Source organism: Papilio xuthus, unplaced genomic scaffold (assembly GCF_000836235.2).
Source record: "Papilio xuthus unplaced genomic scaffold, Pxut_1.1 DF825928.1, whole genome shotgun sequence".
Taxonomy (NCBI): Eukaryota; Metazoa; Arthropoda; class Insecta; order Lepidoptera; family Papilionidae; genus Papilio; species Papilio xuthus.
Genome location: NW_013532721.1, coordinates 6,241,258 through 6,385,436, shown reverse-complemented (window position 1 = coordinate 6,385,436; position 144,179 = coordinate 6,241,258). Strand labels below are relative to the sequence as shown.

General features: G+C 34.3%; 1 protein-coding gene across 4 annotated transcripts; it reads right to left on the bottom strand.

The window, feature by feature from the left end:
* Nucleotides 1–36,897: 36,897 nt before the first annotated feature.
* On the bottom strand, nt 36,898–127,333 carry grn (GATA binding protein grain). 4 transcript variants are annotated; one of them, XM_013322697.1, is made up of 8 exons: nt 127,000–127,333; nt 114,827–115,210; nt 94,002–94,538; nt 85,006–85,157; nt 58,035–58,169; nt 38,908–39,121; nt 38,594–38,733; nt 36,898–38,286 (listed from the first exon to the last, which is right to left on the bottom strand). In XM_013322697.1, the coding sequence occupies exons 2-8, from the start codon at nt 115,074–115,076 to the stop codon at nt 38,260–38,262; spliced, it is 1,455 nt and encodes a 484-aa protein (XP_013178151.1). In that variant the 5' UTR covers nt 115,077–115,210; nt 127,000–127,333; the 3' UTR covers nt 36,898–38,259. The 4 variants fall into 4 exon arrangements, with proteins under 4 accessions (XP_013178151.1, XP_013178154.1, XP_013178152.1 ...); XM_013322700.1 differs by having other exon boundaries at nt 85,012–85,157; XM_013322698.1 differs by lacking the exon at nt 127,000–127,333 and adding an exon at nt 119,168–119,265.
* Nucleotides 127,334–144,179: the final 16,846 nt, after the last annotated feature.

Genomic DNA, 144,179 nt, shown 5'->3' with positions numbered 1-144,179 from the left:
TGTGAATCTTTATATCACCAGTTCCATTTTAAATTATTTCAAGATTAGCGATAGAAAAAGATGATACAGAACATGTTTTTTGAGATGTATATTAATTAAACATCGCCGAAGGCTCAGGGGTCAAGCACTTGACTTACAATCTGTAGGTCCTGGGTTCGAAGCCCGCTATGTAACAATGTGTTTTTCCATTTCCAAATTACATATGTACATTTATCCGACGTTCTTACGGTGAAGGAAAACATCGTGATGCAACCAGCACATATCTGAGAAGAAATGCAAAGATATGTGTGAAGTCAACCAACCCGCACTTGGACAGCGTGGTTGACTATGGCCTAGTCACCCTTGATTTAGGTAGGCTCCGAGCCCCTCGGTAGGAGCGTATAGTGAGCTGATGATGATAAGATTTTAATTGAAAATAATTATTCTATCTATCTAATTGATTTATTATTTCAATTTTCGTTCAATAAACGTATAAAAAGATTCTCACATTGTATCCTGGGCGGGGCGATGAGAACTGCGGTTCGTCGCGACAATAGTCGTACATCAAACATAACAAGCTTTTTCTCACTTAGTTACTCTATTAGTTTCAATTAATTGAATCTATTTATGTAATGTTCTGTATCTAATTGTTAGTTTTTTATATCCAACCAGTAACTTGATGTATTTAATTAGTACCTCCTATGTACTAAATGATGGCCGCGACTTCTTAAAAAAAAAAGATTACTACGTAGTTCTAGTGTGTGGTAACGTTTAATAATTGATAAAATTTCATTTTTAACTATAGGATGTTGCTTAGCTAGTTGATAGTAAAGGTTTTATATAGCTTAGTACTTCAGTTTTAAAATTAGTAGTGTAAATTAAACTCGTGGAATTAAAAAAAAAATAGTTGTCTAAGTGTTCTTTATGGCTATGCTCTACATCTATGCCGAATTTAAGCAAGATCCTTACCTACTAATAAACATCCATCCAAACATTCGCATTTATAACATTAGTAATATTTGCTATCTATATATAAAAAAGAAAGTCGTGTTAGTTACACTATTCACTCAAGAACGGCTTTACCGATATGGCTGAAAAATGGTGAGGAGATAACTTAGAGCCAGGAGACGGACACAGGATACTATCTATTCAATTTTTTTTCATATTTTTTTAGAATTTATGCCTTGAAAAGCTGCTTTTTATTTAACTTATCTATATATTAAGTTTTTTTATAATATAAATCCACGCGGACGGAGTCGCGGGCAACAGCTAGTCGTAATATACAAATGAAACGTGTAAATTTTTATAACTAAGGACCCCTTTTCATTGAATGCAGAAAATAAATTGTGTATAATGGAATATGTAATTTAACAAGTTGTAAAAAACTTGTATTCGTTCGTATTATTAAAATTCACGTCGGTTAAAAATTTCGTAAGTCAACGACCTCAAAGAAACGATCGTAAAAACTTCGAATTTCCTGATCCATCCGCAAAGGGTAGTTACCGGGAATTGGTAGTTAGGAAAAAAGCGGGTACATCTGTCACAATTATTAAAACACACCTGCAGTCGTGCGCCGCGCATTTACATAAAACGAAATCGCCCCGTGAACGATACACCACGGAATTCTGAATATCCATAAACATAGCTGCCAGCATACCATGGGCCATACTTAAAAACAAAATTAAAGGGGATAGCCGTACGATAATATGAATTAAAAATAATAAAACAAAAAAATAGGAGTCACGGATCGCCTCGAGTGAGGTTTTTTTTTCTTTTCGACCGAAGCCTGCGAACAGACTGCGGCCAGTATCTCCTGACAATATCTTTGACGAGTTTTTTATGCGGCATTATTTTTAAATGAACAGATTATAAATGGTTGTTTGGCGATTTAACGCCCAATCTAATTAGGCAAATGATATGTGTTTTCGGCCAAAGATGGATTTTTGATTGGCTTAACTCTATTAATTGATTGATGGAGCGTTACTGATACATTATCTATTTTTATTAACCTTCGTACAAATAGAGAGCAATGAATTAATTTTATACCTAATTTGTATACTTTTGATCGAAGAAAAATAAGTTTTATTTTTTGCTAATAACATAAATGGAACAAATTTTTATTTCCCTAGATCTTTAGATAACTCTTTTAGATTTTATAATAGATGACTGGATTTTTAATTTATTTTATTTGATTTACAAAAAAGATTTTACTTGTAATTCTTTTGCGCTATCGGTTTTAATTTTTTTTACAAAACAAAAAAAATAATGGAAACCATTTTTTAATGATATTTTGATAGCGTATCTGAGTAGGTTGGTGGCCTAAAAAATCTAGAAAATAATATACATTTATTTATTAGATTTAAAGAAATATACACATGATTTTTTACTTGGACTTTTGACTTTTTTTTGCAAAATTTGCCGAGTGGTAGTAAAATATACTTTTTTAATTTGTTATTTTACACGTGTATTCCGTACTATGAAGTGTGAAAATGATTAATGTTTGTATTGGTAGATTAAAGAGATAATTAAATGCCTCTATCTACAAACACGTCATTGATACTTGCTTAACAGAATAATTATAGAAATAAAACGCCAACACGTTTCTTACTTTTCACAAGCTTAATAAATTTTATATAAGACATGGACAAATAATTATCATTTACGATAATTTATTCCTATGTTTCTACAATGTTTTTAAAGTACAAGCTTTTGCCCGTGACTTCTTCTTTGAGAAATTAAAGAAACAGGAATAATAATAGTAAGTACAATATATTATTTTAGACTATGTTCCTTTCAATAAAGTTATATAGAACTGTTACAGAGTTATCAAATAAATATGTTAATCAAACATACTCCAGAAGAACCTATACATTACCGGGAACATAGGTATCCTATGTGTTCTTCCAGACTGTGCTCTACTGTACCAAATTTCCTTGAGATCAGTTTTGACGTTCTGGAGATACCTACTTTCTTTATAAAGTCAAGTGTCAGAATGTCAAGTGAGGGGACATAAACGTAGAGATTTTAATGAAACTAGTGATGCACCAGTACACCGGCATAGTGTCGGATTTTCTTGCTAACAGTAGTAACAAACATTCATACAAACATCCAAAGTTTCGCATTTATAATAATAAGATTGCCAATAATCATTCTGTCGTATTTGTTGGCTTGTATAATTTTGAACTGAGTAGACGTTTTATTTTTATTGCCCACTTACAAATTCAGAGTTTTTTTAGCGTGTCCCTTAGCGTAGATTTAACTCAACTTATTTAACAACTTTTATTAAGTATTGTTGAACAGCGATGGTCTTAACGTAGTAAATATACATTTCTACATCAAGTTTATAATTCTATATTTCACGTTTAAGCATAGATTTTCCACCAAAATCACTTAATCGCCACGTTCATTCCAGTGAAATTTTTACGATAGCAGCGCCATTAGGTACCTACTTACATACTAATGATCGTTTCCAAGTAAATTAGGACTAATCTTACATTTGTCTTGTTAGGAATTTTATCTGCGCTTTGTTCGGATATTATCAACTTATTTCTAATCTGTTACACTTTAGGCCTTTTATGCCTGTTGTTTATGGTTTGGTTTTTATTTTACAGAAATTATTTAATTTTCTTCTTTCTTTTTTTTAGTATGAATATGAACATAAATACTTATACAAGTGTTATAGGATTCAGTCCCTTGTCAGGATACAAGTAACAAGATATATTATGTCTGCTTCTCATGTTTATAATAGATAAAACATGGAGTTTTTTGAGTCGTTACAAGGCGAAAGACTACCTATATTATGGCACAATCAGAGCAAAAGTGAATTTAATTATTTTCGAAGTTTCGTACTGCGTTATTAGAATTTTCGTAATTTATTTAAATTTTACTTAAAAGGGTATGGTATGAATGTCCGGCGCAGCCTTTCTGCGTGCGCGCGGACTGCAGATGAAGAACGGCGACGTGGGAACGCGGCTCGAGTGGCGAAGTCACACCCGAACCGTGCCACCTCACTTGTTCAGTGCTATCACGTCGCTTTCAATTAAAATACAATCAAATCATAATATCTCCGACGCCTTTCGCAATACGACGGTTTGTCAAAAAAGCGCCCACCACGTCGGGGGACTCTCGCTTGCCCTTCGGCCGACATCATAATTTAACAACACAAAAAGTCGTGTCTTAATAAATAAATCGGTGGATTTTTTCAACGGTCGTAACTTAAGGCGGGAAATCGGATGGAAGTTGAGGGCGAAACTTTTAAAAAAGGAAAGTGGCGTTGCGTCGGCGCGGCGTCTGCCATTGGCCAGCGCGTCGGGGGCGGGCAGCGGCGGCGCGCTATTGGCCGCGCGCGCGTCGGCCGCGTTCATCTCGGAGACGCCACGAATAGATTTTTTTTAAACAAAAGCAATTTTCCTATTCTTCTTGTTGGCGCAATGTTTCTATAGCCCGTTTTTGCTCGGCTCCGTTTTGTATTGTTTATTGTATTCGAGTGCGCGACAATTCGCTCCCGGTTAATTCCCAGCGATATTAACAACGACTCTTCCACGTATTGTTCTGTCGCCGGCGCGGCGGGCGAGGCGGGTGCAGCGCGGCGCATGCGAATACGCTAAAAACTAACGATTGTTATGAAAACACGCGCTGTGACTTGTCGACTTGCAAATCTTGCAGAAGTTGCGGCGCACTAACTCATTGTTAATTAACACAACATAGGTACTTGGCAATGCAGTTTGACAATAGCCATTATTGACGATGAAAAATAAATATTTGCTGTCTATTACATCACAAAGTTTTCCCACAGGATCTCGTCAAAGAACAAATTTATCCCAGTTATTTTTAATTATAGAATCTCCATGGTTCGTTTAATAATTTCAGAACAAAAAAGTCTGGCTGACAGAAATGTAATAAAAACAAAGTTTAAACAGCAACAAAATTCCACACAACCGGCTTACATTAGCTAAAGTAGTATGCAATTTGAGCATTGCATGACAATGCTTACATAAATTAGCAGCGTTAGGGGAAAGGGGGAGAAACGGAGGTCAGTTCGGCATACCTACGTCAGTTGAAACGCTACAGTCAACAAAATATTTTAGCTGAATTTTCATCGTGAAATGCCATAACCCGACTGATTTAAATGTTAGCTTACGAATGACTAAATTAGCGTAACTTCGTGCTCACTTAAAATGACTTATCTAGCTTTACTTATGATCTTAAATTATTCGTTAGATGAAATGCAAGTCGTGCAGTTGTCGAGGTGAATAATAAATATTAAGTTAATCTTTTTTAATCTGTAGCAGCGGAGACGTGGATGGCATTAGATGTTTGAATATTACGTTAAATGTGATATAAATTATATTCATTTTACTATTTAGTTAAATTGCTTAAAATGTTTTATTTGCTTCTTCAATGATACGTGTCAAAAGAAAGATAATATTTTTTACCGTAGAAATAATAACATTTCGTAATTCACACTTTTTAGTCCTTTGACGACCGACACATTAAAATTTTCCGAATTGTACCTTGCAAACTTGAGAAGACAATGCTATATTTGAAAAGCTCTTAGGAAACATCTTCAGTTAAAATATATTTATATTGCCACGGAATAATAATTTAATAAATATACATAAGAATTAATAGAATTAGTACGCAATAAATGCATGCGTAGATGAATATATTTTCTTTCCGTCCATCCTCTCCTCCGTCGATTAAAGGTAGGCAACGCATATGCAATTGCGTATGACTATTGGCAACACTCATTTCGCTGTATTAGCGATTTCAGGTGGCCGCTCGCTCGTTTGCCACCTTATTATATATAATAAAAAAAAAATATAAATGTTATATCAAAGTACAACAATAACAATTTGTCTATAATTATTTCGAACGTAGACGGAAACAGTTTCTAGGAACCATTAAGATCATTGGCCTCGTGGAATCCGTCCATTAGTAGGCGCGGGCGCAGCGTCCGATAAGGAGCGAGAAATGTCCGAGATGTTACCAGATTGCGCCCATTTTTCCTCCAAATTGCGCCCTTTGTCATGCAAAGCGCGCGGGCGCCGTGTGCGGCCCTGGACGTCGCCGCGCGTGTGACGCGCCCTTATCGCCCATCGCCACAAAATTACAATGCAAACTGTGTTCCCAATGCTTCATCACGGATCTACGTCTATTTTTTAATTGCTCTTAAGACAGGTCCAGGATATGGTGCACCCAAAAGCCTTTATTTGCGTTCCATTAAGTTCCTGCATTTTTTGAATATTTTAACTTCACAGTTCATATCAAATGGTTTTTCATTGTCATGTTGCAACGAAGATCGATTTAGCCGCAAAGATTTTAAAAGGTTAGGCCAGGTAATTAAATTTTGCCGAGGATTTTTTTTATATATTATAATATAAGGTGGCAAACGAGCGAGCGGCCACCTGAAAATAGCGAAGTGACTGTTGCCCATAGACATACGCAATTGCATATGCGTTGCCTTTCTTTAATCGACGGAGGAGAGGATGTATAGAAAGAAAATATATTTTTTTTATAACAGAAGGAGGCAAACGAGCAGCGGGAACACCGAGGTCTTCAACGACGCCCATGGACATTAGCAATACCAGAGGAACCGCAAATGAGGTACCAATGATATGGAAATTTTTAATGAAAAGTAAATATACATGTGTTCTTTGAAAATTATATCGTGTCACATGAACCAAACAGTTAATTCATGTAATTGATAGAGCGATGTATCAGTAAAGAGACAGTCATCAAATACAACCAATCCGCAGTAAAAGATGAAAGCTTTCATTATACGAGAGTATTCAGTAATCTACAAAATGAGGCCTCATTGATTTCCCTTCTGTTAATTGCAATAGTTACCGACCAAAAATATTTGCTACTGGATTTATAATTTTGAAACCTTAAGTTTTAAGCCATAAAGTTGATTTTGGAATAGCCTTTTGTTATTGGACAGTAATAGAGTTCCTTTTAGTAGTCGGGGCTGGTTATCGCGCATCGGGCCAATGCATCATATTTGTCCAACGTTCGTCATCGCCGCGCCAAGCGATCAGAATCGCAATGATAATGAATTGGGCGAGTTCGAAGCAAGAGACAAGCGCACCTATTATTATATAGTTCATTCACCTTTATTTCATTCACCTTAAAAATAAGAATAATCGTAGAAGCTTTTCTATTTGCGGTGTCGTTGTTAAGCAGAAGAGAGAAGAAAAGCTCGATTGGAATGATCTTAAAAGGGCTTAATGTAATTTTTCATAAGTAGGCTTTCACCACCAGATGTTTTAAGGTAGAACAAGAAAGATGACGTGAGATTAGGCGTGCTTGCACGTCGTGTTTTTTGCTCGAAGCCTTTCTACCTTCACACGCTTAAAATGCATTCCGCGAGCATAAATAATTTACATTGTTATCGGAATACTCTTCCAATTTATTTACGAGGAAAAGAAAACCAGCGATATTATTGTTCGCGACAAAGTTATTCGTTAATGTTTGGTTATATCTTTAGGTATTAAAAACAGTTCATTTAGTATTTATAATGTTCTTCTAATGTTTGTTCTTAGAGTGTTGTTGAACTCTTAAGAAATCTCTACCCAAACGATACACAGCTTTTAATTCTTTTGCTTTAGGATTTAATATAAAATTACTAAATATTAAGTATGGTTTTCATAGAACATAGCTGTCGCCCGTGACTATGTCCGCGCGGAATTAAAAATATCTTAGTAGTCTATGTGTACTTCGTGACTATACTCTACATCCATGCCGATTTCATCGAGATCTATCCATCTATCCATCCATCCATCTAAACATTCGCATTTATAATATTAGTAAAAAGTAACATTTAAAAGCTATCTACCAGGATATAATAAATAGACTAATGTTGACATTATCATTGAATAATTTTTCTATTTAACGTTCATCACATTACCAGGACATCATGATTAAAGTTAAAAGTCGCAGAAGTAAGCGTATCTCGCCTTATCTTCAACATGACAACTGTAATAAAATCATACAGTTTAGTGGTCATTAAACTAACAACTTGTTAACTAATTTTCACTTCTACTAACAAATCTAACACTAATAAACATGAGTAGAGAAAAGTCTAACTAGATAGCGATATATTAATGTATTTGTTTGAGAAAAGATTTATAACTTTCTAAATAAATTCTGTCATAAGATGGAACATTGACTATTCGGCTATTTAAAGCATCAATAGCCTAATGGTTACGGGGGTAAAGGGTACGGATTTCCGATCGCGAGGTCGGGCGTTCGAATCCCGCCATTCGACTATTGTCGTAAACCATATCCTATCACAAGCTTAAAGCTTAGTTGGTATGGTAAAAGAAATATTAGTAAATTTACAAAAAAATCTGCTAATATTTTTAATTATTTTTTTTTGTACTAGAAGGTTGTAAATGTATAAGCGGCCATTGTTAAAGTTAAGTTACGAGTAAACGAATTAATTATTTATGCAAAAAAGTTATAACATATTTGTAAATTAACTATTATAAAACAATGAGTGAGCTTTGTGGACGTAAGTTTAATAAAAGGCAAAGAAATCCACCTATCAGAATGATAAATTGCTTTAAACATCAGGCAGGTTGGACGTACGTTTTAAAAACCACAGAAGTGTTAGTCACGCGAACTTTCTTTGTGTTCGGAGACAATTGGTTGAGCAATCAAGTTGTCGACAGCCGCAATAATTTAGCTCCTAGAATTAAATCGATTTCTACTGTACAAGTGTTTTAATATGTAATTATAGTAATTTGACTTTCAACACATGTTAATCGTTTATCAATTTATTTATATTATATTGGTTTCTAAGGTCAAAACCACTGTTAAAAACATATCGTCATCCCTGTCATTGCCTTTGATAAAACTGATATAACAATATGTTTTAAACGGAAATATTGGTCTTAGAAACCCATGGTTAGTTAACTTTGTAACCTTCAATAAATCCAATATCCATTCTATATAAAAGCTTATAATAAGCGTATGTTAAACGAAACTATAATATTTGATATAAGTGCAAAGTGCAACTCGCGGGCGATAGCTACTTATTAATTGGAAACTTTAGTATCGAAATTATATTTTCTCGTCTGATACTACGAAACTTCTAATTTGGTTTCAGTGACAAGTCTCATTCGTTCGATTTACCTTTGGTTGATTATATGTATTGTTTTTAATTAATCAAGCTACGTATGCGGCTGATAACATCGGAACTTGCTGGCCTTTGCAGAATGTACGGTTAGAAAAAAAAATGCTAATTTAATTATTTGCAAAGTTGAAATAAAGTCATTAAATTGAATATATTCTACTATTCAATTATTATTACACAATAATATGTGTAATTAGCTATTTAACAAGTACATATTTTAAATAGTTAGTAGTAGGGGTACGGGGGCTACGGTTTGTGCAGCTCCACGTCTAGTGCATATTTTGCATGACGGCAGGTCATCATACTCCTTACTCCAGCCTTTTTTTTCAGAGGGGAATGCTTTATCCATGCTCCGCGCCCCGGGGGTACGCGGTAGTTATGTGGGATTCTCCTCCATAGCGGAGGCATTCCCCACTAAACCCCTCTGTTCCTCCAACGCATCGGGACGGGACCACGGGCACGCTTTCGCTCTCGTCCGCGGCCTACCCAACTCACCAAAGCACCTCCGCAAAACTTTTATAAAGTCAGTAATATCTGGGAGCGACCTCGGTAAACCGAGATACCTAGCCCTGTATAATTGAATATTTTCCATACACCATATCCCATAATTTTTTTTTAATATTATAATATATTTAGATTGCACATATTATTATGGTTCTTGCCTTTTATATAAATTAAAAATAATTGAGTATATGTCATACAAAATATGTATACAGCTAAGGTTTTCATCCCACAAACGTATATCAGATAAGTAAAAAAGACAAAAAGTTGGTGCTATTGTGTTTGGACAAATGACTACACCTTTATAATACGTCTTGCCCATTTGACTTATGGGATGAGATGTTGCTATATTTAAAATAGACATGATCATTTTTCATATTAACAATGTGCAAGAGGACACTGCTTCAGATATCGTTCTATTCATTTGTTACTTTAATAGTGTCTAACCTGACAGAACCATAAGACTCCCATACAATATTTAATCTATTATCTATAGATATCAAATCATTGTTTTTCAATACATTGTGTATGTCTATTTGTGCTTTGATGAATTTCCCGCAAATAACACTTTTAAGTTTGTTCATTTGATATTATTAGACGATACCTTTTTACACTCTACGCCTCAAGAAGCTCCTTAAAAAGTATCTCCATTTTGTTAGAAAGAAAACCCGTCACTGTGCTGTACTGACGCAACACTAGCTTTACTAAGATGTCGACCTTATGTCCCCTCAACACATGTATAGACAACATGAAGTTACATCAAAATTGTTTAACTGTGAAATATTCCACATCAATAAGGTGTGGGCTATTTTTATGGTGTTTTTGAAAAGTAGGGTCACTTCTAAAATATTATATTCATTAAATTGACTTATCTTATCCGTTCCTGAGTCATTTGTGGGATTTTTTTGGTGTCCGTACTTGCATTAGAAGCGATTGCATCGTCTACGTAGTCCAGTTGATGCACACGTTTCTGCGTTAATTAATTCCCCCCACTTCCACTTCCATCAAACTAATTATGGCAATACGAATTGCTCAATATTTATTTACTTGCTACTCTTTTGTTATTAGCTATCTTTTTGGCAGTCTGTTCTCTTAACTTGTTTTGATTTTGGTAAGATCTTATGGATGAATTTTATTAGTTATGTATATAATAGGTGTCATCTTATTAACTTTTTATTAATCTCTCGTATATTTGTTGGAGTGATCTTGTGTTGTATTATCTATATCGATAATGAATTTCATAAAACAATCGTAACTTATCGAGCGCAACACAAAGTTAAAACATCAAAGGCAAACAAACGGTCGTTGAATGCTCTAGGAACACGGTTACCTTGGGTTCGCGTGACCAGATTGCTTACGAACGGCGCTTGGCCCTTGTAACTCCCGCCGGACAATTTGTAGCCATCGCCCCCGACTTTATCAATACCCATATCTAAACATCAACTCTCAAACATAGCCAGGATGCAAAGCTAGTTTTTTCCCTTAATTTGATAAACTGATAGATGATAAATAGCCGATGGTATCTTACGCTGTAAATGTTGGCAACACTGCAATTTTCATTTTTATTTGCATCGAAATTGATTTTTTAACAGTTGCCATGTTGCGTACGTTAATGACGTGCGTACACGCATGTTTGGAACGTATATCTAATTATGTGGCCAAAGGTTTTTTGTTGGAAGTGAAAATTGCAAAATGGAAACGAAGGAAATTGAAATATTAATGCGTGGTGATTATTTCTTTTGTTCATTTACTCATCAACATTTTTATGATAAATACTTATTTATATGTAAAGATAATTTACGTTATTAATCATGAAATAATATTTGACGCAATGTCTTGTAATCACTATAAAAGTTAAAGCTGAACAAGTTATGACCTAGATCCTAAACTGGTTTAGTTACAATATTAAAACATCAAACAATATTTTATTAGTGTCTGACACCTATTGTATTGGTTTAACCATTTTTCATACATCCAAATAGCCAATTAAGCAACAGCAATGGGATTTTATTCAGATTCATCAAACCAATTCGGAAATCATAATTGATCTGGCATGTAAAAAATATAGAGGGCTGTTAGGACGGGAATAGGCGCCAAAAATACAAAACTAGAACGATGACTGGCCGAAACACTTGGAGCCAAAAGTCAATTAACGAGCGCGGCCGGCACGTGGGGCGGCCCAATGATACCACAGGCTAGGCTAAAGTTTCACATACTACACTAAAGTTATCCGACAAAAGAGTCCTGAACACTTAATGTTAACGTTCAACAAACAAATCTATTATAGGTAAAAAATTCTGAAAATATAATATGTTTTACGGCAAAATTAAAAACAATTTCATATATGTAACTGTCGAATCTTATTAGACTAGGCACAAAATTATCAACTTAGATATATAATTTGCGGAAGCACAGTAATGCTAATAAGCAATTACTTAATAGGTACTTAAGTAGGGTTTATTGCTTATTGATTCTGTTAAAAATATTTGTTTAATGTAACAATTTTTATAGTACTATGAATATTATAGTGTTGCGCAGACTGGCCAACCGCGGTCGCTGTATGTTATCAAAATTCCCAATTTTTGCAACACTGCGTATGTGTAAACATGTAGATTCATCTCTGGTTATAGAAATTAAATTGTGTTGATCTGTACTGTTCATTAGTGTTTACGAGATTTAATTTGGAGTTTTCACCTATGTCTGTCCATCAATGAATCCAGGATCCAAGACTTATAATAATTTTGGAAACTTCTTGAAAATAATATTTTATCATTGTTATTCTATTTTCAATATCTTTATTGGATGAAACTGTATTTATTTTCTATCATCTAAACATAAATTGTTATAGTGGGTTTCTGAGACGTAAATCCCCGTTTACTAGTTTTTATTATATATTTTTATCAAAGATAACAGGGATGTCGCTACGTAGAGATCTTGGTCTCACAAACCAACGGATGATCTTGCTGCCTTTATTGTGAAAATCAAAAACATATGTAAACTTTATTAACGTAAGAAGAATCGAATATTTAAAACACTCTAGAATAATATAGGTATACGTCCACTTTCATTTCGTAGCGTTCGCATCGTTCTCCATTTTTCCACGTCCATAATAATTTCACGAGCAATGGCGCATCGACAGTACGTGTAGGAGCGCCTCGCCTCGCTGAATATCGTTATCTGTACAACAATGACTTTCTGACTCGCTGCCCATCCTCAAAAGTAATTCGCATTTTTCACGGGAGACGACGACGTACGCGCGCCCTCTACCGCAGAGAGGCGACAATGACGCGCCTCTGCTTTTGTTTTTACTTTTGGTATAATTAATGTAGTCAAAATTATATTACACAAACAATATACTGTAAGCCTCCTTTCAAAAATCTTTAGAGTTAATATTTTAGACGCTAAGCTTTCGGGCGTTGCCTATCATCTATAGTGTAACATGAAGGTTCTGAAAACTCTTTCCGTTTCTTTTCCACCAAAACATTAGGCCTATTAAAAAATGTAACCAAGTACATACTTAATATTATCTATCTAATTTCCCGTTACTAATAAGTCATTCTTAAGTTGCGATGTACCGAACATTCCTTACTCTATTTGTCTTTTACATCAAAAAGTATTTTATATCTTTAAGCATCTGTTTAAAAAATATTTTCGGAATATAAAATGAAACGTGATATTTTACTCTGTGGCGACGTGTCCGGAGGATGGGTGCGGTCACGGGTTTTTGCGTTTCCACTGTTATCGAAGCTTCACACTACAACGCCCATTGGCATTTGTAAATAATCCTTTGCCTGTAAATCAATCAGTTGTCAAACATTTCATGCATTTTTCCTGCTTGAATGTTTTATTGTTTAGTACTCATATGTTTATTTTAAATATAAAATTCTCGTGTCACAATGTTAGTTACCATACTCCTTCGAAACGGCTTGACCGATTATTATGAAATTTTATATGCATATTCAGTATATCTGAAAATCTGCTACTATCTATTTATTAATCCCGCGCTGACGGAGTCGCGGGCGACAGCTAATATTATTATTCAATGATATATGCGTTCTATTAGTATAAATATTTTGAAATCAACTAAACCTTTGTTTTACTATTAGTAAGGTTAATAATGAATCTAAATATATCCTTAATTTGCCCACAATTAAATCATTTTTTTTTCATTTAACATTATACTATACAAGAAAATTGCTTGTAAACAAGAAATAAATTAACATACATTTTTAAATGCAAAAACATGACTTTTGCATATGCATTAAGAGTGGCATGTTGACTATTAGAGGTGAATTTCTATTTGAATTCAACTGTATTGTATAAGGTACTATATTTTTCGCTGGACTGACATTTTGAGGGTACTTTTGTGGTTGCGAGTGGTAGCAAGACGTTGTATTTTAATTAATTGTTACGACTGGGTCAAGAGGCGCATAAACGGCGAGCTAACATGAAACCTAAGGAGTTCAGAATCGTAAACAACAAGGCATTAGGCACCGCTATAGATGTATATTTGGCGGTAGGACCTAAAATTGATAACAATGTTAGTGCAAATCCTGTTCCTTACCAAGGAACGCCTTTTCGTAATTAAATACATCTGGAAATGCTTTTTGCCTCTTACAGAAGAAGCAACCAAAAAGTAAAACTTACATATTTTATCTGTATTTATTTTGTAAACTAAAACCAATAATGTACAAAATATGTATTTATACCACATTTTTATTGGTATACTAGCTGTCGCCCGTGACTCTGTCCGCGCGAAATTAAAAAATCATAATTAGGACTCTATGCGTTCTTCCAGCCAAATTTCATTGAGATCCACGCAGTCGTCCTGGAGATACCTTTAACCAAACACCCATCCATCCATCTAAATATTTGTATTTATAATATTAGTAAAATTACACGGAATTTTATAATTCTGATAGTTAAAGTTTGCAAAAGCGAATCGTTTGATTTACTCTATTAAACTGAACCAATCAAAAAATAGACAAATCTGATTAAACATGATACGTATCATTGGTATCAGTGGACCGTTACAAAACTTGCGATCGTAAAACAAGTCGGAACCAGTAAAGCAGGGTTCAGATAACGTTTTCATACAAATTTCCTAATGGCCAAGTTAACCGCCCTCAGAAGGGGCGTTATTAAAAGCTGACCGCGTCCGATGAGATTACTATGCAAATACGGCCCTGTAATGTCCACCGGGCACGATCAGCGCTAACTAACCCTTGCCTCACTATAAAGACTACTTAAATTGTTGTTCAAATTTGAATTCTCAAAATATATCGCTTTACATTTACTACACGTAGCTTTTCAGTGGAATTTATTAAAGGATATTTTATTATGGTTTAGTTTAGTTCAGAATACTTTATAGCGATGGGACGAATTTTAGTTTGAATTTTAGTTGTAGCAAAACCTATAAGTAATTTGATAGCGTTAGGTTGGTTTTTCAAAACTACTGGATACTTTTAAATCTTGCGATTTTAAAAATGCGAATTTTAGGTTGGTTGGATGGTTTGATGGATGATCGAAGATATTTCGAGAAATAGAATATCGCTAAAATTTGGCATACATGTAGAACATAGTCTGGAAGAACACATAGAAAACTAATTAGGTTTTTTTTTTAATTTCACGCGGAATGAGTCGCGGGCGACAACTAGTTTTTATTAAAATAGGGCCAAATGACACGCAATAATCTATCGAATAAAAAAAGAATTATGAAAATCGAACAACCAGGAGCAGAGTTACGAAATAACTAAAATAAAAAAGCAGACAAATTAAGAATCTCCTCCTTTTAAAAATTAAAATAGAATAAAATTCAAATTACATTTAACATCTTAAAATATATTATACAATCTGATGAGTACCAATACTTTATAAAAACCTATAGATTTGTCTAAATAAATGGGAACCATAAAATTGTCTTATACCCCTAATCGTGGTTTTAAATATACAATAAAATCTACAATGGAGAAGCCTATCCTAAGAGTGGAATGTTATAGGTTGGCAAGCGTATTGGCGGAGTACCAAACGACTACTGAAATGATTGTCTTCCTCGATAGCTAACAAATAGTTCACTCGATACTTGAAGCCAACACTTCACGTGTCTTGAATTCTAATACATATATCTCGTTATATTTAATTATCTTCTATCAATAGTAATTTTTGTAAGGAAAAACAATTCTGTTTTTACTTTTCACGCAGAAACTGAAATAATTTTAGTAAACTTTTAAAAAAGATAAATTGGACAAACTGATGCAAAAATAATTAATCAATAACTATGTTTGCTTTATAAAACTATTTTAAAAGAATAGACAAGTTAATAAATTAGTAAAAATTAGGGATGAAGACAGTAAAGTTCAATTTTAAAATAGGATTATACGTAAAAAGTTAAATCCTGCGATGTCGTAGCTTACACCTTGGTAATTGGAAGATCAACATATGTTTCTATTTCGTAATAATTTATTTGGCCAAGGAGTTAAATATTACATAAACCGTGCACCATTACATTGTAATAACATGGTCGGTTGTGTTGTGTAGTGATGTCCGGTACACTGATTGCATATACAAACTTACACAATGGATAATTAAATCGACTCTCGGACGGCACCGGGCGGTATGTGTTGATGTAACTAAGAAATATTGCAAATTAGTTTACTGTTTCAAGTTATGCTTTTATTATTACTGCAAATAATTTATTTGTATGTACTTTTAGACATTATTAGTTAGAACACTTGGAGTGAATGACGGGTTTTCGTTACAAAGTCCAGTGATAGAATGATTAGTGAGGGGACATAAACGTCGACATTTTAGTAAGGCTAGTATTGCGCCAGTACACCGGCAGAGTATTGGATTTTCTTCCTAACAGTACAGTGAAATAGATAATCAACTGAAAAGATAAGCTAAAATGATTGAAATTAAAGGAGGTGTAGCGTTACGAACAAAGGGAAGTTAATGCCGATGCTTACTTATTGAAAACTCATTGTGAGGCAGTCGAATATGGTACGCTTTGGACTACAAATTACAATTAGTGTGGTTATTCTTGATAAAAATTATAAGTTCTTTACTTGAAAATAGTCAATAGTTATACCGAGAATTTCTACAATAAACAAAAAATAAGGCAAATAGGCATATCTGCCTCTCTTATAACTAGCTACTAGGTAGCTTAATACTGCATAAAATTTGATTGCGGTATGGAAAGAATGGATACAGAGCCAAACGTATTGTAGATGATAAAGGCGAAGCAAAAATTAATTAAATAAGAATAGCTACTTAAAAGAACACCTGAGAAAAGATTTCACCACGACTAGCAATTCCTAACATTGTTCGGTTATTGTCTAATGAAAAGTAATTAACTGTTGACCGTGGAGGGGCGACGGGGCGAGGGCGGGAGGGGCGCGGCGAGACATTGACATGACAATGCCGAATGTAACAATCGCTGGAAAGAGTTAAAGAGACGACGCTGAGTCAGCAAGAAACTTCTCGGCCGTGCCTTGTAACTAGTCGGCCGTGTGTGCCGCGGAGCCACGAAATACTTTGAAATATCTGAGTACTTCTGGTATGAAATTATGACCTAAGACTTTAGACGTACAAATGCAGGTCGGCGAATATCAAATTTAACAGTGGCAGAGCCCGCTTTAACATCTTCGCACGAATTGACCCGGTTCGCCCGAAATACCACGACCACACAGAAGACAGGCGTGAAGTGGAAGCAATTCCTCGTTTCGTCTGATGAGTGTGCGTCCCGGAGGCCTAATTTAGTCCTCTTTCCCTTCCCACCTTTTTCTTATAAGGAAAGGATGGGAAGATGAAGTGGACTTTCCGGATGAGAGGATGCATGGAAAGGGAATATATTTTCTTTCTGTGCATCCTCTCCTCCGTCGATTAAAGGTAGGCAACGCATATGCAATTACGTATGTCTATCGGTAACGGTCACTTCGCTATATCAGCGATTTCAGGTGGCCGCTCGCTCGTTTGTCACCTTATGATATAAAAAAAATACGTCACTAGAAGCTACATAGTTTGACATTCGGAAAACAGAACCAGTAGAGAATAGAATATTCAAAATAAAAAGAATTGTGTGCCATAAACAATATTCCTGGTACATACTGACATTGCTAATATATCGGCTAAGCGTAATTTACGACTTATCTTCTTGACTATGGTCGTTAAAATAATGAAAATTGGATATGTGGTAAAAGTTAGTTAAAATGTCACCTCCATTATTAAACGCTGATTCGTAGTACGTTGCGGTTAGTTAGTCCGCAAAGAGGCCGACATAACTTCATTGATTAATGCTCAGGTTGATCGATGCTTATTTTTAAGTTTCAGATTTGTGAAATGTTCTGGCAATTACAAGACCCTATGTTTGTTCAAACGGAAGATATTAAAAATCACGGTCCTCTGTGTACTTTATCCAACAATGATTTAGTCGAAGAATACTTTGAATTACAGATAATATTGCCGAAATTATTAAATTGATTAAAATTTCAGGAATTCATCTCATAACGAGAAGTGAGTCTCATGAATATTTACCCCCAATGGTCAACAAAGACGACAGATGAGAACGAATTTGTTTTCTATATGACGATCTCTTAGTTCAAATACCGTACGAATTTTGCATTACGGATTAGCATTAAGCAATATTCTGACACTTATGTTTCTTCTAAATTCTAATATCTTTCCACAAACGGACTGTCACATTACTTTTTTAAATAACAAATTTGTACAATAAGTTGTTCTAGAAGTTCTTCCCCTAATACTTCCACACCCTGTAGCAACATAAACCAGTCGTGTAACATTGTCTTCGTTAATTTTTATACAACACTTGTAAAAGGTAAATATGGTTTACCTTGAAACCACAGCCTTTTCCGTTTTAATCAAAGCAGCAAACCGCTAAAAATTATCACATGGTGTAGATAGTGGTCAAACGCGATTATTGGTGGAGCAAATAATTAGATATAATTTAAAGGAAAGGCGCGCTTACATTTAGGGTAATAACTAATGGAGTCGGTCATGTATGTTGTGTTGCCGCAAGGGGTAGGCGCGGTAGGCGCGGTGGGCGCGGCGGCGCGTGAAGATGCCGCGATAGCCAACCGCCCTGCCACATGGCGCGGCGCGTACGCATGCGTCCTGCGTGCGCGATATCACTAACTGATTGCCACTTTTTCTGCTTACAGTATAATAATAAGCTTTATAAAGTAATTAATTCGCAATAACGTGCCCCAATCAATACAGACATTAATGAAGTTTTGATATATTCAATAGCTTTAATGCTATTACATTTATTACGGTCTGTAAGTAGTCTAAATTTGCAATGTTATTTATTAATGTATGTCCATATTCTCCCTTAAACACATAGCTAATAATTCAATTAACACTGACGCAGAATTTCCGATTTCTTTGTGGTAATATTTTGAAATAGCTGCTTCTATTTCTGCTACTGACTCTATAATTGTAGGACGCAGTTACAGGATGTTAACAAATCGAAAAATCAAAACATTAAATGGTTTTCGATTACCGTTTCGATATCTAATAAAATAACAATGTTTGTGCTATAGAATAGATTTGAAAACACATCCGTTTGTAATATTAGAGAGGTTGTTGATTACGTCGATAATGGCTTACGAAACATTGGACCGTTAGAAGACAAACTAAAAATTAAAATAGTTAAACGGGCTTCCCCCGGCTCGGCGGGCACTAAGGAGGGCAATTGTGGCGCGCAGCGGGCGGCAGGCCTCTCATTATTTTATAATAACTCGTGTATAGAGGGCAAGGAGAAACGTCCGTGTCATGCTCGCCGTCGCGCCGCCGTCACGCCGCCGTCTCGCCGCCTCGGCCCACGGCAAATAACCAAAACTCTTACCAAATTAATTGCCGCGTTCTGGGCGGTAACTCGTCACCGCGGCTTACGGTCGTATCAATCGACTCATTGTCGTTTCCGCGACTGTGATACCATCGATAACAATTACTGATCATTGTCTGCTATATAGTTTTTGCACTATCTTATCAATGTAAAGTTGTAATTGAACCACTGAGATGTAGTTGTTAATTAAAATTTGCTAGCGACGCTAAAACTAGCGATCGATGTAGATTACTTAGGGTTAGAAGCTTTGTACACTGTTTATAATCTAATATTTTGTATGAGACAAGAAGATTTTAAACATATTCTTGCATGTAAGAGACTGAATATAACAGTACTCTTGAAATGTGTGTGCCGACAACCTAAATTGTATAACCAGATTTCATTTTGTCTTGTCATTGTCTTCGTACCTTACTTCTCATAAGTTCTCAGTACTCTAAATATCATTACTAAAAGTACACGTAGTCATTTCCCTATCAAATTACTATCGAATGATAAATATTGTTGTGTATTACAATAGAAGTAAGTAATCAAAGGATAGTTCACACGTCGACGGCGCGGCGTGGTGCGCGACGAGGTGCACCGCGTGGTGCGCGGCGATCCTCCGGAACATCTGCGGCCATCGATAGACCACTGCTTTCGATCGCGTCCGGAGATTATGCTAAAGCGGTGTTAGACGTGTTAGACATCTCGGCCCAGATATAAATCATCTTATTAACTATTGTTTCGGGAGGTGTGGTGTGAACGAGCCGAGATGCTATCGCACCTCCGATGTGTTTTAAATTAACATAATAGGTTTTGTGAATGGCGATTGGCTTTCCGTGTTTGTTGTTTCGATGTCTATAGTTGTTATGGGAATCGAATCTTACTACAACAGTTAACTGAAGCGCTTGTATGTATTATAATACCTATAATGATACTGTATTATATGAGTCAGATCTTATACAAATAGTAAAGTATTGTAGAGTTAAAATAGGCGCCTTTAGTTGTTCGGTATTCCATATTGGTTTTTTGATAGCAATCAGAATTGTTTGAAATATCGTGACATTTTCCTGTGTTATGTGTAATGTATAGTTATAAAACACAGTTCAATTCATCTGGTCATCAAGTGCATAATACAGCGCGCATCTGCTGACTCACTACTATGATAAAACCCTATTGTATATACGGCGTGTCCTTTTTTATCACATATAATTTATTATTTTTAAACATTTTCAACTGATTTAATTACTACAGAGTAAAAGTTACTACCCTATTGAACGCGGTTTACTTTCATAACTAATGACCAAAGCACAGTTTGAAATATTTGAACTATTTATATTAATAACCAAACAGTACTAAGCTATTAATAAGTATAGGACTCGATATTTTGGTTACACAATACACATTAACATATTTGATATTGCCTTTTTAATTTATAAACATCCTGTATAAGGCACAAAGCAGCTTGCTAAACATTTTTTTATATCTCCCTGTTAATTACCTCGATTTAATTTCTATGTTGTTCTCGATATTTTTTGTGTATTGTAGTGACGTGAATATTGTTTGACTCCGAAATAATTCTACTAGAAGTGACATAATTTATATAAAATAACTCTTGAAAAGAAATTGGATTTACTCTCCGTATATTGTCTACTATAAAAAAATTGTAAAGACTTGGCTATCATTTAAATGCAGTATAATCGGTTCTAATAAAAGATTTTTTTCTTTTTTGATGAATTTTCTTTAATATGTAATGTAACTATGAAATCAATTTTTCAGTAAATTTTTTCTCTACGACCTATTGTTCATATCTATCTTCAAGTACGCTTTTTGACTATTCCATAGGATAGATATGCGTGTTTTATAACTTGATACAGCCCCAACAGAGTTACGTTATGACAGGAAGTGATTTGTTCTTGGTATTAAAATAATCTGTAAACAACATTGCCGGGATCTTTTAGCGTACAGTAACAATATGGTTAAGTTTGTTAAAAGTCTTTGAACTGTCATGGTTTGTGACACGTTTATATTGCTTTTATATGTATTAAATATTCTTTAAAAAAACACTCTCCAATATGAAAATTCGATTATTAACTTAGGGGTTAATAAATGGTTGTGGAACCCTGTTATGATTGCTTCTAATATTTTAGGGCATAGAGATAATTGTTTCTGGCAACCATAATCAACTTCACGGAATTCTCACCTCTCAGCTAATAAAAACAAAACGCAATAATTTGTTGTGAACAATTTGGTCGGTATTAAAAGTGTTAGTGATATCGTGCAATAGATAGAGTCGGTAATGTGTTAGCGCGGATCGGGATAGGGAACTCGTTAGCGGTATCAGAACGCCCCGCCCGCAACAACGTGCCAAATGCACCGCTAGACCGCTACACCACGCTTCTCCACTCTCAACTACTATTCACAGTTAAGAGACATGCCACACGATTAGCACCGCATCGTTGATGATTTCAACAGACTATAAGTCACATTTCCAACGCCACATTTGTGACGCCTGAATCACACAGAGATGCTATAAGTAGGTGAAAAGTGATAGAAGAGTTTTCAACATATTCTATTTAACTTCGCGTAGGATATCGTTGAGTATGTCGTTGGAAAACAATACAAAATTCATCCTATTTTTATTTTAACAGATTCTTTGTTTTCATGACAATAGGTTAAAGTTAATGGTCAGCGCACCACACATTGCCTTAATGTGCTTTCAAATAACAGTGTTACTAGCCTTGAACTATATGGTAAATACAAACATTGGTATTGTTGCGGCACTGCACCGCCAGTGTGGTATCTGTCTAACATGTCTTAATCCTACTTTAATATCTAGTTTTAAATGAAGCCTATTACTGTAGTTTAATTACTGGTCGCTACTATCATTATTTACACTTTTGTAATAAGATACAGGTTACATATACGATTATTGTGATTATTGATAAGAAGGAATGATCCATTAACATCAATGATTACTCTAATAATCTTTGGTAAACTTTGTATCTGAGAACTGAGTGTAGTTAGGGACGGAATACTTGTAGTTAGTATAGAATTTATTTACAAGCTGTCGCCTGCAAATCTGTCCGCGCGGAATTAAAAAAAGTAGCCTATATAATAGTAGCCTATGTGTTCTACATGTGTGCTAAATTTCAGCGAGATCTATACAGTCGTTCTTGAGATATCTTTAAACAAACATCCATCCATCAATCCATTCATCTAAGCTTTCGCATTTATAATTTTAAGTGTTGTTATAGAAACAAATATTGCCGGAGTTTTCAAGTGAAATGTAAAAAATAATTGAGCAAAATACGTGCACTTTTAAACTGCTATATCATCCTTCCAGCGCCAACCTTATTACGCATGTTGATAATATAAACACTATCATAAAATCATAACTAGTTTGTTGCGTTCACGTACATCTTTTTATTATCCAACACCACCCACACTTCTATATACCGGGAACTCGTAAAAGCCGGTTACAGCTGGTTACAAAAATATTATGTATTAAATTTTTAATCGCATGCATCGTTCAAGTTGTGCCCGATGTGATTAGTTGCATGGTACAATAAATAACGTCTCATTATTATAATAGTTTCACACGAGGGTAAACAGAGCAGAGCTGACCTGCTAATCTTTGTATGCACTTACCTCCAAAACAGTAGGACCATTAGAGTACTGCACTGTTCTATTGATCTGCCTCTTCTACTCTCGTGTAAAACTTGCATTAGCTTGCGGCCAAAGCTGAACGGTTTACAGTTCTCGCCCTCAGTTGGGATAGGAGGCGGGACACAGATGTAATCATGTGCAATAATAATATAACGTTACAGCTTACATTGAACATAGTAAATGCCCGACTATCCTTTAATTCTGAGAGTCTGTATTAGATCATGTACTAAGAAGAACTTTGTGTGCATACTAAATTAAAACTATACTCTGTATTCCTTTCAAATCTATCTCAGAAACTTCCACATAGAAAACTTCGATATGCTAACACAATTCATTAATGATATCGGCTGAACTTTACCTGCAATATGTTTTGGTCTGATCTTAGTACTAAAGTTAAGTAACTCGAAAAACTCGAAGTTTTGTATATGTTAAGCAGCCTGTCAGTTTTCCGGCCTACGTTGGCGCAAGGCGTGGAAGTAACGCCGCAGGCGGCGGGCAGCGGGCGTGGATCGCGACGAACGCGCGTGCTCGATAACGCCTGCTTGAAACTGGCCCGCCGGCGTTCAAACGCCATTGCGTACCTATAATACAACGTTTAGATCTTTCTAAATAGCTCTTCAAAATGTTTAATAAAGCCTGTCTTAAATCGTGCGAACTTTTAAAACTAACTTTCAATTTCTTTGTCACACCTTTTTTATTTACACTTTCTTTACAAAATCTTGAAATCTCTATCGGTTATTTCAAACTCAGAATTAAAACTCAGATGAGCTGCTTGTTTATTTTTTAATAAGTACCGTAGAAGTCGTCATCATGCTATGCAAATCATATTTTATGTTCAACCGTTTACCTCTTTTGGAATCAAGTTTTATGACGACTTTTGGATTATGTATGAATTCTATTAAAAACAAACCATGTAGCAGAGTTTATCTTATCAACGCATTTGAGTTTGAAACAGAATGAAACACAAATAGAATTGTACAAATCGGTAGGTGTAAGATAATTCGTCTCCTCATTGAAATAATACGTTATCCGTTCACAATGATTAGTATCGGTGTTATCCGTTCTATGTGCGTCTACTTTAATAAAGGGGGATAATTAAATGTTGTAGGTGAGTTGTTATACGCGTGCGGGTGGGGGTGCTGGAGTGCACGGTGTGTCCGGGGAGGGCAACCCCGCCCCGTGCGGCGCCCGCACCGCGTACTACTAACCGTGGGTTTCTGAGACCGAAATATCCGTTAAAAACAAATTGTTATCTCTGTTTTGCCAAAGATAAGGACTGGGATGACGATACGATTAATACTGAGCGTCCAATCTTCTCCAATGATTATGTAATTGAATCATTGACCTTAAAGATATTGAAACATTACTATGCAAATTAAAAAAAATGAACTAGCAATCGCCGCTTGATTCTGGTTAAGAAAAATATGATTCTAACAGCCTTATTAATAATTAAAACAGAGGGACACACGTTTGTAATGTTTGTCCCTCTGTTTTAATTATTAATTATTGTCAATGTCATAAATAAAAGTTAAAAAACGAACAGATAATAAACAATATTTATGATTAAATATACCAATTAATTTAAAAGTTATTACGATCAAAATTCAGAACAATACAATGACATAATAACAAATTTTAAAGAAGCATTCGAGTTCCAAATCTCAAGCATATTGGTAACAAATCACAGGCGAATAGGTCGTTAAGCCACCATTTGTTGCCCCCGCGGGAGGTGCGGGCGGTAATTGTGTTTACAGTACAACCGCCCATCCCCTAGCACCCAGCCCCCCAGCCACCCAGTCCCCGCTCAGTGTAAACCCCTTTACCCGAACCTCCCCTTCCGCTCGTTCCTCATCCTTAGACATTGGCAAAGCTTAGCGATCACCGCGGGAAATCCCATGAACTAGCTACCTATATATTACACTTTAACTTACAAAGCTATTTGAATTTACAACCTTCAAGTTTAACTTTTGATTGTTCTTTAAAAAATAATTATTTGATATTTGACAAAGTTATCAATTACGCTGTATTTAAATTTGATATCAAAAAGTATTGGACAATGATAAGTAAATAATAAAAATTATTAAAGTTAAATTTTTCACAGATTGTAAAAATATGAAAAATTATGATATCACGAAACAATTAATTTATCCAAAAAAGAAAATGATAATGACAAAGACGGACCAAAAACACAGTGAACAGTAGTTATGTACGAGACGGTTGCGAATTCGTTTCGGTCACATTCGACGAATATAACCGGGCCTTCAGTAAAGCGACCTTAACGAGCGCAGAGCACTCCCATGAAAATCCTATAAAAAATAATAAACAATTTACGTTCAACGACACGCGCGCCCCGCGTCGTTACGGTTAAGTATTAGCTATCAGAGATTTTTACACGAGCGCTCTTCAGAGGGAAATCTCTCAGATTCCCTCCCAACTCTGCAATCAAGACGCCCACGCCACCTAGTATTATTTTTCTTCAACATCAAGTTGCACAATTTTTCTTTATTGCCGTATAATTTCATTTTTGTACAAACTGGTTTGTAAACGACATGTACGGTTCCTGCTATAAAGTTTTAGGTTCTAATACTACCAATTTTACTTCTTACTATCTTACTAAAATAATTTAGAAGGATGGATGGATGGTTTGAAGGTATCTCCAGTACGGCTTCACCGATCTTACTGATATTTGACACAGATGTAGAACGTATTCTGGAAGACGACATAAGTAAAATAGTTTTGTTTGTAAGTCCGCGCAGGCGACAGCTAGTTTAGTAGGATATGTGTATTTTGATTTAAACGTATTTTGAAAATAATTTATTTGTTTTTCGAAAATCTTAGTAGGTACTAATAATTTGCATGTACATTCTTTTTAGAGACAATTTTTTAATGCTTGAATTTTCAGATAGTGAGTAGAAAATCCACGCACAGCAATCAGATTTATAACCTAAATCGTAATTGAAATTCTAATTGTTGTTAATTATTGTCTAAATTAACACAATCTAATATAATCTAATCTATACGACTTTTGAAATAACAATGCAGTATCCTTAATACGCTATCACAATTCGCGATTGAATCAAATTCGAAGAATAATAAGAAGGCACAAACGCACACAACACACATGAGGCCACATTCGTGGGTATTCATTAGACGTATGTATTGAGTGAAAATAAAACCGGCCCGCGTCGAAAGCAACAAGTGTATAATTCTCGGAATACCTAACAAATGTTAAGTTTTTTCCGTCGACCGTCGACGCGACATGGCCCAATTAAACCCGCGACACGGCTGCCCCTGTGTCCCGTACACTCTCTTCTTATAATTTATTCGCTAAAGATTTTTTAAGTTTTATTGGACGTTTTGGGTCGATTTCAATCGGTATCGTAAACACCTTGTTCAGTTGTCCCCGAGTCTTTGTTAACGATTATATGCATTGCATTTTTACATAGATATATAACGAGCCTAAGATCACTAATGATACGTAAAATACTTGCAACCACGTTTTACCTCTAAACTTTCAATTTGTTTGTTTCAAACGTCTGTCTTTATATTATCGGTGTCTATGACCACGTAATATTTAAGATTCTAATTAAAATATTTACTAATATTTATCAGACATGAATTAATTATAATTAAAATATCAAATATAATTTCAGCGTTCAAGTTGTTCTAATTTTATTTTATAAAACGGATTTTCAGGCTTATGGCAGCGGGGGCGGTGGGGTACATTCGTGCGGCTCCGCGCAGTCCCGGAGCATCGTTTCTCGGAACTCTTTAATTGCATCCACTCGGGCGCAGATCGAACGCTTAAAATCGATTTTTTATTCGATTTCTCCCCCGATCCGATGCGAGCCCCGGGTTGGGAATCGTTGTTTTTTACTTTTGCTATAGTGAACGTTGTGTTTATGCAAATTTTACACGCATCTACTGAAACTTCTTAATTAATTAAGGCTAGTGACAGCGCTGCGTATTAAAAACTTAATTCAGCCAGTAATTAAAGCGTTCAATGAACTGTAAAATACGAATGCTTCTCTTAGAAATCACTTGGCGACCTTTGCAATGTTATTTAATTAGCAAAAATAAATTAATTATTTATGTAATTTATTGATCAAAATAATATTCATATATTTTAATGCAGTGTATATTTCGATAGCTTTTATTTATGTTATCAAATTTAATAACACAAGATTTGTTGGTGATAGACATGTATGGAGTAATGTGTATAAATTATCCGAACCTAATGTTACGTAGACGTAAGAGAGATACGTAGATTAATATTATTAAAGATATTCAATGCACTTACTTTTTTTATTAAAATATTAGCAGGTTTTTTTTTGCAAATTTACTAATATTTCTTTAACCATTCCAAGCTCTAGGCTTGTGCTAGGATATGGTTTACGACAATAGTCGAATGGCGGGATTCGAACCCCCGACCTCGTGGTCGGAAATCCGTATCCTTAACCATTAGGCTATTGACGCTTCAAATATTATAGTATTCAAATATTATATATAATTATTTCTCGAGCAACTGTCGATAGAATGGTTATTCTATTGATACAGGAAACATAAAAATAATAAAATAAACATTGTCTTGTACGTGTACGGAATTATTTTAATTGGAGACATAAAGGATAGTGGGCATTAGTATCAGTTTCAGTATTCCAAAGAGCGGACTTGTCGCATTCGCCGAACGGCATGCGACCACTATTTTAAAAGGTCCTAAATAATTCATTGTATTTGGACTTTATTACGATCACAATAGGTATCAATTTCCATTATATAACACCTCATAATACTCCAAATTCAATATATATTTAACTTTGAACCGACTCGTTCGATGTTTAAGTTGAGATTCGCATGCAAATTTTTATCAAATGATAATAGAGTTAAAGATATGGCTAAATATAATTTAAACTCTCTGTGATATGCTTTAAGGTTCATTTCACAATATAAACAAGTGGTTCCTTGTTTCCTTTCATGCAATATCAAGCAGAGTAATGAGGTGAAACAACTGAAAATGCGAGCGAACTTAAATATGTATAGTTTTATCTAAGAATCGGTTATCTTAATCTCTAAGGAAAGAAATATTTAATTCGTTCTTAAGCCATTCATTCTAATAACGATGGAATGTTTTTATCAATCTTTATAAATTTTGCATTCTTTAATTTACTTTATCACGACGTACTTCTAATTCATTATCTTGAAATTGTTACATAATTCGTTTATTTATACATATATAGAGTTCTGAGTGTTAATCAAAGCAGACTAGTTCCTAAAACTACTATAATGAACAGTTAACGACTCTGAGTGTCATACATCACTAAGTAAAGGAAATCATATTTATAACGAACTAGCTTTTGCTCGCGACTTCATGCGTGCAGAATTAAAAAAATAAATTTCCAGTAACAAATATTATCTACATTAATCAGTGATAAAAAGTGGCAAAAAAAACGGTCCAGTAGTTTTTGAGTTGAAAAACAAACGTTGTAACTGATTGAAATTTAACTATTTTTATTTAATATTAACCTAAAAAAGAAAATATAATGTTTGATCGACTTATAACAGATAATTATAATACAAACTTAATTTTCTTTCTTTAATTTTGAACATGTATTAAAATTGAACCCCGGACTGAATTCGATACTGCCACACCTTTGACTGCAAAGCGGTTTAACATTCTCTACAATCCCACATAAATCGCCGCGGGCTCAAGTCGAATGTTACACATTTACTAGTCGACTCTATAATCGCTTTACTTTATCCTAACGTGTTAAAAAGGATAGACAATTCTACATATATAAAATTTGGTTAGTTTCTTCTGAGTGTATGGATTATTTGTTTTATTACCAACATAGAGATTGGCGCGAAAAAAAAATAGAAATCGAATGACCTTATTTTTAATATCATTGAAACCGTCAAGCTACAGCAATGAAATAAAACGAAAACATAAAAACACAGACAAAACATCACCATCAAGTTTCCCAAATAAGAATACAAAATTAACAATCATATTCAATAAATTATTAAAGATAAAACATTTTAATAAATAATTCTAAATACCCGCAAGCGAGGTCGTGTGCGGCAACTAGTAGAGACAGGTGTAGAGCCGGCCGTGTCTAAAGCAAGGTGCAAAGAACAAAATCGATCAGGTGTATTTGTTTAAACAAGGTGCTCCCTAAGTGTCTCAAGGACTGTCATAAAATTAATAATCATTCCGAACGAACAGCGGACTGACGGACTGACAGACCGACGAACAAACGAACTGACGGTCTGATGGTCTTGGAGACCGTTGGATGAACCAAAACGATTTCATATGTCCGGTTTACTGACATACAGAAACTTGAGACTCGACTAGTCACATATTCAGTTTTGCTCATTCATTTTAGAGATCATCATAGCAAAACTTATAAATTTAATTTTTTAAAGTACTATATTTAATGACTAGCTTTTGTCTCCGATTTCGTCTACTAATTAACTACTGTTGCCTAATTTCATCCAGAACCGTTTAACCGTTTGAAGTTACCACCGAATAAAAGTAAGTCTAAATAAAGAGTTAAGATAAATGGATGGATGGATAATATTTAAAATATTAGAAGTAATATTAGTAATATTAATTATAAGACCCATTACTTTCTGATTGGTTATAGATGAAATAAACAATATATATGATATTTTAAAGGTTTTTTAATATGAAACAAAACTATTATTATTGTGTATATTTATCGAAAATTGTCATGAAATTAACGCATGTTATTTGTCAGAACTAAACTTTTAATACTCCAATTACAGTTGATATGTTCAAAAACAGGATATCAAAAGTAATTTATAATTGTGGAACAATTTTAAGAAATGTCAGTTACACGCAATGTCATAAAAAAACTTAACATTGGGTTTTAATTCACAACAGCTTACTAAACATAACTTTAAATATACCAATTGAGAAATAAATATTTGCTCATTAACTCAACAAAGTATTTGCAAAATTATCATCATCAGCTCACTATACGTCACCACCGAGGGGCTCAGAGCCTAACCTAAGTTAAGGGTGATTAGGCCATAGTCAACCACGCTGGCTAAGTGCGGGTTGGTTGACTTCACACATATCTTTGAATTTCTTCTCAGATATATGCAGGTTGCATCACGATGTTTTCCTTCATCGTAAGAACTTCGGGTAAAATGTACATATGTAAATCGGAAATCGAAAAACACATTGGTACATAGCGGGATTCGAACTCAGGACCTGCAGATTGCAAGTCAAGTGCTTGACCCCTGAGCCACCGACGCTTATTTACAAAATGTGCAATAAAAAAAAACTTTGCTTAACAGATACCATCAAATGTGCCAATTGATTTTTAAATAGAATCCTCAAATTAGGTTAATTACTATTTGATTTGTAACCGTGGGTTTCTGAGACTAAAATTTCGGAAACATATTGTCATCAACAAAACAGAGATAACATTATGTTTTAAACGGAGATTTTAGTCTCGGAAACACACTGTAAGACGTCTTATTTAAAAATGATTGTACAAATAAGGTTATCCAAGTCCTACTCGAATGATTCATAAGATGTTCGTCGTTGAATATTAATTAATTGTAATTAACAAAACACGACAATCATATGCAATCCAATGGCAACAAATTAATTAACGTAATGACAACGATCTATCCTACATATGGAATATTGTAATGACGCGGCGAATGTAAAGGGGTCATAAGAAATGATTTGCAATTCATTGCCTATCAACTAGCGCACGTCTTTTTAATTAGATCTACATATATTAACAAAGTTTCCATTATCTTTCAGGTTTTGATGGTTTTTATTTTCTTTTCTACAATTAAAGGCAATTAACTTCAAAGACAAAATAATAATTGACAGTACACGCCGTGACAATGATTGGAAATCTTACTAATATTATAAATGCGAATGGTTAGATGGATGGATGGATAAGAAGGTATCTCCAGAACGGCTCAACGGATCTTGATGAAATTTGGCATAGATGTAAAACATGTGTGTAAGCAATTTCAATAAAGTAATATATCAATATAATAAGATTTGTTATAGCACTGTTAGAGTGTATATCCAATTATCTTGAACGTGTGAACTCAAATAGGTTGCGATTTAGATAAAGCATCATTCAATCAGCATCCAATTCTCTACGAATAGTTATTGAGAACTGGTTCCACAGCTCCCATAGTAGCGTATCTAGAAGTTCGAATCTCTTATTTCTATGACGGAAATTGATCTAATAACTCACGAACACTCTTCTGTATTAACAAGCCGAAGAAAATTTTAAATACATCTTTAGAATGTAAATTTTGTTTGTAAAAAATGTTTTGATGGATGGATTTTTGTTAGAAGGTATCTCCAGAACGGCTCCATGGATCTCGGTGGAATTTGATATAAATGTAAAATATAGTCTGAAAAAACACATAGGCTACTAATTAAGTTTTTTTTAATTGTAGTGGACGGAGTCGCGGGCGACATCTAGTAATGTTATTAATGTTTGTTTCGATGGATGGATGGATGTTCGACAGTATCTCCAGAACGACTAAACGGATTTTTCTGAAATTTGGTATACATGTAGAAGATAGTCTGGAACAGTCTTTCCTAAAGTGGGCGATAACGTCCACTTGTGGGCGCTGCAGGTCTCAAGTTGAGGGTTATAGTAAAAGTTTCTTTTCGAATTCTCCGTTAATATACATATAGGTCACAATAATTAATTAATTTAATTTAAGGTTATAGTGCTTTTTAAATATGTGAAAACATGGTGGCGCTAAAAAAATATTTATTCTCAAAGTGGGCAGTAGACAAAATAAGTTTGGGAACCACTGGTCTGGAAAAATGCATAGACTACTAATTAAGTTTTTTTTTATTCGCGCAGTCGGAATCGCAGGCGAAAGCTAGTATATCATAATCATTGACCTTATTCCAGTTATGATTTGATGTTTTAATCTAATTTTAATGATTGTTATAATGTATCTAGTTGAATTGCAGACATAAATAATTCTGAACTTTTTACTCTATTGAAATAGTTTTTATTTTATTTTTTTAATGGTGATGTTTTAGTAGGCGCTGTATAAAAGGTGTGCTTTTTTATAGGGCATTTACCGTAATCTTCTTGTGTGGAATAATTGTTAAAATATAAATAAGACTTATTACTAGGAGTTATCAAATAGGGGTGTGCAAACAACGTGGTATTAATTATTAAATGGTATTAATAATTAGGACAAAATGCTCACCCTGTAATATTTATTCTAAGTTTATTCATCAAAATTTTATTATCCATTTGAGCGATGTTTGCTTTTTTATCTAGTTGATATTGTACAGTCGTTTGTAACTTTTACATGCAACTAGCACATTAATGTGTTCCTAAATTAGTGAATGAAAGGATAACTAAAAGGTGCGTTTCTTTCGAAAGCCAAGGGTTTGCAATCAGGGGTAATAAATGTGTAGCGTCAATTGCAGCTTTGGGCAGGTGCGCTATTTAAAGACTTACCGTAAGTTGAATATTCTTACCTTTATTGACTCAATATTAAGAAAGAAATAAAAGTGAATAATTTGCAATACACGGCTATGTACGCTGTTAAATTTAAAAGTATAAAAAGAAATTAGTTTTTGGTAAAAGCTAAAAAAAAATAACGTAACATAATGAGTTAGATAGTGTAGTACCTTTTTTTGTTTTACATCTACATATGTCTACTCGTGAGTTTCTGAGAGATCAAAATTCCCTTTTAAAATATATAGGGATGATGATACAGAGATTTTGGTCTCGGAAACCAACGCTTAGTTATCTTGCCGATGCTTCCAATAAGAATTATAACCTAACAAGGATTATTAACCACTTCTTTCCTAAATGTCATTCGAATACTTTACATTATTAATCCTATAAGAAATGTTAATAAAATTTAATAGTATTTATACCTATTTAAATAATTGAGACCACAAAAATCATTGTATGAATTAAGGTTAAAATATTTAACGGTTAAAAACAAGCATTATAACAATTTTGTGTCGCGTTTATTAACATTCTGTCACTTTTTATCACATCACCTGCCTCACTCCCTTGTTTCGAGTCCGTTACATCGGCCATAGTAATTAGCATACTTTTACTTCTAAAGATTTTTTTGACCCAATATTGGACTTAATATTCAATACGTTTGCACCAAATAATAATTACGTCCAACCGAATGCATTAAGGCCCTATCTTCGTATATATTATAATATAAAGTTAGGGAGGCGAGGCAGGTGCTTGGCTATGTTTCCGATATTCAATATCGCATTGTTTTAAAAAATGGAAAAATGATTAATAAACTGTAAACTACCAATAATTCTTTACATGATGAAATGACCACATAGAGTTATTATGGTACTCCCTCAGTGTAGACTTCACTTACTTAATCAATTTAAAGCGACTCCCTTAGTAAGCATCTGAATTCATATTAAAAATCGGTTCAGTTCATTTTATGTTAAAATCTTTTACGCTATAAAATTATACGTAAATTCAATGGAAATGATAGATTATAACAAACATATATAAATAAGGCTGTTATCAAAGACATGTTTGTATTAGGTGCGCAACTAAGTTCTCGCTTTTTTTTCGATAAAAATATAACTTTATTATTAAAAAAATGGTTACAAATGAATCATTCAAAGTATTGCCCATCGCCAGACACAACTTTTTCCCATCGATTAAAAACTTTCGAAACTAAAACTATAGACAATAAAAGATATTGTCAGCCAGTGACATGTTTAAATATAATTTGTCATTTTCATAAAATTCACTGAAAGGTGACATTCTTTATCTATTAGCTTATAGGAAGCTTTAGTTTATTGATATAGAGGTTTTTTATAATTTTTTAACCTTATCATTTTAAAACGTTTAATTACTTATCTCTACTTCCAACAAGAAGCTTTATTGATACCTTGTTGCATACTTTAATGTTCTCTATGTTTTCATGGGCTGTATTTACGTCGTGTTGAAACGTTGTTTTTTTTTTTATTTTTATTATAAAAGTTCAAAGTATTTCAACGATATTTTATCTGCTATCTAATAGGAGTAGTTCCGAGAATAGAATTCTTTGATTCCGGCTGAGATGACGCTGGTTCCCACTTTATTGCTTTGTTAACGATCGAATTTACAGTCATATGGATTTGATGCTTATCTCGAGCGTAACTGTTAATATGTTTATGTAATGAATATAAAGTAATTACATAATACTGGTATGTAATGTTATGTAAATAGGTTTTCGTGGAATAGCTTTTTTATTGGATTATGATTAGCGCGTACCTAAGATATGTCTTAGATATTTATGAGTGGTTATTTCATGAATATGATACATTTTTTAAATTATCACAATACTAGTTGTCGCCCGCGACTCCGTCCGCGCGGTATTAAGAAAAGTTTATTAGAAGCCTATGTGTTCTTCCAGACTATGTTCCACATCTGTTCCAAATTTTCGTGGGATCCATACAGCTGTTCTGGAAATACATTCAAACAAATATCCATCCAAACATTTGCGTTTATAATATTAGTAATATAAGATTATTAAGATTAACATATACAGTAAGTGGTTAAATTTGACCATATCGATATCTGCTAGGATCAATACAATATAAAATTAAAGCTCGGTTTACACTTGGGTAAAAATCGCTGTTTGCAAATTTGTAAAACTCATTAGGATAGACGGAGAACTAGAAACTAAGAAAGGGGGGCTAAGGAAGAGATGTCTTTCTACACTGTTCTATTAAGAAGTACACTTTGGATAAAGATTTCACTTTACCGAAATTATACTTTTTGCAGCAATAATTTCCTAGATTTTATAGGCCAAGAAATCGTACTGGCCGTAAGGTACCTTTTCTTGTTGCTAAGTTGATATTATTTTATTTATTAAAAATATAGGGTTATAAAAATTGTTGAGCGATAGAGCATGACAGTCGCCAGGGCCGGGGTCAGCGAGATAAGCGCACTAAGTCCGAGATTGATTCCCGGATCAGACGTAGTGGCCGGTGGAGTGTGCACGATCCTTTACTCACGATCCGACGACCCTCTATGACTCTTCTTATAGGATTTGTGACGCTAGTTTCCTACACTTTTATATCGGGATTTAAGCTTGTTATTTATTTACGCAACGACGCTTTGTTTTTATGTTTAACTTTGTTAAACTATATTGTAAAGCAATCTTTTTATTTGTTACGAAATTCTGTAGTTGCTCTTATAAAATTTTTCTTTTTATTCTTTCCTATATATATGGAACTCTTGAAGCTGGCAGGTGATTCGCCGTTAATTGTTTCGACACATCATAAACTGCGAAGTTTTACTGCCGTTGAATTACACTGACTTACTGTTACAAAGGAAACAGCTTTAGATATGATGTGTGTAAATAATTTGAATACAAAGGGAGGTACAACTTGAGGGCCAACTTGGGACGAGGACGAGACGTGTAAATAAGGAGAAGACTTATTAATGTTCTCGACTGCGGCTAAGCGAAATACAACTGCGTCGAAGTCGTAATTTAGCGAAGTGCAAAGTTCCGTCACATCGGGGGGTAGGCGCATTCCGCGCGGGTAGGTGTAAGAATATTCGCCCTCGGTGTTGTAGCTCGCATGCCCGCCGGTCTTGCCGCGCGCCATAAATCCCGCGGACTGATGCCGAGCTTTTTGTTGGGCGACATTTTTTCCCGCGCTAGCGGCCCGTATATCACCCGTTCTTTAGTGACTTATGCGAATACGATTCTGGTTTGCCGCTAAAAATACACGACAACACCATTTTTTCGCGACCATAAACGAATCCGTACCCAACAGGATGTGTTACTTTAGTATTATTTAATTCCATACCAAATAAATATTCTTCGCAAACTATTGAATTTTTAATTGAAAAGAAACTTACCAAATTTAACGTATTTCCATTCGAGCGTAAACGCTTAGAGTAACAAAGTCTTGCGATTTAAAAAGATCAATCCCAAACATTTAATTGTCCACCAACAATGAACAAGCCACCCTTGAAATCTCAAACCGCAAATAAAACCAGCTTATTAACTGGGCTCTATCGAGCGACGTACGGGGAGCGTTTTATAGGTACTTTATCCGATGTCCTTTCTTCTGAAATGCGATTAAAATTGAATAGGTCCATATGTCGCCGGCAGAGGCCCCGCTTGCGTCACAATCACACGGCCGGCTGCATTTTCAATTTGCCGCGAGATAAGCGCGACTTTTGGACGACTTTTTCTGCGCAATGCCGGAATTGATCCGCTGACTTATGGCGGACCGAGATGTCGAATGAATGGTCAATTCAATCAATATCTAATACGAGGCGTAACTATAGTCCCCCAGAGCTTTGCAGGGCTATTAATAATAGGCATTTGTACCCAATTATAAGATTTAAATATTTATAAAATTAAATTTTACGAATGATTTTTTTATTTTTCGAACCATAACTCCGTATTGCTTAACTACAGTAAAATTTTCCTGTAACTTAATATAAGAGCTATTATATAAATTTAATTGATTTTAAGTGAAAAGAGATCGCAAAACTATGAGGTATTAATTATAAATTGGCTTGCTACCGACCGGTCATTGAACTATTGGATTAATTAACAATCAATGTAAACTGATTACTGATAATTGTTATTCAGTAGTCCAGAACTGATTAAACTCTATATTATTACATTGCTCAAAGAATGTTTCCTATACTACTAAAATATATTTATGGGGGTTTATTATAAAAATGAAAACTTCATTTAAATATCAATAAGTATTGATAATTTATTCGCAATTTTATTTAAAATACACAACTTCACAATGTTTCATTTTTAAAAACTAAAAACTTTAGTTACGGGATATCGTTATAGGGTGTTCTGCGTGAATTTACAATTTTATTTCAATACGTTTACTTTCTACGGGTCATTTACATTTTATATACACATCGGTGTTACGAGGCTATGTTTGAGGATGTAATAAACATTTTGAGAACCATGTACATGTCTGCATACGTTACCACCTCCCCAAACAGACTCCCCGTTTACAATTTATGGCCACACAATATCTTAAATTTACAAAAGGTACAGGGTAAACAAAATATTACTGCGTCTGATTAATGTATTCCCACATTGGAAGCATTCGTCTGTAACAGTGGCCAACTTATAATGATGAAATCTGTAATACTTTGTAATTTTGTAACGCAACGTAATGTTCTAAATTCGAATCTTAAATGTCATTAAAGACGAATGCTCCTAGTGTAGAAGCACCTTTACAAAATTGATCGGAATTGGAACCAATTGGGTGACCTGTTTTAAAAATTATCTTAGCGGCAACTTCAAATAAAATCCGCACAGATTAGATATATATTATATACAACTTGCATCATTTATAATCTATTATATAAATTACTATTGCATTTCATTTAATAAAGTCTACAAAAATCAAATGTACAAAACACTGTGGAATAATAATTCTTTGAACACATCACAATTCCCATAGCGATCCGCATATTTCGATATTAAATAAAAAAAAAAAGAAAATAAAACAATCTATACAGGAACGGTATATAACTTAATAAGATATGTTTATATACAAAATACACAAATTGTTTTTCGTTTTAACAATACCTACTTATATCGTATATATATAAATCATCTAAACGGACATTAAACGACCCTAAATTACATTATAATACTGTACAATTTCGCTAGTTACTCTCATTGTAAAACGCACCTATTTAGTCAGAAGCTTTGCCGATGACGTTATGACGTCACACATTTACTTACGATAAACAGACGAGCGCGGTATTTGTTGGAATCATCGGCAAATCTTCTGCGCGAGGCTATTAAATAATACTTGCAAACGAACGCGGAATACAAAAAAAAAACCGCGCCAACAATTTATTAATTCTGTAAAATTAAACGGAAAAAACCATTGAGTGTGGGTTTTTTTATAAACATCAATTCATTTAACAGTCTTATAAAATTAATGTGATGTGTCAAAGGTCATACAGTGATTAATACGAACTACTTTCGGTTAATTAATCATCTCTAATTGAAATCACAGTAACTATTTTGTGATGTCTTCGTTCTCTCTATGGTTCGCGGTGACGTCATCAGCTGTCTACATTCGAAGTCGGGCTCTGCAACTGACTTATCACGTGTACTCACTCCTCCAGCCAGTCTGAAAAAAATATTATAGATTAAAATACAATGCAAGAGTTATAAACATATTTTTACAATTTAATGGACTATTAAATTAAATGTAAATTTAGTTAAAAGATGTAAATAATGTTATCTGAACACTATCGCAAAAGATAACAATCGTGTTAATCATTAATTGTCTAGAAAATTTTTAAAGTCAACAATTTTTTTTTTCTAATTTATTTCAGATGTCGAGAATCGGATTACAAACAACATGACAATTTTTAGAGTGACATAAGGACACTTTAAATTTAATGGAAGCTAAATTTTAATAAAGGTTTAATTACCATAGAGTTGAGCTGCGCGAGGTGATGATGGTGGTAAGGATTGTGTGAGGCGGGCGGCGGGGCGAAGCCCTGGTGCGGCGCGCCGTACCAATGTGACATGTGAGCCGCCGCCGGGTGCACCAGACCCACTTGGTGTTGACCTGTATTACAAAAGTAGAAAGTTAATACACTTAAATTATACTAGATGGCGTTATCATGCACAGTTCTTACGAAGTCCCTCAAATTATTAATATTTAATTTTACATAATTTAGGTAGTCTTAGTTAGCCAATCCTTATCCTAGTCATAGTTGTAATTAGAAATATTTAAACTTACCAAAGTCCATTGCGGAGGGAAACGCTGATCCGCCGAAACCTTTAGTGGCATCTCCGAGCGGCTTTATCATGTCTCCCATGACACCTCCGAGTGCGAGCGCACACGCTCCTCCGCCCCCCATGCCCATTCCCCCTTTCTTCTTTTTACTCTTACTGCTCAGTTTGCGATTTCGCGTTTGAATTCCTTCTTTCTTCATCGTCAATGGTCTGTTTACCTGTAACAAAAAAAATATGTATTTATAAATAAAATATCATTAAATCTCACTAATATTATTATCTACATTGTTATCTATTACTAAAGTTTAATAGTTGCGATCCTTGTTTGTTTGCTCATTATAGATATAATATTGTTTTAAGTGAAGACTTGTCATTGGCTCTCAGTTGTCTAGTCTATAGTTAATAAGATTATTATAGCTGTAAGTTTTCCATGTTGTAAATAATAAATAAATAAATATTGTGAATGCGAATGTTTGCAAGGATGGATATTAGAACGTAACTCCAGAAAGGTTGTACGTAGTACAATACATACGTTTGAAAGGACACATAGGCTACTAAATTAGCTTTTTATAAATGACGAAGTTAAAGGCGACAATTATAGATTATAATTCAATAGTTCAATGTTGTGCGTAGACTTCGTAGCAAATTGACTACGATGTAGTACCTACTAGTAGTCGAATAAAAGTGTTATATTCAATGATAATAAAGCTATTATGACTTTATACTTTTTTCATCATACGTCGATTTTTTTTGCAAAAAGTTGTAACAAATTTAAAACTAGTCATTCGAATACCATGGTAATTGGTAGACAATTACGTTTGTGAGGTTAACAATCGTACAAACTTGAGTCACAACTCTTATGTAGACGTGCCCCTTCTTTATTGCTATGACATGACATTAAGCGGTATGAAATAAAAAAACGTTTGTGTTACCAATTTGGAATGCTAACTAAGGAGTATAAAGGCAAGCCGAGACCATAAAGTGGTATCACAATAGTCGTGTGCGAATATTCAGTTGTTTGGTGACCGATGCCGACATGCGTGAACGGAACGTCACTAGCATCCTAATTAGAGTGATGCACTTCGTCATTGCATCCAGAGCCGGTGGGAATTGTACTCCATTTGAATTTGACATCCTCGTTTTATATTCGATGTTATAGTCATATAACTTACGCTAAATACACCGTGACTTCAATGCAAAATGTATTCGGTTTCACGCTTTTAATACGCATTAACACTGAGCCAGTTTACATCTCTATGTGTTTGCTTGTAGCATTTTAATTCTTGAACTATTGTTTCTTTATGCAAAGGGACAGAGGGAAAAAACAAACAACTTAAAGAAGGAAAAAATACTTAAATATTTTAATAGTAAGGTTTTTTGACAAATAATTTTATTTATAAAACAATTTTATTGTTTTATAATTTTAGTTTTATTCATTATAGAGCTGGAGGTTGAGGAAAATTTAAGCTAAAATAAATTATTTTGTATGAGACTGAATTCACATAGCTTCTCGCGTTAAGGAACTCAAGTTAATCAAGGCATTGTTGTTACTAAATATATTTTAATTTCCTTCTTCTATACTAATGAGGAAACTTCTACTGTAGAAATTCTACATATACCGTAATGTCAGCATTAATAAATTAAAAAAATGGGAGCAAGTGGTCTTAAATCACCGAAATGTTTAATTCGGTGCATTGCATGCATCTCTCGGGTCAACTATCTCGGTCACTTTCTGCACCGCATCGTTAGTTTCCGAGAAGCGTGCGTCACGACGGACGTACGGACGAACAATGAGTTATTCATCGCCTTCCATGGAACTTGGCGTCGGCATGTGGCCCTAAACGCACGATTGCATTGCGCCTGCGCCTGTGGCCCTGCTCTTGTTTAACTCATTAAAAACCCTAATATTGATTTTCGTATTTATCAATTCTACTTACTAATAAAGCAGACATTACTAATGATTTTAATCGCGTCAAAATTTATCAAAGATTCCACTAAATTATATAACTCTAGCGTTACTCAAAGAGTGAGTGAAAAATCAGTCAAAATTTTTAATAATACTTATGAAAAATGAAAATGTTAGAAAAGGAAGTAAATGAGCGATATGAAAAAATAATTACAAATAAATCATTGTTTGATTATTCTAGGGCCTAGAAAATTTGAAATCTGGTATATACGATTCTGGATTCTCTTCACAAAAGGGTTCCTTGACCAAAAAAGTTTGAGAACCGCTGTACTATACTATAGGCTACTATAAGTCTCTTATATTTTATTAGCATAAAACACCTTCTGGCAACGGTAATTACGCTTGTAGTAACTTGATTTTAATAAACCGAGTTCGGTCAATGACCTTAATTAATCCTCTAAAACCCTTACAACAGTTGAACGAGTTCTTAGTTTCATGCAACTGGTATATCCAGAGAATCCGTCAGTTGTCGGTGCGTGCCAATTCGCGCTGGCCCTAATGGCTTCCCGCGAATCGCCCACACATCGCGCGCATACCGCGCCGCCGCCGTCTCTGCTCGCAATTGAACCAATATAAAATGCATTAACATTGCCGCACTCGCCAGCTGATTGCACTCGAATTGGGTCATTGGAAAGCCTTCGCATACGTCGTATTTAAATTGCTACTTTTTCGGAACACACATATTTGGTGCCAAGTTAAATAAAAAATCAAGATACTCCTATCTGTCTCTAGAACTTTATAAGTAAAGATATTTGTGAATACTTAAAGGGTTACCCAGGATTTATCATTTTATTTTACACTAGCAGTTGCGCGCGACTTCGTTTGTGCGAAAAAAAAAAATCTAGCACTAAATATATGTACTCTCATTCTAGTTATTCCGGCGATAGTGTGGCTTTCTAACAGTGAAAGAACTTTTCAAATCGGTTCAGTAGTTTTGGAGTTTATTCAATGGAAACCACCAAATAAACAGCCAAAATTCTCTTTATAATATCAGTATTTATATTTTATAAAAATATGCTTAGAAAATAATATTTAAACTAAACATTAATTTAAATGTATTTTGTAACTAATTCGCTAAATTGTATTATAAACAATGAATTATTTAAAAAAATGTGGACGAATATTTTGCAACAGTCTGTGAATTTTAATTAACCTAAAAAATATTCCCACGGTTAATATTCAAATAATGGTTACTAATGTCAAATTAAAATAATTAACATTCAAAGTGCATTCGACTATCCTTACCGTGTACCTTTAGGAAAATTAAAAAAAAATATATTCAAAGAGGAAAAATAAATACTTGAGTTTGCAATGGTCATCGTTACGAACTTTGCATGCGAAATGGGAAACCTTTTATGGATTATAGTACCATAACTGTCGTATACGGAAGACACATGTCTACTTACAACTAAACGTCTTATAAACCAAGCAGCTGGCAACACGGTAAATAGGAAGTCTTCGGTCAATTCTCTATAATATGTGATTGTAAAATTGTGCCATTATTGTTTCAAAAGCTTTGTTTATACTTCACTGGTGGTCAAAGTTATCTAGTGTTAGGAAGAAAATTTAACACTGTGCCGGTGCACTGGCGCAACACTAGCCTAACTTAAATGTCGACGTTTATGTCTCCTCACTAATCATTCCGACACTTCACTTGCTAATGAAAGGGCGCGATCCGCAGCAAAGGATTCTAACTAATAATATCTAGAACTAGATACTTATCATCCTTCCTCCTTCCATATTATCCTTCTTAGGGCGATAAGAATAGTCACATTTCGGTTAGAGAAAGGTTATAACTAATATATGTATAAACTCATGTATTGTCCGGTGCCGGCACCGACTAGTTTCAAGCCCATGGCCCTTTAACACTCGGTGTTTCGCCATTTAGTATATAAAATGTCTTACGAAGTTAATAACAATTTAATCATATGAAAAAAGTACATTAATTGGAAAAAATTTACAGTATTTTAATTCAATTATTACGATCAAACATACGTGTACGTGGAATCGGTTCACATTAAGTTATACGGCGTTGAAATAGCCGAGCTTCCCGCCGTTTGACTGCAGAAATTGCTTAATAACTGTCCATTACATCAAGTTAATTATGTAGCCACCTGTTCTCACTAAACGTACAAACACTACGAGTATGTTTGTCCGAGTGGACATCGAGTAAGCCAGTGCATAACGTGAATATGACACTAACATCTGTATACTCAATGATTGTCTGAAATGTTTCACCAATGGAATTAAATAAAAAAAAATAACTAAGTCAAAACTTAGTAATATACTTTTTAAATACACTTATCTATCAAACTATAAAAGCTACTTTCAGATTTAGTTATTCCTGTACTAACAATCTCGGTAGAGTTGAAAAAAAAAATTAAAAATCCTAGTCTTCTTCGCGTTAAAGGAAACAAAACGCCCTTTCACGTTCAGCCTCTGTAATCTTGAATCTATGCTCGTAGACTACACGAAGGCTGCGTAGACAAATCTTATCAGTAAAACTACATGCACTATTCCACGAAGGGAAACAATCATAATTACTGGATGAAATGCTACGTACATACGGACTGCACTAACTAAGATATATACATGAAACATTCCGTCATACGTGGGACTCAGAATCACTGATAAACTTGCTTTATAGTTTTAATATTATCGTATGAAATAAATTTAAAATACAGACTTAAATGTATATAGAAAATGTAGACAGTGGGCTTTAAATATTAGATAACTTTTAAAGAAACTTAACGTAATAAAATAGATCGATGGATAAAGTTTCTTTCAGTTTAAATTTTGGAAAACTATCGAGTACAAATGATTGGATATAATGCTCGTAACACACTATAGTATTTACGGTCACGTCAGGGGTCAACCTAGTTTCAATTACTACGCATTTAATGCAATTTTAAGCAATAATATGCTTATTTTTTTAGTTCTATACCAAATGGTAAAAAAAAAGATATTAAATTGAACAGATTAAAACATACCTAACTGCAGTGTATTGCCACCTTTACCGATAGCGTGATTGGTAGACATTTTATAGAGTTTGCGTTCGTTGTTACCGATCGTATGAAACTTCAGCGTAAACTAGTTTCTAAAGCCTTACATTCACCTAGTTTGCAGTTTGTTCATGTGCTAACCAAATTCATTAGATCGGTTGGTTTTACCAGATACTACGAATTAATTGAATTTAATTATATTAACAATCGCACTCATAAACGTTAAGTGGTCACTAAAGGCCTCTTATATTTAATAATGGAATATACTCCTTCATACAACTCAGTCGTTTTTCATTTGTGTATTCACGCCCTTCTTATGAATATCCTCTTTTACTCATCCATACTTTCTTTACTCTATTTCTGGTTTCATCTGGCCAGAATAAATGCCTACAGATAATAAAAATATATTACATCTTATAGGTAGGTTTAATAGAAAAGATCGAAGTAAAAGCGCAATAGCTATTAAAAAAATACAAATGTGTTACCTCACGATGCAAGTCGGTATGCGTGCGAATAATTACGTTAGGTTTCTAGATCAGAGAGCGAGGCTATCTGGCATCGGCCGCAGACATCAAGCCAAATGGGAAAATAACAGGCTCGCCACAATGCCATGGAAAACGCTTCGCTGTAATTTTTCCGACAACTAGAAAGCTTGTATTGAAGGTAATTGCACAGAAACGAGCCCTTTATTACGTATTTGTACACAGCTGATGAATGATAAAAGGGTATGTTTTTAAGTCAATGGAAAACGTTAGTGTGTTGTATCTTTTTTAGTGGCGCCATCTACCTTTACTTTAAGACATTAGTTAGAATCATTTAGCGCGAATTCGCGCGCTTTCTTTACCAAGTCAAGCGTCAGATTGATTAGTGAGGGGAAATAAACGTTGACATTTAAATAACGCTAGTGTTGCGCCGATTGGTGTATCGGATTGTCGGATTTTCTTCCTAATATTTCTTATTATTCATAATTTTTAGGATTGAACTATAAATATGGTTCGGTAAATTATGTGAACCAATTATAAATTATGAGACAATAAGTAATGGAAAACGTGTAGTGTTAATTGTAACAAAACTTCCCCCGCGCAATGCAATAAATCGAGCGCAGGAAATGAGAGAAATGCAGCGCACACGACGCGCAACGCCGCCTAGCTGTAAATCAATCGATAAAGATCAGATAAATTAGACAGGCGTACGAGTGCACGACAAAACTTGAGAATTAGCAACCAATTACACGGCAAAAAATGCAATGCAACCGTTATCGGGTAAAAAGTAACGATAAATGACTCAATTGAAACTGATCGCGTTATCGTATTTCGTTTTTATCCCTTGTTTAACAGCGAACATTCCTATTTATATTTAAATAATAATCGTATCGATGCATTGCGAAATGTTTTCTTCGCCTACTTCTTTAATATCTATATAATCTCGGTAGCAATTTAACGTTTTAATGACTCGAAACGTCGTAGTTTCAACACAATTGCATGGTAAATGCGCGCATCCGTGTCTAGCGATAGATAATATTACATGCAAATTGCATTAAAATGTACTCGATTTGATTAATATTTCCTTGGTTCTGTAACTACATTGTGAAACAATACATTATGTCGACTTCGTAGACTTCGGGTCGAATCAACTGTTTTATAAATTATCGTAATATACAACTAGACATAACAAATGTTTCAATTATCCTTACAATTCTATTAAAATAACTATAGTCCGAGCTACTGCTAGTCTTGTTATTTTTCTTATCTTTTACGTATGGACAGCCACACATGTAAAACACACACTTTTGTTAAATTTTATTACCAATTTTAAAAAATTTATACAATCGACAATAAAAAAAACAAAACACTATGTCTGATTATTTGTTTATTTAGGAGGATTTATTTGAAGTCATTAACATTGGCTGCTTACTGGATGCGGGCGGCACAGGACCGGGCATTGTTATGTATTTTAGTATTTAGTATGATTATGATGATGATGATGATGTTAAACATTCAGTGACATAGTACTGACTTAAGTTCAAATGTAATCCGAAGTTTTAATTACTTTTGCTCGTTTTTGCGTCGTAACACTTATAGATATTATCCGATATTATTGTTAATTAATAGAGATTGATTAACAATCGATTTTCTAAGCGTGCGAACTTATAAAGAAAAGTTCACACTTGTGCAAAAACAATCGCGTGTTGCTAATTAAAGCAATTAAATTCGCATTAAAGTCACACTTAAATACCTGATCAATAAATTAAAATGACAAATCGTTCATTACCATTTATTTTTTATCTCTACTAATATGTAAAGCGGAAGAGTTGGTTTGTTTGTTTGTTTAAAGGTGCTAAACTAAGGAACTACTGGTCCGATTTGAAAAATTCTTTTTTTGTTGGATAGTCCATTTATAGAGGTGCTTTAGACTATATAAAATTACGCTGCGGCCAATTGTTTTTTTTACATCCGCGCGGACGGAATCACGTGCGACAGCTAGTTCACTATAAAAATGTCGTATTAAAATTGTTTCACTGACATTTAGAGAATTTAAATAAGCAAAATTATAACTAAAATGTTACATCCAATCAGTCAAGTGTTGAGAATTGCAATTAAAAAGCGAAATGGCCTCGACGACAGGAGAAATGTTGCGTGGCAGGAAAATAAACATACGCGGTTGCAATTGGGCGCAACGGCGCTGGCCCGGCGGCCACCGTGCACCGCCACACACGTAACTACGCAGAATTATACTCAAACAGTTGAAAGCTCAAGTTGTGACATCGTTTTTTGATGAATGCAACCAAATTTGTTTTTAATAAAACTTTAAAGATTTGAATACAGTTGTATATCTTAATACCTTACGCGCACAAACTTACGTATTAAAATTAAAACGCCAAGAGTTACAAATTTATTTACAGCTCCTTTGATAACGCAATAATTTTCCATCACTTAAGGATATAAATTTATTTTAAATATTTCTTACATTTTACAATGTTATTTAACAAAACGATATCTTGGGACAATTTTAATTTTTTTTTATTGAAACGCGTACGTGTGCTTAAAAACTGATAAACGTAATTTACAAACGGTAGCGACAAGTCACGTGATGACTCGACTAAGTTTAGACACATCACGTGTGCATTTTTTAATATACAGAAGTATCGGGTCATTTAAAATCAACCGAGTGTTTCTTAAAAGGGTTCTCAGTGTTTAAATCGGAAGGGGGAGAACTTTTAAAGTTAATTCACATTGGGGTTCGGTAGAATAGATCATGAATAGAAATTACGTTTGTAAGAAAAAGGATTTACTATGACAAGAACTACAATATAATTACGAAGGATAGATCAGTCTGGAAGACGAAAACTTTGTGCACGAATCTCACATAAAGTAGGATGAGAACGGGGAGGTGATGATGTTACAACACAGGCAAGGATTCAAGAAAGACGACTGATACATTAGTAGACATTGAAGCCTAAAATCGGAGACACCAAGCATTTGATTGGAACAAACCAACGTTCACCATCAGCGTAACAACGAGCAGTCAAAAATTTGCAGCTGTTTATATTTTTACAGAACCCAAGTCATCTCCCTCGTGGCGACAGTCCAAAATATACGTTTAGTGATGCAAAGACAAAAAGCGGTCCTTTTGGTGATGTCGGTGAATTAGTTCCGCGTAGTTAGCGCACGAGGCAATCGTCCCCGCCGCCGGCGCCTGCGCCTGCGCAACGCATCTTGCCACTCGACTTGTTTAAAAAAGGATAACTTTAATAATTTTAATATGTTACCCCTGATGATGTTAAGTCAAAAATAAAATAATTCCAAAAGAGTTATGCAAGTTTGTTGACATTCTCGTCTCTGAATAAAAGTGATAGATAATAAAAGAAATATTGTTTTTTACAGTACTAATGGTTGGTCTCTGAGACTGAAATCCCATAATATAAAGACATATAGTCCTCCCTCTTATTATCTTTGACAAAACGGAGATAACAGTATGTTTTATCCAGGGATTTTGGTCTCAGACACCAACCTTAAAAGAGGCTAACTAACAATTTATAATTAAGGATGTGTAACGATAAAAGCAGTCTTGTTTTTGATGGGTGCGTGCGATTAAAATAAATACTGGAGTCAGTAGTAAGTTCGCGGACGACTGGTACTCGGTGGTTAATTGAAAACACGATTTATACAGCCCGCCAAATTTATCGACACCCTCGATTTATAGTAAGAGCGTCGCAAATGGTTACGTTTGTAACGATTCAGTTTTGTTATGTTTACGTCTTGAATATGTATGAAGTTAAAGACGAATGCTTTAGTAACGTGGTCTTCATTACATCTTTCCATTTAGAGATTATTTAACACTCCATATTGTATAAACGATTTAACGTGTTACCGAATTGTTTTAAATTATGTTGAAAAGATTAAATTAAAATTAGAACCAGGGGAAAATAAAATATAAAGATATGCAAAACTTGACACAGGATTGCACTCTATAATTGTGAAATGGTTTAAACCAAAAAAAGGTAATACACTTAAGAACTGGTACCAAAACATTGTCCTCGTAGGTCAATCGAATAAGAGATAAATATTGCAGAGAAATCCATTAAAAATTGTATACATTTGAAGTACAGTAGCTTCTTCTATCTCACATCTCAAAAACAATTATGGAATGAAATAAATTGAAGTGTTTCGCGCCCTTGGCATCGAACCCGGTCCAATTAGTGTTGGGCCACGTCGGCATTAAATCTCCACCGGCTACCAGGCTACACTAATTCATACGCGGCCGCCGTCGAGCTCTCGCCTCGTAACTGTCCATACAGACAGCGACTTTAACAGCTTCTTGATTATCGATATGTTTTAGACTACGCACATCACTAACATAAACTTTGCCTCGTTAAATATTGAAGTCTGCAAGTCTTTTAATTCATACGTATAGCAACCTTCTACTGAGAACGCCTGTGTAAAAATGATTATTTTATATGCATATGAAAATATTAACGACATTATTAATGATGAATTTATCTACTACAAGCCTTTTAGAGTTCGTAGAAATAGATAATAATGACTGAGGATGTCAAATAAAAATATGATTTTTTACTAACTAGTTGCTACTTTGTCTTCAAAAAATTCTAGTAATAAATATAAGCTATGTCACACGGAGATAAAGCAGCGTCCTCCAGCTTCGGAGCCTATTCAATGCAAACAAACAATCAAATCTTTCCTCTTTTCATTATTAGTATAGATGTATGATGCAAATGTTTGCTTTGATTCAAAGTTTAACCGCAAAAAAAAACATAATTAAGAGCATACATTGAAAGGAAAGAATATGAATTGTTAAAATACGTGGATAAACTTTAAATAGTAACATAAAAAGGATACTAACAAATATTAAACTTTTAGTAACACATTAAACTGGAATAATGACTAATTATACCCATCCTGTTTCGTGATGAATTCAAAGAGTTTCGCACATCCTTTAAACGAGTCGTACACGTTTTTTTAATTAAACATAATGAATTATGAATCGTTATAAATTTGCCACAAAAAATATAACGAATTAAAATTACAAGACAGCTGAAAGAGGGCGGTGTCTAACATCATAAATATATTAACGCGTTTAAATTCAAATTGTCCAATGTAGAAAGTAAGAATAATTTGTAGAAACAATGAATTTCAAAGTTATATTTCGAAGTTCGTTAATCGTGGCTAGCAACGGTGAGTGGCGTCAAGTCGGCGCGTGCGCTCGTATCTCAAATACACCTGCCTTATGAACCCTAGTAATTATTCCACCACTTATTACATGATTATAAGACTTTTTTGGTGCTTTCAATCAAATTACACCTTTGCTGGTAATACAAGTGAGATGTCATAAATGTTTTTTATAGTCTTCCTTTCGTGGCAACGGTGTAAAACGGAATTTTATCAATTACGTGAATTTAAGTTCAAATTATCAAAATTCCATTAATTTGGACCACCATAATTTTCTTTTTGTTAACGGCCAGTTGTTGAAGTGTACATAACCCTAGCCACAAGTAGTACCTAAATTTATTATAGCAAAACCACAATACTCGTAAAACTTCTATCAATTGTAAATCTATACCAAATGTTGTACTGTGCGAAATTTAAAGCATTCATTATTATGTACAATGGCTCACTCAACTACAAGTTATGATGAAATTAATTTAGCAACACGTGGTATGATCAGATAACCAAACTGTTGACAATAGGAATGTACTTTCTCATTGCAGGCGTCGTCCTAAATAACCTGTATTTAAATAGAAATTTCAAGAATTAAATACTAGTCCTTGTTTACGAAATAGAATGGCGAAATGTCGCTGAGATTTCGTTGCCGACGACGAGATCACCTAGATGATAACGAACTGCTCCCATTCTAAATTTGAAGTCATGAAAACGTTCAGCTTTGCCGTGGAGCGCATCGATGGTATGATAGGCGGCCATAAATAAATAATTAGACGGTGCCGAGGAAGTTTGGAGTGCGGGTGGAGAGGAAAGGGAGGGGCAGGGGAGGGGAGGTCTCGGATAGTTCTCAGATAGTATCTCCCGCAACCGCGCTTTGTGTCAAACGTCAGATGCTTATCTAAGAGATGTTTACAGATGTACCGGAGGGGTAACGGCCGAAAGTCTCTCGTGAACGCAATCGACCGAACAATTCTAATATGCTCGCCGAACTAAAAGGCAATTACCTGTAACCCCGACAGGCGGCAGCACTGATATGTCAGTTCAACTAACAGAATTATTTACTTCGAATTGACATTGGATTGAACATTGGACACTAGACAAACTTCGAATTGTTTAATGAACAAATTATATCGTAACAATAATATATTCAGTAATCTTATCACGATAGGTACCTATTAATCGTTGTTATAATAAAGCTTCACGCAAACCAAAATAGAGTTAAATTTACAAAAGATCATTCTCTAGTTAAGTTAGTTTTGGGCTCAAGAAACTACAGAGTCGCAGTTTTTGATCTAGATATCAGAAAACTTTACTTTCGACAGAGATATCATTTTAGTAAATTTTACTATGAATTAACATATACAGTGACACCTGGGAAATTAAATTGTAATATAACTATTATTGTAATTAACAACTATAAGTTTCAAGTTGTTTGATGATGAACTTCTTGGAATTGCTAAGATTATTTTTGCACACTCGTAGATCACTGCAGATGGCGCTGATATCGTGGCGGCGTGCCAGATCACTGATTTACATCCCCGTTTCAACTCATCATTATTCAATTACTATATCTTGTCTATATATCTTACTTAAGATTTATGTGTATAATATTAAACATACATTTCATATTATTTTATATCACTAATTATTTTTGAATTATTTTTCTACATATTATTATTCATCATCATCAGCTCACTATACGTCCCCACCGAGGGGCTCGGATCCTACCCTAAATTAAGGGTGATTAGGCCATAAGTCAACCACGCTGGCCGAGTGCGGGTTGGTTGACTTCACACATATCTTTGAATTAATATTATTATTAATTTAATAAAATAATTATTAGAAATTAACGGTAGTATCTGAATTATTAAAATTAGTGTAAAGGTTATTTTGTTATAAATTTATTATAACTAGCACTGTTCAATAAATGGCCAGAGTTGTCATTGAAATGTCTTTATGTTGGTATAAAGTTTCTAAGTATTATTTCCGTTTCTACCTTTATTAAAATTCTAACAAAATCGTAAATTTTAAGTGTAATTGATTAGAACAGGTTTAATTCGAGACACGAATATTGGAAATATAGATATCGGTACTTACAAATAGCCATCGGCAATGACAAAAGCTCTCGACAATGGCCGTTGCGAAAATCTCGCTTAGTTTGCGCCGCGACCGACTTACTCGTAGCGGCGTAATTGTTTTGTAGAAGGACACTGTTATCGCCCCCGACGATCGCTCGCCTCACGTGCAGCTGCCATTTTGTTCTTTTTTTAAATTTCGAATGCAAAATGAAAATAGACTTTCTATAGCAGAGAGTATGTTAATTTTTCTATTCAAAATTCGGTGACAAAGGCACTCAATTTTAGAATAGAGAAAAACAAAAATAACATCTCACGTTGTTTTTCTTTCATTTATTGTAATAAGTCCATTAAAAATTAAATATTTTTAATATGATCTACATTTTTGAGTTGTAGAATAAAAATATATTCGAATATCCTAAAATGTCTTTTCATCCGCAAATGTTACGAAGATAGCAAGAGCGGAATTATGGTAACGATTTCTCATCATTACAGGTTGATATAAAAATCTACAAAGAAGTAAAACATTAATGTTCCCCAGAATACAATTTATAAGGTATCAAGCTTTCTCATAATTTATTACGAATACAATAAATCAGCCTGGAATCGTTCACAAAACAGAAGAGGCCCTCATGAATAAAAACAACCTATTTAGCGCTGCGCACACCATGTCTTCGGACCTACCGAAACGTTTTTATTCCCGCCGTTCACAGGAAATAAAACTTTAATACCTTTTATCAAGTGCCAAAATTGTTTACAGAATTTATGGGACGTATCACTGTTGGTCGATGTCGAGCAGTTCTACGCAAACGCATTTCCGGTCGAACGCTGCCGGGAAAAAGCCATTTAAAACAAAAAAGAAAAAAAATGGTAACGCGCCGCGCGGCGCGCTCGGACACTTCCGGTGGGCGCCATTTTTTCTGTATTGCCAACAGATAAAATCTTTCCGGCCTACTGCGCGGACGCCCAGTTTTATTTTATTTATAACGATTTCGACTAACTGAAACATTCGGAACTAACGTATTTTATTATTGTAAATAAACATTACGTAAACGAATTGCATAACATTTTAATTATAATTAAAAGCAAGCGTTCGGAGGCTTGTTTAAAAATTCGATCCGGAAATAATAATAACGGGCAATAATTAGTAAGGTAGGGGACATTTTACATTGGCACAAAATTCAACGGTCGAACTTATGTAAATTGTATCGTTGTTCAATGTTGAATATTCAAATTGATGTCATTATAACATTCGGCCAAACGTGCCGGCCGTTTGGCTAACAGCCAGTGCCAGTACACGGAGTGTAATGAGTAAATTAAACGTGCTTTTTAGATCCTTTGTATCGACAAAAAATTAAAAATTTACCGAAACTACTTTTTTAATTCGTAACCAACAGAAAATAATTGCAATTTACATCGGTAATTATTGCTAGATAAGCGAATGTTCACACTCGCCAAAAAAATAGAAAAGGGGTTCACAGTGATGGACTCCTTTTCGGTGCGAGTTATGTCACCTTGAATTTGTAAACTTTTTTTTTAGACTACAAGTTTTATATTTTTATCAATAACAAAACATTAAAATCTGATGCGAAAGAAAAACGGGAGAAAAAACAGTGACTGTCAGAATCCGTCGGATGTTGGCTGAACAAAACAGCACTTTAGATGAAATAAAAAAAAGGCTAGGAGAGCGTTCTCAATTCAAAAATTGAATTGATCGCTCCATTGTATTCCAAATGTATCATTTGAACTGTTATTATGGCCGCTCTCTTTCTAACACTCAATGCAGCCGGTAATCCAATACTTTTGTATGGAAGGCACTTAACATCGTCGACTAGTTTCGAAACGTTGTATAAAAACGACTAACTCATGTAGAGTTTTATTATACAACTCATAAGGTTTACTTTATCAAGAGCTAAAGTCAATAACGTAACTAGTTCATAAGTAGTATTTTGTATTAAGTAATTCCTATATTTTTGGTTCAGCTTCCGGTCAAGAGTATTTGATTGTTGACAGGTATTCAAATTATTAAAAAATGATTGCGTTACCTCTTTGCTTGAACTAATTCTCACGCCTACTGTATTTTAAATATGACTTTAAATTATTAAACGGTGAGTGAAATTTTTTCTTAATACTGTTACATAAATATAAACATAATTAAATAGGAATACGTAATAATAATTATGTATAATACATTTTTAAGGCCATCAAAAGTATATTTGTTGATTTAAATTTTGAAAAGAACATTTTGCCATCTGACCACTATGATTCAAGTTGCCTAGGAAAAAAATGTTTAGAATTTAAAATGGTCGCAAAAAGTTATAACCGACTCATCGATGAATGATAAATGATCGTACCGGAAAAAAATATAATCGAATACAAACCATAAAAACTTAATCGCGGTAACGCGAAGGAAGTACCAAATAAACGAGCGTGATAAATTAAATAAACAAATTTATAAAAAGCCACATCAAACCGGGCTTTTGTTGGGGAACTGCGGTCGCCAGGTACGGCCCTGGATTCGAACCCACGCACCTAAAGTAATCCTATTACCCGGCTATTGTAAATGGCCAAATAAATAATTTATTTTCGATAGTATTCAATAGCAATTGGGCTCGGCTCCGCTTGGGGCGATTATTAATTGTTGAAGAATTGCTTTATCATTCGAACGAAACCTTTCTATGGTCTAAGACAACTAACGCCATTTGTACACAACGCAAACTGAACTCGATTTTAAGTGTTTATAAAGTTAAAGCGACTCTACATATAACTTACATAATCTCTATGCATAGTCGGCGATTATTGTAAGATATTTATTATTTAAAAATACATAAATAAGTAATAAAATAGTATAAATTAATTTAAATGTTTTGTTATAAAATTACGTTTACAGTTTGTACCCAAAAGCTCGAATCATCCCACGGTATTGAATCATCGTTTTGTCTAAATAGAACAGCGTCTCTATGTTAACTAAATTCCGATATTTTAGTTCTGCATTAGCAGTGGATCAAAAAAGTGTTTTGAAAATAAAAATCAAGTCATCGCTATAAAACTTTAGCTTTACTAATAATTTGAATGTTAATTTCTGTTGTTCAAGGTTGTTACTGAATAAAGTGTCTGCTAAGAAATGGCTATGAAACATTATCCTAATCTGATATTATCTATAAAATCGTAGATGTAGTAAAAATAGCATCGTTAAAATTATTATTTTTTTTTGTTATCTGTCGTTTTATTAAATAGTTTATTATCGTGTTTATTGTGAGACAGGATTTTAAAATGACCGTGTGACTTAGATTCAGCATGATTAAATTCATATTTATCATATTTTTGGACTAGGTATTTATATAAATAGACTAAAAACTACACAGTTGAAATTTTAAAATAAAATTTATAGGAAAATTTTATCTCCTTTTAATAATTTAAAGCAATTAATAATATACATTTTAAATATCTTTAATATAAATTGATCATTTTAATATCACTTTATTCACATTTTAAAGGAAATTTTTAAGCATTTTAAAATAGATTAGATATAATTGATGAAGTAATGACCAATCATTAGCTTTTATGATTTGATTTTAATCATCTGACTAAAATGTACGCAAAATTAACTGAACAATAACAAATTATTTTTACACATAATCAAAATAAAACAGTTCCTAGTATCCTCAAGTAAACAAAGAATAAACAATAAATACTAGCAGTCGCCCGCGACTCCGTCCGCGCGGATTAAAAAAACCTAATTAGTAGATTACGTGTTCTTCCAGACTATGTTCTATATGTATGCCAAATTTCATTTGGATCCCTTTAGTCGTTCTGCAGATACCTTCAAACAAACATCTATCCATCCATCAAAACATTCACAATAATACATTATATAATAAAACATTTATAATATAAGGAAGGAGGAAGATCGCCTATGAGGTGGACCGACCAAATCAGAGCGGCTGTAGATGTCCCCCTACCAATGTACTAAAACGGCAGCGACTAGGGAGGAGTGGCGGCGCTTGGTAAAGCGGGTCACTGATACTTGATGTCCACGACCAGTCTGACAAGACTGTAACGACGAAGAAGAAGAAGAATATAAATAAACAACGTAAAATTTCAAAACGTACAATGTTTAATTTTCACAATGTTTTAAATTGTTTTATTAAATCCGTTCGCATACCACACGAGTCAAAAACGTTCCCATATCAATCAAAGACAAACAAACTATCACAAAGTACCAATAAAATATTTTTATTAAAAACAATAATACAAAACCTTTGGTTACAAGGACCAAAAGAACAAGATCCTTGTCGGCTCAAGTTGTATACTCTATGAAGGCAATTTAAGCGTGCATGGTCAAACAATAGTATACCTTTAAGAGGTATATTGTGAGTAAACACACTTGAGAGTTTTTTCTCTATACAACGACGCACACGCTTTGATACTTTTAAACTTTTTTTATTTATTTATTAACAAGCAAATCATGCTTTACTGATTTTTGTATAATACTTAAAAATGTATGCAATATATACGTAACATAATTTTTACTTTTATGACCGTATCATTAAAACATATTTTGATTATGCTATAAAATTAACAATAATCATAAATATTTAACTATCGCAATAACAAATGCAATTTAAAAATGTAATTCTATATTACTTTATAACCTAATATTTCTTTGAAAATTATTTTTAAATATTAAAATATCAAAATGTTTTCGTTCGCGTATAGTAAGGTTGACGTCGGTGTATCACAATGGGCTCGTGCGTAATACAATAGTATGAATTGCGTTTTTTGTGTGAAATCGATCACGATGTATCCGCTTCGAGTCTCGCCGAATTATATCAGTGTTTGTTTTCAAAAGTTAGAAATACTTGACATAAGCAAACTAAAGCTATATACCGAATAAGCGACATATTTTATGATTCACTCAAATGCAATTTTTATTACGTACATTTGTTTTTATTATTTTAAAAGTCTGCTACAATAATTTGCATGGAATATATTAATTAAATCTACGAATATGTTTACTTTATACGAATATATTTAAATTGGACAAAAAAATGACGAAACTACGACCAGAATTATTACGCGATTTGAACAAGTAACTTTTTATGCACAACTACTGTCTTGTTCTATGAGTTTTTAATATATCTTATTAACTTAAGAAATATTTTTCTTTTGTAATATCATTGTCAAGAATCCAAGTGTCCAATCTTTCTATCTCACTATTATTATAAATGCGAATGATTAGATGGATTGATGTTTGTTTGAAGGTATCTCCGGAACGGCTCTACAGATGTCGCTGTAATTTGGCATACATGTAGAACATAGTCTGGAAGAACACATAGACAATTAAGTTTTTTTTTAATTCCGCGCGGACGGATTCTCAGGTGACTGCCAGTAATGTTTTCATCAGTGCCTTCACCTTATCTTAAATCCGAGTGGCTGACGGCATTTGTGTAACTCAATACGATCAAATATATAAATATGTATAAGAGGCGGGAACGTACATGTTTGTTGAACGCTACCGCTGCATTCCCGTATTGTATGTCTGCCATTATACCGTCAACTCTTAAAGTAGCGGGCACACCCTCCGCACCATTGTAGCCGCTTCCGAATAATTAGACCAACAACATTGTTGCCTGAATATTTTGTACAGCAATAAAGTATACATTTCAAAGGAAAAAAAAATCAAACGATCGAAGGGTCTGTTAATATATTTGTCATTGTATGATCCCGTACTTTTGTTGTTTTGCGAATGTATCGCTTGCCGAGTTTGCACAAGGGTATATTATTACACATCGGGGTTGCGAGTGCCGTGAGAAATGCACTTAATTTTTAGAGCACTTTTAATTGTATGAAAACAATTTATTGTTTCAAATACTAAGTACTTGAATTTTATTTTTAAGATACTTTGAATAACGTTGGTTCATGAATGTATTAAGAATTCAACTACACTTTTGTTTATTATCAACGTTCGTATTGCTAAAATAATGTAAAGTAGTCGCTAAATGGCCACAAGCTGGCTGGGGACAATCGCCGGGTGTTATGACACATTAACCGGCGTCAGGGGGCGCGGCAGTCGCTTGTTATCTGTCACCAAGAATCTGCCGATTCATCACGAGGGAGTTGGTCTCTTGAGGGAATATGGGTTTATAAAAGAACGGAGTTTATAAATAAATATTTAACTCATATTTGATTCATTCAGAAAGAAGGTAAATCTTTAACAAAGAGCTTAGGTTTGGCTAAATTTAAATCTTCTTAAGTATTCATAAATTTATCCAACTAATCTTCTAATTATTCTTTAATTATATTATCTGACAAGGTGGCTACATCACCTTTATCTCGGATAGAGCCTCTATCCTGTCTCAATCCTGTTCGTTAGTAAATAGTCATTATATAGGGGTAGATTGACTCACATTATGTAGTTTGTAGTAGAGTCCGCAGGCGTTGCAGACTGGCTCGCCGTTCTGGTTGCGTCTCCACAGTGTCGTTGTGGTAGTCTTGCAGTTGGCGCACGAGGTGCCCGCTCGTCGCGCAGCGCTCTGCAGTGACTGTAAACAAAAGATGATTTAAGAAAAACAATTGAAAACATAAGCTCTACACAGCTTTAAGATATGTGTACTTAATTTTTACTTCGTATTCGTATATATATATATTGTTGAGGTTACAAACGTGCACATGACGTCTTTCAATACCAGAGGAAATACAAACATATGTGTTCTAAAGAAAAAGTACTCTATTTGAAGCAAGAAAGAATGTATTCCTAGTCTCAACATTTTTTCAAAATATTTTAGAGTAGGTACTGATCGCGGATAATTCAACAGTACCGTTGAGCGAGGTAAAGTTTGGCAAAAATACTGTGAGTGGTTCTATTATCTTAATTTTTATTAAATAAAAATTAGTTGCAAATGCAAATAGAAAAACATTAATAAATACAAATTATGAATGTTATAAATTTAATGTCCTTAATTGAATGTAGATGGCGCTACTGATAAGTTTTAGGCCATTTTCTGATAGACGCATATAAATAATTTTTAATTTATTATACATATATTTCGTGGTTTATAAGCAAATGTTAAGAAACATGAATATTAAAAATATTTCAATTCTGTAATTCAAAAAAGCCACTAGAATCTAGACGTCCTTAAAATCCAACCAGTCACGTCTGGCGATTTTTGTCATTAACAATTAGCAAAAGTTACAAATATCAGCAAGCACATGGTGTTCTTAGTTTGTTAAAACAATCACGTTACAACAAAACTGAATCGGCAAAACGATGCGACAGACAAAAAGCGAACATCGGGGCAACGGGGCGAAAAAGCGAAGTAGCTATCGTCGGCCCCTCTTACGCACCTGCCCATTACTACCCGTCAATCAAACAAAAAACATCCCAAGCATGCGGTGGCCGTTTTATACAGTCCACAAAAGTGCCTCACTCAATTAAAAATGCATTCGTCCTAACCCGACGCGGGGAAAAAAAGAAACAGAGCGCGCAATCCCGCTCATAATAAATCCATTAATTTGTCATGTCATTTATCGAGAGAATAGTATTGGAGTTTTGAACATTAGGCAAAGTGTTCGATACTGCTTGTGACCGATTCTCAGTAACTAGAAGGAACGCTGGTAGATATCGTCGTGACTGTACCGCCGTATTGTCAGCTATAATGTCGTAAGTGACTTGGCGGTCGCCGGCAATGTACTGTTGTGCACACAATTTGTATATTTAGGATTTCAAATAAGATATTTTGTATGATAACTAGCAAATACACGTCTTTGTTACCGAGTGTATTAAGCGTAGAATTCTATTAATTTATAAACACATATTTGTTCTTTCGCAAAGGTTCCTGGATGTTAACTTTAATAACCTTAACTTAAATTTATTCATCAGCTTTCCAGGTCAACTAATTAAACGCGTATAAAAATAATTTGACATTTTTGAATAGTAAAATAAAAATTCCTTTATGTGTCCTAAACATATTGTGCTGAACTGTACGCCTGCATATTGGAATACCTAAATATTAAATGGTTCGCGTCAAATTTTGCCCCGTCATGGCAGCTCCTTTGTGCCAGAAAGAGATTAGAGCTCGCCATATTAGCCAGGCACAGCCAATGGACAAACCTTTTTCTTCTCACTGTCACGGGACCGGCTTGGCTTAAACTTAATATAATGTTGCCAAAGAAAACTCTGTCGTATTGTTTATAAAAATATCCTACTCTGTATTGCATATCTACATATATTATTATATACAAAACAGAAAAGACAAAACAATACGAGGAATATGGTACAAATTAATCCAAGAGTAAACCAAACCGAGGTCCGAATTTTATGAGTCAATTACGCCAAACCAATTTATAATCTGTAGATAAGATTTTCTCATCAAGCTTTTACGGGCGCTGCATCACACGCGGGTCCCGAGGGAGACCAGCAGACTGGGCGAGGGGTCCGAGCTAAGCCGATTACAGAAGTCAACCGTCAGTGGGGGCGCTTTTATTTCCATGAAAAAACGACTGTTTACTCGTAATTTTATGACCGAATTACTTTCGCTCTTCAAACACTGAAATGGCTGGAAAAAGTCGTAAATTTTACGAGCGAAATTATTTTTTATTCGGGGCGCTCGTTACACGATGCCAAGGTTTTCGTGAAAGCTTTACTTTGGAAGATATCTCGAGATTTACTCAAATACCTATAAAATCAAATTCACAAAAAGGTACTTATTAAAAGAAACTGCGTATAGCTGAATTCAAGCCCAGTCAATGATAATACTGTGCGTCGTTGGTACGATCCTATTCCATTATTTGTCTTTATAATTTTTTCCGTGTAAACAATTATTTTCCTAGGACCGACAATGCTACTCCTCAAGTGTTACCGATTTTTTGGATCACGTTAAAAAAGCAAGAATGTGAAGCATGCGATCGCTTATCCCCGAACATCGGAAAGTTTTATTAATTGTGATACCCATTTCACTGTCAACGACATTCCGCGGCCAATACAAGCGCGGCTCCCATAGCGAATGTCAAACAGAGATCATGCCGGTGCAGATAAAAAGGCACAAATAAACAAACAACTAGACAAAATCCAGTACATATTGTTATCGTAGTACTTTAATTTGCAGTGTAGTATAAACTCAAAAGAGCAGGCGCTGTGACATCAAGAGCCGCCTTTTGTGTTTTGACAGGAACAAAAACGACCCCTTTGTTGTGAGATCGGACGGAGTTTAGCGATTATAATGGGACATAATACCGCTGCCCGTAGAAGTGGACAGCTTACGGCCTTTCTTCTGTAATTCGCTGCCAAAGTTCTCTAAATCCGTTAATAATGGATATACACGTTTGACAATACAACAAATAGGAGAACAATCAAATACGCAAATGTTAGGATTACTTAAAGGAACGAAACTTGGTATTGCTATGCACATAAAAGATATTTGCATTTTTACCTAAGACTCGTTTACAATACTTCAACTACTGTACGATGTTTATTAAAACATATAAATAATACTTGTACTTCTAATTATATTCTAAACATACAACATGTTTCGAGATTAAGTTCAATTGATTTTCCGTCTTCATTAAGCACGCACCCTGTTTGTAATGACAAGCTAACTTTAAGGGATTAATCTCACTTCAAGTGACACGAAGTCGACTAATTCAATGAGCCGGCCGCATTAAAAACATATTTCCATAAAGAGCGGACCCTCCCGGCAGCGGCCCTACTCCTACGATCCAATCAGCCTTATCTCTCCCGACCCTAACGCAAACACCTCCTAATCAAATCAAATCACAGCCTCCGTCTTCCCTAATCTATCCACCTATCTACACTCACCATAAAATTATATTACAAAAAGGGATGGTTACCTACAACCCCTCATATATTTGCAAACACAAGCAAATTTTAACCCATAGGAAGCTTCCCTTTATGCTGCATACCAGTATAACTTCGTAGTCGGAAAATACACCTATTCACCCTCGCACACGAGTGTAGTGCATTCACACACACAACTCCGCGTATCAGCATATCTACGCCATCTAGATCCCACTATGAGAACCCCCAAGAGGGAGGCAATCCATTTACCAGTGATCTCTATGCACGGAAATTTCCTTCTTGTCCTATGGCATTAGAGATGACAATCGACCGGCCGGAGTGCCGCTTTCAAAGGTTTACACGGCCCCTAGCAGTGAAAGCGCGGAATCGATGTAGCCTTTACCCCCGCCCCGCGCCAGTTTTTCCGGCGCTCTGTCTTTATCTGACCGGGGCGATTAGATAAGGAGAGATATAGCGTGAAAATAAAGATTTTCATCGTGTTCACTCACACCACTGCGGCTCGAACTGTATCTACGGCGATATAGCGGTTGTATAGTGTCTGTTGTAGGCATAGACGGTATATACAGGCCTTTTATAATAGACTGGGGGTCGACAAAACTTTGACGTTGCCAGAGGGGTGGCTCTCCAACTGAAGTTGCTTTTGTAATTTTATAAGACGCTATTTTAACACTGCATGTTAGCTATCAGATTATTATAGAAGCTTAAAAGCAAACTAAATAAGAAAACATTGACTTAAAATCAGACCAAACCAAAGAAAGCTTTGTTCATAGACAATAGAAGACAAAGAGATTATAGTAAAAATCTTGTAGGTACATACTGTTCTATTAAGACGTATCATTTTAAACATAACATATGCAATTAAAGTAATTCTTGCAACTCTTCGCATTCCCACACGAAGATGCAAAGCTGTCTTATATTCTGCCTTACTATTGGCTGCAGTCGAGGAAGCCATGTTGGGGAATTTACTAACGATGTATTTAAGGGCATATCACGAGAGACCGTGCGCTTACCTCTAATGCACTAAGCTTATTGCATTTCATGACAAATCATTGACTTATTATTTTAAAGTCAGGATTATAAAGCAATTGATTAAAAACATTGCGTTATTCTTAAAAATCTTTAGAGTACGTAAGCATAATTTTTCCTAGATTTACTGCTATTTACAACGTTTATCGCTTTAACAATTCGCTTACGGAGCACAACAACAATCGGTCTACACGATATTTTAATTATTTTATGTAAGAGAGAGCACGAAAATCTATCACTTTGTAAGTAATAGATCGGGTTTTGTTGTTGTATTTATCTGTTAATCCTAAGTTTTGTTACATTTAAAGCAAATGGATTAAAGTGCTTAAATAAATAAAATTTGACCGAGATCGATTATTAGATCGGTATACATAGTATTTACTTGTAAATAAAGAATCGAAAAACTTAACTAACATAAGTATAACTTGCTATATTATCTGTTATAATTTAAACGACATTAACATTTTATACTTTGTTACTTGAACCTTATATTCATTACAAAATCAAAAGGTGAATTCGTATTTTATCAAAACAGAACCGAAATGAATTGAACGGAACGTGACAAAACTAGTAAATGACATTCACGAGAGCTTGCGGCCACTCCTTACACTGAATCACGTTGTAAGCCAACATTTGACTACTAAAGGTATTAACAGGCGATGTGACCTTTGCGTCGTGCGGCCCTAGACCTTGTAAATAATGCTATCTCGATACTAACCACGTGTACTACCTTACAAGCATCGACGCCAATTTAATTGACTAATGTTGTTGCGTGAGTATATTTTAAATTGCAACTATACTAGGGCTTGCAATTTCCATTTAATTTGATATCTTGATTAAAAAGATACTTCATCAAAACTAGTGTAAAATGATACGATATTATTCAGTACAATAATGTAATTGAGTTATAAAAGGGAGTAACAGTAAGCATTTTACTACTAAAGAAATACATTTAATTTGAAAACTTTACGTATATTTTAGTTATGAATGTTTGTTTGCTTTAAGATGTTACAACTAACGTCGACGCCAATTTATTTCAATGTTATTTTATGCTTCTAACCTTTATAATGAATACACCTTTGGGATAGTATTTTTGCCATGAAGTATTTGAACAAGGCTATAAAATTATCGACAAATTTAAAACGACGCCAACTTAACTGACTAATATTGATTCATGTTTACATATTTCTAGTCGAACAAAGCTAGTCGAACAGGCTAGGGCCGAGGCTTTTGGGAGTACGCAACGTTTCTTCTGAATTTAAAAGTTTGGTAACTCACAGTTAATTTCTGAGACCAAAATATCTATTTAAAACATATCTACATCCCTCTCTTTGACAAAACAGAGATGACAATATGTTCTTAATTTAAGTCTCAGAAACCCACGGTTAAATGCCTGTTTTGTTTGTAACTTTGAATAACATCCAAACTTAACAATACGTTTGATTGTACGATGGCAGTCGATACTCGTTCCGATTGACACGTCAAATCGTCCGCCTTATCGACGATCGTCGTGATTCGTAATCGTAATCGTCACGCTGCCGCCACGCTAGCGTCACGCTGCACGGCAATAACACGCCAAATCTTATACAAATTATATAACCTCTTACGTCTTTAACCCGTCTGATGTAGATATTAATCTCTTTCAGATGTCACTAATCTTATCTAGTCACAATAATATCAAGGGTTGACCGAATTTAAATTATATAAAGTTATTTGGTAAGAAAACGTATGTAGGTGAAGTTAAATTCAAATATGGCCGATTTCATTCAAAAAATATCTACGTTGAAATTAAAAATGGCCTACTGCAGAAATCTATTACATGACTTTTTATTACATTATGACATTAGTTATGTTTTCTAGTATTTTTATTGTTTAAAAAGTACCATGTTTAATATAATATGTATGAGAATTCCCTGCAATTAGTTCTCTTGGACGTTGATGGATGGCGCCACCGTACAATATAAATAAAAGCTTGTCGCTTGTCGCGGTGACATTGTACGCGGAATTTCCACACGTTAAGTTTCGCAATTCAGCATCAAGGGCAAAACATTTTAAAATCAAAAATAAACTGTTTACGGAAAATTAAATTATTGAAATCCAAAATCACTAAAGAAATAATATAGTTGTGAGCATTGTAATAATTCTGATATGATTAACAAAAAAGTAAATAAATAGACAGGTCTTATATGAGGCTATCGGGGTATGGGTCGACGCAAGATGGATGGCAACCATGCGAGGTAGTGCATCATAGTCATTGCATTGGCAAAAAGTTGACGGCCGTTGCCAATTAAGGCTAACTAAAAATTAAATTGGCAGAGGGAAGAAAACAAAGTTCCAATTAGCGATTAAAAGTTAACAATTTAATTGCAAATTGCGTACCACTTCATAATCGAACGCCAACTGAAATGATACTGTACGAGTGCATGTGTTAAAAATGTTGAAACTTTAATTGCCCTAGTTTTTGCGCCTTCTAGAATGCCAGTAAAATTTCTGAAACAAACAACTTTTTCGTGTGCTTATACCGTATTATTTTTATGCAATAATAGTTTTTAAAAGGTGTTCAATGCAAAAAAACCAGCTGCTAACGCGAGACAATGAAGTAAACAACTTATAAATCAGTAGATTACAACATGTTTACGTTTTAAGGAAGCCTTAAATAACGGCAAATGTAGTAGAAAAAGTTATACGATACTATAATAATACACAACAAGTTAGAAAGAAAGTGAAATTTGGTATATAATACTTTAGGAATTGAAGTTTTAAAAGTGTACTACTTATTTTTGAAGTAATGTTTAGTTGTAATAGTAAAAAACAGACTGAAATAAATAATGCGAGAGTTCGGTGAAATTGCAAAGTGGCGAGTTACTTAAAATTATGTTCCGGAGGCGACTAAATGTTGGTAATTCTGCGTGGCTTCGCTTCTTATAACGTGTGAATTTGCATTGAATGGGGAAGGACAGCGCGGGCGTTTTCAAATTGGATACAAGGCGATCTCGTGAATAACACAGGGCGATCGTTGTTGGGGGGCCAGCGACTCTGTTCCCATTGTCATTACCTCACCGAATTGTGTTTATTCACACTTTTTGACCACTGTCAAAGTTTGTGCAAAAGTATCCAAATTTTATTTTATCTGACATGTCACTGTTTTCATTAAAATTCTGTATGATCTGTAGAACATAAGTCAGGGTTGGTGGAACCTGCCATGGTTTAAGATGGGGCTCATCTAAATAAAAATTATGCTTTAAGTGTTTATAACTAACCGTGGAACAGATTAAGGACGCTTTTTGGCTTTATATTATTTTGTGCAAAAAGACGTTAAAGATTTTTCTTTGTTTTCCGATTCGTGGAGGCACAGTTCTCATGCCTTAACGGACTTCAAGTATCACTTATTACATTCCAAAATGTTATAAATATATATTAAAATATTAACGGTCGCTTATAAAGAATTTAATAAACTCTTAGTGAATTGTGAATCTTAACTGACAATATGACGGTTGTCAGTTACTTTGTAAAATCGAGTATTTTTAAAAAAGCAAATATACACACGCATAATTCATAATTTTATGAAGAAACACTAAATATTGCGGTAAACTTGACACCGTTGTACTGTTTATTAACACAGTTATTTGACAGTTTGATTGGGCGATGCAATTAATCAAATAAAACAGGTGCATGTGCCGCTGTCGAGTGTAAAGCCACGGTTTCACTCAAAGCTGCGAAGAGGGAAGTCGTAAATACGTATACGCAGCTGTCCTTACGCGCTGTTTAAAAATTAGTTGCGAAGTTAATTTTTTAACAGGCCTATGCCCAATAATTATAAATTTTAGTGCCCCTTAGGTGTTGTATAATTTAATTACATGATATGGAATCATTATATATAAAGAACCACGTAACATCTTATCCAAATCTGTCGTAAAATCTTACTAATATCATAAATGCGAACGTTAGGATGGATGCATGTTTGTTAGAAGGTATCACCGGTTGCATGGATCTAGTTGAAATTTGATATATATGTAGGACATAGTGTGGAAGAACACATAGGCTACTCACTAATTGTATTATTAATTTCACGCGGAAGTAGTCGCGGGCAACAGCTACTCTATATATAAATTATGAAGTCACATAGAAACTATTACCAACGCGCGAAAGTAATTTTGCTTATTTTCTATTGTTCCTAAGAATTTTGTATTAGACGATGAATAGGAAATATCACGTAAGGCTGTCTCGCGTGAGTCACTCGTACATATTTGATTGTTACTCAAAACATATTAAGTAGTCGTATAAGCAACTATTTATTTTTAAAGTTAATTTAGTTGAATGTATAATTTTAAACGGCAATATTAAAATAACGCGATTCGCCGAGAGTTATTCGTACCCTCAATCGCAGTGAGGCGGACATAACGCGTTGCACCGGCCTGCAACCAACTTCACGTAGGGTTGGCACTAAGATCATTAACTTGATAATCATTTTTTATTGTAATCTTGCCTTTTGACTGAAACCAAAAAGGAATAAAAAGCTTTAATATGATTTTGACGTGAATAGTTGAAAAAAAATCACGTATCCGTTTTGCTATCAGACTAACTAGACAGCCCTGGCGATAAGGTGAGGGGTCAGTTCGCACAGTTTAGCAGCGCGTCATATTTATAATTACGGCAGGCGAGGCGAGGTGAGGCGGACGCACGCGCTAGGCGCTCTCCCGCGCCGCGCCGCGTCCGCTTCGATAAATCAAAATTTTAAATCACCGGTGGGCGTAGCGAACCGCTCCGCCAGCGCCGAATAAAATGAATTAAAAATAAAACAACCCGAGGGGGCCGTGCAAGCCCTGAGAAAATTTAAAAGATATTTTCTTTCGCTTTAGTTTTTTTTAATTAATACCTTGTTAAAATTTAATATTGAGAGCGAATGCATTATTACAATGGGTGTGAGCGAGATTTTTAACTCGGTAACTTATTGAAGCTTCGCGGTGTTCTTAATTGGATCATTTTTTAACGAGCAACGGCCAAGTACGTAGGAGGCTGCGATGACATCCCGCAGCAACTGAATTTTGGGTCTTATTTATTGTAAATACGTATAAAATATTTGTATAGTTAAAACTTCTATATATCTCGTTAAAATGGTTCAATTTGACTTTATTGTCATCAAACAACTTTCTTATTTTTTGTGGTAAAAAAATTGACATAGAAAAACTACAGATAAAAAGTTAATTTAGCCCAAAGCACATCCCTACATAAATTGTCACAAAAAAGCAAAATGTATTTCATAAAGTTACTCGTTGAATACGTTAACTTTTTAACTTTACTTTAACCCCTTGGGTCAAGTATTTCTTCACATCTGTGGGTCTGCAGACCCGAGGCCACAGAGGCACGGGGCGGGGAGCACAAGGGGGCACGGCGGAGGGAGGGCGAGCATCCGACAGTAGTCAGCGCACGCGTCGCTGCCTGACAGCTCTTCATTCGTTCCGACGTAATACTGACCGGTGCTCTTTTAATGTACACGACGTGCCTCCGTAGCCCTCCGAACTAATGACTGACTGGCCACTGACTTTCTTTATTAAAAAAAAGTATAATTTGATGGTAAAAAACATTGACAACTGTTTTATCGAACCTAAGTAAAGTTTGAATTTTAGAAGTTTGTAAATAATTCTTGTTTATTCATTAAAATGAATGCAAAATTAACTACAATTCTAGATGAAGTAGGAAAGTCGCATATTAAATGTGGCAGTTGTTGTAAATAAATACATATTATAAATTTTAATGTCATAAAATGTATAAACTTTATAGAAATATTATGACTAAAATTGATTTAAAACCGATGGGACAATCAATCCAAGTGGATAATTTATATATTGAGTTTGTTACAAAAGGCAGGTGCAGAGAACATCGGCTAATGTAGGCCATTATACTTTATAGCTTGCACTGCATATTCTTAGAAGCTTTATAACGGCTACTCTAGCAGCAGTATATTCGATAAATGGGACAATATATTTAACGGTAGTATTGTTTTATTTGGATACTACACTAAGATTACTTTTATCCTTCTTACAGTGAGCTTTCACTGCTAAAACACATGCACAAAACATATTGGTGTCTCAGTTATTTTATAGAGAACGAGGGAGATGGCAATATTTATTTACAGGGCAATAGTTCTTTGTTTGACCAGTGGAAATCTACTTTTAGTCCTTAGATTCTAACAAGGATAAAGAACAGTTAAGTACATATTTTTATATCTAGAAGAATCTTTGCGCTAGTCGACTGATTGACAGACCAAATTAGAGTTGCTGTAGCTGTCCTGCACCAATGTACAAAAATGCAGACTGGGGAGGAGTGGCGGCGGCTCGTGAAACGGGTCATAGATACCTGAAGAACACGACCACTCTGAAAAGACTGCAGCGACAAAGAAGAATGCAAAAAGGTATAGCTATAGACTTTTAGGAAGCAATAATTTTATTGTAACTTATTCCGATAGTTCCATTCAGAAATAGCTTGTTATTCTTGGATTTAAGGAGCAATTTCACTGATAACATTCCGCGGATAACAAAGTTACATACTGTAAGGTAAGTAAAATGTATGAGAGCAAAACAGTGCTTATTTATAACAGTTATTCTAACAGGTGAGCTTCGCTAACTTTAAGTGAGCGTGAAATTAAATTCAATGTTGGCCTCACGTTCAAACAACAAACAAAATAACGTACACCGAAAAACATCACCGAGTTATAATGTTGTTGGTAAACAGCTGACTGAGGTTTATGAAACAAATAATTTTCAGTCATAATCAATAAAAAGTGCTTGCACTATAGATGGTCGACTAATTTATATTAACATTATTAACTGTTTTAGTCAAAGATATTTTGTATACAATTAAAAAGTATTTTTAGATTATTCCAACCATATTACGCATATTGCATATAAAACACACACAAGATAGTTTTTTTACACAGCTTTCGTTTAACAAATGTCAAGCAAAAGGACAATTTAAATTAAACGCCATCTAACATTAGCGGGCGGCCATAAAATTCCACGGCGGACATTCGACGCGGCGAATTAAATAAGGGACCAACAAGACAGCATGCCAAGACGCTGCACCCGAACAAGGGTGGCCCATCCAGTTAACAATACGGATTAATTATCGACCGAAATCGACCACTCAAATATACCTGTCACCGGTGTAGAACGACGCGGCCCAATTTATAGGGAGCACGGACAATGGTAAGCGCGGGAAAAACAATGGCCGACGCCGCGCCGCGAAGCGACTGCAAGGTACGCGGTCCCGCATCGCGCGAGTCATTCGCGAAGGACCAACTATTGTTCTGAAACGTTTTAATGCCTGTACCTAGTCTAACATTATAATTGCCAAGATTTTACACGAAATTACTTTAAATTTATGATTAACACCAGCTAATGTACAACAATATTTGATGAAATAAAAACTGACTCGTTATTGTAACTATATTGAGTCTTCTAATATCTTGCTCGAGTCTTGAATTTTGTAGGAATATATAATAATAAAATCGTAGCATTCTGGTAAACAGAAGATTAATAATTACACGAAATTAAGATGATAAACATATATATTTGATAATCTGATAACATGATTTTCTATTATAAAAATCTTAAAGTTTTCGTCCAAAATTGTTGACCGATCTTGATGTTTTCAGTATGGGATATACTTGACATTATTTATATAGAAGTGAATGCACTTATGTAAATACAAAGGGTTGAACAGAGCGCGCACGCGCGTTTGGTGACGTGCGGACCACCGGGCCGTGGTGTCAGCCCTGATTCATGTTCGGGAAGTATAGGGCTGCCAACATACTGTTAATACTAGAACTATCCATAAACTCCTAAATTTTGCTGATTCAAAAATGACGAAAAATGAAATCAATAATAAGATTACTAAATAAATATACTGCGTATAATTTACAGCGTAGAAGTGTATTAAATCAGTGTGTCAGATTCATAGAGGCTGGTAGGTTGCGCCACTAACAAGGAATCATCTAATTTTACCATGGATCTGACTCGTTGAATAATTTTCGAACTGGGAACGTTGATGAACTGTAATATATGATGGGAATAAGTCTTCAACTTGTCCTCAGACAGGTTTATTGCCGCCTAGGTAACAACAATGAGTGTATATCGTTGCAAAGCCGATGCGGTAACCCTGAGGCGGCGCGGCAGCGGCAACGACAAGCGTAGCATTGTTAGGCCGAGGCCGCCCCGGACCCTGAATAAATACATTCATATTGCCACTCTAAATATCTGCAATGGATGCGCCCTACGCCGAGATGCCGACAAACAAAAAACAGTATGATTAATGAAACATTTTGATGTCCTCGCATAATCTGTGATAAATACAGTAGTCGATACGACTGAATTAAATTCGTTTTTAAACACCAGAAACGCCACAGATAATAATTAAATAAAATCGAGTTAATCGTCTTGATGTTGCGATTTCGAGAGTTTCGATCGAAGATCAAGAATGTGATTGTGGGAACGTTAACACTTACAACTTATTCGCGGCCCCCCCACGGCGAGTCCATCGTGTAAAATCAACCGCATCGCAACACATCCAGCGCAAACAAATGCGCAGAAAATGGAAAAAACATGGCGCTAAACCGCGAAACTGTATGTATTTAAACGCCGAAACCGAGACGCTGGACCTCAAAAAAGCGGACGGCGTTCGGTCATTTAAATTTTTCCTAAACGTGAACACAATGGAACAGATTCAGAAAGTGAAATCTTTTTGTTCTATTTTTGATTTTAAATATAAAAAAGGAATTCGGTTCGGCAAGGGCTGTCACATCATTCCAGCGCTGCTAAGTGACGCCGGACGCACGTCACTTGCCGGGATATCTTTTATTTTCATACGAATCGAGCCGAGCCGAGTTTTTTGTTATCATCATAGTTGTCGGACTCGCGTATACGATTAATTTTATAAGCATTTTGCTGAGTCTCTTCTGTTATAACATTTACTTGTGATAAATAGACATTTATCGATTTATTATTTTTAGATATGACTACTATTTCAATTTTATTATGTATTCTAGTAAAAAAGGCTTCATATTACAACTAGAAACGTTTTTGTACAAAAGTAAGTAATTTATTTTCAACCCATTATATTAAATTGATCATAACTTATCGTTTTAAAATAATCAGCATTTTTTTTAAAGCATGCGACATGTAAGTATAGTAAAGGTGGATGCACACTGGAGGTATTTCTTCGTGCAAGTCTGTCGGCGGATTGACGTGCGTCCAAATGACGCTAAAAGGTCTATTGTATACGGTGGTCTCGTTACCGGCGCCGACCGGTCTTTAACACGCTCTAACAATGTGATCACTACATGTAGTTTATTTTCCTATTAAGAAAAGTTGGAGGCTGTAATTTATGTAACGCTTTTGTTTTACCAGTTTACAACATCTTTATTTTTATACTTTTTTACAGTAAAATTTCTTAATGTAAATTCGTTAAAATATACGACAACAAAGTATACTTCAGCATTTATTATAAAAAGTTAATTTCACTCTTGCTTGTATTTAAAACATTTCTATCTAAATTTAATCTAAAAGTAAGTGTTGAAATGTGTGTAAAACGCATCGAGATATCAGTGTTAAGATCGATCCTATCCGGGATCAGAGATACATCGCGAATAATAACGCTGTGTGTCAATTACGAGACCACTCTTCCGATCGACCGATACATATAAATGTATTGTGTGCAACCAACTTTATATTCTTACTGATAAATAAAAAGTTATTGTATAAATATTTGTAGAAGTTTTCTTTGTAAAAGATTTCTTGTTATTTTATTTAAATCGAAATTTAATTTAAAAAGTAAATTTATAACAGATTAGCTGTCGCCCGCAACTCCGTTCGCGCATAATTATTAAAAAAATACATTATTATTAGCCTATGTGTTCTTCCAGACTATGTTCTACATCTAGGCCAAGTTTTAGTGAGATTCAGCCGTATATGTGGGAAAATAAAAGGGCTGTTTTTAGGCTTTTCTCACCTTTTAAACCTTCCCTAGACCTCCACGAACCGTTCTCGAGTTTTAGCGAGACTAACAAACACCAATTGATTTTTATATATATAGATCAATACTGCTATAATTGAGTTCCGGTGTTTAGGATTCTAAGTCGGTAAACGACAAAATCTTGACTTTTTAATGTTGAATCCATCCTTAGCTTATTAGTTGATTTGATGCAAAAACTAATTAATTAGTTTACCATACAATCTTATAAGTATTTTTTAAATTAGACTAAAAACCAATTGGAAGTTTCTAAAGGTCGATGAAGACGCGGAAGTGACGACACATTGGTAGCGGCCGGGGACTTGTAGAGTGCCGCGCGTGGGCCGATAACACCACACGTTGACAAAATAGACGCCGCACTGAACCAACGTTTAGCGAATCCCGTTAAATAGATACACTATACGATAATACCTTGGAATTCAGGATTAAAACTACCGGTCTCGGTGGCAACGTTATCAAACAATGTCGCTACTGTGTAAAAGATTAGATCATAGTTGTACCTAGAAGTTTTAAAAATGTTAAACTAGAATACAAAAACAAGATTGAGTTAAAATAAAAGTTTATTTACTTTTCTGAATACTGCTATTTGCACTACTAACTAGTCTGAATATCGCTGCTAAGGATGCCTTACTTTGTCGCAAAAAGTTCAACCTTCAAAACAAAATTAGTTTTCATATTTTACAGATTACTCGATAAGTAACTCATGTAGCTTGATGTAGTAATCGTAGATATTTCGGTGTGACTATGCAATAAGCGCATCATTAGTCACATAAACCATAAACATACAGACAACCCGATAATTTGAACGAGCCGCGCACAGCTAAATTGCCGGCTGCCACCTCGCATCGCCTTTATTTATTTGTATTTATAAAGCGCTGTTCTAATTGCTTCAGCGAGTCATGAACCGTGATTTCGAACAGTGGCAAACAGTTGGTCACTGACGGCGTAATGACGGCTGACGCTTCCTGCTATGTTAATTGGCGGGAAGTCGATAGACGCATCGAATTATTTATTGAATCGACTTTCGGTTATTGCCGGTCCGCAGCGGACTGCGGGCACTTACATCGTCTGTCAGTCGAAGGGAAGCTTAGTCCAGATTAAAACGTAATACGGTAGTCCGCTTGTCTCTCTTGTCGTTCAAACTCACGCTTAAAAAATTTAATTGATATTATGTTGCAACGGATCCAGCATTATGCCGAACATATACTTTAAAAACTGATTGTTTTCATCAAATGAATTTTGACAAAGTTTACCGTATTAATATTATTATTTTACATTTGTGGATAGCTTAAAAAAAACTGTTGTGAGTTGTAAAAAGTGTACTTTACACAAGGTTCAGCAATAAAGAATTACTAATTGTAGAAATTATGTTTAACTATAAAACTAATGTGTTAAATGTTCGGAACTATTACAGTTTTTGCAACAACGTAACAAGCAAAGCCGTGTGCAGGAACGTGAAGTAAGAAATTGCCGTTAATTTATTGAAGAGGCTTATGCAATAAGGAATCATTAAATCGAAGCGTGTTTCGTCTGCTCAGATTTAGTATAAACATTCTCACAGCGAAATTGAGTGCTGATTATAAATAAAATGTAAGAGGCTTCGCTCGAGCTGGGGCCGTGCAATTTGCGGCTCTAAATCAGCTGGTGCGGTCGCAACCGCTCCCGATAAATAACAACGAAGCGATTAGTGTGTAACACAAGAATGTTTCATTTTGATACCTTCATGATTGTTGAACTCTACAAGAGTTCAGATTATCTTACTGTATTAATAATACGCTTAAAAACATGTTTATATCGACCGTAAATGTATACAATTTAATATCAATGTAAAACATTTTACTTTATGTTTTAATTAAAATAAAATATAGAAGTTGTTACGGGAATATCTGCAAAATTAAGAAATTATATCTTGTCTATCTAAAATAATAATGTAGTAATAACTAATTGACATTCCGATATGTAATTGCGTATCGAAAAACGATTAAGTGGATAGTTCTTATAGGTTACATCTTAATGCAATTTAAGCATATAGTGTCAGGGCGGTAATTATATCGTAGGGTGCGTAGTTATTGTGGCTCTGTTCGAACACGTACGACAGGCGGGCAATCAATTCGCCTCGCTCGATCGCGTGAAATCGACTGCTCGGTTGTAGCGTACTGGCCACTTGCATTTTAAAAATTTAACGGATTATAATATAATAGATTAAAAATAAACATATTGTAATCGAATTTGGATATGAAGTAAACCGTTTTAAATTTAGAATTAATTATGAACACGGAGCGATACAAAGCTTACTTCGAAAACGATCTCATCTATTTTATTTTATTGTTTAAATTTAATTTGTATCGTTAATGGTTAGATGTAGGTAAACTACAATACAATTAAAAGTTGCTACCTCTGTTTAAATTATCACCCGGCTTGTAAACGTTGTAATAAAACTAATCAATAAGATAAGATACGCCCATTAAAAAATGTCAGCCCATATTTTGACACGATAATAAAAAGCGACCCACGAGACAATTTATGATCTCCCACAAGGCTCGTTTCCTTGTTATTATTATGGACATTAATATAGTCCCAATATCCTGACTGTAAATGTCGCTGCCACTGGCGCCTCGAACAGGTACACGAAACTATAAAAATAAACGCACAAAAAGGTTCACTTCTTCACAATGAAGGTTGACTCGAAAGTTTAGAAAAAAATTGAAAATTTATAACACCTCCCGGCACCCGGCCACCGGTATAAAAATCCGGGGAACTGTAATTTTTCTTACAAAATTTAGTGATATGTCAAACCTGTTCGACGTGGCAAATAAAAATGTACGAGTCGAGGGTAAGAAAAAAACAAAGGAGACGCCTTCGGGTTATTGCTAAAACAAGGGAAGGTTACCATATCAATCAAGGCGTTGACAAAAGTGGAATTTTTTCCTCGTGCCCGAGCCGTGGGATGAAAAAAGGGTCCGTGTTTATGGAAATGCAATAAAAGAGACGCGAGCGCTGCGCGGCCACGATGTATGTAGCCACACCGACCTCTGCTTTATACACATTATTTGTTTTAAATTTAATTTTGTTATAAAAACGTATTATTAGGCTATAAATTTTAATGGTTATTGATTTAATTAAATTATCACCAGATACGGCTACGGATATTTTAAAGGAGCCTTACTGAATTATGAATAGGAGTCATTAATTCTGTTTTTACATGACAAAGTGAGCAACACTGCTTAAAATTTGTAAATTACAACGTGAATCAAATATCAGCAGTTAAATGTATTGCACATCGCTACGCTCGATAGAAAAGACATAAACGACAATAGCTACGACTTTATGTTCAGGAGCGATTTTATAATTTATAATAACACTAGCTCTCGCCCGAGAATCCGTCCGCGCGGCATTAAAAATACTTTATAAATAGCCTACATGTAATTTCAGACTCCGTTCTACATGTATGTGAAATTTTAAACAAACATTCATACATACATACATCTATTTATTCGCATTTATAATATTAGTAACGTTTCAGAAACGTTGCTATGGTTAGTTATGCAGTTAACTATCACTTGTATCTAATACATTAGTCAAGTCGCAGGTTGACATTTGACAGTTGGTATTTTGCTCAAGTGCACTCTATACTCTATGCACTGCACAGCTTGCTTACGTAGCCATAGACAAGCAGGTAAGATCCTAAGGCGGGAATGATAAAAATGTGAGTGAGGTCCCCCGCGGTGCGGCCGGCCGTGTCACTCACCGTGCACGAGCCCCGCCATGTTCCACCCGTGAGAAACTAATACATGCCTTGACGTACACTCTTCCACATATTAAACAGAATAGGCGTTTATTGTAACCAATGCATTCAATTTTATTGGATACATTAATTATTTATTTTAAAAAAGAAAGTTTATATTTTTTTTCCGTTTTTAAAGAAAATTCACGAACTTATAATTTAATAACGTGGAGAAGAAGGGCGTAAAGCATTTTTTTATGAATTATGGTCCAATTTCAAGTGTAAAATGGCTTTCAATACATGTATTATAATTTGAATTATAACTGTCTTAGTAATGTCAAAATTACATCTCGAATATATAAATTACGAATAATCTTTAAAATTAATAGTATCGAATGCAAACGAAGTTCGAAATCAGTTAGTAGGAAGTAAAATAAACGTAGACTCTAGGTCTAAAGAGTTAAGTAATAGTAATACTACAATGTTACACAATCATGTTGCCGCAGATTACGGATTTGCATTTTACACGATCGTGACATAGTTAAATCATATAACTACACATACAATCTCTATTCCAACTTTAAATGGACCATTACACAGTGATACAAAAATAATGTACTTACATTAATATTCATTTGTTCTTTGCTATGAAACAAACACACTTCGTACAAAATAACAATTAGGTAGTTGTACAAACGACATAAGCTGGTTCCTATTGGTTATTGTTTCCACGTTGTCGCTTGAATGTTCGAAAACCGTTCATACGATTCGCTTTTAAGGTAGGATACCGCCAAATTCCCCGATAGTACAAGCTCCAAAAAAAAATGTTCAATCTATTATTTTTGGTTAATTCCTTTGTTTTATAATTCAAAAATAATTTTAATTAATTTGAAATATAATAATATATACATCGCTGACTATTATAAAGATTAATTTTGTTTATTTAAATGCTATGCGCTGAGTCACACAGACAGACTACAGACATAATTTTTGCGCTGGGATTTATGTTTATTGTAAATTTATTTAAGAATTTCAATGATAATTCCCACACTATGCACATAACAATAAAAGACACAATTAGAATGCTTAGTGATTTTTGAAATTAACGCATGCGTTAAACGCGACGCGTCTCATTTTAATAATTTAATGTGCGAAAAATGAAAATCTTACTCTCTAAATTATAAAAATCTTTATACTGTCATCAGTTTTAGTTAAAAATAATATATTTTTGAATAAATACATAAGAGTTTTAAAAAGCTATTAATTTTAATTGGGCAAATAGAGACTAAATTTAAATATTTTATTCAATAACATTTTTGAACTTGCATAATAGAATTATATGTATACATTGAAAAAAATATAATGTAATTTGATCCTCAAGTCTTATCATACTAATATTATAAATCCAAATGTTTAGATGTATGGATGAATGTTTGTTTGAAAGTATCCCCGGAACGGTTGAAGGGATCGATGTAGATTACAGCCTAAAAGAACACATAGGCTACTTATTAAGTTTTTTTTAATCACGCGCAGACGGAGACACGGGTGACAACTAGTTTAGATTAAAATCACATGAATTAACATTTGAAATATCTTCTCGAATTGATATACTTTCATTTTTTATTTATGACATTGATATTATCTCGCTAATTAAAATTGAGCAATCGATTGCAAGTGACAGGTAATGTACAATAATCATATTTGAATTGCATTATAAATTCAACAATGACAGATCCACAAAGTATTGTTTTATCTTCGAATCGACAGAGTGAGGGGATACGCGGGCGACATGACCCACTAACTCTAAATTTGCCACACGGCCGAATGTTTGTCATTTCATATAAATGCCTCGCGGGCAATTACACCGATAATTAGCGTTATAACCAGTTTTAAAACTCGTATAGAACTTGTAATACGCGATCTTATTGTGGACAAAGATATATTACTTAGCTATGCAGTTTTTTTTTAATTTTAATAAAAAAAATGTCAAAATAAAAAATGCTTGGACTTATTATTAAAATTAATTTAATTTATAATGAAAATGATTAATTTTAAGAATAACACTATTAATTACTCTCTTTAAAATAAAAATTAATTAAATCCTTATTTGAGTGTTTTTATAAATTGCAGCTTTTTTGATACAGATCTTAATATTGGTAATAAGGGCAGCCATTTTAAATAAATAAACAAAAAAAATTTGAGGGACAAAACATAAGAGTTATTTTAAGTTATGAACTTAAAAAGAAATAGTTGCCCGCTACCGCGTCATCTTATGGCTTATACCGCGGGTAAAAGCAGGATTTATAGTACGGTCTGCGGTGATCGATGGGCAGCCGCCGCAACGACAACGCGGCCACTACCGTACCCCGACATAAAAATACAACCGCACCAAACATACAACTAATTAAGTTATTGTTAATCTCTCAACAATTGTTAACTTTTAACTTTTAAAGATAATTGTTTTTAACCTCTTATATCTCACTATTAATTTTTTTAACTTAACGAAAACGTAAACAATACGCCTAGCTGTTAAAATATTCGTTTCTTTGTGAGTCTCCAACGTATACAAATGCAGTACAACCTGGGTAAACGAGAATTGGATAAGTGAGAAACCGCTATCTATAACCGAGTTATTGTCCGGTCCCAAAAAACTTCGTAAGCGAGAAACTCTGTTAGATAGAAACCTCTATAAGCGAGAAAAATGTCGCAGTCCCTTCAACACACGTTTATCCTGGTTCGACTATCGATGTTGTTGTTTCTATTTTTTCAAGGACGATGAGAGAGATTTCAATATGTGACGCAAGATTTTAGTTTTTCAGCATTTTAAAGTTGGATTTAAAATGTAAGGTCACTCTTTATTTATATATTTAGCTAATGTTTCTTTTAAATGTACGGGAAATAAAAAACCAGTATTAGACTAAAATTTAAAACTGTAAACTAAAATATATGTCTTAATTTTGTCGCTATAAATCTTAATTAAAATCTTTTATAAACGTAATAAATAAGTTGCTATTCCTGATATAAAAAGAAATACTTCTTACTAATCTTACTTCTTATTAATATTATAAATGCGAATGTTTAGATGGATGGATGTTTGCAGGTATCTCCGGAACGGCTCAACGGATTTTGATAAAATCTGGCACACATGTAAAACATAGACTGCAAGAACACATATGCTACTTTTTTTTTTAATTCCGCGCGGACGGATTCGCTAGCGACAGCTAGTTCTACATAAAACTTAAATTCTATTTGATTTCATTAGTATTGCGGCTATTCTTTAAATATTTTACCCACCTTTAGGTTAAAATTAACATTGATTTATTTAGTCCCGGCATAGAACGTCGCGTGACAAATAAATATCAATATAAAAAAAAACAACGTTGCTCGCCTCGTGTCCACAACAGTTTCGTGATGCTATAAGAATTATTTTCGTTTGTGAATTAAAGCGTATTATAATTGGCCCTTTGTTTGTATATGCAAAGATAAATGATGTAGAACTCGTTTTCAACACGTCCAATACAATTTATTGTATTGTATACTTAACCATATGTTTTTGTTTGTTTTTTGTTAACAAAAATACAAAATACTTTTATATCGATATCGATAGTCTAATCATCTAATACCTTACTTACAGTTGGTTTCTTAGACCTAAATCTCTCTATAGAATGTATTGTAAACGTAATGTCATCCTTCTCATTACCTTTGACAGAATAGAGGTAACAATATGTTTTAAACGAAGATTTTGGTCTCCAATGTTCCTTTCATAACTATTACGCCATATTTTAATTCTAGTTTGATATACTACGGATAGGTCTGCATAACTCAGTTGGTGTCAAAATTAATATGAATTAGAACTTTTAAGGCTATCGAATACGGACATGAATTTTAAGTACAAAAGGTCCGCAATGTCCGCAGTTTAGCATATTGAGTTACATCATAAAAACAAATAGGAATAAATCATGTGACGTCACCCCGGCGAACGTCAGACAGTGTGGGACCGATTCCTGTTGACGTAAGGCATAGCATTCGCATTGTGATAGTATATTTGGCACTTGTTTGGCCGCTGAATGCCAAATAGGCGAGTTCCATGACCGGCCGCGATACGCACCGGCCATTGTGAATGCATTTGGAGTAGGCACGAGGCGGACAGATTATGTTGTGATAAAACTGGATAGCACCTAATCGTACTTATTAACGAATGCACACCGCGAAAGGAGGCGTGGGAGATATTTTATTCAAGCCGATTCACTGAATGAAGCCATATTGAATGAGTTAACACGCACTGCAATTCCAGACTGACGCCAATAAAGAAAGTCTATATCTACTGCTGTTTTATTAAACGAATAAATTACAAATTGAAGTCACTTAAGTCTTTTGCTTAAGATGTATGAGAGACTAGCTGTCGCCTGCGACTCCGTTCGCGCGGTATTAAAAAATATAATTGGTAACCTTTGTGTTCTAAGTTCTTAGACTACATTCTATATGTATGCCTCATTCCATCGAGATCCGTTCCGCCGTTTTTGAGGTACCTTTAAGCAAACATCCATCCATCCATTTAAAATATTAGTAAGATAGAGTAAAAGTTTAATCCTGTATATATTGAATTAAATATCAACAAATAACACTAACAAAACTTCACTTACTTAAGGTTATTTTGCGTATACTATTCCAGGAATTACAATATCTAAATAATATTAACACCACTGCATACTTATAAAAATTTGCAAATAAAAAACTCAGTGACAGTGAAATGAGCAAAACATAAATCCAAGTCTACATCAAAACTTTCGCGCGTCCGAGAAATAATGATACGTACAATAAGTAGGTACAATCGCGTCCATTAATATTTGCTAATATTTGGACCGTACGTCGACGACATAAGGTTTTAAGGTCTACTTCACACTGCATGTGACTGTACATATACAAATAAAGGTGTACATATACGTGAGGTGCTCCCGCGCGAGTAGCGCAAACGCACAGCAAATATATTGCTGGATATCGCTCGTAACACATAGCCCTCTTTATGGCGTACACTTCTGCACAATTTTATTGCCTTAGTAAAGGAACAAACACACTCATAGTCGATAAAACGAATTGTTTTTTAAGGTTTTAAATTTTTTTGTTTTACTCAAATTGTTTCGAATTATTAACACTTAAAATGATTTATTCTTTATGTTATTTGATTTTGGTTTGTAATAAAAAAGACTACCGAAACTTCAATTAAAAAATGTTGTCCAATCAACCAAAAGAACTTAATTATGGCAAAATTATTAGATATTTAAATAAATAATAACAATATTATATGCAATGTATTACAGTCCTTATTTTAAAGGGTTTCCATACAGAAGTGGCTGTAACCCTAGCGCTCGCGTTTTGTTTCCACGACTCTGCATAATGTGTTAAGACTGCAGGCCTTGTTGCCTCAACTTGTATTTGAAGTAAAATTATTCAAATTTTAAAACATAATATACTTGACATTATTATAAATTCTTAAAGATATAATATACACTACAATACTAACATTGATATCTGAGGGTGTATTAGGAATATTTGCGATATTGGTAAACACAAATTTGTATGAGATTTGTTTATGATATTTGATATCTAATCGTTCTAATCTAATACGAATTTAATCGTTAGCATTACGAATACTTTCTCGCAAATTTTCGTGCTAAGTCTTCTATACATCGAGTACTGATGCTTAAAAAACGACTATTTACACAAATTTGATATTTTTTTTGTTTTCTTCACAAAAATGTTGTAAATCATTTTTACAATGTTCCTTCATAAACTTACTTGATACACTTTATAGTAACCATTAAAAAACAAACAACTATTTGAAGAAGCATAATCCCTTTCTACATTTGTATCTAAATAAAAACAGTGTTGTAATATTTAAGTGAATCCGATTTATTAATGTGTTTTTTGCGCAGGTAACATTGCCATTTCTATGTAAATTAATCGAGTAAAAACATACATGTTCTAATAAAAAACATCCAGTAGCCGTGGAACCGCAATACCGAGTCGCGGCTTCTTATTTCTTAAGTTAATTACAAACAGAACAAGCATTTTACGATCGCATCCCTTTGAACGTAAGAAAAAATAATATCCAAACGTCACGTATTAAAAACTTTATCGTTATAACATCTGTGTAGTGAACAAGTCGGTGGCAAAACTTACTTTATTGTACAATGTTAAGCATTCAAAATAAATTATTACCACATTTATATTCATATACTTTCTTTGTTTAAGAGTAAAACAAAATTTACGAAACGCACAAACAGACAAAACTAAACCGTCTCATTAATATAATAATGCGAACTCATTGTCTATGTATTTTATTAGGTGATTTTAATTTTTATGATGGACGAGTGAGACATCTAATTTGTATTGTCCAAAGATTCCCACTTTTATGTATTTTTTTTAGTGTCAAGTGCAATCACGTTATTACTTTAATGTAATTCTTGAATGTTAAATTAAAAATTAGTTCTTAACTTCTTTGTTTTAACGTTCCAACCTCTTTGTCGGCTTACGTTGTACGTTTCGTAACAATACATTTTACAATGGCCGTTCTAATTCTGAGATTTAATAAAATTATTTTGCATTGTGCTTGTAAAATTATTATTTAGCTAAAAGCGTTTTATGATTCGACTAGAATGCAATGTTATTGTTATTGAAAAGATTTATTCTATTGTAATAATAAGGTGGTTAGACATTGATAAGAAATATTAACTCTACTGTATATTTACTATGAAATTCTATTCAAATTAGAATAAAAAAAACCCGGCCAATCGTGAGTCGGACATGCGCACCAAGTGTTCCGTAGAAACCTATATGTATTTCTGGCATAATCTGCTATATCTTTAGATTGATTTGGTTTAATAGTTTGATTTTTTCACATCTCCAAGGGACCGTATACCTTAGTATTTATAAAATTATTATTATAATATTATTTAAGTTATTATATTTTTCAATTGCTAAATAGTTATAGTTATAGTTTCGTTACATGTTATCTAATAAAGATATATTTAATCCGTTTTCAAATTACCTAATTAAAAGTTAAAATAATGAACGAAAATTTATAAAATACGAATTACAGCTTGATACCTCCATGCGTTGTTGAGAAAAGGGGTCTTGACAGACGGAAGGACAACAAAGTGTTATAAGGGTTCCGTTTTTTTCTATCGGGGTACGGAACGCTAAAAAATTAGCAATCAAGACTCGTAATTACGATTCAATGTCTCCGCTATGTCAAGACGCAGTCTTAAAATTTAATACAGTATACATAACTGTGTGTAATTGTGTCTTTAATTGAAATGAAGAGTGAGGATTCAATCTGCCCTGGCTGGGTAACGGTAGCTTGGTACAGTACGCTGACTTTAAATATTAAAAGTGCTCGGCTCGCTGCATATCAACTTAAATACCATGACTCTACTTAATTAGCCGCGACACCGACTTACTCCAACACAAACTGTTGTTAAGAAAAATAAATTTATTGTAACTCTAATTTTTGTTATTGTTTACGTTCTGTGATAGAATAAATGTTGAAATTTCAGTTGTCAAAATTCCAATGGAATCCTTGAAGAAGTTGGGAGAGGAATAGTATAAAATTGCAATGCTGACTATAAATTTTTTCACTTAACCGTGAACATCTCAACCGCTTAGTATATTAATGTTAATAGCTCGTTTTTAGCTAGATATGAATATTTAACATACTAGTAATTTATGCAGTAACTAATTGCACTTGTAATCTTTGAATTATGAAAGCACTCGATGTTGCCAGCGACTTCGTCCGCGCGGAATTTAAATAAAACTTAATTAGTATCCTATGTGTTCGTCCAGAACATCTAAACAATTGCATTTATAAAAATTCGTATTTATAGAAATTAGTAAGATAGTAAAATTTCTTCAAACTTTGCGGTTACCATCAATTTACGCTACAGATTTAGTAAACCATTCGTCTATTTCTCGTCTAAAAGTAGCTCTACTTTTAAGAGTAGAGTATTGAAGTAAATAGAAATATTACGGGCACGAGCCGGTCGTTAGATCCTAGAGGCATTTGCGTCTTCATCTACCGACAGCCGAATGTCGCATTGCCTCAAAGACGACCTTAGATACGACAAAAGTTATACCGCGGCTCTACAAAGGATAGTACGTGCGATTCTAAGAATATCCCCACTCTATATGGACTCCGAACTGTGTATGTCCGCGTGTAAGTACTATGTTCCAACTACAGCATGATTTTTTTTATCTTGCAACATTGTGAACCCGACTTAACTGGTCTCGGATCATAGACTTAGGTTAACGTAAATTTAAAAAGGCAATTTAGGAAAGCTATAAAACGTTTACGCTTTATAACTGCCATAATTCCTGCTCTATATCTTTATAAAAGGAGCTTATGACCATATATGTTGACTAGTTATTGCCCACGACATCGCTCGACATCGCGTGGACTTATTCAATTATTCACCCCCTGGAGGGATAATTTGATAAAAAAGATGATTTATTACATTTATTTAATGGATAATTTAACAGCTATTCCCTTATCTGTTACTTTTGTCTTGCAATTTCCCTTTCATCGCCTATTCCTATTTAAGGCGTTAAAAAGTTCTTCGCAATATTACAACATACCGCTATATTAACACATTAATTATCACTGACGCCTGATTAAAGTTTACTAGCGTATTTAATCAGTTAAATTCTGTTAAAAAAATACTAGTCGTGTTGATGTCCAGCCGTCAGACCAAATGACGTCATTGCATATGTAACAAATTGGTCGGATTCTTACACTCACCAATCTTCGCTTTGGCTTGATTAGAGGCCTGTTCTGTCCGTTCATCTTGTAGTAGAGTCCGCACGCGTTGCAGAGGTAGTGTCCGGTGCCGTCGCGTCGCCACAGCGGCGTACTTGTCGCTCCACAGTTCACGCACTCTCGACCCTCTGTTATCATAAAAACAACATTCAAATCTACTAACACAACTGCAAGAAAGCTACACTGCAATGAATTCAAAGGAATGTTTTTTTTTTATGAAAGAGAAGATATCTGTTAACCATGGAGAATTTATGTTGGATGAAACATAAAGATGGAATTGAAAGAATGCATTTATTTAGTGATAATTGTATGTTTTCTGAATGATTTTACCTGATTCCTGGCAGGCTGGGGAAGACGAGAGAAAATCACATTCAGAAACATTACAAATCGAATATCACTAACTAATCTAACATGCAGACATGAAATACACATTTAATTATTACTAATAAATATACTATAACTTTGAAAGCAATATAAACCGCAATCACCACGTATACAATTAACTAGAGAAAGCGCACGAAGTTTCACTCGTAGGAAAAATATCAAGATTTTTTTATACACGCAAAGAAAAATCTAGAGAAAGTTACTAACAACTAACAATCTAGTAAACCAACATGCAACCATCCCTTAAAATTATACAACTAATATCTAAATACAATACAATAAAAAGTAAAGAAAAATGGGGCTCAAATTCAAAACTTTAACGGTCATAGTATCAACACGAACGTAGGCAAAATTTCACCATTTACCTCTTCAGAGTACCATAGCTCAGGCTTCCACGCCCGAGAGTCTTGTATTGGTAGTAAGTTACTTCCATTGTTGTAAACTAGACTTTGATATTACGAATTCGAAAAATAATCGAAACAATTTCTATGTCTAAAATTAAATATAGATTAAAAATGTAAATGAAAAACATACTAATATTGATGAGTAATTATTTTAATGTTCTATAGTGAACAGCAACAAAAGCAGGTAGTTATAAAACATTGCCAGTTGCAAAAATGTAGGAGATCGTCTGTCTGGTAAACAGAGCAGAAACGTAGCTATAAAGCAAAGTATTGCCTACATGCTAATTCTTGCTATATGTAATTATGTACCTATATTTAGTATATAACTCTTAAACAATCTTCAACGCAAGCCATACCACTTCAACCGTAAATACTTTTATGTTTGTAAATAAAAATAAAGCTCTATTAACTTGTTTAAAACACTAATAATAAACTTTATCTAAAGTATTACTTTCAAGTCTACTAACTGATACCATGCTTCAACTTTTTTAAACCATGCATATCATAAAATATAATTTGACCCCAGAACGAGCGGCCCTCCGGGAAATATTGCAGTTTTTTTTCACTTTTGGCCTTCTTTTTTTTTTGAAGAAAACAAGGCATTTCACAAGAGCGTTCACATTGTTAGTGAGAGGATGTGCACGCATATGGGATGCGCGTGCGCCGCCCACCTCTCTCTAAACTCGATTACACGATCGATGATTTACCGAGATCGAATTTAGAAGCTCGTTACACCTATACACACATACACGTTACACGACCAATTAAAGAATGACTTAACTGGCAATACATTATCTAAAAAAAACTGCACTCGTAATAATGCTGGATAATGACGTTCTTATCGTTATTCCTATAAATGGTTTTTATCGACTAACTTTATTACATCATGGTTCATATCGTTTGTTAATTAATTAATTCTGAATAATAAAATAGCTTAGTTGAAAAAGTTTTATTTAATTATTATTAATCTAGTTATCGAAAATTCAATAAAAAATGATTCCGCTATTTTTTCGTCTACACTTTCTTTGGGAAGTATATTACGTTGCTATGTAGTTTATTTCTCCTTGAATTATATAACAGGTGTAACTGATAAATATCTAGACCGTAACAATATCTATCTAGATCTGATTTATCAAGTCCCCGTTCGGAGATCGCGGTGCGCTGAATAACTAATGAGGGCCGGGCAGGATCTAACGAGGAAGGTGAAAGTGCTCTAATAAACGTTATAAAATGAATAAAAAACTTATTAAAAACATAAAATGGTCTTCGGGCTCAAGGCACCGAGGCCATTCATCTTTTTTTATGTAAAACCAGATCACAACCGGCAATTAAATCGCCCGGACTTTATCGAAAACTTATTGCGATCGAACCGACGACTCACTTTTTGGGCTAACCCTTTATTTTTTGTGGCGTCGATAAAGCCTGTAATTTGTTCCGAAGTTTCTAATAAATAAACACCAATAACGATTATTAAGAAAAATGATAGGATATTACACGCGGTTAGAGTTTTAGAACGGTGTCTCTCGTTCGTGAAGTGATTTCGTTCGATTGTAACGTCTCTATTGATAACTATTGTGAAAGTGGTGCCCGCGGCTGCAGCAGCGCTGTGCTTTACAAGATTTACTGCTTACCGCACTCATATACACTCGTACGTATTATTAAAGAGAATAGACTTTCTGATTAATTACCCGGCCTTATAATTGTTCGGGACGGTTCAATCTGTAACGTAACGGTGTTAATTCGGTAACGCTGTGAGAATTATTTCTTTATTTCCACGACTCGTCGGCTATCGATACATCAACCGCACACACCGCTTTTGTACCCAGACGTGAGTTTGACGCGAAATAAAGATACGATTTAGTGCCCTCGTAACTGTAACTCCGACTAGAGATAAACCTATTCGGAGCGGACGAGCGAAGATTGAGCTTTGAACGCAAAAATTCCTGTATTTGTTCAAAAATTAGAATGCGGTCCGCCGTTTAGTGGCCGAGTGCGCGGTCGTGACGCGGCGGCGCTACGTGACCGCGATAAAAGATTCTCATCTGCCGTATTTACGCAGCGGAGTGGGCGGTTTTTATTTTTTGAGAGTCTCCCGGCGAGCCCACTCGAGCCGTCGAGTGAGCGAAAACTTTTCACACGCCCCTTGCGCGTGGGGAAAACGTCCCTGCTCTGAATCCACGCGCCGATTCAGCTGATTGTGCAGAATCCGCCGCTAGTCCACTCTGCGCTTCTTGTGGCCAACGCAGCGTAAACAAACAAAAAAACTGGACGATCGATGAGAGAAAAACTCCCAACACCCGACCGCGGCCACGTTAACGTAATGTAATTTAAATGAAGGACTGATTCGCCGGCGCAGTACCGTGACGCGCTCTCGGTGCATCAGCCCATCAACACGTAACGGTGAGGCTATTTTGCATACAAAACCATTATGTTATTGCTCAAAAACTTATACATTGTTGCGCCACAAAGGCTGGCATTACTCCTTAATTACACGGCTGTATGCAAATATTTTTAATGGAAACCAATGTATGTTGAGATTGGATTTTAACCTGACAGAGCATTTTGAGGTTAGAATAAAATTTACAATGGTAACTGAAATAAAATCATTATGTTGAGTACAGTAATGAAGTCATTTTTCACACACAGAGGTCGCCAGTGGCGCGATGGCGCAGCGATCATATTTGCATTTGTTATTAGCATACATTCAGATAATTAGGTATGACGAGGCAGCACAGGGCCGGCGAGGCTTCGTGTAATTAAAACTAACAGTCCCACCATGAAGGTTTAATGTTGGTACACGTCACATGTACAGGAGTCGTAAGGAAAACAACAGTTATTTCTTTAATGTTAAGATATTAAATATTAAATGTCTATGAAAACTGGCCGTGGTTAGTTAATCTTATTTCGCTTAAATTAAATAACGCGGCGAGTGAAACTGCAGGTCACGGCTAGTATAGGCGAAGTTTTGAAGTAATTTATGAAGTCAAGTTGCAAATGTATAAATCATAAACGTTGAATAAATTTATTACTATAACGGAAATAGTGTGTTGACACTAATAGACATATTATGCATTTATATATAATAAATTTATAAATATTCTATTATTATCGATGTGGTAATTATCATTATTCACTCGAGACGGCGGCAAAGTTCTTTATAATTACTTTTATATTCATCTTACTAATATTATAAATGCGAATGTTTAGATGGATGGATCTATAGATGTCTTGTGGTATCTCCAGAACGGATCGACGGATCTTGATGAAATTTGGCACAGACGTAGAACATAGTCTGGAAAACACATACTCATTAAGTTTTTATTAATTCCGCGTGGACGGAGTCGCAGGTACAGTTAATTTCTTTGTAAATTTTGTATATTTAAAAGAGTAAATTAATTTCCTACCCATTTCTGTAATGTAATTCAACGGTCACAGTACAAGTAGGTTGAAGTTCATACGTGCTTATAGCTTTTATTTTGACAGTAGCCTAAGCGAATTTAATTATTACACTGTACCCTAATGACAGTTTTATTATTGAATTAATCGTTGAAGTTCCGCCGAAAGCAAAATGCAAATTTCCTTTGGTGCAATTGTATTCAACAGTGTGGGCATCGTACCGTGAATACCTACGGTACGATTTTAAACACGAAAATATTCATTACAGCCTTGTTTCAAAATACTCCGCTCTAACGGCTCACATTGTGCTGTTTGGAAACAATCAAAATGGTAAATTAAACGAAAAACCATTGTTTATCTCGCTTTTTTTTTCTTATACGCTAACAGGATCTCGTTTGGTTAAATTATCGCGGTTAGATAAAATCGACTAGACAATTTCATTTGTTTTTTTTATTGTCTAGTCTCTGTCTATTTAAAATGCCTTAATGTTTTAATTCCTGTTAAGATAATGAATAAATTCAGAAATTTCTTAACAAATTTAGCAAGTTTAAATATCTTGCCGTGGAGGAAAATGTAGTTTAAATGAAAACAAAAATTTTGATTTAACCTAACCTAAGCAATATAGATTTATTTCATTTAAACATGAGACTACGTTTCTGCAAGTTTATAAATTTAGCAATATTATAAATAGAACGCTAAAAAAAGAAAAAAACTTAATAAAAATAACACTATTAAGAGAGCCGTCTCGACTTCATTCCTCTGACCCGGCCGTCCGTGGAGTAGGCACACGCTAGCTTGGCTGACTATTACAAACAACTATTCTTGCTATTATATACACTATTCATATGGTATAAAGACTACAATCGCGTGAACATCATCATGGAATAGTACTATCAACTCTTTTCCCGAATGTACCACTCGGATAATTGGTTGCGCAACTATCCGCAAAACATCTTTGTTGCAAACATACGTGATGTGCATACAGACATACAGACAAGCTTGTTCTGTAATGACTTGTATGACAATTGATAATAAACCATATAAGACTAAATTTAAGACTCAAAAGACATTTCTATAACCTAAGAAAACCGTTGCATTTGCATTCTTTAAAGAATTTTATAATGAATATTAAACCAACGGCATTCGAATGAACTTGAATAAAGGAAATTAATAATATATGTACAGGTCGAAAGTTAATCGATAAGCAAAACTGGATGTATAGCATACTGGCTGTCGCCTGCGACTTATCCGCACAGCATAAAAAAAACACCTAAATTACTAGCCTATTGATTCTGCCAGACTATTCTACATCTAACCCAAATTTCATCGAGATCTGTTGAGCCGTTTTACAGATACCTTCTACAAACATCCATCCATATATCCACACATTTGCATTTATAATATTAGTAAGATCAACATCCCATTAACCAAACTATAAAAACATCAAGTCCTGGATGTCAAACAAACATAACTAAATCAATTGAAAAAGTAGTACAAGAGCTAAATTCCAAAGCTGCAAGTTCCTCTCGTGTCTAGTACCACAGCATAGGTCCGAGGTCAAGCGATCGGCAACAATGGAATGGGCCACATCCGGCCAAGCTGTATTATCATAATATTGCTTCCACTAACTTACTGCGCCGATACACCGACATTAACACCGCCACTCGCACAAGCCATTTGAATACTTCGCTACCTTAGTATTACAATGCCTAGGAAACTTGAAGAGCGGACTCATGAAACTAAGATGTACTTGAATCAAGGAATATTTTCATCACGACATCAACATGTTCGCATTCTTTGTATTATCATAAATGCGAATGATGAATGTATGTTAGAAGGTATCTTCTGAATGGTTGCATGGTTTTCGCTGAAATTGGATATAGATTTAGAACATAGCCTGGTTTATTCATTCACTATCTCATATCGCCATCCAAGATATTATCAAAGTTAAATTTATTCAATTATATATTCTACAATAGTTTGTCGTTTGAGTTGAAATTCTCAAACAAGTCTTGTTTATATAAATTAAAAAAGAAAGATATAAAAATTCATAAAACGAAGTAAACACAGAAGCTATTATTTAAATTTTCCAAGGCTAATCGACTGGCAATAGAATAAACCGGCGATTTAATAAACAAGCTAACAACCAATTTCCAATTATCCAACACGTCTTGCTTCGTAAATATTGCTTTTTTTCAACAACCACTTGAACAAGTTTATGCCAACGTTAACTATGCACAGACTAGCTATGCATAATGATCGTATAACCATTTGTAGCCATAAATAACCTAAGATTCTTTTATTATACCAATACAAGCTGTCGCCAGCGAGTCGGAGTTAAATTATAAAAAAAACTTAATTAGTAGCCTATGTGTTCCTCCTGGATATGTTATACACCTGTGCCAGATTTTAGCGAAATCCATGTAGCAGTTCTGATAATACATTCTACTAAACATTCTTACATCCATACATTTGCGTTTATAATATAAGTAAGATTCTGTTAAACACATTAAATACGCTGATTTTTATGAAAACATGTTTATTAATTTTAAGACTAAAGAAAAAAAAAGTAACTATGAAATTGATAAGAATATTACAGTAAAATTCTTAAGTCGTTTATCTAATAGACTTATAAAATCACTTTCTAATAATATACTTTACAAAGAGAAGACTTCAAGAGAGATTGCAGGGAAAAGACGCGCTGGACGAAGAAAGAAATCGTGGATACGAAATTTCAAGGAATGTACGAATATTACCAGCGTGGAACATTTATTTCACTTGGCACAAGATCGGCGAAAGTTCACTTAGCTGACGGCCATCCTCCATTAAATGGAGAGGCACCTTGAGGGAGAGAAAGAGAAGACTTATTTCATAAGATTAATAGCTTTTGTTAAGAGTACGTTGTGAATTGGTAACGTTTATAAAAACCCACTAGTTTGTTACTAAAACTAACAATAGGCAGTGAAAATGTTGTAACAAACAATTGGAGTATTTTTATCTTTTTAGTTTAATAAGTCTATCAAAATATATACTACTACACTTCCGTTACAAATATATATTCATGTTAACGGTGAGTGTAAATTAACAATAGCCTTACATTTGCTGTTCTAACATACATAGCACAGCTTTTCCTGCATAATTAGAGACGTGTCTTCTCCATCCCAACTAATTATTCCATGAGAACTCAGATTAGATTAGAAGTTCGTGAGATTGAAACGTAATGTAAATTCATTTTAAATTTCACAAAATATTGAATAAACATAATAGAGTTTGTATATCCAATGGTAACGTTAGCGGGAACTATATAATATGGCTCGTCCCTAATGAAACACAATAAGCGGTTGCCGGTTTTTGTTCTCTCCATTGTCAAAGCTTAACAACTACCAGAGTTATAATTGCATATTTATGCATAAAATAAAGCGGCTGCTTTAATCTATAATACAATTACCGTTGAGTAATTCTTAGAAATGTAAAGTCGTCATAATTTAAGTTCTCGATTGCGAAAATTTTGCATCCAATTGTTGGTAGCAACAATGGTCGTATTAATATAAAGGTCAATCGGATAGAACAGCCGCGAGCCGCGACCGCTTCGCTTACTGCGCTCATATATCACGGACTGGAAGTTTTTAAGACTGCTATATACTTCGTAATAGATGGCTAGTATTTGCCAAACGAAATGGGGAAATAGCTCATCGCGTCGATTTCGTAAATCCACTTGAAAATTGAGTAGAAATCTAGTTAAGAGCATTTGTTTAATTACTCACGTATAAACAATAGCGCGGCGCAATTAGATAAGTAGTGGGAACCGCCGGTTGCCTTAGCCGTAGCGACCACGCCGGTTCACATGTCCAGAGAAACAATGAACACTACACTAGCAACTTGCAGTTTCAAATTAGATATGGTAAATGCAAAAGGTAACAAAAGGATCTTCCGCTATGACCTATTCTGAACTCAGAAATATCTTTATAATTTGCTGAAGTCCACATTTTAAAGTGTTTTTATTTACCGTTTTTTTTTTTGTTTTGTCCTTTCTATTATTTGCGTCTTATTGTACAGATATATTAAACCCATCACCAATTACAAATATGTATAAGTATAGTGTTTTATCCACCACCACCATAGCAATTAGTAAAAGCGTTAGTATTAACGAATAAAACCGAAACGACTTCCCGATGCGAATCATTGCGATATTTGAAGATATAATTTAGCGCCACAACCCCCAGTGCGAGACACCACGCTTATCCGATCACATCTCATCCAATACAATTATTAGATAATATGATTTAGAAATGCCAAATGAAATATTAATCTAGATAATTCGTGAATGGGACAATCTGTGATGAGATTCTAATTATGTGGTCGCTGTTCGCGACTGCCGTTCAGCTGCGTCTGTTAACAAGCTATGGTTGCGCTTGATTTATTGACTGATTAACGAAGATAGACTTTAGTGTAAGCCATATTTCGTTGCACCGACCGCAGTACAAGCTGTTCTCTCATTTAAAGCGCTTTGCTGTTGACACTTAAATACATAAGTACTTTCTAAATCAGGTAATACATCTTCATTATTATCTATTTTGCTTTTAGACAATTTTAAATAATAAGGTAACTATAACTTTGAAAATACATTCCTTGATAATGTAAAATTATTAACGTTTTCGATTAAATGTTTAAATAGTATAAGATTGTGATCGGATAAGTTAGTGTTGCCGTTAATGTAGTGCCGAGTGCTTAGGGAGTTAGAGAGTTAGAGAGGGCGAGGCGAGTGCAGTGAGGAGCGCGCGAACTCACCGGCGCTCGTGCGCGTCTTGTTGGGGCGCGGCTTGCTCTGCTGCTGGCTATAGCCCTTGCCCTGGTAGCTGTAGTAGTCGCCGCCGGCGGCATTGTACTGCGCGTTGTACTCCCCGGAGGGCTGGCTCGCGTCCTGGGGGCACGAGTCGGGTTGCGCACCTTCGCGCTGCTTGCTGGGCGGCGCGCCCATCATGGGCTTGACGTCCCCGCACAGCGGCAGCTCCTGCTGCTGCTGCATGAAGGCCACGCTCATGGCGGTTGCGTGCGCCACGGCTGCCTGGTAGTCCTGTTGGCCCAGCGCTGCAGCCGCCACCGAGTCCGGCGTCGAATCCTTGGGGGGAGTGGGAGGGAAGGAGAAGAGCGGGTGTGGATGGTGGTGCTGCGCGGGAGAGAGTGGCTTGTCGGCTTGCGCGCCGTCCTGCTGGAAGCCGCCTCCCCACGCGCCACCGCCCAGTGCCTTCGAGTCCAGCCAGGGGTGCAGCGGCGTATGAAAGTGCGGCCGGCACACCTGCCCGCTGCCGCCGCTTAACGTTCGACCTGCACAACAAAACCTTTCATTAGAAACTATTATATAACCTATACATATGTAACTATTTTAATTTCACAAATTAGACACGTTTAAGAAATTCTCCTATTTTGTAAGGAAAACAAAAGCCTGTGTATAAAAGGATTCATCCACGCGGAATGTAAGCGATTTCTTAAATGAACTATAAAAAGGGCACATATTTGAACTCGTATGTATCAGTTCAGTAGTATTCATAACAACTGCTGGGCCGCTGTCCCATCATTAAAGCCGCAACTAAAAACGTTTTGTTGCTCGCGTTCGCCCAAATTAATATCATTTCCCTTTAACAGCAGCTCTTTCACGCGACATCTCTATTGAACGTAATTATAATCAGACAACAGTGGTATAGTGGTGCAGCTTTAATGTGTATTTGATAAACAAATAATGATTGTTTGCGTCGGTCTCGTTGGCTGCGTCCGTGAACAAAGGCCGCTCTTTCCGAAATCGTTACAAAAGCGCTGTGTCACAACCACGGCAACAAACAATTAAAATTGTGGCCCAGTTGGAAATTTCATTAATTAGACAACTAAAAGGTGATTAATATTAACATCATGAACAGTTTTGATTTTTTTAATCCAACTTAATTAACGTTTTTCTTTTACGTATATATGGCTTAGTAAGTAGTTTGTTACATTAGCATGATTTATACTGTAAAGTTATCATAAGTGGAAATATGATAAGTTGTGAAAGACTAGATATCGATTTTATGAAAAATAAGAGGTCATTAATACCAGTTTCTTTCGACAAATTAAATGTACTCATTTCTTTCCCGCATAATTGCGATACATGCATGGGACATTACATACAATTTTTAAATAAACTTAAGGGAAGCTCACACCCCATTCAATTCCACAAACTACATTCGGCAATTATAAATATTTATAAAAGTGAAAGCCAACATATGTACGGGCTCGTTATTGTGGGGTGCTGTTAGTCTGCTTGAGCGAGGATTGGTCGCTGTGGGCCCTTCCCCAGTACACCCCACAGCCCACGGCTGGGCAATTGTTGACGCATCCCTGTGGTGCTCCGCGGGTTAGCAAATGATTACTCTGTTACAGTTAATTTACTGCCAAACCTATATTTATTATATAAGATTACAATTTATAATGTCTATACATACAATTTCATATGTAAAGTCATTGGTTCTCATACTTTTATCCGATGAAACGTTGGTATTCAAAAGTAAGAGTAGCAAAAAAGTTCCAATACAATGAAACATTACATTTACGCGATGATGAATATTTTTGATATATTTAGAAGTAAAAGATCGTACTAATTTACTTTGAAATTTTTATATATAATTAATAATTAATTCAATTATACAAATCTTATTTATTAATTGTATAAACAGCTGCGCTTAATCGTATTAGTATAAATTAACATTAATCTAGATATCGAATAGATTATTAATTTATTATTATAAATGTATGCTAATACAAATATATAAATTGCATATGGTTAACAGCCTTCGAAATAGAACAAACAAGCGAACTTTACTATCAAAGTAATAAAAACACAAAATTTTCTAAAAATTAAAAAATACGACATACATAACAGAATATTTGTCTTTGTTTCGTTCCTCGCAGTTAAAGGTATTTTACGACCATAATACTACAATATAGAAAAGCTATGAGACATTATTTAATATATAAGTTACGATAAAGCTCCAAAAATCAACAATCTAATGTAGAGAGGAATCAAAACATAATACGAACATCAACAATGTAAACCAAACGATTGCCTGGCCCGCATGGCCTGTACCCAGGTGTCGATCGCACTGCAGATAATCGGCGATCGTATCGCAAGGGCACCCGTACATCGCGTCCCCACTACGAGCGTGGCGCAGAGAAATGCTCTCTACGAGGAATGAATAACTAAATCATGTGTACTGTTGCCCAATTAATTCCTTCGTATACAACATACATCAAGTAAATACAAACTTCAAATAGCTTAGCAAAACTTAGACTACATGAATTTAGTGTTTTAAGTGTCTTTCTTCTAAATAAAAAAAAACAGTAAAAGTAAGGCAAAAAAGCTTTCGTCCATTTTATGATTCCCCATAACGCTATAAAAGCAAAACTTTTATTTTACGTTATAAATCACCCCTAGCATCATTACCGAGCGAATAAAACAATAATCAATCGACGGCGTGACATTAGGCAGAGTACACATGGAGCGGGGCTTCGACAGCGGCCACGGCAGCCGCCCCTCGCGCACAATACCACCGGCGATGGCGGCCCGATAACGCGTATGAATAATTCCTGTTATCGCTCCATCTCGCCACATGCCCTACCTGCCCTCCTACCATGTTACTACCAGCGATACAACGACCAAGCAATGTAGTATAAAAATCGAATGCTTTTTAACGATTTGGATGGGAAAGCGTTAACATAGTACCGGCCACCAGTCGAGCTTTTTATTCATTAAAGGGCTGCAAAGTTTCGGCCATTGTGCTAGATACTCAATGTGCCACTAAGCTGCGATTGTGTGGGGATTTTGTGCCATACGAACCATACGGATAAAAAAAAATAAACTCTTAACTGTAATTTCAATATGAGAAGATTGATGCCGGAGAAAAAAAATAGATTCAAAGCTCTTAGGATGTCATTAATTTTGTTGGCCAATGTATCTCTACATGTGTTGATACCAAACTTCTCAAAAAAAAAATGTTTTCTAACTCTCATTCTTTCTTCGTATTTAACATAAGTATATGTATACATATTCATATTAAATGAAAATCCAATCAAAACCGGTTCAGCTGGTTCTCACAGTGTGTACGGAAACAAAACACCGGAATAGAATCGGAACCCCTGCCCTCACGCAGCCCCCGACCAGCAGATGTGGCATCAGATCTTATCTGGCCGACTCCACAGGCCTCCGCAAGTGTTAGCGATGCGTTCTCTTGTGTACACGCTGTAACGGCTATATTGCAACCCCTTTTACTTTGTTACGGAAAAAGTTTATTGTTAAAAAGTTTCATTTTTATTAATAGACGTTTGCAAATTGATTTATTACTTGAATGTATATCTTTGATTTTACAATACAGATATGTAGTGGTGTAGTATATGTGCTTTACAAGAAAATCTAGTTGCTTCATATTGTTAACGTAGTCTTATCCTATCGTTCCTATATATTAAAATGTATTAAACATTTACAATAAAACAACTCACAAAAGAACAACTCGTATCTACAGAAACTATGGTATTTCGTACAAATTTACGACTACTCTAATGCATACTGGTAGTTATATTAATTTCTCAGAAGAATGCTTATAGAGAACGTGATTTATTAATCTAATTTAAAAAGAACAGCAGTGGGAACATTGTGAGAAGTATCTTGTAGCGCGGCAAGGCCGAACCGCGTCGTCCAGTCTGCGCGCGTCGCTGCAGCCGCGCTTCGACGCATGCCGCATACGCATGCGCGCGGCGTGCGCGGACGTGTGTTCCGATCTTAAGCCAACATATGCCAACTTATCCCTTCCACATATTGTCTTTAGACGTGTTATCCTTTGTTCCAGCGACAGATCATTACACTACACCCGTCTGTATCCACCTGACCCATAGCGTAGTAAAGTTAGAGGTTAAATTCCTCTAGCAATCGTCCCCTGTGAAATGTCCGACGTGTTAGCGAATGATAAATGTAGGCGTCGATATCGCGTATCGGATCTCACCGTTCGCACGCCGAATTAATTTTAATTTATTGATCCCCGTATCGACGCGGAGTATTTTAGCTGCCTACTACGTCGCCATCGCCATCCCAGTCGCCGTGCAGCGCTCGCTTTGAACCGATACCAAATTTAATCCTGACATCGATACAAATATAATACAAACGAATACAACAACGCTAAGTGGTACCATGTTATAATTAAAAACGACCAAGCAAACTTAGAGCCGTTCATACTTACGATCGTATTATCGGTCAAGGTGACTGTAAATTCTATTCAAAATATTATTTATGACTCACCAGTTTGGGCCATATGAAATAAGTCCATTTCGCAATATGAATGGCAAAACGATAACTAAGTACTCTAACTCTGTAAATAATACGATAAGCTGGCTTTAAAAATATAAATCCTGCACACTTATCGTCTGTCAACAACCAATAATGTCATAATAAATTAAATCCAAAACTAAATAAATAAACTATAACTATCATCGTAAAAGGTAATGTATTTATGTATTTAAATATAATCGCTAATTATATACAAATACGGTAAACCGGATATATTGGATGTTATTTTCATATGCAATTTATTCCTTCGAATATTTTAAATCCTTTAAGCTAAAGAATCAGATTGAATTTTATTATTGAAACATGGTTACAACATTGATGATATCTCAGTCACCTGTCTGAAGTAACAAGTTAATATATCTGTTATAGTGTGAACTTTAATATATTTCCTTCGATTACATTGATAAAGGAATGATTCATACTTATAAACGAAGAGAAAACATTTTGCTTGGAATTGTAATTAAAAAATATCAATCACTAATAGAGTCTGTTTCTGTTCTCTGTCTGTTAGAGTCTGTTATTACACCTCATACTATCTCATTATTGAAAACAGCGTAAAGTAATTTAGTACACCCCTTGAACCGTTGGTCAAATTACTCTTACTAATGTTATAAATGCGAATGTTTGGATTGTTTGTTGGATTTGTTTGAAGCTACCTCCAGAACTGTTGAACGGATCCGGCTGAAATTTTACATAGACGTAGAACATATTCTGGAAGAACACATAGGCTACTAATTAGGTTTTTTTATTCAGTGCGAACGAAATTGCGGGCGACAACTAGTGTCTAACACAACAAAAGGATCCTAATATTGGTCATACGTTATTGAGACTACCTGAACATTTTGTTACCATACTCGAACATGTTTAGCCATATATTTGATATCTATTTTATATTTAGAGCTCGCAAGCTCTATTAAATTGAAATGCGACGTATAAGAAGTCGTCCACAACGCATATTATACGCTAGCGACGTAGTAATAATAAAAATCGTATTATAATCCAATCAGAAGTGACGGCGAGGTGTGACCGCCCGCGAGATCGTTTTACCATTCGGGACGCGCCCGGTTTGATCGTAAAACATTTTTTGGTTGTACGACACTTATAAGAATTACAAGGACGTATTGATACGAGGCATAATGTGAACGCGGCCGCGACATGTGTGGCGCGACCACTACAGTTGACAAACTGAACATAAATTAAACGACGCCTGTGAAAATCCTATTAAAATTCTCCTGACGATTTCTATCGCTTCATTTCTTAAACACCCAATTGTCACGAAATATTCATCATACGAATGGTGCATTACTCGCGTGGTCAGGTTTTTAAGGTCTAATGAGTTATCACCACATCATAAACCAGAAATTCAGTTAAGATGGTAGCAATTTGATTTTACTTTCAACAATTTATTTGACTGTTTTAGTGTCTTTTTCTCACACACGTACGTGGTTGTTCATTCAAATAAAATTTACACCAAGCATTTTATTTGAACGAGATTTTCATATAATAGTTAAGTTAAACAGCGTTATATTTCGCGACAGAACTCGGTCATAACGTTGCTCTCAATACGTCGTTTTGAACATCAATATCTCCGAATTGAATTTCTGTAGTTTTATGCAACATGCATACAAAAATAGCCATTTTGAATTTCGTAATAATTAACGTCAATTATACGAGTTTTATTAATAACGTTTGAATTTTTTGTTAAGTTAATAAACTATTTCTATGCCATTAATATCCATATATTATAATGAAACTGACTTTGTTAATATAATTCTGTATTTGCATATCTAGTTTGGCTGTCATGCTTTCGTCGAGTCGAGTCCCAAGGCGATGGAAGCTAAGCCGAGACGGATTAGAGGTCGAACTGTTGTAGCCTGTCGAAGATGTTAAACTTACAGCACTGCATTGTTTATTTAAATGAAAGCAATAAAATCGAATTTCGGCATATTTTTATTACATAGTAATTTAACATAGATTTAGAGCTTAACAAAATTATGTCTGAAATTTTACACTTTTATTTTTCTAAATATATGAGGCAATTTAAAGACACACACACGCACACACATTTTTGTACAATAACATCATACATCAAGCGTTGGATGAAGTATTAATGATAATAAATAAATATGTGATTAATTCATCATTGTCCTTTAGTTTTTTTTTAAACTTTCTAACATGTTCTTTTTTTTTCAAACGTCTCTAAATTGTCATGATTGCAATTTAAGTTTATTAAAATTGCGTGCATTATTATTATGTGCGTCAAAACGATAAGTCTTTCCTACAACTAGTATCAATAAAAAGTTGCTTAGTTCAGACTCGCGTAAATTTACGACATAATATTTATATTTGAAAGTCTGTACGTGTCAGTCAAAAACATCTGAAAGTATAAAGGACTTGCAAAAACGCATTCCACGATTGCGTCGACATATTCCTTAAATGTGAAATATAAAAAATAGACATGTCGCGATAATGATGTAAGCTGACACAACAATTTCTTCTCGATCGAGGCGACACCGTGGAAGGAATTTCTTTGCATACAGGGCATGTAATTTTAAGTGCATGCGCCCTGCATACGCAATGCCATGCCACTCGTTGGAACCCGGGGTGGGTGCATTGTTTTTTTTATTTTATTTTCTTACGAACCCATCACTTCTCATTAAGTGGCGTTTGGAGAATAACTTAACATCACTAATGTCCGGACATGAATTTTATTGTTATTGCATTTTAATAAATTTTCATTGTTCGAACGTTTGTCAATGGCTCTCTCTCACTGCGTTTCCGAGCGAGGAAGGAAGTCGCATCTTGTGTGTTTTGTTTTTAGGTGGAATTCGGGTGCATTCAGGGAATTTATACGAAATAATGAATTAATTGAATTAAAATTTAACAAGGAATTGTTTTATAGACTAAACAAGCTGCCACCCGCGACTCTGACGCGCGGAATTAAAAAAAACTAAATTATTAGCCTATGTATTCTTTCAGACCATGTTCTATAAGTGTTCGAAATTCCGGAGATACCTTCAAACATCCATCCATCAATCTAAACATTCGTATTTATAATATTAGTAAGAAGTATACGATACTAAATTATTTTTAGAACAATTCATTTTAACACCAGATCGACCTTAAAATATTAACAACACGTTATATAGAAAGTCCCAAACTTTTTATATTAATCCTATGATAATATTACACATCAATGTCATCTACATCATTGCGATCGTGACATAGAAAAGAAAGAGTTCAAAGATCCAAAAAAAATGTCCGCAGCAGCCGCGGCAGTCGGATATGTCACGCTACACTTGTGATCCCCGACATCAAACGGGCCGACGCTTTGCTACGCCGGCGCACTACCAACGTCAAGTAACCTGCCTCTAGAAAATTTCCGCTACATTTGACGCGACAGTTTATTGAGATACCGACCAGACGAGGTTACTGATAAATATTATCACTTACGTCCGCGAAACCTTCACGTCTTAAAGATATCCTAGTTTTCTTTAACCTTAGCAAATACGCTTGTTTTGACTCTACAATCTCTGTATGAACGTAGGAGTTATTTGATGTAAATAAGATTTGACTTAGCGTCGGTTTCTGAGACTGAAATATCTGTCAAAACATATCGTCATCCCTGTCATTATCTTTGAAAAAACTGAAATAACAATATATTTTAAACGGAGATCGGTCTTGGAAACCATTTGACGTAAAAATCTAATTTTAATAAAATAAAACTTTGATTAAGCATACTTAAATATAGTCTTAAAATTATATTTTTGAATGCATAACATTTATAATCTTTGAATGCATCAAAGCGAAGAATTGCATTATTGTTGAAAGCTTACGTAAAGCGTACGTGATAGTCTGTGACCTATTTTATTCATCTTTATTACTTTATCTTAATCATAACTACCATACAATGCTTTAGGAATGTCTGTGAGCTGCAACAGTACATGTCAGACTCACGGACATTTGAGAGACGAGACCAACTCACTCCGGGGCTGTCTCTTTCTTTCGCTATTCCGTGGACACTATCGAATTATATTGTTTGCAATTGAGTTGATAATTATATTAATAAAAGACACTTAAAATGTACACTTTTAATGGATGAACACTTTTTGTGAAACTGTAGTAGCTCGTGGAATATATTCATGTAATTAACCCTTCTGCCAATACTCTATGACCTAAATCAAAGAGTAAGAACAAACGCCAGATGAGCAGACATAGTACAGTTAATTCTTCACCATGATACAACAAATAAAATGGACATGTAGGTAGGGACAGCGCAACATGAGTCGTAATTTCCATAATTAATAACCGTGCGTCAGTCACGATGTCTATCATCAAACGTGAGCCAACATCTCGTGTATCTACGGACGATGCCGGTAAATTGTTTTACAAGCAACGATTTATTGGGTTATAGGAATCGTTGCGAAATTACAAGTTGGTTAACATCGGGCCGGGGTCCGCCTGACCCCACAATCTTGACAATGGCCGGGCGATGGCGAGTGTTCCTGTAATAATGCCTATAATGACGCCGCCCGGCAGCTTGCTTACATAACCGCTCGTGACTCGCGCATTACGGTATCGACACAAAAATACGAGCCCGCATACCACAGGGACGAACTCTATACAGCTTTTTGCTAAATTAAAACAATGACTCGTTTATCTCAAACTGAACAACGGTACTTGTATGACAACTACTTATAATTTTAACAAAAAATTGTATTCTACTAACCAAAAGATCATGCCAGATAAATTTATGGTTAAGTAAGACAAAATCAAAGTTATAAATACGCCCCAAGTGTCAGAATAAATAAATCAATGCTTTCAATAAAAGTTTAGTAAATACACCCCTGTAGTCGTTGACTGGTACATTTTTCGATCATCATAATTTAATCCTGGCTAAGTATGGCGGAGAGTCTACTGACCTCGCTTGATGTGACAACAGCGCCCCCTCCGGCGATACCTTGTTCGGACCCACTCGATCAATATAAAAAGCTTCTTAGCCTACAACACTGTAATTACGCTTTCTTAACACATTATCCGTATTTGTTTAAGTTCTTTTAAGTACATATAAACACGTTTACTTATGTATAAGTATTTAAATAAATCAGTAACTACTCTAATATATTTATGTAGTAGTATATATTTATTTAATGCTAAACAAAATCGTATATTGCAAAGTGCTAATAGTTCTATGTCGTAAATTATTAGCAGTAGCAGTACATAAATCATAATTAAATAAATGAAGTTATATTCAAACCAACGAACGTATATAAACAGATACTTATTAGCATAAAGGAAATCCCTTCCACACCTTTATAGAGTGACGTTGATCAATAAGTCGCCGCTAACGTTCTGTCATATGCAAAGACATACAATATATATTATATACGGGACATAACTAACCAAGTAGTACGCTCAATAAACTCTACTACAGGTAGAATTTAGGTTGTCTTGACACTTATGGCACACTGTCGCCCGCGACTCTGCACATTAAAAAAAAACTTAACAAATATCTTATGTGTTCTTCCAGGCTATGTTCTACATCTGTGCCAAATTTCATCAAGATCCGTTGAGCCGTTCCGGAGATACCTTCTAACAAACATCCGTCCATCTATCTAAACATTCGCATTTCAATGCGATAATACTTAAAATATTTTAAAGAATATACATCAATAACCTAATGGTTAAAAACGGACTTTCAATTATGTAGTGGGTTCGAATCCCGCCATTCGACTATTGTAAACCATGTTCTAGCACAAACATAGAGCTAAGTTGCAATTGTACAAGAAATATTAGTAAATTAACAAAAATCTACTAATACTTTTAGTTATGTTCGCTCTATAATTAGAATTATATTTTAATATCTATGTATCCAATAAATAACCGTTGCGACACTGTCAATACAATTCAATGGAAACAAAAGACAATACACTAATACTTGGATAATTGGTATATGGAATGATAAATTATCGCTAGAGTATTCTTAGACAGTATAATAAAGCTGGATTGAACGTGAATTAGTAAATCAGTCACTGTATAAAGCAAATGTTACTTGCACTGGATAGAGTCCGGAGGTATTCAAGTCTATTTTGATTTACTAAAGCTTGTATTTTGTTAAAACTTTTGATATTAAAATGTAAGAGTAAATTTAATAAAACAACTGGCCGTCGTTCACGATTCGCGCGGAATTAAAAAAATATTACAGTTTGTGTTCTTCCAGGTTATGTTTTACATCTATGACACATTTCATCGAGTTCCATGTAGCCGTTCTGGAGATACCTTCCAACAAACATCCACCCATCCATCCATACAACCGAACTTTAAAATTTATAATATTAGTAAGATGAACTGCATCTTATTTCTATTACCAAAAACAAGGATATCTTCCTAAGAACTACCGGAGGTATAAAAACTTATAGGTATTTTATTAGGAAAAAGAACATAGAGGAAATAATAAGGTGACTTTTATCTACCATTGTATTGAATAATTTCATTTGTATTATAGGAAACATAGTTTGAATTATGACAGAACATATCAAAGTATTCATATTATAAGTTACGAGGAAGAATGCACCTGAAGCTTGTCTGCACTGATCACAGTTATTTTACGAGCTAGTCCGCAAACCAACGATACACACTTATAAATTAACTTGTACACTCGTCAACATAAAGCATTTTATGTTTTGTTATATAAATCATATCTTAATACTCAAAAGACGAGGTTCTTTTAAAGTTCTATAATAGTATTTTTTAGGAAGACCGATTACACGATGGGATGATGAAATAAAGAAAGTAGGCGGCACTACCTGGACACACGTGGCTCAAGATAGAGAAAATTGGGCATCTTTGGAGGAGGCCTTTACCCGAACAGGGGTTCCTACAGATAGTTAAAAAAAAAAGTAGTTACATTATAAATTTTATTGTATGATTTATCTGTAAGGAAATAAATGGCTTTATTATTATTATTATAATGGTATTTTTTACAACATAAATTGTAAAAAAAATGAAATGTATTTTGAATTTTTTTACCATGATAATATTGTAATGTTAAATTGTTTCTCTTTTTTATTTATTTGTTTCTTAGAATACTCTCTCAGTAAGCATTATGTTTTTGATTGTACACTACAGTCGTCAAGGCGGAGTACAAAGTATTCCGATAGATTATAACTATTTTATCAATCATTACGTTAAGAATTCAAATAAATTAGCCAAAGGATCTACAAGTTATTGTTTTAACGTAATAGAATATGCGTTAACAACAGCTGTTTGACTTAACTTAAAAATTTCAAATAAAAAAAGCTCAAAGACGTACTTATAAAAGCAACTTAATTTTTATTAAAGGCAGTTTATGTGAGCAAATAATTTGAAATAACGTAATGATTTATTAACACTAAATTAGTACATGTTTTGTTAGCATGCACGTCGAGTTAGCGTTAGCACGAATATACATAAAAACAGGTTTTTAGTTGAATTTATTTATAAGCATAATTATTTTGAGACTTATTTTATCAAGAAATAATTACAGTGGCAATACTCGAGACATGTATAAAAACGTAGACTGATATTTACTTAGTCGGTGTTAAACAGCTGCATTATAAAATTTCAAATTTTTGTACATAATCAATAGCATGATGGACTAGCAGAAGAAGACGCAAGATAGGCGACATTGGCGATCTCTTGTGTTGGAGGCCAAGACCCACTTTGAGTCACTGCGCCAGCGGTAAAACGCCAGTAAGTAAACAATACCAAATAATATTTTTGTAATGCATGAAACTGAACATTCCGTTATTCGAATCAAACTTAAGTTGAAGGTTAGTGGTCGACCGAATGAGTGAGTGCTACTCGAATACTACTTTAATTACAGCTCTCAGTAGTAGATTTGTGCGATATATCCCGCCCGTATCATTGATATCGCGACCCGAAAGCAACAAAGAAAGACAAATGGGATACTTTCTTTACACAAAGAAGCTTTCATTCTTTAACGGCCGCCTAGTACTAAGTGTACCCCGCTCACTTCGCCCCAGCCCGCTCGGCCAACCCGGTAGCCCCGGACGAAACAACGAGGCATAAATCATGGCGGCCCAGGAAATCATTCATCCTCAGTAATGTGCTGCGAAAATAGGCTTCCACTCGCAACGAAGTCGTGCGACGCTAACGCCCCCCGCACCCGACGCTTTAAACTACAAATTGTGGTGCAATGAGAACATAAATTTTTCATTTAAGGTAATTTTCGCTCGCAACCGTACGCTAACGGTCGCCGTAATCCCGTCCGTAATTTGTTATAAGTGTTAAAAACGTATAAATAAACCACAAATTTCTAATAGTACTTACGTTTTCTGTGGTAAAACGGTCAGTGTTCAAGTCTCGTTTAAAATAAGTTAAATAACTTTAGGTCATAACTCAAGTCCTTTAATTCGTAATTAAAAATATTTTCCATTCTCTGAATCACAAAACTAATACAACATTATAACAATAACTTTCACTTTAAATACGCCTGAGTCACGTTTATAATAAAACTAACGTTTCAGTTTCTAGGGCAAACCGCAAGCTCCGAGACTACACGATCGCCATTAAGCGGATTTAAAGGCCGATCAATTAAAAAGGGTCCATAGTTCAATGGCCGTTCCCATGACATTTTTGTCATAACTTCTGCTTAAAGCCGAAATCGTGGCCATTCCTCTGGGGGCGAACGTAACCGCACCGCGATGTATGACAAATCGTGACATAACCACCGACTCATCCACACTATGGAAAACAAAGCGTTTGCCGCCTTTAAACCAACATTAACGACTTTCTAATCCTTATTACAATGGAGTAAGTGCTATATTGATAACTTAAGTTGATATAGTAAGTGTAAATAAGTTTGAATTGTAGCGAGGTGTATGCGGCATGCCTGTATAACCTTCATCGATCAAGGTCCGGTCGTATCACCCTCAGCGCACCAATCGACCGGAAACAAGACCCTTACCAAATCCTAAATTGGATCGTGATGTTCGTAATCCTAAACAAAATAAACTAAGAACAACTACATGAAGTATACCTTAACAACTTTACTAACAAGATAGTTATTCAATCTTAACAGAATAATAAAGTCAGTGTTACACGTTGGCAACTTATGCTTCTTATAACTGTATCACAATCATCATTTTAAAGATTTATAAAGTAGGTAACGTGTAACACTCTTTTTATTTTTATATATCTTAATATCAAAATATAATAATTCTTTATTTATGTCTTCTAGCTATTTTTAGGGTTCCGTACCTCATAGGAAAAAACGGAACCCTTAAAGAATCACTTTGTTGTCCGTCCGTCTGTCTGTCAAGACCCTTTTTCACAAAAACGCGTAAAGGTAATCAAGCTGGAATTTATTATTTATAAAACGCAATTTTATATTACATTTCGTTATCATTTTCTTATTTTTTACGATAAAAACTAAAAAAATAAATGTAAACTAAAGAATACAAGCAAAATATTCGAATAAATCGCTTTGTACCTCTCCCACGGGACGATCGTCAGATTTTAATATCAAATATCAATATTTGGATGCGATCAATCAAAGTTAATCACGCGAAAGATAAAAAAGCAATATGAATACATTAAGTTCTTTAGTTGACGCCCGCGCCGTGTGCAATGGTCCGGGAATCAACTACCAAGGGATCATTTTTTATAATAAAATCTATTAATTACTCGTAACTCACAGACTTACGCATTTATTTGCAATTCCCCTTTTTATACTTCACAAAATAGCTAAATTAAAAAGCGTAAATTATTGAGTAATACCCACAAATATTTCTATTCTTTCCATAATATTTAGAAATGATTTTCAACCTTTAAGGAAATGCAAATACATATTCGTGAGTTCAACCATAAACTAACTTTAAAAGTGATCAAAACGCAGTGGCAATTTAAAAAGTTAAGTAATTAGGTCAACTCGTCCATTGTTTAAAAGCAATCGATATAACAGAGAGGGCGAAGTTAATAAAGAACGCCAATAAAACTAAGCGTTGTTTTCCGTTCTGGCCGCCCGTTGGCGGCGGCGCGACGATCGATTTTTCTAATTGTTACAAAGCTAACACTGCAACTAAACAAGTTTCTAGTTCAACAATGCATGCGAGCTTTCTGTCGTGTTCTAAATAAAACAATTATTTACTAAACAATATAACCTTATTGGTGACAGTGTGTTTTACGTTAAATTTAAAAATAATATTTTCATAATCTTCAACGAAATTTCCAAATACAATGTTCTTAAAAATATACAGAAAAAAGTTTGATATGTAAGAAAATAAATTTATATCCTACAAAGGCAATTACATTAAGACAGCCATTTTTTAAAAGATAAAAAAAAACTAAGCTTGTTTCAGCAATTTATTACGACTACTTGTTAGTAAGAAATATGCAATAATTAACATAGGCATAGAAGCGATTACGCTACATTTTTTTTCTTGCACTATTCAAGACGGTCGATGTTAAATGTATTGAGACGGTTTATAAACTGCCGCTGTAACGGCTTCCTTTGATTTAATTAAGAGCTCTTGTACTTTCGATTCTTCAATAGTGTACCATAAGTTATCAATATGCATTCCTGTTATGCATGTTTAATCTACATTCAAGTTTAAAACTTTTAAATGTCAACATTATGAAACAACTATTCAAAATTGACTCAATTTGAATCATTCAAACATATAATAATCATTTACCATAAATATGAAATTATTTACAAAACTAACTCTTGCCTGCGACTCTCCGCGGCGTATTTAAAGAAAAAACGTAATAAGTAGCCTATGTGTTCTTTCTATGTACTACATCTATGCCAAATTTTTAGCCGTTTAGCCTACCGGAGATAACTTCCAATCCATCTAAACACTCGCATTTATAATATTAGTAAGATTACGCGGCAACATTGATATTTATTCCATTAAGTTTGAAGATATTACCTACATATATATATTACCTACAGATTAATTATATCAAGTTTATGAATTTCATCAGTTATTAAATGCGAATATTTACGACGTTCTGAAGTTATAATGTTCGTAATCATTAATGTGGAAAATATTTGAGAAGACAATCCGAGAATTCGGCAGAAACCGTGTGTAAGGGATCGAGTCTGGAAAGTTATGCAAATATTACATTTCTGCGCGAATGATTCGCCAGAGGGAGTGCCAACTGCGAAATACAATACATATTCGAGACTTTGCAACTTTATTGTGCTTAAAGGAAAATGTAATTAAAACAATAATATCATAGAGATCATAAAAAAATCTATTTTAAGTAAATATAAATTAACTTGCGTGAGATATTATTATGTTAATATTAACATTTAAAAAAAAAGTGGGCATAGTAAACTGAAAGTCCATGGCCAGAGATAGACCTAGGTGGAAAAAGTTGCTGGACCAAGCCAAGGCCCACAAAGGGCTATAGAGCTAGAAGAAGAGACATTATTATAAAATTTGTTATAAACATGAACTTTAGGTTAACGTGTCGATAGATAAGTCTTTGACCTTAAGTCTTACTAAATACAAAAATGGCGACGAAGAAACCGTAACCTGTGTGATACAATTCAGTGAGACAAAAACATTACACCTGATGTTAAGAAAACAAAGTAGGTTAATAAACTAACGAATCACATTTAATTTTTTTACGGCAAAAAACAGCCAGACACAATATGACGTAAAGCAATATACAAAGTATTTTTCACGTCTTGCAATGCTATCTGTGCAAAGAGTATGTAATGAAACTTTTGAATGAGATTAAGCAATTTCATAAATTACCCGCGCAATGATTACGCGCGCAAACTGGCCGCTAAGAAAACAGTCCGCTCTTTGAATTTTTTTTCTTAATAAATGGACAAAGTGACATAATACTGATTATTAATAATATATTGATGATAAACCTGATTGCACATAGTATGAATTGCATTATATAAAAAGTAAACATCGTATGTTTAAAAAGGAATTACAAATAGATCCCGCAAAGCAAGCATGCGTGCCGGCATGGCGACAAGATCTTGTTAGGATGATTATTTTTTTTTAATTTTAATCGTAATGTCTTAATGTAGATAATTTTTTTATATTAAAACAAAGTAGGTATGTATGATAATTATGTTTAATTCTATATCTATAAAACATGGCATGCATTGCCGTAATGTACAGAAGTGTAATCAAATAGATTAGATTTTAGGTAATTAATTTAAATAAATAATGGAAATCCCCCAAACAATTAACGCAACTTTTCCTCTAAAAAGGTTGCGAAAAATTTTACTTTCTATTTCAATTACAATTAAATATGTTAACAATACTGTTTTAAACTTTATCTTGGATCCAAATTAAGATTTTAGCAATCAAATACCATTATCGATTTATTTGGTAAAAAGAAAGAGATATGGCGAGGTAGTTTTAAGCATAATAATTTTCTTTATGAGCAATATTTCATAAGAACTTGTACAAAGTAATAAAATACAATTATCCACACTAACACACGCAAAGCCTCATAAGAAGTCGGTCGTATAGAATAAAATCTTGCATATAATAAGTGGGTTCATCCTCTTCAGACCGAAACCAAGGGTAATTTAGCAACTATTTTCGCAAGCGGAATCGCCGTGGGCTTATTAATTCGTGTACGAACAGGGAGGAAATAATTAATGGTTCAAAGCATCATTATTTTTACAGGACGGCACGGCGCGGTGCGGGCCGGGGGGAGATGTCCCCGCGTGCGCCGGCGCAGGCTCCGCCCCTGACTTAATTGCACCAATCTGCGGGACGAGCACGCACACACGCATTTCCACGCACCGATGTACGCATTTCCACGCATACCACCACACGTAATGGCACACTGCATTAGGCAAATGCAGCGCCTTTTGTATTTCTTAATCGCAATTCATTGTTAAAAGACACGTAAATAGAATAGGCTAAGCTATAATTCCAACCATATAATTAAAGGCTGCGTCTAGCTTAACGAGAGTTTCAAAAGAGCAAAAAGCTTGATGAGTAAACGAAGAGAGTGCTAACGAATTATAGAGAACAGAGTATAAAATGCGAAGAAAAAGAAGGTAAAATAGGTTGGTAATGCGACTGGTTGGTATTTACCAACATGAGCCCTGAACAAAAACGAATGTTTAGTCAATTTTAATTGGTATAGTGATGATTGCTCTCGATAATACCATATTAATTTACTTTGCTCTATGGACGTGGTAATTGAAGAAGACTCGTTAATGGAATCAACGAGGACTAAACCACAGACAAGGATTTTAATTCTCTTGCATCTATACCTACGTGTTTACGTGTTAACTACGTTATTTTGATATTTTTTCATATTAAGACATTTAAATAAAAATATTAAATTCATATTATTACATTTTAATTGGTAATTGAAAGTAATGTCATGTTTTTCCGTTATTCGATAAAATGTGCGCTTAATTAGGTGATTCGATGATTTTAATATGTATTCTTTACTTTACTTAAGTGCGAGCGAGATAGCTGCTTAAAACGAGTGAAATCAATGTCCGATATAAACCGCATAATTGCATAAATGCCTTTATTTTATTATACATTTAGCAGCATGGCTTCCTTTAATCCTTACTTCCTAACAAATTAAAATGCTACCAGAAGATGTAGAGAGTACTACAAGCGAAGCCGCGGGTACAGCTAGTGCTAAATATTTGGCATATTCATAGTTAATAGCATAGGCACTGATAAATAAAACCTAAGCTACTTAAAATTGTTTTATCATTAAGTTACATTTGAGGTCATAATGAAATATATACAAGATAATTTTATAAGATTTAAGACTAATTTAACTACGTCAAAATCATACTTCTGGCAACACTAATACTCTATTTTAAGTAAAAAAAAAACTTTTAATAGCCTGCCTGTCACTGTCACACAACGAAAAATTGCATTTTAATATATTTTTTAAATATTAAACATAAAAAGGTGAAATAATAACCATCTCAGTTATTTTCATATATCGATTTTGATCGTATCATATTTTATTAATATCGTTGCTTTTGATTCTTATACCATTGAATCCTCATTACGTTAAAGCTAAATAAATAATTAACTGCCACTAAAAAAGAATAAATAAGACGGGAAATTCAACACATACAGGGTCGGATTAATATTTTTTAACATATCCATAAAGAATACTTTTAGATTTTTATACATTCTTGGTAAAAAAAAAGTAAGCCGTAAAAGTGATCTCAAATGGAGTGAAATAAATAATTTCATCCATATCATCAATCGCGTCACCAAACCATAAATTATAGAGTCGGTGTCAAATCGGTTGCCCTCGCCCTGTATCGTGTTACACTCACCTATTACGACAACGTACTGCGTACTATAAAAAAACGCTCGGATCCATGGAATGTAGAAGTCTACGTTTTGTTTTACATTGCTCAAGAGATTTGGAACTTGATTCAAATCATTGAACTTAATCGTGACGGAATTACTTAAATGGTATTATTATGTTAAATCCTTCCACATACGTATCATACAAATGCTATCAAAGATCAAAGTATTTTACTAAATGTTCTTCAAAGGAGACATATAAGTCTTATTGGCGTATAAGTTTGTTTTGATACAGAAGCAAGAAAAAACTATAAATAATAAAACTTATACCAAATATCTTGCTTTTTGCAAATATTTGTGATATTACAAATAACAAACCTTCATATTATTAATAAAAATAATCTGGTAGATATGCCTTTAGTGAAGAGACCGCCAACACATTCAAAGGCCATAAAAAGTTGCAGACTGAACGTCCTCTGTCATCGCACTGGTTTATAGCAGCCTTGATGTTGCCCAAACTTATTTAACGATCTCCGATTCGCCAATCATACAAACGTATACAACATTGTATTGAGAATCGAGAAAATTATTACTGTATATTAACGTATCTGTGATGAACGCTGACAATTCAAATAAAAAAAAAACAAGCAGAAAATCAATGTTTCACATAATTTTATCGTACGTAATCACGACGGCCGCTGCCGTGCCGTGTGCCGTGTGACGACAAATGAATTTACCAGATTTAGATATAATCAAAACGAGAAGAAGCCGCCGCGTGACCCTCGACGTAACACGATAACGAAGCGAGTTTACAAACAGGCCAAAAATCGGTTTAAAGCGGGGACACACATAAAATACACCACGTAACTGCTGCGAACGCGACGAAATCGATTCCCAGTTCCGATTCCGAGAAGTGACACAGTTTCTCGAGTGTCACATCACTACCGACGCACCGAGCAATAAATTAGTCGCGGCGCGCGCATGCCAATCTAGTCTTTAAGGACGCACCTATAGACGATGTTTCGTACGGCTCGGAACGAGTAGTTAAATTTTAAAGAAGAGCCACCTGTCTCCACGAAAAACTTTATAGCGGCCATTAAATTTAAACCTCAAATGAAAAAACAAAAACCATCAGATTATATGTTTTTTTCTTTTACGGTCGAGGCCCATTTTAGATGGTGTTTACCTAAGCTGTCACCTTACAGAATGGCAATTTTGACCGGCCGGCTCTGTTGAATTAATCGTGGAGTGCGGGAGAGATATCGTCCGATGCGCGATAAGGGCGGTCGCGCGCTGCCGCAATTTGCTTTAAATACTGACAGGGCCGCTCGCGGAATTGCTGGCCCGCTTCACATATTTAATTGTTACTGCCGCTACTTCTGCTTACTCCTTAAATATACAAACATCGCCGTGATATATGGATCTTACAAATTCTGTTTTATTTTTGGGCTCTTACCGCTAATTAGGGATTTTATTAATTTGAACGAATCCAATGCACATAACATTAATATAATTACACACACCTCTGTATTGTATACAATATATGCATTTTATGCTTTTAGTTAGCAACTTATATATACTTATATTGGGTTACCGTTTGTTATCTCAAACGTGGCGAAAAAGACCTGTCACAATCATATAAACCAAATAGGGTGTTCAGAAGTGGAACAACTTACGTTGTCTAAATCCAGTTTTTTGGAAGCTTCCGACCAAAGTAACAAGTTGTAAACATTATTGTAATTTTAGTGGTCAAGCCAACCATACTTTAGCGTACACAACTTCTGAACAAAAAGCGGTCGGCGAGCCAGATTTAAGCATACATCGCCCAAACTTTGATGGCTGCACCTTTCATTTTTAACGCTACTTTTCTCTTTTAACATATTTAATGTTATTTAGAAAGAAACTCATCAATTAATCGTGAAAAAATAGATTTTATATGTATCTAGGAGGTAGGTAAATCTTACCGTGCGATCCGACAGCGGCGGAGTATGGGGCGTGCATTTGCTGGTGGTAGTACCGCGCGCGGCTGTGGTGTCCACCCTCTAGCGGCGAGTGGAAGAAGCCGTCGGCATTGGCATCGCCCACGTCGCCGGCGGCCGGGCTGCCGTTGACGCGGCCATCGTACCAGCGCTGCTGCAGAGCGCCCGCGCCCGCGCCGGCCCCCGCGCCGCCCTCGCCACTCATGTCCATGACCGCCAAGGCCTCACAAACCATGCATCGCTTTTATAAACACGCACTATGAGTCCACACCGATATCCGCATCGCAACAGTCAACAACTAGATCTCGTCCTCATCCACTCTTAGCATTGTATTCCAAACTCCGTTGTAGCTATCTTCGATTCTCGATCCTAGAACACACAAACAAATTCTTTATTTAATTAGGGTATAAAACAAATTCAGTTCACGGCCAACATTATAATTCCATAGTAGCAATTGCTATCTTTGTAAAAGAGACTTGGAGCGACTTAATCCCCAAGTTTTCTTTACGATTTTTAAAGAAAAACATTTGAGGTAGATCAAATAAAACATAACGTCAGTACCTAAGTCGGTATTTTGTCAAAACGTAACAATCAATTAAGATTAAGGTGGTGCGGGTGCGCTATCGACAGATGCCGAAGATATCGATACGCTCCCAATTTGATTAGGCGATATACCACAAACAACACTTGATACTGCCGCGATAACGGCCAACCGCACATTAAGCCATGTTAGCCAAGCGAGCCGTGATTTTTATTGCCACTAAACTTGACAAAAGTTATCTATACGCCATATCTAGGTATCAAATGTACCCGCAAAGTTACTCGCTTTATCTATCTACAAAGGCTACCGATTCTTTTGTCAATTAAAAACAACCGCATTCATATTAGATAAATATATATTTACAAAACTAAAGCATTTCTTTATCAACTGTTTTTAAAGCATTATATTCCTATTATGCGTAATTAAAGTTGTTACTACAAATTTAAATTAAGAATTACTGGAGAATAACTCGTATAATTATTTGCATATACGCATCTTGAATAAAGAATTAACTATGTAAAGACCACAGACGACGCACTTTAAACTCAAATCAAAGAAATACTAAAGTGTGTTTTTCCATAATTTAATCGGTGTTAGTTAGTATTCTTTTTGTTTAGTATTATATAACAAAATTACATTATAATGTTAAACATTAATAATAAAAATTTTAAATTCAGGCTAAGTCAAGAAATCTAAAAAGATTTATCTTAGACAAAAATGTTAATCATTATATAATCATATAAATGCGAATGTTTCATCTAAACCATCCATCCATCCATCTGATGAAGGGACGGATGGATGTTTGAAGGTATCTCTGGAACTGCTCAACGGATTATGATGAAATTTGGAATAGATGTATAGTCTGGAAGAACACATAGGCTACTATTTTTTTTTAATTCCGCGCGGACGAAGTCGCGTGCAACAGCTAGTATTTAATAAAATGAAAATAAAATATGTTGTACGATTAGATATCTATTTTCTCATAATTGTGCATTTATTTTGTATTATTAAATAAAATGTTTAATATTTTATCTGTGCTTAATTCAAATCCAGTCGTATGCATTTAGGATTTCTTAATTCCGTCATAAACAATGAACGTTATATGCCACTAGCAACATTCTGAATTGTCGAAATCATATTCAATTGACATTTCATATTATCCTGTCTATTATTTGTTTATAACTCTTTAATAATCGTAATAATCACCGATTTATTATAAAATGAATACAATATTTGCTTTTGAATACAAGCATACTAATCTATACATTTGTTCTCTATATTTTAGTAAGCGTTTGACTATTCTACGTTTATTTGAAAAGCTAAATATAAGCAAAACCTATTGAAAATAATAATTAAATACATATTACTACAACGTAAGAACAAACACATTAATGACAATGTCAACAAGATAAGCAAGCTGTCGACATTCTCGTAAGTTTTTCTTGAAAAACATATAAAAAAATCTTTAGAGTCAACGCATACTTTATCAAATTCCTTACCGTAGATCTCTACTGTAGTAACAGTTTTAATATCACATATTGTTGTCTCTCTTTCATCAGAGGGAATATAAGGGATGAAACGATGCATAGATACAAGTGTTAGTTCAATGGAAGTCTACTGTTACAAATTTCTACAACACAACAATGTTCACTTTTTCTCCCGCAATGATTACGCTTTTTATAATTGTTTGTCAAACATGTGAATAACAGATCTATCAGCAATTTCAATAATGAAAATAGTTGATAATACAAAGAATTTAAAATAGACACTATCACGTCAACTTATTACTTTCGTGAAAAATGCAGGACCATTTTGTTTAGACATACATGCAAAACAAAGGAACAAAACTTTTAGATGAATTTATTTTGTAGGTAAAATTTATCAGCCCGTCATCTTTGCCTACCACTACCCCTTTAGATTACAAGCGTAACTCACAATTGGTATCTGTCATCTGTCTTTCATCCCTCTTACTCTCTTCAAAAAAATAGAGACAACAATATGTATAACATGGCGTTGGAATTTGACAGATAGTGTTGTGCTTTAAAATGTGTTTTTTTTTATTAAATGACTATACGCTTAATGAACATTTTTATAAGAGACAAGTATTTTATTGATCATCGCCTAGATGGTGTTAATTTTTTATCTATAATTCCAATATATTAAGAAGAAACATACCCATATTCTTTAACATTCAAGAACTACTTGGTCTTTATTATCTTTGCTGTTAATAAGAATGTTGCCAGTAATATTATTTTATTGAAATACAATACCGAATAAGGATCTATATTTTTTTAAATAACATCTTATAGGAATCACTTGAATTCATTCATTAACATCTGCAACGTACATATTCTTGGTTCTTCTAAATTTGTTTGATGAGAGTAAAAGCTATTTAGATTACCAAAATATTTAGACAAATATTTATAAACATACAAGCGTTCGACCGCGACTTTGTCTTTCGAAATTATCACAATTAAAATATTCCCGCGTGCATCAACTACCTTCCCGTCAAAATTGGACTCAACGTCCCGGAGATTACCCGGGACAAACGCGGCCTTGCGAACTGATGGACTAAATTTAAAAAAAATGGTTTTCGTTATCTGCTACAAAAACACCATATTTACAAAATATATTTTATCATATTACATACAGACATTGCAATTTTATCTATAATATGTGTATAGGTTTTTATTTTTATAGATAACATAATATTAAAGACTTTCTTTGGAACCTTCACAGAGAAGGTTTGTTTTAAAATTCGGTTTATGTCACGTATTTTTTTTCGGCCATAGAGTATTGTTGCCACGTTAACGAATGTTAAACACATCTTATATTAACATTGGCGATTAAAAATAGCCGTATTAGCAACTACATTTGTTGCTATTAATTTGTGCGGCGATAAGATACGTCAGGGATACGTGCTGATAGCATCGCCGTTATCGCCCACTGTCTCAAATTATTATTGCCTATTGACTTTAATTGAATGCTAATAGCCAATAAATGTAATCATTTAAATACCTTATTGCTACTAATTATTATGTACACTTCAATTAAAAAGTATAAAGAAAGTAACTAATTCTATTATATTAATAAGACAAGCTAACCTGTCGGTAACAGACTGATATTAAAAATAAAAAAACTACCCCCCTTTTCTTATAAAATAACGTTGTCAATACAAGTGTAAAGAATAATAAAATATACATTTGAGTATTCCAATATTCTTTCTATTAAAAACAGAAACAATTATTTTTCTTTTTACATTTTTGTGAAATTAAATGAAAATGGCTTGAAATAGCATCTTACCGATTTAAGTATTGATAAGACGAGATAAGTAAGACGTTATTGTATGCACGTAAATGTTATATCACAAAGATCAAACACGTATTAAACAATTTCTATAACTAAAATTGTGATTTAACTAAAAAATTGCAAATTATAAAATCGTGAAAATTCAAATAACTTTGCATTTTAATTTTTCTTTTGTTTAAAAATAAATAATTTGTTTTTATTTATACCTTCCATGTAAGCGGACGGTTGGACTTAAAAATAAGGAGTAAACATTAAGATTTATAAAACCTTGTGCGCGTTTTATAAAACACTGGGATAAAGCCAGGAGTAATAAAAATTATACAGTATACATAACAATAATGACTTAAGCATATATTAACAAATCATTGTAATAAAAGAAAAAATACGTATTATGATAACACATGATTACACAATATTGAAAATTAAAGCGCTTAATCCTCTAGCGATATTGAGAACACTTGAAAATTGAATCTCACCAGTTAACGATAAGATGTGATCTGTTGACTCGACGATAATCTAAAATAGTACCAAAGCTAGGACAATAAAAGATCTATCACAACCGGTAACGCCGCTATCTGGCAATCGACTGAAAAAAGGATTTGCTGATAAAATAAAAAGAAATCGCATATTTATCGCAAATTGTCTTCATTTCGTACGATTTCCTGGTAATATCAACGATAAGCAATGAGATAAGTCGCCGCGAGGAGTTCGAGAGCCTATTAATAAATTATTTGAACGTCTTTTATCAATTATAAAATAATTTCAAGGTTCAAATATTGTCATAATAACTTACAAAAATGTTATTATATAAGCTAGCAACTTGATTAAAATAGAAAGATTTGATAAATACAAAGTAACAAAATATTTTTAATGATATGAACTCGTATTGGCCTAGAACATCCTATTCATTCTGCAATTTAAACATAATTCTTAATTGTGTTTTCAATTACTAATTTAACATAATACAAACTTGAGTTTAAAATCGTATAAATATCCTAAAACTAGTTTCAAAATTCAAGTCAAATTTAAATCATTTATTTACAACAACAAAATGATCAAGACTTCATTATAATTTTTTAATTTAATTCTAATAGTAATTTATAAAGAAATATTATGTTCTCTCTAACAACGTCTAGAGATCGCACGTTTATTTGAGACCCACAACTTTATTTACTCAGATCAAGTACATTTAACAGGTTCTATTGAACCATGTACTTGATACCGTGATCGATTGCAACACGTACTTGTATAGTGTGACATCGTGAACATACTTCTTCTTACTTACTGGTTACTTCTCATACTAAGGTTATAGTCTAAGAGTCACGCGTAAAATACAGTACTCACTTTTAGACATTATTATTTAGAATCCTTTGGCGCGAATGACGTGCTTTCGTTACAAAGTCCAGTATCAGAATGAATCGTGATTTTTTTGTGACTGAATTGCCACTGTTTGCCTTGAGGAGGCATTTACAGCTTCACCGGGCTTCAGGTGGCCGAGCGCAGATGGCACTTAGCCTAAACCTCGTTTAAGAGTAACTAAGCTCGAGGATTCCCTCAGGAACTTCGGCTCGGGCCGTTACTTCGTTATTATTACCGGATTGGGAAATGAATCGTGAGTGACAAACGTCTACACTATAGTAAGCCCAGTGTTGGGTCAACACACCGTTACATTTTCGGATTCTCTTCCAAACAATACTTATTTGTGTTTATTTATTTTACTACTAACAGTAAAGCAAGAATCAACCTTCAAATGTAAATACATTTTTATTTTTATTTTTTTCTCTTTTTTTACAAGAATACTCTACAACTTCATGAAATCTCGTTGAAATACACCACAATGATTTTATATTTGCCTACTCTTTCATTTGTTTATTTAATCCTTGTTGCAGTCAATTGTTTTAAGTTTGTTATAATATTGAAGCTTACAGGGACTACTACCTTTTTCTATTTGATTGCGTTATAAGATTTAATCTCAAGTATCGATTCCAAACTGCAAAGTCAATCCAGCAAATGTAACAGGAAACCGAGCGCAATGCGTGTGCTCGGAATAAAGGAGCAGACAATATCTGTTACCATTTGTCATTAAGATCTAAATTTGCATGCACGCCATCGACGAACCTGTAAGAACGTTCGCCACTGCAGGCGCCTGTATCGGCATCTAAATCATTGGAATCTCGCCCGTGTGATCGCACGATGCGCAGTAGCACACTCGACATTGTAAATCATTGCTGATTGCCCATAACTCGATATCAGTGATAAGAACTATAATTTTGCGCGCGGTTTCGTTCTTTATTTTATTGCTTTTTTTTCAATATTTATTGTATTGGGTTATTAAGAACGATATTCGTTGTAAATGTTTTCTTATTTACTTTTACAACGAAAGTTTATTATAATTTACAGCTAATTACGTAAAAAAAACGATTTGCATTCATACTTTAAATCTTAGTTCTTTTTTTAAATCAGCTTCAACGTAGTTAGCATAAAGGCAACACAATAAAGAATCTTTTTAACTTAAAAATTTTTGCAAACCAATTCGTGAAAACTAACATTCAACTTGATACAAAGCGCCATAGTACTTGAATCTATGACACGCAACATAATGACAGTGCTAGAGGTGTAAAAAAACCTCTTAGCTGTCCGATACCTCCGCCGCAGTATTAAATTACCGTCTTTTAATACGAACGCCGCTTTAACTATGCTTATACAATGTTTTTAAAAACTTCAGTAAATAAATTATTATTTATCATGAATTATTGAATTTCAAAGATATTTAATATTATATACTAAATTAAAACACAACACCACATTTTTATATCTCACCATTAGTTTCTAAAACTCTGGTTAAACATATCGTCATCCTTGTCTCATCTTTGAAAAAAATAACAATAAGTTATAAACAGGGATTTAGGTCTCTGAACCCATGGACAGGACTAGTTAAAATAATTAATTTACTAGCTGTCGCCCGCAACTCTATCCGCTCGAGATAAAAAAACTTCATTAGTAACCTCTATGTTCTTCCAGACTATGTTCTACATCGATGCTAAACTTCAGTAAGATCCATGAAGCCGTACCGGAGATACCTTCTAACAAACATTCAAACATACGCATTTATAATATTAATAGTATTCCTACTAATATTCCCATAGATAAATGATATTCCGATTTTAAAACCCAAAAAAAAATTAAGTCGGATTTTTTTTAAACATTTTTAAATAAAAAATGTTTAAAAAAAATCCGACTAAAATTCCGTAGCTCATTAAAAATTAATAGTATCATATAATAATAGTGTTACAATACAAACATGTTGGCTTACACCTCGCAACTTAACTGCGTACTCCTAATAAGATTAGACCAGCTCCCAATTAAGATAATTGATTCCTCTCGGACCTCCGGGCCTCGCTCGTTTAGGCCCAAATCTAAAAAAATGTGTTCGACATTATCTCGACCCACTATCGTGATTCTAACTAAGATAACCTCTGGCGATCTACAAAACTATTTTTTTTTATAATAGGCCATGTAAAACAAAATATATTTAAAGGATTTTATATTTTAAATATTAAAATAAAATATTATGTTCAGGCGTTGCAATAATTTTATAACATAATTTCTTTTTAATAACAATAATGAAAGTTTATATAAATATCTTTTAAAATATGATAATAATGTGTGTCCGATATCATCAAACTGCCCTTATCCCTATCGAGGGTCGGCACAGTATGTACTACTCCTCCATACATCTCTATCAGCCGTCATATTCGAATCTACCCCATTCCTACGCATATCCTCTTTAACACAGTCATTCCATACTTTTTTGGTCTTCCTCCTTTGTAGCCATTCACATTCAATCTCATTATTTTTTTTGTCCGATATGCTAGACTTAATATGAGAAATAATCACAAATTAAATACAATTTTGAAAATCGAACCAATTCAATGTATTAAGTTATACATTTTTATATAATTTTGCGTTTGAAATCGTTGTCCTGGATATTTAATAATACCATAAAAGTTTCTGTGACCAATGGAAATACATTGAAATTTTTAAACTATTATTTTAAATTAATTTCTTGTACCCAAAGTTAATAAATCAATCTAAACCTTAAAGCATTTTTAATAATAAGGTTCATATATTGCTAACTACTTTAAAACAAGATTGTCTTTGTTTATGAATTTCACAGCTATAATCCGAGTTTTAAAATAGGTAATATGAGACTACAGACACATTAGCTAGGATTAAAGATGTACCAGACAATAATACCCAGTCTTGAGGTGTCGAAACGGTGGGGATTAGAGAGGTCTTCTAAAACAATGTTGGGCCACGAAAAAAGATCATCCGTAACGCCCCTATCACACTGCCGCAAATCTAGAGTGGATTGTAAACGAAACGAAACGAAACACTACCTAGAAAGCGAAATTTTGCTTAGTTTATGTTATATATGCTTAGTATAAGTGTTGGTGACGTTGCGATTCGCTTTTGTTTCGCGATTTTGCTGTTGGCAATTTTTTTTTTACTAACTAATTTGTTGGACATAAAACACAGATTTACGACATGATTGCGGAGCGGAATTCCTATTTCGATACCGTTCCGCTTTCGTATAACAGTGTGTTAGGTGCGTAAGCGTTTTAAAGTTAATCTTTGACGGGAGTAACAGAGGCGCGTGTTATTTTTGTATCGCCGACGCGCCACCGATAGGGCTTGATCGATGCCTTTTAAAATGAACACCAGATTGAATAATTTATTGGGACCTGCTTCAGTTTTTTATTGGACAACGTTTAATCCGTCGATTGACGTTTATCGGAGCGTTTAGAAATTCATTTAACAGATAATAGCTGTCTGTGAGACAATATAAATAATTGTTAAGTCTTAAATCAAAAGCTACCAGTTTACAGTAAGATACAGTGAGAGGTCAAAGATTAGATAGATATAGATATGTCAGAATACATTTATTTATTTACATTGAATGACAAATCAATAACTTAATAGAAATATCAATAAGAGGATTACATTTTACTAAAAATGTATTATATAATAAAAATTTTAAACATGTTTTTTTTAATCATTTAATGTTATTACAATTAAAAACTCTCAGTAAGTTATATCTGAACCCCCCAATATAGGCCTCAAGATGAGTAACCATAAATATGTATCAATAATAAGAACAAAGGTGTACTACTGTTGCTTTATGTCTAGTAATTTGTTTAACAAGTAGGACAAAATTATAACAGAAGTAGCTGTCGCCCGCGATCCCGTTCTCTCGTAATTAAAAAAAAAACTTAATTAGTAGCCTATGTGTTCTTCCAGACTATGTTCTACATTCTCACCAAATTTCATCGAGATCCGTTCAGTCATTCTGGAGCTACTTTCAAACAAACATCCATTTAAACATTCATTTATAATATTAGTAGGATAAGTAAGAAGTAACATTACAAGTCAATATTTTAAATTAATAAATAATATAATATTTACTCGAAGGTCATATATTACCCGGTAACCATACTGATAAACTATCACGATGATATCAATTGGTGTTTATTACGCACATACGGCACAAATGTAATCGATGTAAATATATCAATCAATGATAATATGAAACAAATCAAAAGATATCACTCCTCATATCTATAAACACTTCAACATATTGATTTATAAATTTAATTCTTAATCATAAATCCGTCTTACATTTTTTTTCTTTTAAAATTGTTTTAAATTTAAGTAATATTATAAAATTGAATGTTTGGATGAATATATGGATGTTTGTTTAAAGGTATCTCTAGAACGGCTGAACGGATCGCGCTAAAATTTGGTATAAATAGAGAGCATAGCCTGGAAGAACACATAGGCTACTAATTTTTTTTTTTTAATTCCGCGCGGACAGATTCTCGGGTGACAGTAATATTTCCACCATTATGTTACCGTTCCGATTAAAATCGTGGTAAGTTACGGTTTAAATAATAGTTGGACGGCAGGATTCAAACCCACGTTATCGGCTATAACCCTTAACCATTAGGCTATTGGCACTTCATATTCATAAGAATGAAAAGCAAATATTTTAACAATTAAAAATAGGAAAAAACATAACAATTCTTAACGTTTTAATTAATAATTTCACGCCTTATTAAATAAGTTAAACGTTTAATTCATAATTCCTTTGTAATTGGTACTACCTAATACGGACATAGAAGCATTAGCGGCTAGTCTGTAGTATGTTTTATAATTACTTGCCCATAGACAGGGGGAAGGGAAACAAATTATTCTTCCTAACTATAAAAAAGTCAAGCTCCTTACGAGGCATGCAAATAACTTGAAGCGTGGAATTAATCGCTTTAGCCTAACCTATTCATAGTCTTAAGAACTAAAAAGTGATGAGTATGAAGTTAAATTTACTAAAGTACTAGAAAAATTAAAGAAATAAGAACTATTATAAATATTAGGTACAAAATATATCTTTTATATTCCCAACTATATATAAAATTTAATATAGATATGTATATATATATCATTAAATTGCTATATCAAAGCTGTATAGCAGGAAAACTTCTAAAGGCTAAAGTTGATTGTAAAATATCTAACAGGTGCTTTGAAGAATCAACCATAAAGCTCAACAAATAACGATGCAAAATTTTATATCCATACAATGTTAATAATTTAAAAGCGACATGCCTACAAGGCCACATTTACATTGTCGTCGATGTTAGTGAACTTGATCCGTGAGCTGCTTTAACATTAATCCGATATTATTTGATTTATTAAAATCGTACGTACGACAGGATACGGCTAACATATATAAAATCAGCGGAAACCATTTACATAGCCGACGCACACACGCTTAGCCTTATCGACGGCTAATCGATGGGCCAGCGTTTGCGCATCTTTGCCGCATTCAAATTTCGAACGCGAACTGTCATGGCGGCCAATCGTAACGGCCCAAAATATTACGCTTACCGAATTCGACTGTAACACTAGTAATAAAACATGTTGCTGTCTCCATTTTTTCACAGAGGATGAAAAGGATATCAATATGAATTTATAGAAGTCGAGACAGTCGAAACTCTTTATACTAAAAACAGAAGCCTCGACTTTGACATTGATTTGTTGGTCGCGTATGTTCTTATTCGTAACAAGTTAGAATTCTTAAAAGTAAATAAGATATATAGACGAGACATTGCTCGGTACGGATGCCTTTTGCATATCCAGTTAAAATATTTATTATTATAACATTTGAAGTTAGAAAAAGAGATGTCATCGAATACTTTATTTGTTTAATTTCCTATAAATTATTATAAGGCTTCAAAGTTTGTACGTTGGCATTATTTAAGCAAATTATATATAAAAAATATATATTTATAATTATAACTACGGTATAATACAATTATTTAAATGTTTACCATAATTAAGATTATAACTCACAAACATAAATATGTACAAACAAAACTCAAATATTAAATTTCTTATAAAAATAGATGGAAGAAATTCATAAATTTATTAACAAGCTATATTCTTAAAAAAACAACTTTTTTTATGAATATTAAAACAAATAACAGTCTTAAACATAATCAAATATTTTGTCTACAAGAAACACGTTTATGTCTTTTATATAGAGAATCCAATTTTAATATAAAATTTTTTTTTCTTAATCCAATATATGCCCATTCCTACCGCATACAAAAATACTTAAAATAATATAAAATCATTTCTTCCTTTTTTTCGATAGTAAATTTTATATCAAATCTATTAAAAGATATTTTTAATACTGGCAGTTATGTTTTTTTTCTTCACGAAATATAATATTTTCCAATTTCAATTTAAAACAAATAAAAATCGTTTTGGTTTTCTTATTTTAAAACTACAGTCTAATTGTGTAATAATTAGTTATAAGAAAATTAATTTGATCGTCATATAGTTACAAATTGTTACCGTCGGGCGTGCACTGTACTTGACTTATCAATGTCTTTCTTTATTAAAGTAACCAGATAATGTAGATTATATTTAGATTGTTCTAAATATACATATCTTTATTTTCATTTCAATAGAAGTATTGAAATCAATGAAGACTTGAGAGTTTTAGGAAATTGAATGTTTAAAGAAATTATTTCCTATAACAAAGCGTTGCATCTATAAATTCTTGTTTAATGGATTATTTAGTCAAATCAACGAGTAGTTTTGTAGGTAGGGTCTTGAATATTATAAGGTTCAGTTCTGCTGAACATATTAGCAATTTCAAGTTACCTCTACATAGATTTCTGAGTTATTTTATAAATATTACAGTAGCTTTAAGTAATGTGTTCAAGATAAATAATTATTATTTTACCTTAAATGTCCGTGAGCGGTGGTTATCACTCAAATGTCGATCACTATCACTTATTATCACTGTAAACGTAGAGATATATAAACACACTGTAATTGTACGCTCCATTCCGTTCGCGGGTCCATTTTCACGGATTGTTTGGTGCGAAAATTAATAAAATCACAACAAGTCACAAGACGTGATCGTATCGAAGGGTGAGCGTTTGCAACGGTCAGATGGAAACGGGATAACAATGTTTTGTTTGAGATATAGTGGATGTGAGTGCGCAGGCGCGGCAAGCCTCGCGGTACGGTGTCGCGGCACGGGAAGCGGCCTCTTTGGGACGCGACCCGACACTAAACTAGTCGTGTGACGTTTTTGTTGTGAGCGCTCGCTCGGGCGGGCTCGGACGTGCTCGGCGCGGGGCTCCTCACCCGCCGGCTTCCTATTGGCTAGCTTAGTGGCGGGCGGTGGACGGGGCGGCGCTGTCGAGCGCGATGGGAGTGTTCTCTTTTTAAAATTTTCTTTTTCTCTTTTTGGGCGGGCGAGTAGCGTGCGGTGGTGTGCGTCAGTCGCGCGCGCGCCGCGGCTGATGGATGGCGGTGCGGTGTGGTGCGGCGGCGGGAGACGTTAACAATGGGCGCATTTTTGTATTTCGTTATGGATGTCCGCCGATGCTAGCTCCACTCTGTTATGATTGTAAATATCAATTGCTCATGTATGCTTTAGACGGATGGCAATAAAAAGCATTAATATTTAATGGATAACTCCTATCATAGAGCTTTGTAAATAACTGAATGATGATGAAATATGTTCGATACTGAATGGCAACCTTTTAACGAAGTAGAAATAAACTTTCTTGATAAATAAAACTGTTATATGTATGGTCATTATCATACAATTGTAAGTTTTAATAAAAAATATTGTTTATTTCGTAAATAACGAAACAGATGCGATTGAATATCTCAATAAGTAGCAATAAAAGGGTTACTTTATGAGTAATGTAATTTAGCTGACGTTATTACCGTTATACGACGAAAGGAACTCATTAAATTAAGTAATGATGGTTTTGGCACTGCAATAATGTTAATTTGTTATTACTTCACCTATTATTTAGTGGGGACTGGTGAAACCATTAAATATATTTTAATAAATTCAATAAAAACTGTAAAGGCAGGTGTAATATGGCTGAATATTCTTAAAAATATATAGTATAAGATAAGTTTCTACAAAATTATCACTATTTAACATATTGCCACCGCTAAGATTTAATAAAGAAGTTTATATAAAAAACATAATGGTAAATAATGAATATCTATGTATTAACGATGATTCTATACGGATTTTTAAAATAATATACATAAAAACATTGTTACAGTTTTTGTCCCTAATTCTTTCAAGATTGTTCTAAATGGTAAGCAAAATACTAAGAACAATACTCATTAATTAAGAATAGTAGTACAAATTTACTTTATATAACCCGTTCTAAACTTTTTGTGATTTTTATGGATACGGCAAAAAGATGAATAAGGCCAGGAAAATCGACATCAATTATTTATAGAAAATCAAACTTAACTTGTAGGTATGTTTTGTATGAAATTAAAAAGATGTAATAAATATTACATTTTGCCTGCGACTTTGTCCATGCGCAAATAAATAAGACTTGATACTTAGCCTATATTCTTGCACACCTTTTCTATTATATATCAATGCTAAATATCATTAAGATCCGTTGCGCCCTTCTGGAGCTTTTAACAAACATCCATCCATCCAAGCATTCGGATTTAATATATTAGTATTCTTATAGGTATATTCGTTAGTATGACAAATTCAAACAGAGATAGACTGAGTTACAGATTATTTAATATTACTTCTTCTGCGTTGTGTCCACATTACTATTGAAATCTCTAGCATTTATAGAACAACATATACATATTTTATATGGTAGGAGCTTCATAAAAAGCTACTCAACATATAGGAAAGGACGGTAACCATACAAGCATTAGGAGAATAAGTAAATAAGTATTTCCCGGTCCCCACGACACCCACACGTTTTCTAAGCGGGCAGCCAGTCTGAATAACATTTAACCCCTTTGAAATGTAAAAGCATTACGGAATGAAAAAACAGCACTTATGTACCTCGCGAGGCAGATAAACCATCTCCCGTACAAAGCGCACAAAGATACAATGCCTCTGAAAGGGTTCAAGAACGCACTTTTAAATTAACAACGGAATACTCTACAACGACTTATGTCACCTATATACGCAAGCCAAACTCGACCTTGTCGTGCCAGTACTATGAATTATGATAAATCAATATTCCTTGAAATCGTGACGCGATTTAAAATGTCTGACGTAGCGATACCCCCTATTTTAAATAGGGCCGTTTATATTTTTCCTTTTCGTGTCATTGTCTCTGGTCGGGAGCGCTTGCGACCGTCACGTTCCAATTTTGAAAAGTGTCGGAACAAAATGGTAGACGCTTTGTGTTGCGCCCTCGCCTCGCTTCTGATTGTGACTGCTTCGAGTTTGGTAATTTAGCAGATGCCCGTTCGCTTTGATATTCCGACGTCGATGCTATGTCCACTTTGAATTATTATTACCTCGGTGAAAATAGAAAAGAAAAGCGCGCAGCTATCGGTCCGTTCGGAACATGATTCGTAATTATTCATACCGCATACCGATGTCAAAAATATCATTCCGGCTACGAGTGAAGTCATAGATACAACCTTCCATCGGCAAAGCCGGTAACCCAATTGGAACATCACGGTGCCGTGTTTACAACTCAACAAAAAAAACTAATAACAAAGGAGCCGAATTTAAATTCCAATCGAACTTTGACACATGTCTGCCACCATAAACAATGGAAATTCAAATCATCGTCGTTCGACAGCCGCCGACCTAATGCGATTGTGGCGTGCGCTCCGTACTCTATGGCTCTTCATCTATAAATAGAAGTCTTTTCTTTCGCTTTTTCTTCACAAAATCTGAGTCGAGATGGTGCGATAAGCTATCTCGTGTTAGATGGTCTCAATATCCCCAGATGGCCTTGCTCTCGAGTAATCTCTCGTTCGCTGCGGTTATTTTTGTCAGTTTTTGCCGTGTCTCCTTTGAGCCGTCGCTTTGTAGTCTAATAAGGACATTATTTTGACGTGGATCACGGCGTCGTCATACTGTAAACACTGATTGAGTACAGATAAGTAAAACAATCGGCGTGACATGAATGTGAGAATTTTTTGTGATGCGATTCCTACAGAATTTAAGCATCGGATTCGAAATTCGAAATTCTTTGCAGCTGTTTCAGTGTACTGACAAAAAAAAATTAAACAAAGGCTTCACCTTAATTATTGTTACTTTACAACATAATAAGATTATATGTCTATACTTTAATAATAATTATAGTAGCAAATATTTAAAATATTCATTACAATAAAGAATTTTCAATTCGTTGTCTCTTTCTTTAGGCTACTAATTAATTTCAAGCGACATCATGACAGGTGGTAACACAAAGGCCGTATTTATAAACATACGTTTTTTATAGCAGATTTTTGTAACAGATTCCATAATTATTAAATACAATTCGACAGTTTCAAAATGACTTAAATAATTTTAAAATATTGAAATTGAGCGGTAAAAAGTCGGCAAAGTCGGCCGTAGGTAATATCGCGTCACAATGGCGTTTGAAAGAAAACACTCCGATAGATTGCACGATACATTTCTGTTCAAGTTACTATGAATTCCCACTGCGTAAACAAATTTAATAAACATTTTATTCTTTATATTATTTCAATTATTATTTCTACATGAACTCTCAACATTGAACAAATAGGCACTTACTAAGCTAGCGCGTACCATCTTTCGACCAAATCTCCACTTCACCAGGTGGGATCGTGGTCAAGCGCTAGCTTATAAAACGTAAAAAAAATAATATTTACGTATATTTGTATTATAAGATAATTCAGGGAATTACAAACTTACGGAAAACCTATCCGTATATCGATTTTTGTAGGTGTTTCTTGTTTGATTAATCGGCCCAAAGAATTTTTCTCATTGAGCCGATTGGTAAGTAGGGCGATTGGCCAAACGGGCAACACTAAATTCCGTTAGCTGAGACAGTTTATGCTCGATTAAGAGTACTTGTTTAATTCTTCATACGTTAAATTCTAAAAGCTTCTTAATTAATTGAGAATAGCTTAGTATTTACTATGTTATCGGAGAAAGTATTGAAGTATTGCAAAACATTGTTGTCTCTGTTTTTTTAGAAGAGAGTGACAAGGACCACGATATGTATACAAGTTTCGGTAGTCAAAATCACATTTACATCTCGTACACTTCTTTTTCCTAATACTATTCCTCGACCGCGACAATGTTATTACATTTATAAGGTTTAAAAGGGTTTTATGAGTTGACTCAAAATGACTATGTCCTTACTTCTTACATGGTATTAATGCGATGGTACGATAGTAAGATTAGGCCATGACAACCCATTTTATAAGTTCTTCTGCTAGTTTTGTTATTAATTTTATATTGAATTGTTTAATTATACTAGTTAGCCGTTAGCGGTCAAATAAATATTAACGATAACTTATTTAAGATTTGCATGATGATTTCATTACGCAAATGCAAGACTTGTAAAGTGATATTAGATAATTAAAAAAAAATCACGTCTAAGCGTTTTCAAATAATTCGAATAAGTCAAATTTATACAAAATATTGTATGGAATTTACCTGCACAATAAATTAATTTCTTTAATTGCATATTCATGTCAGAGAGTCTAAAAATTGTAAATAAATACGAACGAAAAATTAACTTGCATATTAACGTTGAGTATTGTTTTAGTACGAATAAAAGAGGTAAAATACACAAACAAAAGGTAAATAAACCCGTCTGGGAATAATAAAATTAATAAATTCATCACAAGCTAACAGTTTTATAATTCAAACGAAGCAATTTATATGAAATAAAACGTTGATAATGTTTACGTCTGCGAGCTAATAAGTTCAGAGAACCCTCGAGTCAGCCGTGACGCCGTAATGCTACGCTCTGACAAAAAAATCGAGTCCAGCCGAGACAATCTCGTACGTATCCCTTATCAGTGCAAGTTAGCAAACAAAACATCGCAGCCGGCAATAATCATAAAACAAAATCGTTCCGACCCCACATAGTCCGTCGCCGGAACACTTGGAAAAATCCCTATGGATTTTCCGAGCGGGGGGCGGGGTGCAAGGCGCGAGGGAGGGGGCGCCGGGGAAGGAACGTAAAAGAGAAAAGCTGCGAGTTTTTATCTCGGCGCCATAAATTTTATTCGTAGCGTGATTTAGTGCGCAGATTGCCCCCCGCGCGCCCCGCCGCCCCGCGCCTACGCCTCGCCGGGGTAAGGCTGCTAGTCATTGTCAAAATTATTGCACCCCTATCTACTGAAGCTTTAAATATATGTCCCCGACACATAGCTCAGCCTACAACCCCTTTTTCGGAGCTAAATACACTAAGGCGGGTTTATGTCCTAGGTAAAAGAAAGACAATCTTGATTTTTTTTCTTCAAACCTTTATACCTGTACTAGTTATCGCCCGCAACTCCCTCCGCGCGGTATTAAAAAAAACTCAGTAAATAGCCTATGTGTTCTTCCAGACTTTGCTCTACATCTGTGCCAAATTCCAACGAAATCCATGCAGCCGATCAGGACATTCCATCTAACAAATATCCATCCATCTATTCATCCATACATTAAAATATTTGCATTTATAAATACACTCTTGTATCCTTAAGGTTGGTACTGGTCATTTATGTTTTTACAACAGTTACTTCGTTTTGGCCTTCGACGTTGCGTAGATATTGTAGATTTTCGTTTTATAATACGGCCCGTGTTAAATAGTGGCTTTTATACAACTAAACCAATAGGTTAATCAAACATTATCCAACAATTTGTCGATCTCCGTGACGGAGAATAACCCACTTTGAGTCGCTGCGCCAGTGGAGTAAGTAAAATAATAAGTAGAATAAAACTAGATACTTAAACTTATATTAAAAGTACTTATTCGTGCATTGTGTAGACAAAGACTCCTATTGTTACGTTGCACAACCCGCTTTCATAGTTCTTAATAGCATTTCAATTTCCATTTCAATAATTAACAATGCCTTTACTTGCACCTTACAAAGCACGAGTAAGCCGTGCCAGGATTAATGCAATGCCAGCCCAGTGGCGCCTCTTAACTCAGAGAAAAAAAGATACACTCTCTCTAATCCCCCTTTATTTTTGCATTCGAAGTAAATCTTCGTTATTTGTCAATACCGAGCCACAAAGGCGCCCAAATACCCGTACTATAGCCGAGAAAGCATAATACACACCTCATAATAGTGGAACAATTCCGAAACTTGTTAAAATCATAATGCTCCCTTTGTACGCCTCTTGACAGTTTACTTTGTTTATTTTTTTCTAGCCGAGGCTTTGGCACGGCCTCGCATTTCGGCCAGTGCGTATTTCGCCGTGAAAATGACATATTTCTTTTTTGGGCGCGAGTTCTGGCGAATCCCTTGATCGCTATCGCTCGGACGTATTTTATGTAAACAAGACAAATTTCGTGGCATCGATGTAAATGGCGGGCGCAGATGCGCGGGTGTTATTTTTATTGTCTATGAGCGAGCGAGGCGAGGAGGCTGCGCTATTCGCATTCGCATTTGATCCGGGACGCTCCGCTCTCCGCACTGTGTCTTATCTCGGATCTGGTTTTATGAAACCCTAAATTTACGACTGCGGTCGAGGGGTGGGAGCCGCATTAAGCCGACTCTCGACGCTTGCTGCTACAGACACTTTTGTCACTGACAATTCATGGCGAGGCACGTCCGTTAACATTTTTGCCAGTTTGAATTTCTGCGCGAAACGCAATTGTATCCTTTGTATTAAGCCCACACATACACTTTAAATATATTAACGTACTCAATATTAAAATCCATACGTACGTAAATTGAATAAAGATGAAGGAATAAGTAATGAAAAAACAAATTAAATTACAAGATTTCACTTCATTTGATTCATAAGATTTCGAACAAATTTAAACAAACTTAATTAGATCGCACTAACTAAAACATAACACAAGAAGTGCAGTAGGCAATAATTGATTACACATATTTATAAATCGATTTATATTTGTGATTATGAGAGATGATGATTATTTTATTCGGAAATATAATTAGAACGAGCGTTATCTAATTCTTAATTGCAAACTCTGGCAGCCGACGCCGACGCCAACACGGAGGCCGGCACCGGGTTAGTCCAGATACAGGCAGATCCTCAATAAATTACGCGAATAAATCCCGGGAAAGAAAAATTGCCCTCTGGAGCACATAATTCTTGCCTTGTCACAAGCCCTCCTTATCTCTAGCCAATACTGGATTACAATGCGATTTTTATTTCATACCGTGCTGGCTTATATACCTTCTCTTAGTACATACATATCTGAACATGTATATAAATTAAACTTATGGTACCGAAAATTGTCGCCAAAATACAAAAAATAAGGTACAAAAGAGGAATGAAGTGCGTAATAACTTAAACTAGAATGCTAAACTTTAACTTAGATTTCCTAATTAAAATTAAAAAGATAAAATTAAAATATAATTAACCCTTATTGTGACAGGATTCCTTTTTTGAATAAAAGAAAAAAACAAAGCTAAAAATTGTTTTATAATGATCGTACATTTTTATAAAGTTGTATGTATGGTATACTATACAAAATGAAAGTAAGGGTCAATAAAATAAACAAAATAAAAATAAGATATGCACATTTTATGGTCTATTGTGTGCGATACAAATTGGACTATCAAATTCTGAAAACTTCTGATTTCAATATTAATAATCGATATTGTACTTACTCAAAATAAACTAAAGTTTGATTACTCATTCTGGGACCAATATTATAATATATCCCAACAATGCTTTCTAATGGACAATGACAAATGTATCCCTTTGTCATGGGATAGAGACGTAACCATTTTACGACAACAATTGAACAAATTCACGGGAATATCGATAGAAAAAACTTCCATAGCCCGGTGAAATATTTTGACAACATAATGAATAGGCGGGTATGGGCAAAACTGCGGGTTAATGATTCCTTAATAGATTAAACATTGAAATATAAACTTTAAAGAATATTAGACATCTAACTGCACTCGACAGACATTATACGGCCTTTATTATTTTAAAAAAAAAACAATATCTTTGGCGCGAATGTCACGCTTTCGTTACCAAGTCAAGTGTCAGATTGATTAGTGAGGGGACCATAAACGTTGACATTTTAATAAGGCTAGTGTTGCGCCGATACACCGGCACAGTGTCGGATTTTCATCTTAACAGTACATCTTTTTTAATTTACTAATATTTCATTTAAACTACTATGCCAACTATGCTTGTTTTGTTTTGAATCCACGACCGCTCGGTCGGTAGTCCCTGACTTTAACCATTAGCTATCGGCGCTTAATTTTTATTAGTATTTAGTATGATAAATCTACAATAAGATAAGTTAATCTACACTAAGAGTATACTTTAATGACCAATTAACAACTCTGACTTCCGCAGTAAACAAATATGTTTAGGTTTTATATTCACCCTTTTAAGTGTATAATTACATCTAACCATGTTAAAGTATACACAGATAAACAAAATAAAATATTTTGCATTGAAATTGGCACCTTTACTGAATAATACAATTAATTTAAGCTAAGTTATGTTGTACGGCTCGGTCGGAATTTCTCGGGGCTCCTTATAAGCACATAATGTCAGCCCTATTACTGTCAATGCGCAGCAAATATCTACTTTATACTATAATTCACACGAGTACAGAACAATAAGGTAGAGTAGATAGTTAAGTACTACAAACGTTTGTACACTTTCTATCAGAACAGTACTGTTCGTGTCTCTATAAAAGTAATAGCAGTGGCTTACTGCTCTACCCTCGTGTGAAACTACTTGCAATCGCTACCAGCAGTGAAATGTATGATCATTATCAACTGCGATACAGTTACGATATTTCGAAATCCAATAAAACTGGTTCACGTATTTTTTGCATAATTTCTATTTATTTTTTAATATATCTCATGCTGAAGCTTACAAGATTGTAATATTACTTTGATACTTGATAATTACGACTTTTATGAGTACGCACAGACAGACATATTGTTTGTTATTAGTTTTATATAATCGCAGTTTTCCCTGCCTTCCTGCATTCTTTTTACATTTTTTTTCTCTTTTATAAACAAGCAATTTTTCTAAATTTTTAATAAAATAGCATCCCTACTCCTTAACAAAGGTCTGTATAAATGTAAACAGAAAAACGGAGACCATCCCATAATAATTTTGCGGTCATCAAGAATATATTGTCATTTTGCTGCGTTATTGCCATGGTATATTATAACAAAGTTGCCATTAATTGCATAACAAATGCGGTGACATTGTGCATGGATTTATTGACTTCTTTTGTTACCGGTAGTGTGGCAACACTGGTCAACAATACAATATTTATTTGGGCTCCCGTGTTGTTGACTACTTCGACGTACACAACAATGCTTGTACGTAAAAAAAAAGCAATTGCCTCTATTAAAATATCTTTGAAAGTGATTGACTCCTAGGTGGAATATTGTTTGGAAAGTAACCCGAAGTGTTTGCAATATGTATAAGGAATATTGGCAAGAATACTTTATAATATAATCTGCAAGTCATGTGAATAACATAAAAATATTTGTACTCTACACTATTGAGGGTTTTTTTAATGCCGTATGTATTATTATAGTCAAATTCAATGGAAATGAGAATATATTAATTGTCTATGGTCTATGGGTTTGTTTATAATGCATCAGTCTTTAAATTGATGACACAAAAATGTCTGTTTTTAATGTCTCTGTTTATTGTAATTATCTTTATATATATAATTCTTCTGAGAGTGTGTATGTCACTGAACTTCTCTCAAACGACTGGACCGATTTTGATGAAATTATTTGTGTGTGTTCAAGGGGATCTGGGAATGGTTTAGATTCACAATTTTCACAATTTTTTATTTATTAGTAGTTGTTGATTTTGGAATGTTTTACACTGGATCCGACAGAAGGCAGTGTCAAATTTTAAATAATATTCGAATTTTTAAATTAAAGACGTGTAGTCAGGACAACGTCTGTCGGGTCCGCTAGTAAAATAAATTTTTTTGATAAGTTTGTTATAATTTTTCATTTCTTTTTTTGTTTATCAAAGGGATGACAAGCATTCAAGTTCTAGGGTTACATTATAGATTTAAAGTTAAATAAAGTAATTCTAAGCGAACTAATCACGTATGACTCGGCAAAATTATTACGCTTAACAAAAATAATTAAAACAACCATGTCAGTGGCGAAAACTTTGAAAGGGGTTATTTTTTATGTTCTGTGCATCGCTCTTTGTTTTCTAAACACTTGAAATGATTTCGTTTACCTCAAGACGAACAATTGTATTTAAAATACAACAAAAGCGCTTAATTGAATTTTACGCTTTGTCGACTTACATTTTGTTGTAATTTATTTCTTTGTTACATTTTTTGTAACATCTTTTTTTAATACTAATATCTATTGATTACAAGTGTTTAATGTTTCCATAAACTTATTTAACCATAAGTTTCTTCGAGGGAAGCTTTTCTGCAATTTTTTTATCTGTTTAAAAAAACTACAAATCAAATATCTTAATCGATCTATTTATTAGATCTGTAAAATGAATAACATCGTCATCATGCATCCAATCGCGCCCTTCGCGCACGCTCTATTAACATTCGGCAATTAACATTGGACACGGATTGCGTTGTTTCCAAACATGACCGTACAATACCGCAGTACGACATATTTATTGCAATACGAGATAATTTAACGATGTGAACTCATCCCCTGATAATGATAATTCGGTCAAAGTTTAATACGTTGACAAAGATTACGCGCTGCGAAATCGTTCGGGCGGTACGTTGTACGGCAATTTCAATTTTATGATCGAATGAATTGTGAGAACACTCCGGCCTTACGCACGCACAAATTATATAACAGTTAAGCTAATGAAGAACTTGAAAACACATTAAATTATTAGGTATTGATAAAATCTTTTAAGGCTTGTCTTACAAGCGAGTCATAATAATAATCTTCTTAATTCAATAAAAGTTAAATTCTAGTTTTCTACCAAAATATAATTACTTTTAGACATTATTATTTAAAATCATTTGGAGGGAATTGCGCGCTTTTGTTACAAAGCCAAGTATCAGATCGATGTAGTGAGGGGATGTAAGCGTTGACATTAGATCTAGTTTTACGCCGATACACCGGCACAGTGTCGGTCTTAAAATTACTAACAAGATTTACACAAATATCTTGACATTTTTATATGTAAAAAAACTCTTTTAAAATTCATCTTTTTCTGTATTTAAAAAAAAATATTTGTTTCACTAACAAAGTCATTTGCTTCCGATTTGCCTAAACGTAATAGCAAAAATGTATTACTTTAATACAAAGATTTAGCTACACATCATTACTATGATTCGATACGGTATAAACTAGGGGAGGTTGGGTACGCAAATTAGCACACGCCCTCCTACTGGGAACACAAATTGACCACAGTTGATTGCTTATTATGACTACCGTATACTACATATTGCTCTTGAATGATTAACTTATCATCGCGACTTCCATCCATCCATCCTTCTATCCATCTAATTTTTTTCAATTATTATTAAGATAGTCAGATTGTTGTTTCAATTTTTCCCAAAGAATATTGATGGAACGAGCATACATGACGAAACTATTTGAAACATACGCCGTACAAACAGACAATGACATCGTACTATATACATAGTTCTCGAACATAGCGTCGAAGTGACTGTACCATACACTCCTTCAACGATAGTTTTGAACTAATTAGAATGTTAAAAACGAATAGCAATAGATATTTGAATGTCTACGTTAAAATACGTGAGAACTTTTATAAGTTAAGATTCAACAGCTACTAATAAACGTGTGAGAACCCAATAAAGCGATCATAAAGGAATCGCATTCGATTTTATCTACCTACGCACAGTTTTACTCGACGATAAACATCAAAGATAACACACCGAAGATATTTTGTATAAATGGTATATAAAATAGGTATACATTAATAATCACTTAACTGATATCAAATTTCATTTGATATGCCGAAAGTATTTCAACATGTTATCAACACAAAATTCAACTAAACCTTGTATTTACGTGACAAAATTGTTTGATAACTCTAATCATTTCCGCTACGTAGTAATTTAAATGTCTATTTCATTGACTTATCCTAGGTTTCTGAGACTAAAATCCCCTTTAAAAACATATCGGTATCAAGGTTTGTCAAAGATAATGACAGGGATGACGATATGCGTTATACAGATATTTTGGTCTAAGAAACCCAACTTAAACACAGAAAGCTACGTGAAATTACTGATAAATGTTAACCATGCTATGTTTATCATACTTTTAATAAGGTTTGGATGGATGGATGTTTGTTATTACGCATCTCCAAAACATAACACATGTAGAATATCATCTAGAAATACGAATAGGTTACCTAGTAGGTTTTTTTACGGACGTAGTTACGAACAGAAACTACATACATATTGTCTTAATTATGACTAGGTATCAATAAGCGTCGGTGGCTCAGTGGTCAAGCACTTGACTTGTAATCTGCAGGTCCTGGGTTCGAATCCCGCCATGTACCAATGTGTTTTAGAATTTCCGATTTACATATGTACATTTATCCGACGTTCTTACGGTGAGGGAAAACATCGTGATGCAACCTGCTCATATCCGAGAAGAAATTCAAAGATAAGTGTGAAGTCAACCAACTCGCACTGGGCCAGCGTGGTTGACTATGGCCTAATCACCCTTAACTTAGGGTAGGCTCCGAGCCCCACGATGGGGACTTACAGCGAGCTGATGATGATGATCATTCAATAGAAAATTCAATAGAAAACAACAAAACAGATCAACAAAAAATCACAAAATTAGAATATATTGAGTCAAAGTCTATCTTGTTCTCCTTGGATACAAGGACTTAATATGATAAAATTAAAAAAAAATAAAACGATTAAGATATCTTTATAACTTGAAAACAAACTTTGACGTATGCATTACGTCATTGATCCTTATCACTCTCTTTGAAAAAACTGAGACAACATTATGTGCTTCGTCCTAAAGTTTTGCATGAACAAAATTCACCTAAAGATTTTTAAATTGTATGTACAGTATGTACAGATTGCCAAATTATATATACAGTATGTCTTGCGTCCTTATCTTATGTGAGAACAAGCCCCATCTAAAATTTGCTAAATTGTATGTCCAATTTTCTACTTCATTAAGAATCTACTAACTAATAAAAAACATCGTATAACTAACATTATATATTTAACAATTGAATATAATTGTTATTTCCGTCAATATTATCTTAATGCGTATAAACGTGTATTTAAAAAGCCGTGAAAATGTCGATAGCATTGCCGCCGACACAACTGGAAATCAAAGATATAGTAATCTACTTCCTTTGCTACCGATAACGGCCTTCTTACAAACAATTGCGTTTATTCGGCTTATCATATTGTTCTATTTTTATTAATAAAATTTAACTAATAAATTAACACCACAAAAATAGAAAGGTTATTAATGAGAATTTTGCCGAAGAGTAATAAAAAATCAGAAGAAAAAACTAACAAAAGATGTAACACAATCTTTACTTTAAACTTCACCTCAAACGAATCCTTTAAACAAATACACCATTAGACAATGAGAATAAATTAATACAGAGGCTTAATAATTATAAACGTACAGTCAACATACTCCAAATTGCGTAAAGTAGTACATATAGAACTTTTATCGAATGGTCAAATGGTTCCGGCTGCATTTTTATCGGCCAATGTGGACCGTGTATGATTAACATTGATTAGTTAAAACTGTAGGTATCTACTGGTTGAAGCAATCCTTGCATGGTAGCTATGAGGGTGTACAAGGCATGTGTCGTAGTGCGGGCAGGTAAATACATCAAAATTAATTAAGGGGGCGACGGGGACCGCCCGTGCGCTACCGTCGCCGCGGGGCGCGTGACGACTTCATGCCCGCTTCCCGGAACCCGACGCCGCTGCAGCCGCACCCGGGATGCACTGGACACATGGGCAGGTAGGTGAATCCTACACACACTTTATATTAATTCTATAAACAAATCTCATTATAATTGTCTATCACAACAAACATACATTTGTTTTTGCTATAAACAAGTTACGTACAAAGCGTTGCCTACAATACTATTCGTTCATAGGCTGCAGAAAAATCCTATAATCGCGCCAATAGTAATTCATAATTTCTATCTGTTTCTGTACTCATGGTCTATAATACATGTGTTGTTAGGTTCTTTATTTCGCCAGACTGTTTTTCCTTCTTTTAGATATCATAATCAAGTTATAAACTTATTAGCGGTCGCCAATGACTCCGTCCGCGCGGAATAATAAAAAAACATAATTAGTGGCCTATGTGTTCTTCTAGACCATGTTCAAATATCAGCGAAATCCGTTCTGCCGTTCTGGAAGTATCTTCAAACAAACATCCATCCATCTATCCATTTAACATTCGCATTTATAATATTAGGAAATTTGAGAATTGACAAATCGAGTGACAGTTATGGTGTTAATTCTAGAATTATAACACATAAATCGTCAAAAGAAAATTATATGAGGAAAGTAACAAGAATTTATTTTTCTTTCTTTGAATTTATCAAACTCCTACGATTCGTACGTGTCTAATTGGTATCGAGAACGTAGTACATAAGTCTGTACTAATGACGCTATTTGCATCCGATTGAGACAGTACTCGGGTAGCACATAACAGATTCACAAACTCACTTAAATTGTCTACACTGTACTGTAATACTACAATCCTACTTCCTACCTACATCTGTATATTATGATAAGTAAAGATTTTCCATTTGCTCTTATTCTTATTTATTATTTTTCTCTTGTTTATTAAAAAAATATAATCAAAGAAATGACTTCTTAATACACAACTTTCTTATCTTCTTTAATAACATTTTCTCCTGCATTCTACGTATTTCGAGTCTTATATCTTTGCGTTTAAAATAGCTGTTTTATATTCTTACTCGCCAGTCAGAAAAATTAAGAGAAAAAAATAAAAACAATTAGAAATATTTGTTAAGCAAAATGTTTGCAATAAATATAAATAATGTGACAATGATGCGCAAACTGTATTCTGCACCGGCCCTACCTGTGTAACCCACAATGGAGCAGCCCCAGCGCCCTCTATGAGTTATTACGCGCCCCTTTAAAGATATTTCATCGATTTTATTGTGGCTCCAGTGTCAACCCCGTCTCGACATCACATATAAAAGCTGACTGTATTTTTTGCGCAAACTTCTTGTTTCACGCCGTGTTATTTAGCATAATTTTAATAGGTACACCGTAGACGACCGTTTTAAACGCTGCATGAAATCGATGACGATTTAAACTTTTTTTAAGACATTGAAAAAAGTATTTTACGACCCCTTTTCTGTTTAAAAGAAAAAGCGCATTCCTACTTTCTATACTAATTTAATATAATTCTAGCTTTATTTCAAATGAACTATTTAGTTTCTTCATAATAACTATAATTTTAAATCAAATCTAAGCTACAAAAGAGTGTAACAACTTAATAAAAATGTGCTTTGTCTGTGTCGGGAGTCAAAAGAGTTTGTATAGAGGTCTTCAATAGTATCAGCTAACCCGTGCTCACCTGGCTAGCTTATTCTCCCACAGATTAAAAAAACATCTTATAAAGAGATAAATTATTGCATTATGGCTTTTTGAAAGAGTCCACTACTGCTGAGAAATGACAATATTATTAAAAAGTACGCATCCTTGTCACACTATCTTTTTGTATCCGATATATTGTCGCCATAATAAATGCAGCTCCTTTATGGAGAGCCCATTGTGTCTCCCGCCTTTGTGGACATTATTAAATATATTTTAAAAGTTTTATTAATGGTGGGCGTCGTAAAGAGAATGTTTGATTTATTTTTTCGACGCGTGTGCTCGACGATCATTTGATATCCTTCAATCATTTCAATGGATTTTGTCTAACAATGATAATTTTAAAGAAATGTGTTTGTTTTTAAATTAAAGTTAAATACAATATGGACTAAGAAAAGTAAATTTATATAATTAACATAAAAACAATGCTATATCATTTAATTAACAATGTTAAAGTTTACATACAATAAAAGAAATCGTATTACTGTATGTATAAAAGATAATAAAAAACAAAATATAAATTAAAAACTATACGACTATGAAAATAGATCGTTACAGTCAACGACTTTCAAAAATAAAAACATACCTTTATGCTAACATTCAAAATATACTGATAAAAAACATCAACAATAATAAAGAAGGATTAAAGCATAAAATTCCCACAAAACAACAAAACATGCATAAAAAAAATCAAACTGTCAAAATTGTTTTGTAACATGACTCTGCAACTCCAACGCAATAGACATATGAGTTTTATAAAATTCTTATATCTATTTGGTGTTACAGGTACTTGTATTTTTTACCGGACATGTTAAGGGTCCATGCTTTGTCCCTGCACACTTACGGACGGACCATTCATTTGATATGCAAATTTTACGGTGTCGGTTTACTTTTTCTTTACCGATCTACAAATAATATAAAAAGTAATCATTCATGTTTACAATTACATATTTTAATTCTCTGATTACTATTAGAAAGCTATTTCAATATAATAGAATCTATAATTATAGGCTTTATTTAAGGAAATGAAAATTTGGTATAGCTCTATCCTCAAGATGAATTTTAGGTTTTTCAATGGTATAAAAAGAGAAATGGTTTTTTAATCTATATTTCACCAATTTTTATCATTTGTAAATTTAGTTGTATTATAGATTAAAAGCAACACTTACTTAATCGCAATTTGAACGAAAATAGTGGATAGAAATATGTCGTGAAAATGTGTACTGTAGATAGTGTAACCCAGTAGGATAGCGCACGCAAATCATCTTGATCAATTACTAATTTTATTTTACTTTTTTAAATGAAAAGAAATAAATAACAACTGACAAACGATAAATGTTTTTGTACTTCTCACTCTGTATAAAGTTACATATTTACATAGATTATATTAAATAGT

Coding starts and splice junctions, on each gene's coding strand:
- grn (XM_013322697.1), bottom strand. CDS start 115,076: ATGGTTTGTGAGGCCTTGGCGGTCATGGACATGAGTGGCGAGGGCGGC. Junction 58,170..85,005: donor CAAAGCGAAGATTGGTGAGT/GTAAGAATCCGA, acceptor TTTTGTTTACAG/TCACTGCAGAGCGCTGCGCG. Junction 38,734..38,907: donor TCCCTCCGCAATGGACTTTG/GTAAGTTTAAAT, acceptor TTTGTAATACAG/GTCAACACCAAGTGGGTCTG.